The sequence below is a fragment of the Melanostigma gelatinosum genome (genome assembly GCF_949748355.1).
Source record: "Melanostigma gelatinosum genome assembly, chromosome: 15".
Lineage (NCBI taxonomy): Eukaryota > Metazoa > Chordata > Actinopteri > Perciformes > Zoarcidae > Melanostigma > Melanostigma gelatinosum.
In genome coordinates this window covers 20348776-20465528 of record NC_136648.1, presented here as the reverse complement: position 1 = coordinate 20465528, position 116753 = coordinate 20348776, and the positions used below count along the sequence as shown (strand labels likewise).

General features: G+C 45.2%; 1 protein-coding gene across 1 annotated transcript; it reads left to right on the top strand.

Moving 5' to 3' along the window:
* Positions 1–9430: 9430 nt before the first annotated feature.
* On the top strand, positions 9431–106651 carry LOC306789145 (sickle tail protein homolog; the record flags this gene model as incomplete). Its single annotated transcript, XM_079284952.1, has 26 exons — positions 9431–9464; positions 11082–11534; positions 31751–31965; positions 72828–73026; positions 74397–74595; positions 75556–75649; positions 83673–83958; positions 84543–84819; positions 85709–86020; positions 86176–86280; positions 86493–86524; positions 86619–86770; positions 87496–87671; positions 91615–91751; positions 92399–92546; positions 92634–92865; positions 93004–93108; positions 93472–93766; positions 94345–94446; positions 94670–94835; positions 94935–95019; positions 95470–95670; positions 95912–96004; positions 99384–101351; positions 102264–102395; positions 105182–106651. 26 exons carry the CDS (start codon positions 9431–9433, stop codon positions 105206–105208), a joined length of 6225 nt encoding a protein of 2074 aa, XP_079141078.1. The 3' UTR covers positions 105209–106651.
* Positions 106652–116753: the final 10102 nt, after the last annotated feature.

The window sequence follows — 116753 nt, the reverse complement described above, 5'->3', positions numbered from 1 at the left end:
TTTTGAGGGGAGGTTTATACAGAACCCTCCACTGGGCGTTCCCGTCCAGTTTTGCTGACCATACGGTGGAGGGCCTGTTGCTCAGCCCGACCTTGTGGATGCTTTTCACGCAGTTCATCTACAAAGTCTTTTTGTTGGCTTTCCGCAATGTTAGTTTTGTCTCGTCCATGACTTTTAGCAGGGGGCCGGTCAGTTTTCCCAGCCCTGGGCTCAAGTTTATCTCTGGGAAAGGGTCGGTGGGATCAGGTTCCTTAGTTTTTCCCCAGTACATCCCCAGGAGGCTCCACTCCTCGCCCGTCAGCTTCCGGGTCCAGAGCTCCAGGATCCTCTGGGCCAGCCGATTGGAATGGAGCCCCAGCAGAGAGCCCAGGGCCTGAGCATCGTTCAGCACCGGCCCCACTGCATCCACCACTTGTCTCAACGTCAGGGTGCCAGACCGGATGAGCGCCGCCGTCAGGCCTGGTGTTGTTTCGCTGCCTACATCCAGTCTGGCCCCGTAGATCAATGGCTCTCTCAACACCCAGTGCAGAGAGTTGGCTGGAAGGCACCTGTGCTTGGTAAAAAGAGCCCATGATTTAAAAACACTTTGGTAAAACAGAGGCAACCCTTTTAAATTTAAAAATGTAGAATCGGTTAAAAACAGAACATCATCCAATCCCAAGTAATTGGCACGTCTCAGGATGCTGCTGGCCACGCCTCTCCACACTAGATCTGTCGGACCTGCCAGGTATTTTTGTATAAACTGTAGTCTAAAAGTGGCAGTCCGACTGGCCAGATGGATGAGGCCCTGTCCCCCCTCCTCTCTGGTTAAAAACAGCACCCCCTGTGGCACCCAGTGCATACCCCCCCAAAAGAAATCCACCATTTTTTCTGGATATCAGCCAGTAGGCCGGAGGGGGGGTCTGCGCAATTCAGTTTGTGCCACAGTTGGGATGCAACCAGGTTGTTTAAAACCAGCACTCTACCTCTAAAAGACATGTGAGGGAGCAGCCATTTCCATTTTTCCATCTTTCCTTCGATCTTTTCTGTGATGGTCTCCCAGTTTTTGTTTACAGTGTTCTCATCCCCCAAGAACACTCCTAGATATTTTAACCCGCCTCTACTCCATATGAGGTCTTGGGGGAGAGCCGGGAGACCGCCACGCCACCCACCGACAGCGAGGGCGTCACTTTTCTTCCAGTCAACCCTCGCTGACGATGCTACACTAAAATCCCTCACAATGTCGGTTAAAAGATCCACGTCTCCCCGGTCTCCAATAAAAACAATGAGATCATCGGCATAAGCCGATAAAATCAAGTCTTCATTAAAACCAGGTAAAACCAGACCCCCCAACCTAGAGCGGACTTTACAGAGGAGGGGCTCCAGGGAGAGTGCATAGAGCATCCCCGACAGAGCACAGCCCTGCCGGACACCTCTACACACTCTGAAAGGAGCACACAGACCACCGTTCAGTTTCAGCACACTCTCAACGTCATTGTACAGCACCTTGGTCTTGGCTATGAAACCAGCACTGAACCCAAACCTCTCCATTACTGTCCAGAGAAAGCAGTGTTCAACGCGGTCAAAAGCCTTTTCCTGGTCTAGAGAAATCAGACCAGTATCTAAACCCAAAGAACTGGAGACATCCAAAACATCCCGAATTAGGTGAACATTGTCCACCATAGACCTGCCGGGCACACAGTAGGTCTGGTCCCGGTGGATGACCGCTCCATAGCCCTCCCCAGCCTGGAGGCCAAGACTTTGGACAGAATCTTGTAATCCACACAGAGCAGTGACACGGGGCGCCAGTTCCTAATCTCCTGCAGGTTCCCCTTTTTTGGCAGCAGTGTGAGGACTGCTCTCCTGCAGGACACTGGCATGGAGCCAGAGGCCAGACACTCTTTAAAAACATCTAACACATCCTGTGCTAAGATGTCCCAGTAGGCTCTAAAAAACTCTACTGTTAGGCCATCGATGCCAGGAGCCCGCCGCCCCTGCATGCTCTGCAGGGCAGTCTGCAGCTCCTGCATCTCTAGGGGGCCCTCGAGCTGTGAGTTGGTCCCCTTTGAGACCTGAGGTAGTCCCTCACAGAACCCCTCCACCAGTTTCTTATTTTCTGTGTACTCACTTGTGTACAAACTCTGATAAAAACTCACAGCTCGGTGTCGTATCTGGCTTGGCTCCATGAGTTCTTCCCCCGTGTCAGACAGCAGTGTGTGGATTACCTTCCTCTGTCCATTATTTTTCTCCAGGCTGAAGAAGTAGCTAGAGGGAGCATCCATCTCCCTGACGCTCTGAAACCGGGACCTGACCAGTGCGCCCTGTACTTTTGTATCTAACAGGTCGGCTAATGCCATCTTTTTAACTTTGAGGCTCTCAATATAACCTCGATTTCCTGTGGACTCACTCAAATGTTCTAGTTCCACTATATCGGCCTCCAGATCCTTCATAGATCTGGTGATGTCTCTGGTAACATTGAGGGTGTGCTGCTGACACAAGAGTCTGATTTGAGTCTTACCATGGTCCCACCACTGCCTAAGACTGCTAAAATCACCCTTCCTCTGTCTAAAAACACCCCAGAAAAAAATAAAAGCCTCTCTAAAACTCTTATCTGATGTTAAAACTGAATTAAAATGCCAATACGCGCTTTTTGGTAAAATATGCTTAATAAATATATTACATAACAGCAGGGAATGGTCAGTAAAACCAGCAGGCTGAATCACACATTGTTTAAAAACATTAAAATGATGTTTAAAACAATAAATACGGTCTAGTCTGGCTAAGGAGACCCTACTCTCTCTGAAGTGGGACCAGGTGTACTGACGGCAGTCTGGATGCATCCTCCTCCACACATCCACCAGGCCGTGAGAGTGGACCAGCTGCTTTAGGACGTGCTGAGAGGCTGGATGAGGTTCTGCATGGTTACGATCTACAGTCGCATCTTCTGTGCAGTTAAAATCCCCACCCAAGAATAAAAGATCCTCTGATGTACAACTATCTAAAACAACATTAATGTGTTGTAAAAACTGCTTCCTCTCCGCACCGGTTGTTGGGGCGTAGACGTTGATAAAAACTGCTTTAAAAAGGTCGAACTGAGCTTTTAGTACCAACAACCTCCCCTCAACGAGACGCTGGACCTCCAGGGAGGAGGGAGTAAAAGATCTGGAGAGGAGGAAACCAACTCCTCCACTCAGAGAAGTGTTGTGGCTTAAAATAACTTCTCCACCCCATTCTCTTCTCCACTCAATTTCATTATTAAAATCACTGTGTGTTTCTTGTAAAAACATGATATCTACTTTTTTTATTTTAGCTGTTTCATAGATGACTGCTCTCTTTTTTTTCTCTCTTGCCCCATTAACATTTAAAACCCCTACTCTAAAAATGTCCATGATGAGTAGTTTAAACCCAAATAAAACAAATAACTTAATTAAAAACCTATTTGCTCGCATCATCCACTAAACTTCTTTTTGCTTTCTGCACCAGTTTTTTTAATCTGAAGCCTTCCAGGTCCGTTATACCAGACTTCATTCTATTCATTAAGTGAAGTCTAGCCGAGGAACAAAATAATTTAAGATCTGGGAATTCTTCCGTTATTTTTACATGATGTCTGTTTTTTGTTTGTTGTAAAAACTTTTTCATTCTTTCAGCAGTGTAAATGTTTTTTTGCTGGCTGTTGCTGAGAACTATGTCACTGTTGTCAGAAAGACACTCACTGTCCTCTTCCTCCTCACTGTTTACTTTCTGTCCCTCTTCTTCATCTATCTTACTCGTTTTTGCTTCACTTATTAGATTTTTGTTCTTCTTCTTTCTCTTCGTTGCTAGTTTATTTCCCACTGCTTCTGCTTCCTCCTCCATCTCTTCCTCTTCCACCTGTTCACTCCAAAACTTCCCCTGTCCACCTCTGTTCTTTATGCTGCTCCCTGCTGCCTCCTTCACCTGTTCAGCCTCCTGCCCTTCACCTGTCTGTTCCTCCTCTTCCTCACCTGCCTGCTTCTCTTCACCTGTCTGTTCCTCCTCTTCCTCACCTGCCTGCTTCTCTTCACCTGTCTGTTCCTCCTCTTCCTCACCTGCCTGCTTCTTTTCACCTGTCTGTTCCTCCTCTGCCTCACCTTTCTGCTTCTGTTCACCTGTCTGCACCTCCTCTCCTGCTTGCTTCACCTGCTCGCTGTTTTTTCCTGTTGTGTTTCTTTGTTTAGTGCTCTGAGTGTCTTGACTCTCCTCAGGTTCAAGCTCAGCCACTTCTTCTCCTTCATTCACCCCCTCACTACTGTCTCTGTTTTCATGCACTTCCTCCACCTCTCCTTTCTCCTTCTCTGTTTGTTCAGAGCTCACCCCATCTTTCCTTTTTTCTTTATCATTTTTTTTTTCCAACCCCTCATCATCTTCCTGTCTTTTTTTTTCTGTTTCTGCCTGGTTTGAACCAGCATCTTTCTTCCCTTTTTCTGCTTCCTCATCCCCAGTTTTCCCCCACGCTTTTTTCTTCTCCGCACCTGTCCTCCCGGCACTACCCCCCTCACCCGCCCCCTCCCCTGGACAAGCCCTCGCCAGGTGCCCCTCTTGTCCACAGTTAAAACACCTCATGTTCTGTGTTGTTGCGTATATGACGTGTACTATTCCCTCCACTGATAGCTTAAAATTGAGATCCAGCTCCATGCTGGAGTTACTCATTATCATGTATAATTGTCTCCTGTAAGAGACAATGTGCTTGAAGTCCGCTCCTTTACACCCAGAGGACATGTCTCTTACAGGAGACACAACCTTCCCATACCGGGACAACTCCCTGATGATGAGTTCATCTGCTATGTACGGCGGCACGTTAGACAGCATGACTCTTTTAGCCGGCATAGAGAGGGGCGTCACCAAAATCAGCGTCTCCCTGATGACGACACCTTTCTCCACGACGGTATTCGCCTTCTCTTCCTCATCCACAAACATCACAACCCCATCATTCATTCTAGCGGCAGTTTTGATGCTGAACGAGCCCACCAGCCTCGCTACCGCTACACACACGTCCTCCACTGAACAAGGAAACCCTGGCGAGATCTTAAAACCATGTTTCCTTGTCAGTTTTCGGAGCGGTGCCATGACAGCAGCCCTCGCTGCTCACTCGTGACGCAACACCCCCCAACACTCAAAAAACCCACAAAACACCACAAAACCACCAAAAAACGACACCTAATCAATGAACTACCTACTAATGCCCACTAAACATGAATCATATGTGCAAAAAAAATCCGAAAAAGTCACTCACTCCACCGATTCACACACCGCACCTCTCACTCCGCCATTCACTCCGTCATCCACTCAGAGAGAGAGAGAGAGAGAGAGACAGTGAGAGAGACAGTGAGAGAGAGAGAGAGAGACAGTGAGAGAGAGAGACAGTGAGAGAGAGAGACAGTGAGAGAGAGACAGTGAGAGAGAGAGACAGTGAGAGAGAGAGACAGTGAGAGAGAGACAGTGAGAGAGAGAGACAGTGAGAGAGAGACAGTGAGAGAGAGAGACAGTGAGAGAGAGAGACAGTGAGAGATTTTTTTTTGATTTTTAGAAAACCTTTATTTTACTTTTTTTTTGGTCTTTCCTCAAGTAATATGAACAAACAAAACATCGTTGCCGTGGCAACGGATTAGAAGCAACTCTTCACAACAAAAACAAAACAAAAACTTAATCAAAATAGTGTCTTTTCCCCATATGTACAAGAATCGTTGAGTTCATTCAGCTCTGTACTTAATCCGAGATCTGAAAACTGATCTGTAGAGTCAGGAGTTCAGGATGCTCCTGCTCCGCCGGTGGAGTCCTCAGAGGGTCCAGCATGCTGCTGAGACCTGGGTCGTGCCGGCCTGGATGCCCGTCCTGGCTCCGTCCCCCAGCGGTCCGTGAAACAGCCGGTGTGGGGACGTGGGCCCCGGTCTCTTTACTTAGCTCCATCTTTGTCCATCTCTTTCCTTATTGTCTGAACTATCTTCTTTAGTCTGAAGCCCTCCTGCTTCGTGAGACCTCCTCTGTCCTTGCTCCTCATGTGCGATCTGGCCGAGCTGGAGAGCTTCTCCGTGTCAGAGAGGTAGTCCTCCACTCTGGCTCCTTTCACGTTCTTACTTTTCTTCAGATACTCCTGTATCTCCTCCACACTGTATCCTTCAGAGTCCTTACGGCTGCCAGCCTCGTGTTTAGCAGGCTCACTTTCATCAGCAGCGTCTTTCTCCAGACTGGATTCAGCGCCTTTCTCCAGACTGGATTCAGCATCCTTCTCCAGACTGGATTCAGAGTCCTTCTCTAGACTGGGCTCACTCTCAGCAGCACCTACACTTGCTGTCATCGCCACTTTTTTGGCCTGTGAGTTTCCACTATTTTCCCCCTTCTTTCTCTTCAGCCGAGGAACCTTGAGCTGCTCCTCGTCTTCCTCCATATCCACCTCACTACCTTCCTCCACCTGTCCTCCAGTACTCTTCCTCACTCCCTGCAGCCCACTTGTCTCCTCCACCCTCACCTCTTGGGCCACCCCCGTCTCCTCCACCCTCACCTCCTGGGCCACACCCGTCCCCTCCACCCTCACCTCTTGGGCCACACTTATCGCCTCCCCCCTCACCTCCTGGGCCACACTTGTCTCCTCCACCCCCGCCTCCTGGGCCACACTTGTCTCCTCCATCCTCGCCTCCTGAGCTCCACTTGTTCCCTCATGTCCATCCTGCTTGTCCCCTCTGCCCTCCTCCTCAGTGCCTTTCTGGTTCTGGTCTTCATGAGGACCGTTTTTCCCAGGACACTCTCTGCTCATATGCCCTTCTTTCCCACAGCTGTAACATTTAAAATCATCAGTCTTCGCAAAAATGACATAGTCAAAGTCCTCTACAGTGATTTTGAACACGAGGTTCACCTCCCTGCTCCTGTTGCTGGGGATCATGCGGACCTGTCTCCTGTGAGACACTACGTGTTGTAACAGCGGGGATTTAAACCCAGAGGACATTCTCCTAACCGGAGACACCACCTTCCCGTGTTTGGCCAGCTCTCTGATGATGTCCTCGTTCCTAATGAACGGAGGAACGTTCGATACGGTGACTTGTACCGCCGGTGAGCTGAGAGCGTAAGCGGGTAGGAAAAGCTCGCCCACCTCCACCCCGTTATCCACCACCACTTCCGCAGCTTCTAAGCTGTCTAAAAATACGACCACAGCGCTGTTCATCCGTGCTGCGGACTTCACGCTGCTGTGGCCGACAACCGCACCTACTGCCAGACAGATCTGCTCCACCGAACACCCGAACCGCGGCGGGATCCGCACCCCGTGCTTCCTGGTCAAATCAATGAGGCTCATGGCGGCGCCTAGCCGCCGACAGCTCGCGCTGATCGGCTACAAACACCCCCAAACAAAGACCCTAAAAGTGCACACACACCCCGTGAACCCTTCACACTACACTACACTATCATCCCCAACATTACCCAACGAAGAAAAATGCCGCAAAACACGTTAATTCTCGCTCTCAAAAACTCCGCTCCTGCAGCTCCGCACACCTCCGTCCACTCAGAGAGAGAGAGAGATGGAGAGAGACAGTGAGAGAGAGAGAGAGAGAGACAGTGAGAGAGAGAGACAGTGAGAGAGAGAGACAGTGAGAGAGAGACAGTGAGAGAGAGACAGTGAGAGAGAGAGACAGTGAGAGAGAGAGACAGTGAGAGAGAGACAGTGAGAGAGAGAGACAGTGAGAGAGAGAGACAGTGAGAGAGAGAGACAGTGAGAGAGAGAGACAGTGAGAGAGAGAGACAGTGAGAGAGAGAGACAGTGAGAGAGAGAGAGACAGTGAGAGAGAGAGACAGTGAGAGAGAGAGACAGTGAGATAGAGAGAGAGAAAGACAGTGAGAGAAAGACAGTGAGAGAGAGAGAGAGAAAGACAGTGAGAGAGACGGTGAGAGAGAGAGAGAAAGACAGTGAGAGAGACGGTGAGAGAGAGAGAGAGAAAGACAGTGAGAGAGAGGTTTAATATATCTTTATTTGTTTGTGTTAAGTTCCATTTACAGAGTTCTACTGTTACTCAAAACAAACCGAAACTGTTTCAGAACACGATACGTCATCATATAAAACTGTTCAACAAATACGGTCCATCAAACATAAACGTGTCTTTAATTGTCTGTAGGCTGAGATCTGACTCTCACTTAGCGCCCACTTTGTCCAGTTCTTTGTTCACTTTGTGAACTATTTTCTTGAGTCTGTATCCTTCCTGCTTCGTGAGACCTCCTCTGTCCTTGCTCCTCATGTGAGATCTGGCAGAGCTGGAGAGCTTCTCCTTGTCCGAGAGGTAGTCCTCCACTCTGACTTTTCTCACGTTCTTACTCCTCCTCAGAAACTCCTTTATCTCCTCCACGCTGTAGCCTCCAGAGCCCCGAGAGCTGCCAGCACCGTGTGTAGAGGGCTCACTGTTTGCAGCAGAGTTCTCCTCCTGACTGGACTCAGAGTCCTCCCAACCGGACTCAGGGTCCTCTTCCGGCCTGGACTCACACTCGGCTGCTCCTCCACTTTCTGTAGTTGCCACTTTCTTGGCCTGTGAGCTTCCTCTGTCTCCTCTCTGTTTCCTCTTCAGCTGAGGGGCCTTGAGCTGCTCCTCGTCTGCTTCCATGGCCACCTCCCCACCTGCCTCCACCTGTCCTCCAGTACTCTCCCTCACCTGCTGTACCCCACCCGTCACCTCCACTCTCACCTCCTGAGCCCCAACCGTCTCCTCCACCCTCCCCGCCTGTACCCCACCCGTCACCTCCACTCCCACCTCCTGAGCCCCACCCGTCTCCTCCACCCTCCCCTCCTGAGCCCCACCCGTCACCTCCACTCTCACCTCCTGAGCCCCACCCGTCTCCTCCCCCCTCACCTCCTGAGCCCCACCCGTCACCTCCACCCTCCCCTCCTGAGCCCCACCCGTCACCTCCCCCCTCACCTCCTGAGCCCCACCCGTCACCTCCACTCGCACCTCCTGAGCCCCACCTGCCTCCTCCACTCTCACTACCTGAGCCCCACCCGTCTCCTCCACCCTCGCCTCCTGTGCTCCACTTGTTCCCTCTTGTCCGTCCTGCTTGTCCTCTGTCCTCAGTACCTCTCTGGTTCTGGTCTTTGTTTGAGCCGTGTTCCCCAGGACAAACTCTGCTCAGATGTCCTTCTTTCCCACAGCTGTAACATTTAAAATCGTTCGTCTTTGCAAAGATGACGTAGTCAAAGTCGTCCACTGTGATCTTGAAGCTGAGGTTGACCACTCTGCTCCTGTCGCTGGGGATCATGAAGACATGTCTCCTGTGAGACACCACGTGCTGCAACAGCGGAGACTGAAATCCAGAGGACACCCTCCTAACCGTAGACACCACCTTCCCATGTTTGGACAGCTCTTTGACGATGGCCTCGCTCTTTATGAATGGCGGCACGTTGGACACAGTGACTTGCACCTCCGGTGATGCGAGAGCATACGTGGGCAGGAAGTGCTCACCGATGGAGATCCCGTTTATCAACACCACTTCCGCAAGTTCGATACTGTCCAGAAAAATGACCACAGCGCTGTTCATCCGCGCTGCGGACTTCACGTGGCTGTGCCCGACAATCTCACCCACTGCCAAGCTGAGCTACTCCACGGAATACCCGAACAGCGGCGGGATCTTCACGCCGTGTTCCCTGGTTAGCTCCGTCAGGCGCATGCTAGCGTTTAGCACGCCGACAGCACCTGCTGCCCGGCTGCACTCCGCTCAAAAAGACCCAAAAAAACAGATAAAAGTACGCAAAAAAACCCCGTGAACCCTCCACACTACACTACACTATCATCCCCAACATTACCCAACGAAGAAAAATGTCGAAAAACACGTTAATTATCGCTCTCAAAACTCCGCTCCTGCAGCTCCGCACACCTCCTTCCACTCAGAGAGAGAGAGAGAGAGAGAGAGAAAGACAGTGAGAGAGAGAGACAGTGAGAGAGAGAGACAGTGAGAGAGAGAGACAGTAAGAGAGAGACAGTAAGAGAGAGACAGTGAGAGAGAGAGACAGTGAGAGAGAGAGACAGTGAGAGAGAGAGACAGTGAGAGAGAGAGACAGTAAGAGAGAGACAGTGAGAGAGAGACAGTGAGAGAGAGAGACAGTGAGAGAGAGAGACAGTGAGAGAGAGACAGTGAGAGAGAGAGACAGTGAGAGAGAGAGACAGTGAGAGAGAGACAGTGAGAGAGAGAGACAGTGAGAGAGAGAGACAGTGAGAGAGAGACAGTGAGAGAGAGAGACAGTGAGAGAGAGAGACAGTGAGAGAGAGAGACAGTGAGAGAGAGAGACAGAGAGAGAGATACAGTGAGAGAGAGATAGACAGTGAGAGAGAGAGACAGTGAGAGAAAGACAGTGAGAGAGAGAGAGAGAAAGACAGTGAGAGAAAGACAGTGAGAGAGAGAGAGAGAAAGACGGTGAGAGAGACGGTGAGAGAGAGAGTGAGAGAGTGAGAGAAAGACAGTGAGAGAGAGAGACAGTGAGAGAGAGAGACAGTGAGAGAGAGAGACAGTGAGAGAGAGAGAGAGAGAGAAAGACAGTGAGAGAGAGAGAGAAAGAGAAAGACAGTGAGAGAAAGACAGCGAGAGAGAGAGAAAAAAAGAGAGAGAGAATAGGGAGGCAGCGAGCTTTCCCAGAGGACTTTAGGAGCACCGAGGGAGCTCGCTGCTGACAGACGGTAGGAGAAAGACAGAGAATCATACAGAGTGAATTGGCTTTCCGCTCTGACAGACAATTCTCTGAAGATCACTGCTGCAAACATAGGGACAGTCCAGGGGTACTGAGATACCACAGTCTGCAAAGGGATGAAGGAGAAGGACAGAAGAGACGAAAACTGACGGACTGGAGAACAGCATTGTGCAATTCCAGGCAGAAATAACAGAGGATCACATTACGAAGGTAGAAAAAGAGAATAACACAAGGCTGAAGAGACAACTTGACAAAACTAAGGCACCATGAACAACACGGCAGAGGAACATCCATACACCTGAAGTGGGCAAGGAGACGGAAGAAGACACAGCAAGGACAATCCCTCTCAATGTTCCAAAAACCAAGAGACAAAGACATTCGGATGACAAAACCTGACAGACGGACACTACTTCAACACTGCTCTTTACATGAGAGGAAGAAAAGAGAAACAGAAGAGAAGCAGGCAAAACACTAGAGGGACAGAAAGGAGAGCAGCAGGAGGAGAAAGACCAAGGAGAAGAAGCACACGGCAGTAGAGGAAGAAGAAGTGAGGGACAAGCCAACGAGGGACCCAGACTAACCCTGGAGTATCTCACCAGCGCATTGCTCAGCCCAGCAGGGAAGATGTCCAAGTCCTCCCCCCGTCTGGGTCGACCCGGATCAGCGGGGTCTAAGAGCCCCAGCTTGAGAAAGGAGCCGCAGGGTAATCGCTCATGCATGCTGCGGATTGGAGAGAGGCTGATGAGGGCAGGCAGCGAGGGGAACCTGGTCCAGAGACCCATACCAGCCCAGAGCCGGAGCGAGGCTTCCTCAACTGGATTAGGGCAAGGACCTCCAGCCCTGGAGGACAAGCCTGCTGAGCATACAGGAAGTAACTCCAGCAAAGGTGAGGTCGCTCTCTCCAGTTCTTTACACAAACATATTAAACCTCACACAATGCTGTGTGCTAGATTACCCAAGGTAGCGCAGGAAATCACACAGTAAGGAAGGCACTTTTGTGGCTTTTATACAACTTTACTTCTATCGTCTATATTTGTAATATCTCTGACTTGGAATTCACAGAGAGAGGCTGACATGAACGGTTAACCCACTGGGTTGCTCTTAGCTGCTGCACTGGGGCGTCTGTGGCTCAGATGTAGAGCGGGTCGTCTACTCATCAGAAGATCAGCCGGTTCCTGTAGATTCTGATGAGGAGGTGGCAACCGTGTGTGTGTGTGTGTGTGTGTGTGTGTGTGTGTGTGTGTGTGTGTGTGTAGGTGTGTGTGTGTGTGTGTGTGTGTGTGTGTGTGTGTGTGTGTGTGTGTGTGTGTGTGTGTGTGTGTGTGTGTGTGTGTGTGTGTGTGTGTGTGTGAACGGGTGAATGTTGATGTGTAGCGTAAAGCCCTTTGGAGTGGTTGGAAGACGAGAAAGTCTTTTTCATTTTTCATTCACTCATCAAACGATATGATGTAAGGACCAGAGGAAGTGTAAAATGCACATGACATTTACATAGTCATGCTGTCTGCCTCACATTATTTGTATTCAGGCATATATTTAACATACAAATACTTTTAAGTTAGGGCGACATATATGATCTCTAATGTGTTTCGCCATTTTAACATGCATATTCCAAGCTGCAGTGAGAAAAGCAGAGAGGGATTTCTTGTGTGTCCTCAATGCTCACACTGCTGCTGCCAGGCTGGATTAGTTGCTGTCATGCCGGCAGAGTTTATGCATGAACTGTGATCCATCTCCGTGTCAGTGTGTCAGTCCAGCAGTAGGGTCTGCCCTGCCATTCACTGCTGCTCTCACTTTCTCTGGTCAATCTAGAACCTTTGATATGAGTGTTTACATGAAGCCCCGTGCTGTATATAATACAATATGACATACATGTATTCGCATGTAGAGTCTGACTGACTGGGGAATAATCTCTACCCATCACAGATTAGTCAGTAGCAGTGTATACGTCAATGGGCAAGTCAAAGAAATGTCAGCTCAGAATATATTTTAGTCACAGTGTCTCCATTACGGAGTCTGTATTATACGGAGTACTCGGTTTATAGGGTTAGAAAGTTTATTTTTGCCCTGAAATACTTCCTGCTCGGTAAGGAGTACAACTCCAAAACCTGATCCAAAAGACTCTAAAACTGATCGGCATGCTGCCCCATCTTCTCTCTTGAGGTGAGGTGAGGTGAGGTGAGGAAGCAAGGTGCCCAAAACCACATCGTTCACAAAGAGTAGAGCTTCAGGCAGACAGTACAGATCACCAAACTGTAAGTTGAACGGGAACAATTTGTGTCAGTTCCACCATAAATCAAACTAAACATTCAAAGATATTGCATATGCATATGCATATGCATATGCATATATATATATATATATATAGATAGATAGATAGATAGATAGATAGATAGATAGATAGATAGATAGATAGATAGATAGATATATATATATTAAAAACAGCAGGCTGGTGGGTTGGTGTGACGGCCCCCTGGCCTGTTTACTTGTATGTGTCTCTTTAATGCAACAGGTACCTGGAGGTGTTGATCGCCCTAAGTGGGGGCACCTGGGCCCGGTGCTCTTGACGCTCTTGGCTCTCGTGCATTCTTGTTTTGTTCCCGTTCATACAACATCTGTTTCTCACACTACACTTTTAATCATGCAGACATACACCTACGCCACTGATTTTACTGATTATCCAATGCCAACTTCATTTAAATAACTGACTTCAGCCTGTATCTCCATTGTTTTTAGGTTATTTTGTCATGGCTTCAGAGCCAGGTCGTGACCCAAACTGAACCACAAAGCAGCTCCAAAGATTCCAATAGACAAACGCTGTTAATGACATTTCAAGTACTTTTACTTTACTTTTTATGTCAAATAAGCTCAACAAATAGTCAGTGTTAACTGGAAACTCTTTTACTCGCGTTGCCTGTACAAATACCACAGTTATGATGTTGCTTAGTAAAGGTAGAATGATGTCAAATTAAAGTGACTGTCCTTTCAGGACATTCAAAGGGCAATGAGTTCATCTTTTACTGTCCCATATTGCCATACAACAATGAATCTGCAGGTTGTTGAGGAGCTACATTTCCAATGACATTAAAACTGGGATCAAACACTCCTACATTCCAGTTCTACAGTCTTCACCACCAACCGCCTCCATTGTAGCTGCCCGAGGATGGAGATCATCGCCGTGAGTGTGCAAGCCATCGGCATGACAGCCCCATTTCAGTGATGACGGCTAAAAAAGGTCTCTTGCCAAATCAAAAACGATCTGTGCTCCAGTCAGCTTGTACTCCTGTGTTCTGGAGAAAAAGAGAGCTCATTGTTTTCATCCAGCGCATGCCACTGTTGGGCAGCGATGGGGAGGGCGAGAGGGCCTGAAAGTAATGACAATTTGTCAGTGTTGTAGCAGTGGTGATAGAAGTCAATGTAAAGGTTGCTTTATGTCTCAAATTGTTTCCTTTCAACGTTTGTCCCCCAGGAGATCAATGTGTAACTTCCTTTTGCAGACATTTACACTCATACATTTAAATTCTCTGAAGACAAAATCCACAGCAAGTTTGTGCGCCTTGTCATCGAACCACCTCGAAAGCAAAAGTAATCCTTCCTGTTGTGAATAACCACACTCCAAAGCCGTCTCAGAGAGGATTTGTTAACACGGAGTAGTTGTGGATAGAAAGAAGCAACTTCTCCAAGTCGTCCCTTTTCTTTGGCAAACATACGACTTCAATTCCCATACCAGGGAAGAGACTGCAGACTCGCGTTGTGTACAGCAAACAGTGAAAGTGAAAGTATTTGGTTTCCTGGCTCTGCAGCCCTCTACTAACAGCTCACGGACGCTTCCACTGACTGTTCCAGTACTTCCCTGACATATTTATCAAATGGACATCTTGTTTTGGAGACAAAAAAATGATAATAAACAACAGGGGTCAGTGTCACGCTCTCTGACAAACACATTGCATTTCCTGTCACTATTTCAGAATAAAAGTAAACTTCCGATAAAATGTTTTTAATGTGAAGCTGAAGCTACAGCAAATGTTTGATTTTCTATTAGCAGTTACTTAACACCGCATTTTTTTCCAGAAATGTTGCTACAGACACCTAGTTCATAATACTGACTCATAATACTAATAATATTGCAATACTTTCATCAGTGGGCTCAATCACAATTATGTTCCCTCATTCGGCGACAGTGACTTAATAGACATTTATTTCAATGAAATTCTTTTATTTCAATGAAATTCTTATTGGAGAGAAAGAGTTTATTACTTCATCCTTGTAGGCGTTGAGTCTCGATGTTGTGACTGTGTCCCCACAACATGAGTAACACACGTTCACACACACAGTTATGTGTGTACAGTATTCAGTTAGATTTCCCCCGGTCAGTGCTTTCAGTTTTTCTGTCCTGTCGCACATTCCTGAGCTGGGAGTTGGAGTCCGTCAGTATTGTCCTGTCTTGTCCCCGTGGATTACAGCCCTCTGCTGATTAGTTACATTCCCTCTCGTATCATCACATTCCACCCTTTGACTATGAAGTGATGCTAATCTCTCCGTGCTCGCTACTTCAAAAGCCGGAGGGAAGAGGAAGGCTGGAAGGGAGGGAGGGATGGCCAATACATTGTACCATGTGCTTTTACAAACTCGTCATGCAGAAACCAACGGGCTTAGGAGGAAAAATAAAAACTGACCTTTCAGTGAGTCCAACACAACCTTGATTGTAATAGTGTTGCAAAAAGGCAAAATTCAGTAAACCCTGTCACAGAATGTGGTGAAACGATCTAAATCATGTCAAATTGAACATTAACATTGTTCTCTCTCTTCTGTGTCGATATGTGATGTTGTTCTGTTTGGGAACTCAGACAAACAAGTGAAAAGAGGCGGAGTGCAGATTTAAGTCTGTTGTTCCCATTTTCTTTTTTGCCGAATGACGACTTATAATGAAGTCGTGTCTACTTGTGAGCCCTTGCTGGTTGTAAGCAATTTCATCAAAAAGTGATTTCTCGTATTGTCACTCCTATTATCCTCAGATCGTTTTATACGCCTAATTATTAGAGTCCCGAAACAGAAGAATTATCCAGGATTTCATAGGAAAAAAAAGAGAGAGAAAAATCAATCAAAAACGTATCTTCCATCAGATTAATTTTTTTGTTTGAATGACGTTATTGCAGGCGAAGCTCTTCTTGATTCTTGTTGTATGAAACAAACGGTGGCCTCTCTGCGTCGTCTCGCACACATCTGAACCAACACCTGGAGCAGAACGCTGATCGGTCCGTGTTCTGGTTAACCGGACACAAACACATTACTTGAAGCCTGACAAAATGTATTGTTTTGTGATATATGACTCCACGATTCTCACATAATCTTGTGAAAAAAGTAACTTTACTCAGTTTTTATGCTAATGGTGGTGCGATCTCTATACGAAGTCCAATTCGATTTTTTAAAAATTGCACTGTATCGCCAGTATTGCTAGGTAGTGAATCGTAACCCCTGTATCATGAGACGTATCGTAACGCCAGATGTTTGCCAACAAACACCCCCAGTTGTTTCAGCAAACTGGACCACTTTACCATCCTCAAACTACAGACCTGTTGAACTTGTAACGCCCCCAAATGAATGCGATACAGTTAATGTGAGTACTTTGAAAATATTAACAACAGATGACTGTTTACCGATGTTCATTTGCTGAATTATTACTGAACAAAATTCACAGCTGATTTGTCAGACTCTGAAGAAACAAGAGGACTGAATACTTTCCTCAGAGGTTTGATCCAGTCAGTGATTCGGAGAAGAACTGCAGGCTACACTACGTGTGTGTGTGTACGTGTGTGATGTTCAACAAGCAGAAACGATATTTCCCATGGCTGTCTTGTATCTGTCCAGCTGTCGCTGCCAGGCTCTGTGTCCTTGTCAAGACTCACACACACATACACACACTCTCACAGCAGCAGCAAAGTCGCAGTCATCGGGCAATAAGAGGCTGTAACAGCATTTTGTTTTACATGAAAACATCAGCAGTAGCACATAGACCCCAGCCTTTCTCTTTTCCTCTTTTTTTGTTGCTTCTTTTCATGTTTTATTTTTAAGGTCTTTTTCATAATCAATCAATGTATAATTCTGATCATTCAGGCTCGTCTTCATGTGAAGCTACATGTCTCTTCAAATAAGACTCACGACACCAATCCAGCCAATAATGTCCGCAGTGTGGTTATTTCTTCGTTTCTGACAGTGTAAATCATGTATCTGACTGGTTTGCAAATACAGAGAAAGATGATTTTAGCAAGTGTGTGGTAATATCAGGTTGTAGATTTAACGCTACAGTCAGATGAGAAAAGGAGGTAGGTACTCTCTGGTTCCTGAACAGCGACTGTTAGGATAAACTGGGGTCATAAAACGTCCAGTTGCTGCAAAGAAGCAAATATACAATAAGTGGAAGAGACACTGTCCTGTGCATACTGGAGGGCTCAGGACTAGGTCCCTTTGGTGGCCTTGGGAGTGTGGAAGGTATTTAATCAGTATAGTACACACAGTATAGTATAGCACATACAGTATAGTACAGTACAAACAGCATAGTATAGTACAGACAGTATAGTATAGCACATACAGTATAGTACAGTACAAACAGCATAGTACAGTACAAACAGTTTAGTGTAGTACAGACAGTATAGTACAGCACATACAGTATAGTACAGTACAAACAGCGTAGTACAGTACAAACAGTTTAGTGTAGTACAGACAGTATAGTATAGCACATACAGTATAGTACAGTACAAACAGTATAGTGTAGTACAGACAGTATAGTACAGCACATACAGTATAGTACAGTACAAACAGCATAGTATAGTACAGACAGTATAGTATAGCACATACAGTATAGTACAGTACAAACAGTATAGTACAGTACAAACAGTATAGTGTAGTACAGACAGTATAGTACAGCACATACAGTATAGTACAGTACAAACAGTATAGTGTAGTACAGACAGTATAGTACAGCACATACAGTATAGTACAGTACAAACAGTTTAGTGTAGTACAGACAGTATAGTACAGCACATACAGTATAGTACAGCACAAACAGTATAGTGTAGTACAGACAGTATAGTACAGCACATACAGTATAGTACAGTACAAACAGTATAGTGTAGTACAGACAGTATAGTACAGCACATACAGTATAGTACAGTACAAACAGTATAGTGTAGTACAGACAGTATAGTATAGCACATACAGTATAGTACAGTACAAACATCATATTACAGTACAAACAGTATAGTGTAGTACAGACAGTATAGTACAGAACATACAGTATAGTACAGTACAAACAGTATAGTGTAGTACAGACAGTATAGTACAGCACATACAGTATAGTACAGTACAAACAGTTTAGTGTAGTACAGACAGTATAGTACAGTACAAACAGCATAGTGTAGTACAGACAGTATAGTATAGCACATACAGTATAGTACAGTACAAACATCATATTACAGTACAAACAGTATAGTGTAGTACAGACAGTATAGTACAGAACATACAGTATAGTACAGTACAAACAGTATAGTGTAGTACAGACAGTATAGTACAGCACATACAGTATAGTACAGTACAAACAGTTTAGTGTAGTACAGACAGTATAGTACAGTACAAACAGCATAGTGTAGTACAGACAGTATAGTACAGCACATACAGTATAGTACAGTACAAACAGTATAGTGTAGTACAGACAGTATAGTATAGCACATACAGTATAGTACAGTACAAACAGCATAGTATAGTACAGACAGTATAGTATAGCACAGACAGTATAGTACAGTACAAACAGCATAGTGTAGTACAGACAGTATAGTACAGCACATACAGTATAGTACAGTACAAACAGTATAGTGTAGTACAGACAGTATAGTACAGCACATACAGTATAGTACAGTACAAACAGTATAGTGTAGTACAGACAGTATAGTACAGCACATACAGTATAGTACAGTACAAACAGTTTAGTGTAGTACAGACAGTATAGTACAGCACATACAGTATAGTACAGCACAAACAGTATAGTGTAGTACAGACAGTATAGTACAGCACATACAGTATAGTACAGTACAAACAGTATAGTGTAGTACAGACAGTATAGTACAGCACATACAGTATAGTACAGTACAAACAGTATAGTGTAGTACAGACAGTATAGTATAGCACATACAGTATAGTACAGTACAAACATCATATTACAGTACAAACAGTATAGTGTAGTACAGACAGTATAGTACAGAACATACAGTATAGTACAGTACAAACAGTATAGTGTAGTACAGACAGTATAGTACAGCACATACAGTATAGTACAGTACAAACAGTTTAGTGTAGTACAGACAGTATAGTACAGTACAAACAGCATAGTGTAGTACAGACAGTATAGTATAGCACATACAGTATAGTACAGTACAAACAGCATAGTATAGTACAGACAGTATAGTATAGCACATACAGTATAGTACAGTACAAACAGTATAGTGTAGTACAGACAGTATAGTACAGCACATACAGTATAGTACAGTACAAACATCATAGTATAGTACAGACAGTATAGTACAGCACATACAGTATAGTACAGTACAAACAGCATAGTATAGTACAGACAGTATAGTGTAGTACAGACAGTATAGTACAGCACATACAGTATAGTACAGTACAAACAGCATAGTACAGTACAAACAGTATAGTGTAGTACAGACAGTATAGTACAGCACATACAGTATAGTACAGTACAAACAGTATAGTGTAGTACAGACAGTATAGTACAGCACATACAGTATAGTACAGTACAAACAGTATAGTGTAGTACACACAGTATAGTACAGCACATACAGTATAGTACAGTACAAACAGCATAGTACAGTACAAACAGTATAGTGTAGTACAGACAGTATAGTACAGCACATACAGTATAGTACAGTACAAACAGTATAGTGTAGTACAGACAGTATAGTACAGCACATACAGTATAGTACAGTACAAACAGTATAGTGTAGTACACACAGTATAGTACAGCACATACAGTATAGTACAGTACAAACAGCATAGTACAGTACAAACAGTATAGTGTAGTACAGACAGTATAGTACAGCACATACAGTATAGTACAGTACAAACAGTATAGTGTAGTACAGACAGTATAGTACAGCACATACAGTATAGTACAGTACAAACAGTATAGTGTAGTACACACAGTATAGTACAGCACATACAGTATAGTACAGTACAAACAGCATAGTACAGTACAAACAGTATAGTGTAGTACAGACAGTATAGTATAGCACATACAGTATAGTACAGCACATACAGTATAGTACAGTACAAACAGCATAGTATAGTACAGACAGTATAGTATAGCACATACAGTATAGTACAGTACAAACAGCATAGTATAGTACAGACAGTATAGTATAGCACATACAGTATAGTACAGTACAAACAGTATAGTGTAGTACAGACAGTATAGTACAGCACATACAGTATAGTACAGTACAAACAGCATAGTATAGTACAGACAGTATAGTACAGCACATACAGTATAGTACAGTACAAACAGTATAGTGTAGTACACACAGTATAGTACAGCACATACAGTATAGTACAGTACAAACAGCATAGTACAGTACAAACAGTATAGTGTAGTACAGACAGTATAGTATAGCACATACAGTATAGTACAGTACAAACAGCATAGTACAGTACAAACAGTATAGTGTAGTACAGACAGTATAGTATAGCACATACAGTATAGTACAGTACAAACAGCATAGTACAGTACAAACAGTATAGTGTAGTACAGACAGTATAGTATAGCACATACAGTATAGTACAGCACATACAGTATAGTACAGTACAAACAGCATAGTATAGTACAGACAGTATAGTATAGCACATACAGTATAGTACAGTACAAACAGCATAGTATAGTACAGACAGTATAGTATAGCACATACAGTATAGTACAGTACAAACAGCATAGTATAGTACAGACAGTATAGTATAGCACATACACTATAGTACAGTACAAACAGTATAGTGTAGTACAGACAGTAGAAAGTAGCTCTGCATTACACCCCTAGTACCTAAACAGCCACTGCAGGGGAAAAAAAGTACAACAAATTTCTGCCGTTGAGCTCCAACTAATGAGACACATTTTCAACATGCCACAAAGTATGAATGCTCTCAGTTAAATTGAAATACAGTTTGAACATTTAGGATGTCATCACATGGAGGAGAGCATCATTAAGTGCAAAGCAACATCGCTTTAACCTTTTGCAATAGTGACATTGGCCTACTTTCTTCCTTCAAGTTCATTTTCGTCCCATAGCGCTCTGTTTCTTTAATAATGGCCCAGGCCGTTATGAGCACGGAGGACACATTTTCATAAAAACAAGCCAACATGCCAGATATGATCCAAACTCTTCTTGGACAGATGTAAAAGCAGAGCCAACGTTTTTTTCCAGGACAGTGGGCTTTTTCTGCTGGTAGCAAATCTCATCCATTCACTGCGATCTTCTGAAAACAAAAGCATCAGCCCTGCATATGATTAGCAGATGTGGAGATCTGACCGCCGCTTGTGTCCGTTGTGGCCATGTGTTTTTGCTCTGTTGCTTTTAAACCCAATGAAAACTATGCATATAATTATATACACAAATGCAGAAGCAAAGACAATTGTTCATTTAATCTTGTCTTCATTGTTCTATAATTGTCTTTGGAATAAGGGCACAACAAGGATTAATCATCAATCTGTCAAGAGAAGCTCACAAAGACACACATATGAGACACATGTGTTCCTTACGTATCGATATAGAGCTAATCAGTGTTTCTATGACCAGAGTAGAAAACAAACATCTGTGCTGCTGTACTTACTGCCCAGAAGGAAGAATAAAAGAAAACATATAGGATGGGATGTGTTTCTGAATGAAGAGGTAACGAAGTGTCATAAATATGCCAATGCCTACAGACATGTTCAGCTCAAGCTTTTATCAAATTGGTCATAGCCGTGGTTGCTGTGAATCTGTGTTTGAGTACTTGCTTGGACCACGTTTCTGCCCTAACCCTGTATGATGCACAGCTATAAACACATAACCCTTAAGTGCTGAAGTTTCACACAGAGCAAATATAACGTCCCACGACTGTTCAAAAAGACAACTAAGGAATGTTTAGGGCGATGGCTCAGTGGTAGGGTTGAAGGACGACTCTACCACAGCCATTCGATCCCAGGCTCCACTAGTCCAGTGGTTCTCAACTGGTCTGGCTGCGGGGCCCACCATCACCCCTTAATGACGAGCCGCGACCCACATTTTCAACTTCTCAAATGTATTTAATGAAAAGATGGTGCGGTTTGAACCTGAGCTGAAAATGTCCTCTGCAGTCGTAGCAGTAGGGAGCTCTCTTGTGCAGATGTCAGTCCCCGTCTCACACATCTTTCACGTTAACGAATAAAACTGCTTTGTTTATGTCTGGAGATTCGTCCATTTGTAATGCAAAATTACCTCGTGCCTTAATTCGAGCTGTGGTCTGTTGTTTGATGTCATCCGACATGTCTCCAATTCGTCTACTTATAGTGTCATTTGACAGAAGTGTAGTTTTCAGTTCATCCGCTGCTGATTGATCCACCACCTCTCTCACCACGAAAGTACTCAACAGGTTTATCTTTGAGAGAAGGCTGTTTTGTTTCCAAATGCCGCTTCAGTTTTGACGGCGTCGTGCTTTCTTGTGCCAGAACCTCGCTGCACCAAACACACTGAGGTTTTTGCCCTCTTTTGTCCTCAATGTAAGAGAATCCATATCTCATGTAGTTGGTGGCATACTTGCATTTCACTCAATTATCTTGTGAAAACAAACTATGGGTGTTCTTCTGTACTGTGAAATGGCGGGTGTCTATTAGCATTACAAGGCATTAACGCCAAATCCTGTTAAGGAGTGGGAATAACTCCGCGATATAAAAGATCCCCTTCAGAATACAGAATTATTATTATTTTTTTTTTTTTCCAGGCAAAGGCCGACTGACAACGGGTCCGCGACCCACTAGTTGAGAGTCACTGCACTAGTCCATGTCCATGTGTGCTTGGAAAGACTAACCTGAGAGAGCATTTGGGTATCAATTGAGCAAATATGACAACAGCTGGCTCACTGGCCAATTGGATGTGGCCTTGCAAACTAACTGGCTAACTAGCTGACTAACTGTCCACGTTGTGAGCCAAATATCATCGCTGGCCTTTCAAGCACAGTGAAGAGCTGAGAGAGAGTTACCTCCAGGCCTCCACTGAACTAGATCAATCAGATCTGCTTTGTCAACGAGAGAGAGAGAGAGAGATTCGTATCCTCTCCTTTTTCTGTTCCTTCACCATCTCTGTGTTTCTTTGATTATTCTCTTATTGTCTCCTCATCTGAATTTAAGTCATTGGTGAGAGTGTTTTACAACAGTATCATGAGCATGTACATTTGTATTTCCATGGAAACATTTAACTGTGGCATGCTTACATGCAACAATAATAGTTGTGAAATAGAAATGTGCCACCAAGCACTATACAGGACATGGTGTCATTGGGATCATGAGTGAATAGTACAGCATTTGGACTAGACAGGCGTGGCAATGACGAGTTCAGGGACCAGGTGGACACACACGCACACTAAACAGTAAATGAGAAAAGAGATACAGAATTGGAATGTCTCTTTGAAATCAATTTACATTTCTGTTATTTGGAGCAGTTTAAGTGTTGGTGTCAAAAAAGAGTCACAATCTCAATATTTGACCTTTGCAGCAAAGTACAACATGTGACAACATGAGCTGTCTACACCGAGTGTATCAAATGGTGCAAAAAGGACCGGAGGGATTGGTTTTCAGGTGCAAGTAGTGTGAGTTGTAGTTGCAGAAATACACTCTCTTTAGTATGGGTATGCAATTTTCGAGCAGAGGCCTAAAAATAGGGCTAGGGTTAAGATATGATGGTGCCTGGCCAATTAGGGCTTTGTAGATGAGGTGAGGGACTTTAACAATTAAATTGAATCGCATTGAAACAACTTTCGTGTAGTTAATATGAACAGCCATTTTATTACTACTAAATACTCAACTTGAAAGAGCAAAGAGCAAAGAGCAGGTTTACTGTGGGGCAGTGAGTGAGGAACTGGTGAGCAGGTGGATGAGGAGAGGGAGTGGCAAGTCTGGAGAGGTCCTATAGAAAATGCATCGGCCGGGGGGGAGGTGGGAATGAGGCAGAGGTGTGGAAAGTGCTGAAAATAATCATCTGTGAAGAATGACGGATGTTCTGTCAGCTACTCTTTGCTGAAGGGGTTGCGTTGCTCCACCTTCTGCTTTGAAATACCCCAAAAAGTGTCCGATTCAGATTCATGTCAGGGGACACTCCGGCCGGGTCACTTACTTATTTTTTCCTCTTTAAAACTCTTGTGATGTGTGAAGAGTGATGTTTGTAGTGTGGCATGCTGGATCATCTCTCTCCTGTCAAGCTCCTTGAGACTGGGAGGCATCTTTACGTCCAGTATCTGGACACACACACAGAGGGGTGTACTTGGTTTTGTTGTATGCTGCAAGTGTACAATAAGATATAGTATAAATACCAACATAGAGCATCAGCAAATTGGAGTTACACAAATAAACAGAAGACCGTGAGACAGTGAAGCATTCATGTTCCCCTCAGGATGATTTGACGACACTTTTAATTTTCATCTGACTTTTAATCTGGCGTTATCAGCAGGTCAACATTTGAATTTGTCAAATACTTTGGTTTATGACCAAATACCAGCATGATTAATGATTCCCATCAACCTTCAGCTGTATTTCCTGTTGAGGTTTTGAGTACTTCATGTCTCTGTCTGTCTGTCTGTGGATGGATTTTGTCACTGCATTAGCAGGTGTGTAGTTGAAGGCCAAGTTCAAAGATGGGTGTGGTCCCAGCAATGGTGCCAGAGGTAGGGGTCCGGTTTGGCGTCGCACAGTTCAAACTGCAGACTGGAGTCTGCCTGAAGTATTGTTGAACCGAAACAATTACACTCATTGGCAGATGATGCTATTTAGTATCTAACTCCCTTATTACACCCTCCATCTCACCCCGGGGGTTCGACCACTGCAAATCCATTGTCTGCATGTGGGAATTGCTGCATCCTGCCAGTGTGTTGTTATGAAGATGTAGCCCCCATTACTACCTTCCTAACTTAGAGGGGAAACATGGTCTGGAAAAAATGAGACCAGCCCTTCATGCTTCCTCAGGAACACACACACACACACACACACACACACACATACACACACACACACACACACACACAGAGAGACTCCCTATTTGAACTTTTCAAGCAGTGCTGGGAGCAGTGTGAGCTCTAGCATTGCAGCCCGTGTTGCATCAGAGTGTGAGCAGACAGAACTGGATTCGCTGAATGTGCTGGAGTAGGAACAAATACTGTATGTAACCTTTAAGTATTGTATCAAACTTGTGTAATTGTAAAACTGTTTTACTCGTATGAGTCACGTGATGTGAAAAACTGGAAATTGAGGGAACAATAATTTGAGTCTGTCAAACTAAGAACTTCTTAGAGATGATGACCTTTTTATGGAGATTTATGTTGTAAAAACACAACACTATATGATAATATATCGTATTCTCCACAGTATGCCTATGACCCAGCTATGAAAACCAGTATATCATGACAAGCAGGCAGCGCTTTTCTAAATGTAAAGGCTTACAGTCCTTCCATGAGGGATGGGCGTTTCCCAGTGTTGGAATCAAAAAGGATCCGGCACGCTGTATGCTTTGCTTCGTTCCTTTTACAGTCAAATGTTTACTTATGATGGTGTTGACTGACATGACAGTCAGGCTTGATGAAGTAAGGAAGCTATAAAAACAACACTGCTAATCATCTAAGACATGTACTGGAAAAACAACCATATTTATTTGGGACTCTGTTGTGTAAGTGTTGTTATTTCCTGTTGATAAAAGATTAAACAGATGAAATTAATTGAGAGAAAGAGAAACGTGTTGGGAAACAGCTGCTGTATCAGAGCGTCTTCACTGAGAACAGCTGCCTGCTGTGACCAATATACTAACATCCAGAGCAGCTTAAGCCTCATTAAGGACAGAACCTGGTGAGAGAAAGAGTCCTGTTGGGAGAAAGGGTTTTGGCCTCAGTTACTGTGTCAGGTTGGACTAAATGCACTGCACGGATTACGTTTATCCTCTTGCCAGTTTATGTTGTGGGCCATGTGCCACTGATGAGAGGAGGCTGTGGGCCTGTTTAACACCGAGGACAATCCCAGCAACTTAAACATTGTTCACTTGAGCAGGAAATATTGTTAGTGGGTGATGCTGAGCAAATATTAATGCGGGACCCAAAATTATGCTTGCAGGCTTGAATAAAATGACAGTGTGAAAAGTTTATCCTGCATAAATCCCTGTGACTATCCAACATTTACAGCTTTATCAACCAGAATCAAATGTTGGCCTGGTTGAATTTTGCAGATATTTTAAAAGGGAATTCATACGATGGGGAACCTCAGAGGCAGTTTCAGGAAACCAATTCATGGTTGCGTCATCCTTTTGTGTGACTACGTCATTGTCTTTTCTCATTATTTCTTCTTACACACACACACACACACACACACACACACACACACACACACACACACACACACACACACACACACACTGTTCCACCAGTGCTTGTTATGGCACAGGAGAGAGGATATCCTCCAAGATATTTAGCCTTACACTCCCCTCTGATACTGGAAAAGGAACCACTGTGCAACATGCATCGTGTTTTCTGTGCATTTTACAGAACACAATAATATATAACATCCCAAAAAGTTAAACATGAAATTCAACCTATTCCCCGTAATCCTTTGTGGTACTATGGATAATGTAGTTGTAGGTCTTACTGGATCTATGACGTGACCACAGCGACAGACTATTGTGATGATGCTCCTGAAGGCGTGCGTGGCATTCATAGAAAGGGCAGATGATAAATACTAGATGATAAATACTCGTACAATCCTACTCTGACATCCAGGGTGTGTACATGGCTGTGGATACTGATCTAATAACAGGTGGAATAGGTCCATGTTGGGTATGACTACTGGACAGAGCCATCACCTGCCATCATGAAAAGTAAAAAACAAATAATGATAAAATAAAACAAATATTCATATTTCTCTGTGCTGATCTGTGCTATTAATGTAATTTCTGTATGATTCCAATCATTTCAAGCATTTGTATGAACAAAATCGCTGAATTTGCGCATGTCCTGTTCAAACAGAGAGACCCGCGAGGTGAGGCAGCGACGAGCTGGGCCTCATCTCAGATTGTACAATCCCTCACAAACTGGGTTGAGTGCGTGCCTTTTGCTTTCTCATTCTTTGTCACCACTCTAATATTTGTAGACACTTTTATTATATGTCCTTTCTTCCCATAGAATATGTCATGTATTTCATGTATGTGTAGAAGCTATGTAGTCTTGCTGATCTGACATTAAACCGCAGTGAAAAAGCACAGAGGGGAGGCAAACAGTACCGCTCAATGAAGGGGGTGCGCGAGAGTCCACGGGTCGGGTTTCTGCTTGTTCTGCCGTTGCTCTTCTTCTTCTTCTTCTTCTTCTTCTTCTTCTTCTTCTTCTTCTATTTTGCTTTGACCGGACTGCACGCTCCCGGTGGAATCAAACATGTACCTAGAGACACAGAGGTGAGATCTGATTGGATAAAAGCTCTACTTAAAACAAGCTGCACTGGAAGCAGAGCAACTGAGGAAGACAGTAGCTGTGCAATGAGAAAATAAGATAATGGGGAAAATATTTTTATAAATTATAATACATGTAGTGTATTTCAGAAAAATGGTTCGATTATAAAATAGCTCTAACTTTGTGATCCTGTTTAGGCCAGCAGAGAAGGCCTTGCAGGCCCTGACGGCCCGCCACTGGTCAACTGTCATCCTGTAACATGTTCTGTTGAGTTCCTAGTGGGATAACCACATTCTTTACCATATTTAAATTACACTTTAAATACATGAATATATAAAGATGCCGGGCAGCTAAACTTTTTATTGGTGTTTTGTCACTACCACACACAGTAAAAAAAAAAAACTTCCAGATATATTTAAAAGCCATTGTCCATCCATGAGTGACCATCTTCATTACAGACAGCAAAGCCCCCCAGGACAACTCCAAATGTCCGAAAGATATATATGTATGTGTGTGAGAGGGGAGCCCATATACTGTGTATCTATCTTTGCTCTACTGGAAATTTGTTATAAAATTAAAAAAAGACACTTTTGAAAAAGCTCCAGAACTCTGAATCCGACAACTGGATAGCATGAGACAGACTTTCTGTTGGAAACGTACAAACCAATTCCCAGCAGCATGTAACTGAATCTGTAATCGGAAAAAAATGGATTATGTTGCTTGTGTTGGGGATTTACCCTCGGGCAAAAAGCCCACCTTATAATCTGACTCCAAAAGACGACACCTTCAGACGACCCCGCGCAGATCGTTTGATTGGAATTACATTCGATGAACAGAAGACGATCTATAAGTATTAACAATTGAATAAGTCAAGCATCAAAGCATAAAAACATAGATCTATGGTTTCACAAAACACAAGAATTGATGAAGTATCCCTAGCAACAGACACAAAGTCAGGGCTCGGTCCACGCATCTCTCCTCTCAGTGTGTTGTGAGCCCCGTTCTATCATTTCCCTGTTTCTTTATTCATTCTCATGAGGAGGTGACCTTGTCCTGCACAGGGACGAGTTATCTTCACACACACACACGCCAGGGTTGGGGCCACTGTGTGTGGGAGTCCAGTCGTTCTCAGGGACAGCGAAGGTGCTGTTCCTGCAGGTTGCTACATAATATCTCACGGACTAACCCGCTTCACATCTATTTACGAGTTTAAGCTAAACCACCTGTGTGTCAGAGCGTCTTCTTTGTACGGGAGATTCAAAACCTTTGCTCTATGACACACGCAACACTATTGCAAATGAGCACACACATAATACTTATACGTTTAATGCCTGTAAATACCGTTAGCATATTTCTACACTTCATATGCAGCTATTCTTTTCAAAGAGCATGTGATCATTTCAAAAAACGTTTGAATTCACATTCACCCCAGTTTACCCAGGCATGAACGGCAGCAGGGAGATCAGATAGTACAAATCATTCCTTCTCTCATACTGAATCATTAAATAAGAAGTACAAAACAATTAAAAAGCACAGGGATGTCAATCTATATTTTCTCTGGTATATTTCTCACTGAAGTGTTATTGTGTAACCTCTTGCAAACATTTCTTTCCATTGAACTGACTGACGAGTTTTAGTGGTATTTTAGTCCATAGCTGCACCCAGCTTCCTTTAACTGTTGCTGAAAGGAGATGAGGAAGCTCATTAACCAACAATATTAATAGTGCAAAATAGAACGGCCACAGAGCAAGAGGACAATTCTTCTCCTTTGCTTACCGCCAAATAAGAGCAGCTGGCATCCAGTCTGAGTTTGAATTGATAACATTGATGTGTCACCTCTGCTGTGAATTCATTTCTTACTAATGTGTGTGTGCTGGAGCCTGCAGGTCTGACCATGTAAAATGCCATCTAGCTCTGTAAACAGCACCAGTGACACAGCAGTGACCTGTAGTCAGGGCTGGATCGGTGGCATTTAGATTGAGCTCATTAGTTTGTCCATCTTAGGCTCTTCAGTGCCATCGGCCATTTCTGTTGGTTTGTGAGACAGTGGCATGAAGGTTGTCTGTGTGTGGGGTTAAAATGGACTAGTGCTGATACCTCAAAAAACCACCAGATTATTATTAACAACAGTTCCTCTATTGAGCTGTATAACCTATTTAATACAAAAATACCCTGTGGAACAGAAACACGTGTTAGTGTCAGTAATAGTCTGTAGTAACAGTGAAGTAAGTGACTTCTAGCAGCTGTTAACTTTGTCAGGTGAATGCATGTGCTGGCAAATTCAATTTGAAACTTGTCGGATAATTCTGTCAATCTATGTCCTGTATCATTTCTCACCCTGGGTGTGATCAAATATCGACGTCTCATGAGAACAGCATTATTCAGGCTTCAGATGCTTAGCCTACATCAACTCTGCCACTTCCCTGCTCACACAATAGTTCAGTGACAATCCGTCTCCAGCTGCGTGTGTGTTATCTGAAGTTGAATGAATGTTGTTATGAATGAATTATTTTTAGCTTCCTTGAATCTGTTACTCTCATAATCTGCAGGGCTGCATATTGTTCCTCCATTATTACAGCACTCATCCACACACTGATACACATTAACAACATGGACACCACACAGCAACTGATCCATACAAACAACAGGCTAAAACCAGAATATTATTTGGAGTAAAACAATTGGATCCAAAGTGGCGGATTGCGAGGGACGCTGAAGTCCCGAACAGAATTGATGACCAAGGGACTGCCCTGGAGGCCAGCATCCAGTGGAAATGTGTTTGACTTTGTGCCAAGCATATGGTCCCAGCTCTCACTTTGGTTCTACAAGGACCCCAGTACCCCATTTTCCCGCAGTACCCCCCCCCCCCCCCCACAGTACTCGTCATGGTCGTAAGTCTTCTCCATGTCCACAAAACACATGTAGACTTGGCAAACTCCCTTGATCCAATAGCAGCCCTGCAACAGTAAAGAGCTGGTGCACAGTTCCACGGCCAGGACAGAATCCACACTACCCCCTGGATCAACAATCGGTCGGAGACTCCTTTCCCGCACCTTAGACGAAACGGCCAAAACAGCCCAACGATGTACAGAGCTTTCAGTGCCTCAGGGCGAATCTCGCCATAGGCACCTCGCTGTCGAGGAGCCTTTTTACTACTTCAGTAACCTCTACTGGGGTTTGGGTGGTATAGGTCTTCCCCCAAGTGTCTTCAAACTCTGCCTCCTCCGTGGAGGATGAGTTGGTTGGGTTGAACATGGCCCACACAGATGACATGTCCCCAACCTTCTCTGAGGCCAGCTGAGGTGTCTTGGGCATTTGATCCAGAAGCCTCTTGGACGCATCCCTTTGAAAGTTTTCCAGGCACGTCCAACTGGTAAGAGGTTGTGGTGTAGACCCAGATACCGCTTAACGGATTGCATTTCTCGTCTGGCCTGGTAACACCTTTAGGTCCCCCAGGAACAGCCTGAAAACATTGCTGGGGTGAAGGACACCTCGAATACCCTGCTAAGCATGCTGCCCTAGCGACCTGGAAAGATGTGGCTCAGGGGATAGAGCGCGTTGTCTACTAATCCCAAGATTTCCCAGCTCCTTCAGTCCGTATGCTGAAGTGTCCTTGGGCAGATACTGAACCCCAAATTGCTCCGAAGGCTGTGCGATCGCTGTACGAGTGCGTGTGAATGAGCATTTAGATTAGATCCTGATGGGCAGGTTGGCACCTTGTATGTCAGCCTCTGCCATCAATGCATGAAGGTGTGTGTGAATGGTTGAATGTTGACATGTAGTGTAAAGCACTTTGAGTGGTCAGAAGACTAGAACGGCGCTATATAAATGCATTTCCAATTACCATAATAGATGAAGTCCCAAATTTCACTTTAAAGGAAAACTATTTTATTGAGAAAGTTTTACAGAGGTTTCCACAATTGTCATCTTCCCATTCACACATCTTCCCAGTCACACGTCACATGATTAGATCTCTCCAGAGTTAACATACAGTTTGACTTTCAGTGAAACTGAGTGAGCTTAAAAGACACGACAAAATGTATACATATCTTCAATATTTCAACATATCGAGTTTTTGTCATATGAGAGTGATAAAGGATGACACACTGTAACAGTGCCATCTGTGCACATTTTGATATGTAGTCATACATTTCATCCTGTCATGTTTTTTTCTGTCCTGTCTTTTCTTGTCCTGTCCTACACTTTCTTTTCTTTCATCAATTCCTTTTTCTCTGTACTCTTTTGCATCCTATCACCCTTTCTCTCTCCATCCCACTCCAGATCCAGGAAACTCCCCGTCCAGAGTCTCTTCTTCTTGTTCCTCTACTGATGTGGACAGCAGCAGTGAGCATCCGCTGCAGAAGAACCCGCACACAAACAGCAGCCTTCTCTGTCACCCAGACTTCGCCTGTGGTTCGGCTCCACGCTCTCCCAGCACCTTACCTCGGAGCTACGTCACTGCTACTCGTGCCGGCAGCAGGGACGGCCAGCCGGATAGCCCGATGATGCAGCACTCTGTGGAGAGGAAGAAGGAGGTGTTCCTGGACCACCTGAGGCAGAAGTACCCTCACCATGCTGCCATTATCTTGGGACACCAGGACCGCATGAGGGAACAGGTGAGATTAAAGCTGTGCCAGTATGCATTGGCTTCCCAGTGTTGAACAAAAGGAATGTGGAGCAGGGTGTTGCTGTCCTCTGTTGACTTTCTCTTCACAAATGAAGATTTAACATCAGAAACTTCCCCGGGTAAATAAAGTTGGAGAAAAATGAATACCGTCTCCCATTCGTTCAAATAAAAGATGTTCACTGGGTGGTTTTTAATGCACGTTTTTAAAATATATTTCATATGGATTTGTGATCAATTGTCAATCATTTCGTGAGCTCCAGAAAAATGTGTGTTTTTTTTTTTTACAGCAGTTTCATCTGTATGTAGCCCCCTGGGGTTATGGTCAAAACAATATTCCAATCCTTGTGAATGGATCGCTACATTGAGCACATGGATTAATAAAGTGATTCCATCGATGTATACATTGTAAGGTAAAAAGATATTTAGAGGAGCTCTCTGCTAACTTGTTGTAGGAGCGGTCGGTCGATTAACGCGCATTCTCTCGTAATGTCACTTCGAAACTTTATTTTATTCGAGAACAGCATCAGAAGCATACATGGAAATAATCTTAAACAGAAAAGCCCGCTTTGTCTCCTAATGCGGTTTCTTAATGCTTAATGCGGTTGAAAAATAGTTAGCCCTTCCGCTCTCTAGTCGAACGAACACACCTGCATGTCCTCAGGTGAGGTCTACATAAAGAGTTAACGCCCCCTGACGTCATCATTGTGTCACAATCATGTTGGCAGTAACGTCCCAACAGGTTCAACAGTAAATCATAACCAGCATGGTTTGATGTACAATCAGTAGCATGACCATAATTTCCCCAAAAGTATAGAATATACAGGTAAAACACAAATCAGAGTATTGGCTTCTACACTCCGGCCCCTAATTGACCGGTAAAGGGCAATTCATACATTTATACATAGGAAGCCTATTCTTAAGAGTCCTTTGTGACAATATTCAAGACTATCACGTGTCCATGGAATTCCAAAAATAAGCCAAAAAATGTAATCCCTTTAGTTTCCGCGAGTCCATTTCGCAAAACAAGTTCATAAGATTTCGGCAAAAGGTTCAACGAAGAAAAAAGCTCTTGAGAAAAGGATAAGAAAAAAGAGAGAAAAGGTTCAACTAAAGTCTCTTCAGGTGTCAAATACAAAAAAGGGCAAAGGGACTTGTCTCATCAGGTCATGTTCTGTAGAAGGCACAGCTTTGTGATGGGCCTTTCCAAGGTGCCATTTTGTGTCCTGATCTTGACTCGACGTACATGTCCTTTTTTGTCAGGGAAGATTTCCGTGATTCTGCCCATGGGCCAGGAGTTGCGTGGTGAGCTCTCATCCTTAACATCCTGTCCATCCTAGCAGCGAGGACTGCACTGGCAAGCTCCAGTCTTGGGATTGTCACCACCTTTAAAGGTGCAACTCTTGCCTTCCCGATCACAAACACCATGTGAGGTAGTCCGTTGTTACTGGTCAGCTTCAAATAGCTGACTGTCCCGTAACCTCTTTCACTTGCATCGCAGAAGTGGTGCATCTGTGCTCTAGTAACTTCAAAATCTGGTGGCTTAAAGCATCTCTTGATTCTTAGACTGGAAATCAGGTTAATATCTTTAAGCCACTCCTTCCATCTCTCTGTGTAAGCAGTTGGTATCGATTCATCCCTTTTTTTTAATGTAGGCTACTGAGGATTATCCAAATATTTGTCCGACATGCTGCAGGAGTTTCAAGTGACTTCGAGTCGCCTACTTCCTGGAGAGAGTTCCTTCAAGAAGGACACTGGCTGAGGGGTCCAAATTTTCTGATGCAACCGGAAACAGACTGGCCAGTGATCCGGGTACCACCCACACTGTCCCACGGTGACCCGGAGGTCAGGAAGGTGGCTGGAGCTTTCACTACAAGTGCACGGCAGATTCAAAGTCCACTGACTCGTCTTATTGAGCACTTCTCATCATGGGACCAATTGATTCGATCATCAGCCTGGCTCTTAAAATTCAAAGAACGTCTGAGACAATTGAACCTAAAAAAGAAAAAAAACGAGTGACTCAGACCCACCTAGGTCACGGCTGTCTGTGGAGGATTTAGGCAAGGCCGAACAAGCACTTGTGTCCTACGTTCAACAACAATCCTTCCAGGATGAGGTGAGCTCTTTTGTAGAGAGGTCACCTCATCCTGGAAGGATTGTTGTTGAACGTAGGACACAAGTGCTTGTTCGGCCTTGCCTAAATCCTCCACAGACAGCCGTGACCTAGGTGGGTCTGAGTCACTCGTTTTTTTTCTTTTTTTTGACATTAAAAATTATTTATTGATTCGTTTTTTCGTATTTACATGTTTGTTATTTACATTAAAGTGATGTGCAAGACACTGGCAGTAGTGGAGCACTAATAGTGAAAATATAGTGCAATATTAAATGGTGAAATCAGAACTTTTTACCAAAGTCCGTTAATTATGAACCTTGCTGTAACATACAGATTACATAACTAGCTTAACAAGTTAGAGTGACACCATTTACATAAAATACTTGGCACAGAGGCAGATTAAGGTGATAAACATCATTTTGGCCATTTTGTGTCCTGATCTTGACTCGACGTACATGTCCTTTTTTGTCAGGGAAGATTTCCGTGATTCTGCCCATGGGCCAGGAGTTGCGTGGTGAGCTCTCATCCTTAACATCCTGTCCATCCTAGCAGCGAGGACTGCACTGGCAAGCTCCAGTCTTGGGATTGTCACCACCTTTAAAGGTGCAACTCTTGCCTTCCCGATCACAAACACCATGTGAGGTAGTCCGTTGTTACTGGTCAGCTTCAAATAGCTGACTGTCCCGTAACCTCTTTCACTTGCATCGCAGAAGTGGTGCATCTGTGCTCTAGTAACTTCAAAATCTGGTGGCTTAAAGCATCTCTTGATTCTTAGACTGGAAATCAGGTTAATATCTTTAAGCCACTCCTTCCATCTCTCTGTGTAAGCAGTTGGTATCGATTCATCCCATCCACAATTCAGCTTGCATAGGTCCTGCAGTATTCCTTTCCCTGTCAGCATGACTGGTGCTATGAACCCAAGAGGATCGTATACTGAGTTCAACACAGACAAAATGCTTCTGCGGGTGACCGCTTGTTGTTTCGGGGTGATCGAGAAGAAGAACGTGTCTGACTCAATGTCCCATCGCATGCCAAGAGCCCTTTCTATGGGCAGTTTGTCTTTGTCGAGGTCTAGATCTTTGACCTCTTTTGCCCTCTCTTCAGCTGCTACAGAGGCAAGGACTGCTCGACTGTTACTGGTCCATTTGGTGAGTCTAAATCCACCTGTGGTGCATACTGATCTGAGCTCTTTCACCAGACAAATTGCCTGGCTCTCGCTTCGGACAGATTTGAGGCAGTCGTCTACATAGAAGTTGTGACGAATGGTGTTGAGAACTTCAGCACTACACTTTCCTTCATTATCATCGGCTGTCCGCTTTAGTGCGAAATTGGCGCAGCTCGGGGATGAGACCGCTCCAAAGAGATGCACCGTCATCCGGTACTCTGCTAGCGGTTGGTTGGTGTCGCCGTCTGGCCACCACAGGATCTGAGGAAGTCCACATCATGTTTAGGTATTCTTACTTGATGGAACATTCCTTCGATGTCCCCCATCACTGCTACTGGCTCCTGTCGGAATCTGAGGAGTACACCCAGCAAGGTGTTCGTAAGGTCAGGACCAATGTTCCCTCTAAGCTGCGCGCTTGAGCAATCGCGCACTGCTCGCACATTCTCAGCGCACAAGAAAATCTATGCAGCGCATAAAATAAAATTCAACATAAACGTATTAATTAATATCTAATATTAGTCCTAATCTTATCTAATCAATTAAACCAATAATAATAATAATAATAATTTTGTTTTCTGTACTATTTTGCAACGTAACTCAGTGAGTGACAGGTGTCCAGCCAATGATACGATTCGGTTCACTTACGCTACGCAGCCAATCATAGCATTGACACTATTGCCCTGCCCATTCGCGCCGTGCAGGTTAGCTAGCTATCAACAGTGCGGCGGAGTTACGAGACGCAAATGCTAACCCTTATCATGGCGAAACGAACGGGCAGCGACATAAAGTCAAAGCAAGAAGCAGACGAAGCCATCAACCTGGACAAAGTGTACAACCATTGGAGAAGTGAGAAGGACAGACGTGAAAAATAAGGTAAAATTTAAGTCAGATTTGTGCATATTCTAGTGACATTTATTAAGATTTTTTACTTATGGATATTAACAGTGGTGTATAGTAACGAAGTAGAAATACTTCGTTACTGTACTTAAGTAGTTTTTTTGGGTATCTGTACTTTACTTTACTACTTATATTTATGTTTACTTTTACTTTTACTTCACTACATTTTGCAAAGAAAACTGATACTTTTACTCCGATACATTTCCCCTGAAACCTTCGTTACTCGCTACAAAATCAAATCTATCTTTAGAAACAAAATGAATCATGAGAGCAGCGTCGGGGACTGTGGTGGAACACAGACTGCAAGCAAGCAGGTTTGTTGAATCAGTGGTCCTAGCAGCAAGTTAAATCATTGGTCAGTCACGTTAATGCACAATTGCAAACAAGTGCTCTCAAAGCCGCGGTGTTTGATTCCCAGTGATGCCCAGGATGCTACATGCTATAGCTAGCGGGCGACTACCTGAGTATAATTCCACTCTACGATGACTGATTTCATGATGGAAGCAGAAATGGAAGCACCTGCTACTCCCGCAACAAACGACGGTGGTGACGAAGACCAACACCAGTGGATCGCTAGCGAGTTAGTGAGCTGAGGAAGTGTTGACAGTTGTGCAGCACTAGTTGCCTAACGTTAGCTGTAGCTATATACACGGATTGACAGGAGCCGCGAGAGCGCAGCATTCGGGGAATTCTTCGCAGCTGTGTGCAAGCTGTCTGTGACGCTGAACACACCTCTACCTGCCTCAGCGGCCTGTGAAAGGATATTTAGCATCGCAGGACTAGTCTTCAGCCCATGATGAGCGAGACGGAATTCTCGCAATTTTGAAAACCAACTTCTTTTGAAGATGAACAGGACATGTTTCAGTTTCAAGTAATGACTGTGTTGTTACTTTAGTATTGATCATGTTTTGATATTTGAGTCATGTTGTGGATGATCAGATGGAGTTATGATGGTAGCAGTCGCCCAATTGCAGATTCAGCTTGAGCAAAACCTTTGTATTCAAATCAGGCCCATAGGAGTTTACAAGGCAGGTGTCCTTTCTCAAACCACTGACCTGATGCATCAAGTGGATATGTTTTGCTGAACATAATATTATGCATTTGTCCTCTATATCCTCTAGTCTAATGAGCAGACTTATAAACGCACTGTTACAACTCCTTCATAGTGTCATATTGCTTTACGGAGAATTATGATGATAAGTTCATAGTAGATGCAAAAGTATACTTATGTACAATATATTATGTTTAACATTGTTGCTCCTGGATGGATCACAGCCAACCCAATTATGTTCAACACAGCTCCATGTCCTTGGTCATGGTGCCACAGCACTTAAAAGAATAAACTTCATAATTCTCACAATTCTAACCCTTTGCTTTTTTATTAACAGCATTTACTTGTACTTTTACTTTCAATGAACAGGTTATGATGTTCATTTAATGTTCAGGTTATGATGTACATTTAATATCAGAAAATTACTTTTGATACTGTTAGATCCTGGGTACTTCTGGCCCGATACGGGGCTAATTACTGACTCAGCTCTCTATTAAAAGATTCTCGAGCTGGTGTTCTGGCGAGGGAACTCGCCTGGCTCCGCTAACTGCCGTTACTCCCGACGTCTACCCTGCTTCCTCCGGTCAGAGCGCGCTCGGCCGAGAGACCAGTCCTGGCCCCGGGCGCTCCTACCAGTCGCGTCGGTTATGGCAGCTTCCCTCTTATGGATCCGCGCTCTTGGTAAATGCCAGGTTAGGTTTTAACGGCTAGGATTAATTCTTGCTAAAACCGTAAGGGATTGTTCAGTGGATTCGGTCTCTAGGATAACCTTTCAGAACTCAGTTGTTAGACATACAATAGCTTTAACTTTTTACTGTCACGAGGAACTCTTTACTACTTCGGCAAATTAATGCACTTGAGGATTTCACTTTAAATGCAGATTAGATATTTATTGCAGGTTATATTTAGTTAGTTTGCAGGGGTTACAGCTACAGCTCACATAAAATGTCACTACACATGATTAGTCAATTTAATTATCTTCTTCGATTATACTCATTAGTTTTAGTTGCCGAGACGGCTCGGTTAGAGCTGGATGTCCAATGGTGCGATGAAAAGAGTTCTTTTGGAGTTGTTAGGAGCGAAGGTCCGGCCGGACCCTCGATCCTCCCGCTCCGCAACGGAGCCCGTTCAGCTGTTCTCAAAACTCAGTACAAAGTCTTTCTCAGGCAGCTGCGGCTTTCTCAGTTGTCCAGATGTTAAGAGGCGAGCGGTGGGGAGAGCTAGAACCTTCGTCTTTTAATCTCAATGTCCACGAACAGAGGTCTCTTTTCCGTGAACAGAGACGAAGTCCTCAATACATCAGCTGCAGGCTTTAGTATCTTCTTCCGATGCGCTTGGTACGGCATCCGCGATGAAATCCCAGCTTGCTCTTTGCAAGCATGTCCTTATATTCCTCATATGGGCTGTGATCAGCCCCCACCTGTTTGGTCCATTACTCATCCCCCCTCCCTCTGGAAAGGGCGTTAAGCCGAACATTGCCTGTATGACTCAACTATTACATCAGTTTCTAGATCTTTCTCTTGACTACACCCAACATCTGGTCTTGATTACAGCAATGTCATTCTTGCCCAATACATCTATCTCAGCTCCACAGAACACACAGAAACATTCATTACATTTGTTTAAATCACTTCTATGCAGTTAAACATTTGTTACACCATTGATTAGAACATTTCGTTATATTATTCATACATTTTTATCTGTTTGATTACACTTCAACGTTGAATATATGCTTTGCGCTCTTATAGCCTGACTTCTCTCCCTTGAATGTGTCGACATGTTACCGAGGCAGCTCTGAGAGGTCAACTCTTCTTGACACCCCCTTCTTGAGGTCTCAAGCTGCCGCATTGTGCCCCAAGTAATCCTCTAGGAACTCATCGTCGTCCTCGGCGGTGATGATGAGAACGTCGTCTTCCGGCTCGGATTCGTGTTGCCAGCTGTCGAGCACCACCAGGCCTTCCAGACCTGGTGGCTGGAAATCCAGGAGGGCGTTGTCATCTTCCTCGTCATCTATGGCATCCTTCATCTGCTCGTCCAGGCTCAGCACCAGGGCCAACACATTCTGGTTCAGAATGCTGTCAGGGGAGAGGGAGGCCGGAGTAGGGACGGGGCTGGTTGATGCTTTGTCCTCATCCTCGCCTGGAACTATCAATCCTTCAGGGATCACCTCCACCAGCTCTCCGCAGTCCTCGTCGTATCCCCACATCCCCATTAGATTTGGTACTACTCCTGCGAGCATCGTCTGGCTACCCACGTCTCGGTGTTCCACACCCGGGATGCTTGCCGTGTCGTTGTCTTCTTCTGGAGTTGGTTCTGGATACTGCAGGGCGGGCAGGCGTGGTCCAATGACGACGAAGCGGCCATCGGTGAGGTGGGTGCTGGACACCCGGATGCCATCAGGATACGCCCATATTTTTGTGTATACTGGGCAGTATACACCATCAGCATAGAGCAGGACCTCTGGTGGGGTTCCTCCAGCGGAAGTCCACACTGGTTTTGCTTTAGCCTCTAATTCCATACAGTCGACTACATTCATCGCAGGCATATAAGGGGTACTTCCTTTGCAGAAGAGGCCGCTGGCTGCTCCTACCGGGAATTGCCCCAGGTAGCATTGGGTGCACCATAGGGCTTGGTTTACCTCCCATAGGTGCAACATTAGCTCCGGAGGAATCCCACAGCGGACACAGCAGACCTCCTCCTGAATGTTGTTGAACACAAAGACTTCATTAATCATTACATTTTCAGCGCATTTTTACAAGCTAAGCTTTAGCAAGCAGGGGGTGGTCTTATTTTCATTCTTTTTTAAGGCCCCCTCTCATTATTGGAGCGCTTTGCAGAGCGCCGTTGAGCCAGAGAATGCAGCCATGGAGATGCCAACACCATTGGAGGAGGTGTCAGGCCTGGGCTTGTAGGCCTAACCCTTCTTGGAAACAAAGGCTCATACAGCATGAGCCAGGCTGCTATCCCGATTGATGATTCAGAACCCAACCAGTAGATGGCGACAGTTATGCCCCAACCTATGCCCCAAAGAGCAATGGCGCCGATCTTGTGGAGCCAACGCCCTCTTCCTCTTTCTTTCATAGCCATGGTCATGACCACGAGATACGTCAGGGCCGCAACCGCCAGAAAGGCCTCGACGATTGCCGAGACCATCTTCAGGGGGTTGTAGAAAACTGCAGCGACGTCGATTACCAGCCAGATGATCACCATTCCACCCTTTACTAGACCGCAGCGAGTAGAGTCGATGTGGATTCTCCCCAGGAGGTATGTAGCGAACCATGTCAGGGTAAGCCACAGTGATCCTCGATAGATGTTTTCAATCGCTGTTTTCAGACACCCTACAGCCAGGGCCAGTATTCTTAGCGGCTGATTCATGGACCATTCGCCCATGCAACAGTAGAAGAACCATATGATCTCAAGGACCCAAAAGTCCAGGTCGGTTAAGCGAAGAAATGGCCTGCATCTGCGTGCTGTGTCGGAGGAGTTCTGTAATGCTTCAGTTATACTCATTCCGAAGGTGGTCATGCCTGGAGTCACAATAGTTGTGGTGTTGGTCATACTCACTCCGAAGGTGGTCATGCCTGGGTGAGAAGTGGTGTTCATGCCGGGAGGTGCAAGGGTTGTGGTGTTGGTCATGTTGGTCATCTTGGCTTTCTTAGGTTTATTCGTTCTTATTTCAGTATGAGGCTCTTGGTTGAGGTTCCGGGTCTGCAATGGCTATGGCGCTCCTGTTGTTCACCCTTTATAGGTGGGTGGACTCCTCCTTCCTTCGTGGGAGGAGTCCCTTCTTCACTTCTCCTTTTTCCTTCAACTTCCCCTTAAAGCACGAGGCAACAGTGGCTGCTACCCCGCCCTTAATGGCGGCACAGATTATCAGGCCCACGATGACAATTCCAATTATCATCAACAAATAAGGCCAAAGCCAGGAGAACAAACTCCCCATCCATCCCTTGATGACCGAGAATCCTTCTCCAATCTTCCCTGCCACTTCTTCCACTACGATGGTTGCGGTCCCGGCTATGGAGGCGCCCGTTAGTTCGATCCAACTGCACTCGTGTTCTCGTCGGCCGCTCCCGCAACTCAGCCAGTGTTCTTCTGGCTCGTAGCATGTTCCGTTCCCGTAGAGGCGGTTAGCTCCTACCCATTCAAATCCTTTGTCTTCTTTACCCTCGCAGAGGCTTTTCCTGAAGGCGTGGCCCTCAGCTAAAAAGACTGTAGGGTCGGTTACTGGGGGAATGATTTGGCCGTTCACGTTCACTCTGTCTTTCATGCGATGGCCCAGGATTAAGTTGGTACAGCTGCTGGTCAGGGGCCCTGACCGTCTCCATTTCTTGTCTTTATCCTTCACCCAGGTTACTTCTTGCACGTGGGTTTCATATTCTGCTCCATAGTGGGTCTGGCAATGGTCTTCCCATCCTGGCACAGTCTCACAATGTCCCCCGGCCAGGCTGATGTTGCAGGTCGTGTTTCCTCGGTTGCATTCCATCTTCCAGGGCCGCGGGCCTATATATGGTTCTGGTCGGCTCCAAACCCCAGGCCAGATGTCTCTTTCTTTCGAGTACACTGTGGCCAGGTACTGATATTTCACCCAGTAGTTGTTGGTTTGAGTTAGACATGGCACCACCCATTCTAACACTTCATCCTTCTGTAGGCCCCACCAGGTTGAGCTGTCGTCCCGGGTGTGGGCCTCTTTCCATGCCTGCAGGGTTCCTTTGATCGTCTTGTTCGTCTTCAGGCCTGTGCAGTCATATAGCCACGTTCCCCAAGCCCGATACCACTCTTGCCAGAGTGTGCATCTCGGGGAGGCGCCGTCGGCTAGATACTCTGTTCCGTTCAGAGCGATGAACATTTTGTTGGTCACACAAGTGTCAATCTTTTGGAAATCCCCTCTTGGGGCTGTCATTAACTCCTCGGGTTTCGGCAGCTTTTGTACATACATGTCAGTCGTCCTTGGTCCCAAAAGGCCGTAGCTGGCTCTGGAGTATCCCTCCGTGAAGGCTCCTTTGAAATGCTTCAGCTCGGTTATCCATATCCACGGCAGGGTGTTGTTGAGCCAGGCCTCGTGCCGGGCATTAGGTTCGGGTAGATAGATGAACTTATGAGCCTGATACTGTGGTTTGTTTACCGGAGTTATTACGAAGTAATTCTGACCTTCGCAATAAAAGAACACATTCCAGAAGCACTTATCCAGGAGAGGGAGCTTATTCTTTTTACAATGCTGCGTCCATTTCCTGCTCCGATTTCTCCGAAGACTGTCACTTGACTTGAATAGTGGCAGCTGCGGCTGCCCTTCTTTTTCCTCTGGAACCGTCTCTGAAGCCGTAGGTTGTACTACCTCTTTTTCTCCTTCCCTCTGCTGCGTGACATTCACGGCTCGGCTGGTGAGGTTGTTCCGCTGGCAGTCGGTGGAGTTACCTAGTGTGGTGTTACCTAGTGGCCTCACCTTAACTTTAATCCGCCGTGGTTTACGTCGCGGTTGTGTGGCCTCACAGGTGAGATTGTAGTGTCCCCAGAACATTCCTTCTGCCGGTAAAATCATCAAACACGTATCATTGCGGTGGCTCGCTGCATAGGTTACCTCGGGTTTCCAGTATCCCTCGTTCCCTTGCTCTGACCATGAGACACATGCCCATGAACAGTACCAGCCTGGGACACCGTTTTCGGGGTAGATCCAATTACACTGTGCCCGTTTTTCTTCTTGTGCTTTCTTCATCATTACCGTAATCTTCATCTCCGCTCCTAGCGTAGATACTTCATCTATCCTCCATGTCGAATTCTCTATTACCTTCTGGAATTCGCCTGCCCAGTCTGTTTCTTCACCCGTGTTGTTGATTTTCGAATCGTTGATTTTCTGTTCCCAGATAGTCATCCACGCAGTGATAGTAGCTGTCAGGTTTGGAGCCGTCCCACCCCCTTCTTGGACTTGACGGGTTGCATTAGAGCCAACCGCAAGGTCCAACCAGGGCGAGGCGCGCTTATGTTCAGCGAGTTGAGAGAGAACGATCGTTCCAGAGTCGACCGTCCAGCATGTCTGGTCGAACGTCTTTGTGGTAGTGTAGGACACCCGCACATGAGTGAGGGCCCATGGGATACTACCATAGTAGTACAGTATAGCCAGGACAGAGCACAGTCCTGCAAGTACTGCTACTACTTTAGCCATTAAGCAAAGCCATAGTCGTTTTCCATTCCGAGGTCGTTCACTTGATTGGTCCAGTCGCTTGCCGGGGCGTCTTAATGAGACGGGGGTAAAGGTTGAGGATCGCCTAAATTCATGAACTCTCCCGTGAAGTAGCGGGAGATCCATGGTCTCGGGTTCTGCAGTGCTCGGGTCGGTAGCACTTCTGGAAGAGGTGCTAGGCATCCGGAGCTGAGGCGCGGGGGAGAGTCAGGATCGCACTGACTAATCCTGCCCTTCAGTAGCTGGTGATATAGCACCGATGGGTATCTGCCAATGGCTAAGTCCAGCCCCCGCCACACCCATTGGTAATAGGTGACGATTAACGAGGGGGAGCAGGGGGGGGGTCCAAAGCAACCCTCGTTCCCAGCATTTTTGTGGAGCCGCAGCCATGCGTACACCTGCCTGTCCACCGGGTCGATTAGTTTCCGGACTTTGGCAAGAGATGCGTATAATGGCTGGCCGTCGTCCGTCTGGAGCTCTGTTACTTTAGCCCATGCAACAGCAGGTTCGTGAAGGGTAAACCCCCCACGCCGCAATCGGGAAGGAGGCAATGCCCTCAAGTTCAGGCATGGGTCCGGGTTCGGTGGGCCAAGGCCTGGCAGGCGGTAATGCACCGTACGCAACTGCATGTCTTGGTTCTCAATTACACAGCGCGCGCTGTTTTTCACGTGGAGCGCTATGAGACGCTGCATGACCGGGCTGGTGGTCCAAAGCAAATTTTCACCCAGCCAAAGATCGACATATTCGTTCTGCAAACAATCAGCATAGTTAGGACCCCACCGCAACTTGAGCTGTAGACCCCTGAATGGGATGAAAACGGTATTCAGGATCCAGGGGGACTGGTCAGGACAAGGGAGGACTGGCTGCAGCCACCACGGATGGGTCCAATTGATCATGGCTCTGTCATATTGGAGTTGCCATCCTGTGCGAAAAGCAGTCAGTAATTCCGCCTTCCCGGGTATTGACAGGTCCAACGAGCGCCTATATTCGCCATTGCTGCAGAAATAGGCGCCGGATCCACAGAGGCCTTTGCGGTATGCAAAATCGCGTTGGGGTCCGTCCAAATAGACCCTTTCGTTAGGCAATTGCAGATATGGCCTTTTTTGTGTGAGGAGAGATAGAGAGACTATTGGTAGGTCCCTACAATCTTTGTTTGGTGGGTTTGGCAGCGACATGTTGACAATCAAGTTCCGTTTTTTCCAGCAGCTATACTTTTCTAAGTGCTGCTACTGCGAGGCTTTCTACCCCGCTGCAGTGTCTGAAATGACTTCCGTGCCCAAGCGGTCAAACCTTTTGCGTCTGCGCGTGGGTTCGGAGGAGGCACCGCCGCATCCGCTCTGGTCAGCTCCACCCCGACGGAGTACACACCGTCGAATGGAACCATCACGGTTTTCAGCGTCACCATGACGCGCATCGTGCTGGCCTCCCATGTAGGCGTTGGCGCTCTGGTCGCCCAAGAGCCCGGTAGTTGCATAACACCGTCTCTCCGCCACCCCTCTGGGGTGACCGTGAAAATCTTACTCTTTTCCTTGGTCCTGGCACCGGTGTGGTGGAAGGCATCCAGATCCGTGGTGTTATACTGGAGATTCGTGCCGCGAGCACCAGCCTCTGTTGGCACTGGGGCAAGCTCACGTATTGGCACATCAGGATCACAAAACACATCTTCGATTAACACGCGCCAGGTTGTTAATTCCCAGGGCCCCATCCACCCTTCGCGTGTTACCATTTCCAAGCGGCAATCGGGTAAGGATGCAGCAGTGGCTGCGTAGCCTGGGTCATCAGGGCTGCGATAGACCCTGAAGGCCGCTGGGATCTGTACGGAAGACAGGGGCGGGTTGGCAACCTCGGCCTGGCCTGGGCTGTATGGCCAGTTCCTTTCCACCGACTCCCACCAGGATCTCATGGGGACAGCACTACTGTTTCCACTTGCTTCGTGTGGATCGCCGTCGAGTGGGCTCATAGCTGGTGCCGAGGGTCCTCCAGTCTCCTTGTGTGATAGATCGACAGGAGCGGTAGCACCCTCACCTTCCCACAAGGCGGGTGCCAGGGTTTGTATTGGCTGAAGAAACTTTCTCACCTGCCATCCGTCGGCTGCTCCAGCTTGCACCAGCAGTCCGTTCAGCTGGAGTACGGAGCAAGACGCACAGAGGAGCAGCCTGTGTCCATCCCATTGGCAGACACAGTCCTTAAGGTTCGGCTTTGTCCCCCGCAGATCCCACTGGATGACGAAGTGCAACCTTGGTAAAAGCGCTATACGACAAAAACCGCACACATATGCATCCAAAACCTTTACTGGTTTGTGGGTCATACGGTCAAATTCCTTTCTTCGTCCAGAGACCCGGTGTGGTTTCTTGTTTCCGGGTCCCTGCCATGTGAGGTTAAGGGTGGTCGGCAGCAGGCAGACCACACAATCATTCTTGATTTCTTTCCATGTTAAGACTTCATTCTCTTCTGAGAGAAAGCCCTTTTTTGCATACTCCAACTTCTTCATGGCTCTTCCTGCCCAGAGCCCCGTAGTACTCCTTCTCATGTTAACCACCCCTTTGACATTGGCCACTCTGACAAAGGGTGGTAAAGCTTGTATGTTGGTGGCCATTCTTGAGTTCCTGGTTTTCTCCTAGTACGGAACTGGCTTCAGCTGCCCTACTCCTTGGATTCCTTTCTTCTTGAGTTGAACAGTATTACTGTCCAATATCTTGACAACTATGTCTGATTTATCGTACTTGGCTTTGACTGCAGAGTTAGAAGCACCGACCTGAGCCTTGATCCAGACGCGCTGTCCTACTCGAAGTGGCACTTTTTGCTCAAGCTTGGGCTCTTTATCTTCGGAGCCCCGCCCCACTTCCTGTGATGTGAAGGGGCGGCGCATCAGCTCCTCCGCAGGGGAGGGCCTGTCACTTCGGTAGCGGTCGTTCAGGGTTTTGGCGATTTCCAGGGTCCTAGTGCTCCATTCTCTCGAGTTGGCATTTTTCCCAATCCAACTTTTCACCAAGCCAATGGTCCTTTCCACCACCCCGTTAGCCTGGGGGGTGTATGGGGGAGAGTAGATCCTCATTACCCCATGCTGTTGGCACCACTGGTCCACTTTAGCGTTGCGAAAATGCGTTCCGTTGTCGGTCCTGAGCTCTTTAGGCAACCCTAAGTAGCCACAGACTTGGTCCAGCATGCTAACAACACTGTTGCCATTAGCTTTTCTTACGGCTTTTGTGGTTACATACCCTGACATGGAGTCCACAAGCACCAACAGGTACTTTTCTCCACATTTACCCGGTACCCCTAAGGGTCCTGCCACATCCATGCAGATAGAACCCCAGGGTACGGTACTTTTAATGGTGAGTCCTCCCACTCTTTGTCCTCTCCTTCCTGCGTTGTATCGACCACACAACTCACAGTCTTGAAGGATTCTGCGGACTTCTTTTTCAGGAATCCAGAGTCGCTGCTTTTCCAGTTCCCTTCGTGTTGGAACGGTGCCTGCATGTCCAAGTGCTCCATGCACTGCTTGCACCACCTCCTTCACGTTCTCTTCTGGGACTACCCGTCCTTTGGGCAAATCTTCCCACTTCTCGATCCCAACAAAGACAATTTGTCTCATCTGGACGAAACGATCCACTTCTTCGTTTCCTTGCCAATGAGTTCCTGCTCGCGTGTGGGCCCTCTGGTGCACCACTTCGAGCTCCATTGTTAGCCTCAATTCGGCTATTTTTCTCCATAGGTTTTCGTGAGCTACTTTCTTGTTTTTAGCACTCTCAAAACCATTTTCTTCCCATATGGACAGGTCTTCGTTAAGGGCCTGAGCACAGTAATAACTATCAGTTATGACTCTAGCTCTTTTCACCTTTCTTCGCTCCAACTCGAGCAAACCTTCCAGTATCGCTGTCACTTCCCCGGTCTGGGCACTGCCGGGGATTTGGCCTCGTTGTCTGAAGCGCTCCTTCTCATGGTGCTTGAGAATGAAGCCCCAGTAGGCCTTGTCGTCTTGTCCTTTTCGCGAGCCGTCGGTGTATAGAGTCCACTCTATCGGTTCGGCTGGCTTCTCGTCCTGTGTCGTCTTTTTCTTACTCACGGGTTGTGCAGGGCCGATTTCGAGGTCTGGGTCCAGCAGGATGTCTTCCCAACGTCCCCACCTCGCGTTCGTCGCCTTCGTGCTCTCTACCGTGGCTTTTCTTAGGAATCGATGGACCTGGCTTTGCGTGAGGACCCTGATGCCCTGCCCCTGAGCAAGGTCTTTCAGGGTGCTCCAATACCTTGCCAGAACTGCCAACTCCTTCTCTTCTGCTGGATATTTATTTTCCACGGAGGACAGGGTGTAGCTCCACAAAGTGACTATTCCCCCGCCCTCGTTGCACACTTTTACCACTGCGTCATCGTCGTTGCAACTGACCTCTGCCACCAGCTTTGTTGTAAGGCTTCGTGGCTCCAGCCGCAAAGCTTCTTTAATGGCTGTCCGCAGGTTTTCCAAACTGTTTTGATCCGTTGCGGTCCATTCCCACTTCTTGTGGGCATCTTCTGGCTTTTCTTTTCGTAGTTTTACATACAGTGGTCTTGCATACTTCTGGTAGCTAGGGACATGGTCCCTAACGTAGTTGCAGAGCCCCAGCACCTGCTGTAGTTCGTTCAGCGAGGTTGGCGGGTCGATCTGCTCCACTTTTTCCCGGAATCCGTCTGAGAGTCCCAGGTCGTTGGAGACCTGGAACCCCAGGTAGTTCACTTGGAATCGTCCAAATTGGCATTTTTTCAGATTCAATTTCAAGCCTGCTGCGGTTAGTCGTTCTACGACTTTTCTCAATTTTTGCAGATGTTCTTCTTCGGTGTCATCTGCAATGAATACATCATCGATGTAGATTGTTGTCTCTAGGCCGTCGAGTATGTCCATCACGGCTGACTGGAAAACATTCGGAGAGTTTTTGTAGCCTTGCGGTAGCCGTTCCCAGACGTACGCTTTACCTTTGTGGGTGAACGCTGTCTTGCCCTGGGAGGCTTTGGCTAGCCTCAACGAGAAAAATCCGTTTGCCAGATCTATACAGGATTTGTACCTTTTTAGTCTTAGTGTCTTCAGCGTCCCTTGTGGGTTGATCAGGCTGGCGCGGTTGGCGACAGTCCTGCGGTTGAGGGCCTTGAAGTTGATAACAGGTCTCCAGCCACCTCCCGATGACTCAGGCTTCTTGACTGCCTGTATTGGGCTGTTTGTGATGGGATTTGGCTCCTCGCGCACCACTCCTAGTTCGCTGAGTTCCGTGACTATCAGGTCCATTTCTGCAACTGCCCCTGGATTCAGGGGGTATTGGCGAACTGGCGGGTGTACACCCCCTTCTATGGTGTGGGTGTATTTTGCACCCATGTCTCCACAGTCATTTTTGAACCTAGCCACTCCGGCTTTGGAAAGTATGTCTTCTAGCGTTTCTTTTCCCTCCGGAGAAAGGTCGCTGTCATCGATTTGTTGCTTGGTCACTTCTGGAATGTTCACTGGTTTGTACCACTCCGGTGATAACGATCCCATCTGGATTAGTTTTGCCCCGAGGACTCTGAGTCGCTGTTGTATTGGGGTTCGATTTCCTGGGCTGCTATGCAGCTCTTTTAAGTCTGTTATTGTCATTAAATTGTAGGGTCCTAGAGCCCATACAACTCCTTTCCAGACGCCAAACGGAATCTTTTTGATGGTCCCGTCGGCCAGTTGAACAGTCAGGTGTCCTTTTGTTTCAAGGCATTTGCGGGTCATCGACACTTCTGCACCAGTATCTACCTGATAGGGGATTCCATCCACGTCGGTGTATATGTCATCCCCCACCCAGTAGGCATGATCCACTGTGACCCGCGCCCGCTTAGCCATTACTTTCTCTGCCCTTCGCTCCCAGCTTCCAAGCGGGAGGCACGAAGGGCCTGTTTCTGTTCTGTTGTCAGCTTGTTGTAATCCTCGGAAGAGAGAAAACCGCTCTTGTTGGCTGGTGGGGGCCGTGGCCCCTCCTGTTGTTGATCCGGCTGGGCCCTGTGGTAAACGCCCTGCCTCTGGAAGCCTTCTTGCCTTGGAGCTCCCTGCTCCCTCTGGTTGCCTTGTGGACCCCGCTGAGGTCCTTGCTCTCGCGGGTAGCCTTGGTAGCCTTGAGAACCCCTCCGGAATCCTGGCTCACGCTCGTAGTTTTGTGGACTCCTCTGGAATCCTCCCGACTGCCTTCTCTGTGTCTGTGAAGGACCGGGTCCCTCGGTGGGCCTTGCGTTGTCATACGAGGGCCTGGGAGCCGGCGGCTTCGGCTGGTTTCCTTTTTCTCTTTTGTCTTCCAAGTGTTTTTTCTTCAAATCCCACTTTCTTACTGTTTCTTGGATTTGCTCTGTGGTACTTTTGTTGATGTTTAGGGTCACAAAATCGATGTCATTCATTAGGCCCTTTGTCAGCTTCCTAAGGACTTGCACACTTCTGTCCGGTGGAATCGCCTGTCGCAAGGCGTACCATGCCTGGGTGAGAGTTTGCCCTTTGTCTAAGCTCTTTCTTGCCTTGTCGATGTGTGACTCCTCGTCTTCGCAGTCTTCCAACACTAATCTTCGGTAGTGCTGTTCCGCGGTTTCTTCGGGACCCATCGGTTGGTCCGTCACATGAGCCAGCCACAATCTTTTCGCCTCATCGTTTGTGGAACTGGCTTTTACCATAAGCCATTTCTGCGTCAGGTATTCTTGCACCGATTCTTTGGGGTCTCGGTTTGTCACCATCGCCTTGATCTTTTTGAACTCACCAAAGCTCTGGGTGGAAGCCTGCATCTTTGTTATGCAGTCATTTTCTTCAGCGGTGGTGGGGCAGCTGCTTCGTGCGAGGCCCTGCCCTTGAGGTGGCTGTTCGTCCTCGGTGTCCGAGATGTCTTGCCTCCGCTCTTTGTCTTCCTCTGCTGCCAGCTTGTAGGCTGCTTTCTTCAGGCGTCGCAACATGACGTCGTACACGATTGTCACAAAGCCTGTGCGAAAGTTACCCGTCAGCTCCGTGGCTGTTGCGAGGGAGCCGTAGGTCGGGGTCATTAGAAAATTCGCCCATTCTCTTTTTGTCGCGTAGACCATTGTTCCTTTCATTCCTTCGAGGTCGCGCAGCCATATTTCTGGAACATCATAACTTGTTTGACCGACCTCTGGAGCATAGGCTTTTCTTCCGTCTTTGGTGGTCATGGGCCCGTAACGATCGTCTCGGGGGAATTTCAGCGAAGCCGTGCACACTGAAACAAGGGGCAGCGCGTTCTTCTTGCCTTTTCTGCTTCCTATCCTCAGGTCGGTCATTCCTCCCGGAGCCTCGTATTCGATGGAGGTCAGGCTTGGCGCTGTTTCTTCTTCATCTGAACTCACATCTGCCGCTTCTTCCTGCGCCTCTCTTTCTGGCTCTGCTGACGGCGAGGCCGGCTGAACTGGTTCTGGCATTCTTTGGGGAGTCCTGGGACTTTCCCTGCTCCCGCCGGGACTTTCGAACCTTATCATGGCCGCTTCTTCGCCTCCTGTGTAGCGCATTGTCCGCACGCCGACGGACTCTGCTGGGCTGGGGATCCCCCGTGGAGGTTTGATTGGCACGGGGGTTTCCTCTTCTGTCTGCACCGCTACTGTCCGGGGAGAGGGGATTGGAGTTCTTCTTTCCTTTGGTGGTTTTTCCTGGCTTGAGCTGACCTGTGGACGTCGCTCCTCTCGTGTAGAGGGACCGGGTGTTGATTCCTGGTTGCTCCTCTGTTCGGTCCTGGCTTCTTTCTTCAATCTTGCTGATTGCGGGAGCCGTGGCAGAACTGCTTTCGCAACTGGGGCGTTCTCGTCCTCGTATTCCGGCGGTCCTGCCCTCCAGTTGTTTGGCCCCTCCGTTTTGAAGAGGGGTCTCAGTATTCTCTCTTTTCTCTCGTGGTATTGGGCCACCGAGGTGACTAACACCAACTCGCGGATGTTGTTCCACCCGTGGGGAGCGTTCATCAGGAGGTGCAGAATCCTCATTGCCGCTTCTTCTGCTACCTCCCATGGTAGGTTGCCGGACCTGGCGCCGTCGTTACATATAACGACTCTTTTGAAGGACAATTCGCTTGCTCGGGTGACACCTTTTTCTAATGCCTCCTCTATGCTGTCCCGATAGGTGTCCTGATCTTCGCCATCTTCATATCTTTCGATCGGTACGTGTAGCACCGCAAAATGGCTTGATGCTCCGCCGCTCGTAACCACCACCTCCTCCTGTCTTTGTCTGCATCCGTGGAGGCGCACCTCAAGTTCTTCTTTGTAGAGGCTGCCTGCCTCTCTTACCAGATTCTTTCTGAACCGGGAGATATGAGGCTTTAGATGTGAGTTGGTTAAGACAACCAGTCCATGGCTGTCTATGTCCCAAGGCTCTCCGAAGTGGTTATATGCGGTTAACCCTGTCTGGTTCGCATATTTTTTGGTCCCCTCGGGCATCTTTTTCAACTTTTGAAGATGCTCTTCTGGGTTCGGGGAGTGAACATGTCTGGTCTTACCCCTAGCTTTCTGGGGCCGCCTCGGCTCTGGGCCGTTGTAGTCCTTCAGGATCGTGCGTACTGCAGTGGCAGCGGGAGTCCCGGATCCCATGGAGGGCGGGAGCAGTTGGTACTCGTCGCTCTCGTTCAGCTTTGAGTCTTCCCCCACTTCGTCCTCCTCTGAGATCTCCTCGTCTTTGCCACTGTCCTGTTCGTCTCCCACTTCGGCTTCCGAGGACGCCTCCGTAGAGGAGTCCGTGTACACCTCGGTCCCTTGGGTGCTGTGCTGATCGTCGCCGGTCTCCTCAGTATAACTTAGGTTGGTGGCTATGTATGCCGCTATTGCGTCTTGCTCTTTTTTATTTTCTTTATAGCGGGCGGTGGCTATCACTTTCTGCTTTATAGTCACTGCCCCCGCTCCGATTTCTGCGGCGAGCATCTTCACGACTGAGTCGTATTCTTTTGACGGGCTAATAATGGTGACTATTTTTCCTTTAATAACCCTCATTACTACTAGCCACCATTGTAGCCACTCTCCCACTTTCTTCTTGCCTGAGGGGGGTCCTGCACACCCTACCACTGCCGCCACCATTCCGGACTTATGGGTGAGGGGAGCAAGATAACCCCCCTCCCTTTCGCAATTCTTTTTTACTTCTTCTCCCACCTTCGCTCTATCTGCCTTGTCATGCAGCACGAGTAGGTGTTTTTGAATAGATTTGTCCCAGGTGTCCCATCCTCTGCCATTCAGGATGATCTGATGTTGGACGTTGCTTCTGCCTCTTGGAGCCGGTGTCGGTGTCTGTACTCCCGATGTCGCTCCGTGTGGTCCAGCGTCGTCCGTCTGCTGGTCCGGGCTGTCATCTGTTGCCTGGTCCAGGGGCGATGTCACTGGCTCGTTCTGCTGAGGCGTCGCCGTCTGCGGGCTGCCTCCGTCGCCGTTGGGTCCTCTCTGCTGTCCGGTGGCGATTCCTCCATCAGGGCCGTTGGCTCGTCCCTCTGGGTCGCCTCCGCCGCCATCGGATCCTCCGGGCGATTCGTCCATCTTGGACTTTGTCTTTGTCTTTGTTGTCTCGAGTCGCCTTCCTCCCAAAGCCTCTCGTCGCGCGTTGAGGAAGGGATGGGATCAGGCTCTGGTCCCTCTACAGGTCGGGCGAGTCTGGTCGATGCTCCCCGTCGCCTGCGGATTTTCCTGTGTTGGCCTGTAAATACCACACACAGCTTCGATTCGTGGATGTCTTCGCAATCGGACTTCTTCGAGGCTTGGGCAGCTTTGCTTTCTACCCCAACGCCTCACCTCAGGTCTTTTCGTTCACGAACGACAGCCTCTCTTAGCTGCCGGGGTTCTTCTTTTGGACTCAACGTACTCCTTTTCCGTCGAGCCCCACGTTGGGCGCCACGTGTTAGATCCTGGGTACTTCTGGCCCGATACGGGGCTAATTACTGACTCAGCTCTCTATTAAAAGATTCTCGAGCTGGTGTTCTGGCGAGGGAACTCGCCTGGCTCCGCTAACTGCCGTTACTCCCGACGTCTACCCTGCTTCCTCCGGTCAGAGCGCGCTCGGCCGAGAGACCAGTCCTGGCCCCGGGCGCTCCTACCAGTCGCGTCGGTTATGGCAGCTTCCCTCTTATGGATCCGCGCTCTTGGTAAATGCCAGGTTAGGTTTTAACGGCTAGGATTAATTCTTGCTAAAACCGTAAGGGATTGTTCAGTGGATTCGGTCTCTAGGATAACCTTTCAGAACTCAGTTGTTAGACATACAATAGCTTTAACTTTTTACTGTCACGAGGAACTCTTTACTACTTCGGCAAATTAATGCACTTGAGGATTTCACTTTAAATGCAGATTAGATATTTATTGCAGGTTATATTTAGTTAGTTTGCAGGGGTTACAGCTACAGCTCACATAAAATGTCACTACACATGATTAGTCAATTTAATTATCTTCTTCGATTATACTCATTAGTTTTAGTTGCCGAGACGGCTCGGTTAGAGCTGGATGTCCAATGGTGCGATGAAAAGAGTTCTTTTGGAGTTGTTAGGAGCGAAGGTCCGGCCGGACCCTCGATCCTCCCGCTCCGCAACGGAGCCCGTTCAGCTGTTCTCAAAACTCAGTACAAAGTCTTTCTCAGGCAGCTGCGGCTTTCTCAGTTGTCCAGATGTTAAGAGGCGAGCGGTGGGGAGAGCTAGAACCTTCGTCTTTTAATCTCAATGTCCACGAACAGAGGTCTCTTTTCCGTGAACAGAGACGAAGTCCTCAATACATCAGCTGCAGGCTTTAGTATCTTCTTCCGATGCGCTTGGTACGGCATCCGCGATGAAATCCCAGCTTGCTCTTTGCAAGCATGTCCTTATATTCCTCATATGGGCTGTGATCAGCCCCCACCTGTTTGGTCCATTACTCATCCCCCCTCCCTCTGGAAAGGGCGTTAAGCCGAACATTGCCTGTATGACTCAACTATTACATCAGTTTCTAGATCTTTCTCTTGACTACACCCAACATCTGGTCTTGATTACAGCAATGTCATTCTTGCCCAATACATCTATCTCAGCTCCACAGAACACACAGAAACATTCATTACATTTGTTTAAATCACTTCTATGCAGTTAAACATTTGTTACACCATTGATTAGAACATTTCGTTATATTATTCATACATTTTTATCTGTTTGATTACACTTCAACGTTGAATATATGCTTTGCGCTCTTATAGCCTGACTTCTCTCCCTTGAATGTGTCGACATGTTACCGAGGCAGCTCTGAGAGGTCAACTCTTCTTGACAATACTTAAGTACTTTTGTACTTAAGTACAATAAATATCAGATACTTTAAGACTTTTACTCAAGTAGTATTCTAAGAGGTGACTTTTTACTTTTACTTGAGTAGTTTTCCAGTAAGGTATCTTTACTTTTACTCAAGTATAGCTTTTGAGTACTTTATACACCACTGGATATTAATCATTAAATTATGTTACTACTAGATAATTTATGGGGAGTAGAAATGATAATAAAAAACTGAGTAATTACATATTTTACAGACAGAGTTACAGGAATTTACACTGTATCACACAAGCTACAGCACACATCATTGTGCAAAATGTGAATGTTTTAATGTGAACAAAATGTTATGTCTGAAAGGTGTATATGTATCATTTCTTCCAGAACAGGACCCTCACACAGGCCACAACAGGACCTCACACAGGCCAAAGCAAGACTCTTCCCATGGCCAAGCAGGACTCTCACATAAAACATACTACACATCTCATGAACAACAAGATTTTTGTCTTTTTCCTTTAAAGTTTGTCAAATCACTTATATTAAAAGTAAACTAGTGAAAATTGCTGCTGTAATTTGATTCTTTTAATAAGCCATGTAACTTGCTATGATCCAAGGTTTTGAACAGGTGTGATACTGGTGTGTGGCCACAGCGTGCACATCTGATGTTGCTCACAGTGGTCCTCAGTGTGCTCAGGGAGCTTGTGTGTATGCCCAGACACATGAAAAATTAGAGGGAACATTGGTCAGGACCCTGTAGCAGCTCATGATTCAGCGAAGTTCCTTGGAATGAGGAAGTACAGTCGAACACCACCCGGATTGTCTTTTTCCTTTTGTGGTAGACACCATGGTGAGGGATGTACCACAGTCTTCCATCTTTCCGAGGGAGCTGTTCCTCTGGCACTCTTTCTGCATGTCCCTTCCTCAAGACATCACTCATGAAGCCATTATAGTCTTTCCGAAAGGCTTCATCTTTCTGGAATCTGCGGGCAAGATTTAATACTCTTTGTTCCGCCATTTTCCTGTTGTTTGGCAGGCTGATGTTATCCTGGCGGAACGGAAGTCGTATTTCGTAGTGGCCTTCTTTCCTTTTGACTGAGTTGTTCATCACTTGTAGGAATTTCTTATCTTCAAATGAGTGTTCTTGTTTTTCATTGTAGGCCAATTCTGAGAAGTCCTGGTTATATTGGTGTATCAGGAGCTCTTCCAGCTTGGCCACTGATATTCTATTGGACGTTATCTGTGGTCGACCATGCTCATCCATAGGTGCAGTACTGCAGAGTGGTCCATTTATAGTCCAACCTAGGCTTGTTAGGACTGCGTAGGGCCCCTCCCCTTGGCTATTGATCACTCTCAGTGGCTCCATAGCCTTTGGGACATTTGCACCGATCAATAGGCCTACCTCAGCCTTGATGGTTCTTAGTTGGACCCCCTTTAGATAAGCGCATCCTTTTATGTCCATTTCTGTAGGAATGTTCTCTTGACTGACAGGAATGGCCTCTTGTGTGAAGACTTCCGGAAGCTCTATGAAGCTGTTGCCATCCAGGCTGCATACTTCCAGTCCTCTTATTGCTTGGGTTTTCACAGGCTTTTCATGACCCATTGTTCGGAGTAAGATCTCTGTTTTCTTTCCTCGGACGGACAACTGTTCCATCAGGTTTTCCGTGACAAAGGTAGCAGTGCTTCCAGGGTCTAGAAATGCATAGCTTTCTATCAAACAGCTGCCTTTATGTGCCTTTATCTTTACAGGTACCACTGCTAACTTGTAGTCTGTGGTTCTGTCCACTGTTTGGGCTGCTGATGAAACTCTAGCAATGTAATTGCTCCTGGTGTCTGAGTCATGCTTAGCTGCTGGCTTGGTACTTCCTGGAGTAAAGTTCTCTATATGCAAGACCGTGGGATGTTTCTTCTCACAGGAACGACACATGAGACGTTTCTTGCATTCTTTACTCATATGACCTTTGACCAAGCAGGCAAAACACAGTCCATTTTTCTTTAGCAGCTCAATTTTCTCCTTGTGGGGAATCTTTGCTATTATTTCACATGTTTCCATCACATGATTTCCTTTACAAAAAGCACAGGGCTTGACGAAAGCGTCCATGGCTGTACGACTGCCCTCTGGTCTGTCTGCCCCTTCCCGTGCATTAGGGTTCTTGTTGGTTTCTGTCTTGGGCACAACAGTCGTAGCAAAGCTTTTCTTGCTGCTAGCTCTCATATATGGTAAGTCTCTTTTGGATATTCTCTCATTTGTGCTTCCGGCAGGGTCCTGGATATCCCCGAAGACGGGATCTTGAATGATTCTGACCTGTTTTTCCATAAACCGAACAAGGTCATGGAATGTAGGTCTCTGCTGTGTTCTTTCAGTGATGTCACATACAGCAGACCGCCATTTCTCTCGAAGTTTAAATGGGAGTTTGAAAACAAGCCTTTTCATGTTAGATGGCGAGTCCAGCTCTGACCTGTATGGGAGGTCCTGAACTGCATTACCACAGCCTCTTAGATAGAGGGCGTAGCTATGAAGTGCCTTTCCATCATCTGTTCGTATTTGGTTCCAGTTCAAAGCCTTTTCAACGTATGCAGATATGACTTTGAAATCATCACCAAAGTGATATTTAAGCAGGCGCTTTGCTTCCTCGTAACCAGTCGTGGCGTTCATGTGAAAGCAGCTTTGAACTAGTTCCTTTGGCTGTCCAGCAGTATACTGTTCCAGGAAGTACAGTCGATCCTCGTCACTGTTGGTTTTGTCCTCGATGTTGTGCTTAAAAGCCTTCATAAATGGCCTGAAAGCGAGAGGATCGCCGTCAAACACCGGAACCTCCCTTCTTGGGAGTTTAGATTCCTTCTGCTGCATCACTAGCAGGTCCGTCAAGTCTGTCTGTCTTTGTATAATGTTTGTGAGATCGACGCTCTGAGCCATTTCACTTCTGGGAGTGGATTCGCCTCGTCTGCGTGGTCCATCAGAAACCACAGCTCTGCTTGTGTGAGGGTTTGTTGCTCTTGGTTGTTGTTCAGACGGTCTTGTGATTCCAGTTAGTGGTCGGTACCGAACGTGCATCAATCTCTGTAATGGTGTTTTAGGTATGGTTCCCATCCGTGCATACTCCAGCTGTGCTAGGCTTTCTTCCGTTTTGTCAGATGCATCTATCCGTTCTTCCCTTTCTTTTCCGGGTTCTGATGCTTCATCATTTTCAAATTCCTCCAGAGCCTTGAGCCTCGCATCAGCTGCAGCAATGTTTGCTTCCAAGTCAAGAGACTCCATTCTTAAACTTAGTTGATGCTTCTCCGTTTCCATTTTTAAACCCAGCTGATGCATCTCCGTTTCCAGCTCATGTTTCTTTTTAAGAGCTTCAGCTCTGGCCTGCAGAACAGCTTTGTCTGCAGCTACCTTCATGCGTGCTGAAACCATAGATGAAGATTTGGACCTTTTGGAACCTTTAGAACTCCTTGAGCCAATCTGTGAGACACTGTCCCCAGCCTGCACAAGAGTCTGTGGGTCCGGCTGAGGTGTTAACCATTGATCCACTTTAGCCATAGAAGCTTCGTAATCGGCCATTTTTGGCTCATACCAGTCCAAAGTTTCATTCATTCTCACATCCTCAGGCAGCAATAACTGAACAGATTCATGAGATACTTTAAATTCATCCAGCAGTCTTAGAAATTCATTTGCAGCTTCGTTAACATCGTCAACATCAGCACCGTCTTTCATCATTGTTTTTATCTCGTTCATTTTCCGGGTACAGTGTGAGAGTTTCCCTCTACGTGTTGCGCTGAGTGATTTAAACGCTTTCCTTTGTTGTGCGGCGTCCATCTCAGTAACACCGGCTTCAGTGACTGCCCGTTCACTTCCTTCTGCCATCAGTTCGTTCTTAGCCTTTAATATTCGTTTGTAGGGAATTTTTCCACGTAATTCCAACACCTTTTGTTGGAATATTCGTTAGTTTTTCGGTTACTTCTTTATTTATTTATTTTCATGCGCACGGCCGTGCTTTGTTTCCGTTTCCGTGCAGCGCTATTTATCAGCGTCCTGCCATTTATAGTTTCAGTGGTTTCGTAATTTAAAGGCAGTTTATGGATTTATTTGTCTGCTCATCAAACATTTCCTTCGTTTCCTTTGTCACTTTAATGTTTGATCGTAACCAGGTTCGGAAAACAGCGCATCCACTCGTTTACTCACGGTACCGGTGAAATGGCATCCTGGCCGCAGTCCAGATCAATCCAAGCGACCGTGACTCCGGGCCTCCCTCTCTCATGCCCACGTTAACTGGCGTTCTGATGGGTTATTTTTCAACTCATTGTAGGAGCGGTCGGTCGATTAACGCGCATTCTCTCGTAATGTCACTTCGAAACTTTATTTTATTCGAGAACAGCATCAGAAGCATACATGGAAATAATCTTAAACAGAAAAGCCCGCTTTGTCTCCTAATGCGGTTTCTTAATGCTTAATGCGGTTGAAAAATAGTTAGCCCTTCCGCTCTCTAGTCGAACGAACACACCTGCATGTCCTCAGGTGAGGTCTACATAAAGAGTTAACGCCCCCTGACGTCATCATTGTGTCACAATCATGTTGGCAGTAACGTCCCAACAGGTTCAACAGTAAATCATAACCAGCATGGTTTGATGTACAATCAGTAGCATGACCATAATTTCCCCAAAAGTATAGAATATACAGGTAAAACACAAATCAGAGTATTGGCTTCTACACTTGTGATGTGGACCTCTAACCTTCAGGATTAAAGGCGGGAGGGTGAGACAGTTAAGCTGATGTATTTGACTTTTATTCATGAATGTAGCAGTTTTGTACCAACAGGTTGCTTATTTTTGTTGCCTGAAATTACTATATCGAGCTTATGAGCTCCCCTCAAATTCGTAATTAGTAAAAGCTCACAGTTATGCCTCGGGATCCAGTCAGCTTATTTCCTGTTTGGCTGCATTACAGAGACATGAAAATCGTAGGGGTGGGAATCACCAGAGGTCCCGCGATATGATATTATCACGATACTTGGGATACGATATTATCACGATACTACGATATTATCACGATACTTAGGTCACAATACGATATTATCACGATACTGCGATATTATCACGATACTTAGGCCACAATACGATATTATCACGATACTGCGATATTATCACGATACGTAGGTCACAATACGATATTATCACGATACTGCGATATTCTGAGTATTGCGATAACATATTTTGAAATGTATTACTTTTTTCAACTTCAAATTATGTCCCCAAAGGAAAACTGTGTCACATGTTTTATCTGATAAGATAAAGTTTTCAGTCTGTTCATCTCACTTCAATCATTTTTATTGCAGCACAATAGGATTGTCAAGCTGACAGACTGACCAACAATGTCATAAATGTTGCATGAACCTGACAAACTGAACTGTTTGTATTACTACAGAGTCCAACTTAAGTAAATGCAAACGTGTGGACTCAGTATATGAACTATAACTTATATAAGTAGGATATTAGAGTTATATAACTCAGTATAACTTGCGATGCGTGGACGTCAAGGGCAGAGAGACAGTTATGCGCTGCACTCTCCCCATGAGCCGGCTGCTGTTGACAGATTTAACCCTGTTGTGAGGCCAGATGTCTCTATCTTTGTTTTGACCAACTTCCTACCAATCACGCTGACCCGGGACCTTTGCTGACCTCACCAGAAAACAACTCGGCACCATCTAGTGGACTGAAAAAGTAATTGATTTGATTTTTCTAGTATTTAAAAAAAAATGTTTTTATAGTTTATATAATAAAAGATCGATACTTGGCGTCCATGTATCGATACAATATCGCCACGCAAAATATCGCGATACTATGCTGTATCGATTTTTTCCCCCACCCCTAGAAAATAGCCACTGACACATGTAGAGGGAGTTCTTGGGAAAAGGGGAGTCAGTGCTGTCTGTTCTGGAGGACGGTGCCAGGGACCAGATGTATAAACCATGCATACACACACAAATCATGCATGCGCCATTTCAATCAGGGGAGACTTCATATAGAGTGAACAATAAATGTATGACATGGGTCACAATGAAGTGTTTTAGGCAACTAGACCCCATGGTGACGTGTTATATTCAGTGGGTATAGATGTCATGGTTAGATGTCATGGTGGTGGTGGTGGTGAAGAACTTCCTTCACATAATCTGGTATTTGTGAAGGAGGGAAGGTGCAGTGAGAATGTGAGCGCCTCCCGCAGACTTCAGACCAGCGTACGGGCGGTTTCAGCAGCGAGTGAGACGATAAGGTGGACATGACGTATAAGACGAGGACGGCCATCTTGTAGTAAAAGCTTGTTGGTTTTGTTTTTTTTGCCAATTTCAGTGATTCCAATTTTGCGTTTGCAATACGACCTTCTGTATGATGTCAATGGAATGTGCATTTATAAACTTAGTATTAAGATGATATATATTGTAGGCCTTTACATTTTAGCTTTCATTTCCCTGTCTTTTGATTTGATCCTGAGGTACATGTATGAATACAATATACGTATATACAGGGGTGCACATACCTTTTCACGTTAGGTACTCGGAGGACCACCAGGAGACTTACGTTTATCTTAATAAACGTAATCCCTGTCGGTGTCTCCCTCACTACATGTCCTCTGCTTCAGCTCACTGAATGAGATATGGAGAAGATGCCCCTCCCATTCCCTTGTTGAGTCTCTGCTGATCCAGCACCAGCTCTTTGAGTCAAATGCCTCTGTGGTCATTTGGCGAATGTGTATTAGGGCTGAGAGTCCAGTATGTGACTGACGCGACTCCACCAAGCCACACAAAAGGGACACTGCCAAGCACTGCTGTCTATAATCTGTATTGGCTTTGACTGTGCAGGTATTGTTGGTGATTTTAACATCCATGTTGACAACCCCCAGGACAGAGGCACTAAAGAACTTTGCACTGAGTCAGCATGTGATGGAGCCCACACACTGAGGGGCAAACTCTGGACTAAGTTATCCCCAAGTGTCTGAACATATTGAAGACTGTCGTGTCTGATCGTTCCTGTGTTTTCTATGAGAGCTCTATCTCCGTGCACACAAATGAAAAATGTATTCAATTGACTGACATATTTGCACGTCCATCCATGATGTGTTTCTTTTGCTTTGTCTTTTGATGTAAAGCAATTTGAATTGCCTTGTTGCTGAAATGATATAAACTCGCCTTACTTACTTGATAGTACAGAACGCTGCTGAAGGTTAGACAGTAGCTGGTTCTAAACCAGTTTTTATGCTACTTCTTTGCTCGTGATCTGTCTCGTGTTGTCGCTGTGCACACAGACCTTCTTTAGGCGGAAAAACTTCCGGTCGTGGCGGTTTCACACCATCTCAAATGTGGAGATGCACATAACAACACACATAACAACAACACTGGATGAAAGAGTTGGCTTTCTGCATCTTATCTTGCAGACCCCTATTGCCTCCAGCAGTGCAAGTTGCTGAGTGTGTGTCTTTGTGTAGAAATGACAGACAGACATTGGGTCTGTGACATTCATAGATTGTTTCTTTTTATGTGTGTGTGTGTGTGTGTGTGTGTGTGTGTGTGTGTGTGTGTGTGTGTGTGTGTGTGTGTTGAGGTGCTGCTGTCCACTGCAGTGAGGGAAGCTGTCCTGACTCGCTTCTGCCAGACTCCTGTCCTGTGCCATAAAGCTGTCTAGTGGGACTGTTCTAGTCAGACTGGTAGAGCCAGCATTATGTACTGAGGTGGAGTTCTATATATATATAGAGAGAGAGAGAGAGAGAGAGAGAGAGAGAGAGAGAGAGAGAGAGAGAGAGAGAGAGAGAGAGAGAGAGAGAGAGAGAGCGAGAGAGAGAGGTGGGGTTTAGCGCACCTGACTATGACACAGAGAAACAGTCCGTAGATAGCAACCAAAAAGTCCGATAGAAGAGAAGAAATACACATTGAAATTGCCGTGAAGCGCTGGGACTTGCTTTACCCCCCCCCCCCCCCCTCATCCCTGAAACTTATTAATAAGTGAGAACTTTGAAGCGACATCCACACTGCCAGCCTCTGCCTCCAGGTAAGCTCGTTGAACCTCTTTGAATTATTATTATTATAACTGCAGCAGAACACTTCTCTCTGTGTCCGCGGAGCCGGACGAACGAGCTGCTGGGTAAACACCACGTTATGTTCGCTGTTCGCTTGTCTGTCGAGCGGCGACGCACGCGGACAGGCGTGGAGCGCCAAACCCCGTTTAACTTCTGGCAACAAGTCAAACATGATCCACAACATCCACAATCCAACTATAAACTAAGCGTTACTGTTTACTCGTTATACACCAAACATGAGTGATTTTACGCCGACTTGTGGAATTGCTTTCTATACGAGTCCCAGCAGTCTTTTTTTGGAGTGGTGATGAACTGTAAGCCAATTGTATAGAACTATTTTTTTGGATAATTGTATGGCGGAATAAAACCTAAAGCTACACTTTGTCCTTTAGGACGCCACATGTGACAATAGAGGTTCCATCATGCAGCTCCGGGGAGGTCTGCGCACCTGTGTGCACAAGTGCGTGCCAATAGATTGGCCGGATCGAGAGAAATTTCATTATAGTTGAGATTATTGTTTTTTTAATTGATGAAGATGAGAAAGGACACACTCCATACTCCTGTTTTTATCTGTATCAGATATGTGGTGCTTAGTGTCATAGGTGTGGCTGATAGTATGATTTGAAATGATTATAGAAACAACTTCTCATATCGTTATCGAAATATTGACACAGTGTGCTCGAATATTTACTGAAATATTGACGCTCACATGATAGCCTCGTCATTGCTCCTCATCGAATTGATTCCAATAGTTAGTCAAGTCAAAAGCTGCCATTTCATTAAGATAGAACTTTTTGTTCAAAATGAAAGAAGACATAAGTCAAATGTCCCGCTTTACAGTGAGCGGGACAGTGAGTCAGACTCTACGAATGCAGTCCTCCCGGGTCGCAGAGAAACCAGCCAGCAGGCTGGTTGTCTCGCTCTTTGGATTGCTTATTATTTGTGCACCACCACACAGTTGTTGCCGTCGCTGAATCAAATCAGAGTTAGTGGTAAGCTACAGGTGTCCTACCTTTCTATAGGCATCCTGAGGGAAACAGCCTGACAAACCTGAAAGGAGGAGCTTTGCTTTTCGTACTGAGGCTCCAATGCTGGAAACTTAGATCACCAAAGATAACAGAATAGCTAAATCATGAGATTATAGTTGGTTTTGCCTTGAGGTTTGATGGGATGGAACATAAGTTATTATCCAGGATGGTCGTCTTAACATGTACTTATACTGCTGAGCCGTAGTGACGAGACACATTCTTCTGCCGCTGGTCTGTGACTCTGGCACGTGACGGCATTAACACCCATCATCAGTCCTTCTGTTCAGATCCCGTGCGGGGACAAAGTAATCTGGCTCGTCAACTACCCTCAGCTCTGTAATTAGTGGGCCTCACCTACGTCGTGTCTCTAGGATGGGAACAAACGGTGTGTTTCACAAAACGCAGGCATTTTGTCAGGTTGCACAACCGTAAGTGTGTGCGTGAGTTCCACGTCTTTGGCTTGGAGTGCCTCAGGCGGTCCACGTTGTTTCCCTTCATGCAGGCAGCTTGCAGTAGTTAGTTGCTTGTAGTGGGACGGAGCCAGACCGGTTCACTTTTAAACACAGAGTATAGCTGCTTGAGTGATGACCTGTCGGCTGTGGGACTTTTCATTACATCCACCTCCACTGTGGAAGCTCCCTCCCTCACCACAGCACGTGTCAGCATTAATCTCGTGAAGTCATTTTCAGGATGTTTGTGCACATTGTAAAAAAAAGAAAAAGATGAGTAACCCTAAAAGCCCTTCATTAGCTGTGTCACACACACACTCGTCCTCTGCAGCTTGTATTAGTGTGTATCCTCTAAAGGTGGGGTTGTATGAGGTACTTATCCATGAGGGCTTTACCTTCAGGCGATGGAGGTGGCCACGCCCCCGAGTTTGAAGAAACGAACGGGAGTAAAATGATATTGCTGTGAAGGAGGCCTGCAGCAAAATGTATTTTAGACACCTAAAATAAACTTTGAAGTGTACGCTATGCGCCAAACTATTTACGAAAATGTTCCCGACTGAACTGAGAGGGAAATGTATCTACACTGTTTTTGTAAAATGAGTGTAGTTGCTTTGAGGAGAGCATCGATAACGGCTTCAGTTCCCTGTGGGCAAGGTAAAGCCGTGAACTTATTGTAAATAGAGCGTATGCACTGAACTGAGGCTCGCCTGCTGGTACTCCTGTCTGTTTCTATTCCTTTAAGTGCTGCTTAAAAAGTCATTCTGCAGACTACAAACCTGTTCCGAGTGTGCTGTTTATTTGCATCATAGTCCATCTGCGGGCATTTCCCGGTAGTACTAAATGGAACGGTACGAGATGCACAGATAGGAGTTTTCTTGACAGATTCCGATTTTCTTCTTGATCACAATACTGGACGGCAGGGCTCCACACTTTTTACTGTCTGTGACTGTGACACGGGCGCTGTTGTTAGACCCCTCAGCACATACCACCGTGTCAGCGTGAGTTGATCGTGCTGTTTAATCTGTTTTAACACTAACCTTGCCTATCGTGTTGTGTGTACTGTATACCCATGCTGGCACAGAGGGCAGCAGCTGGCCGACCCCTCTTCTAGAGTTGTGTTTTTAAAATGTTACCAACAAAAAAAACATGTAATATGAACTTTGAACATGTAAATGGGTGCACTGCTATGAAATGTGCTTCGCGGACGTCTTCATTGACGTCAGCTCTTCTGGAGACTGTTGTTTATTGTCACCTTGACACTTGACGTTGCTCTTTATTTTTATTTACTGTGGTGATTTAGTTGCCGATATATATCCCGAGGTTGCTTGTGAAATATTTTGTTTGGAATCATCATTGTAAGATGTAATGTTTTTAAATATTGGTAGAATTACAAATGTAGGCTACTTGTATGGCCTTTAGGCCTACAGCGGTCCCTTAAATATATACTGAAGTTTGTTCAGAGGAGCCTTCTCATCGAATTACAGGGAAACATATTCTAGCTTTGATACATGATACATGCTCTGGTTGTACAGGTGAGCTCTGAGTCTTGATGCTTCTCTGGAGCTCTGGTTGTACAGGTGAGCTCTGAGTCTTGATGCTTTTCTAATTTATCCAGGCAGATAGCTCAACATGTTCTGACACATCTGTGTGTTGACTAAAATACGGCTGGTCCTTGTGTTCACTTTGTGAAATTTGATCTGATTTCTCAAAATCCCCAAATGTCTTTTAGTTTTGTCTTTGTGGAGTTGGCACTGTAAATTGTTGTGACAGTGAAGACGCTGCCTCCACTACTGTGATTTAAAAAGCAAGGTTCCAGAAAATGGACTTTAAAATATGAAAAAAGCATAGTTTAGAAGAATTGACCCGTTCCCTTGCAAAGTAAAGAAGACAAAGTTTATAGATGTCCCGAACCAATCCTAATGTAATCGACTGATAGCTAATGAAATAAAGGAAACGAAAATCTATAGATGTCTATAGATGTGCATAGATGACTTTGTACATGCTCGGAGCTTGTGTGCCCGTCTGCCGAGGCAGCGCCCATGGAGTACAGGAGAGGGCTTAGCATGCAGCCCGAGGGTCTCCGGTGTGGAGAGTCAGGGTGGTGCCTCACACAGCCTGAGGTCTGCCCGTCAGTACCCAATCACAGAGGGTGGTGTTGAGACCCAGGAGCTTCATGAAGAGCTTAAAGGGCACAACGGTTCTGAACTACACACACATACAATCATGTGGAAAAATTAGGATATCCTATGTAATGTCAGGTTATTTTTTCCAGCAATATACTATCAGTAGGCCTTCAGAATTCTTTCAGCTGTGTGATGCTTGAGGGGTTTCTTGGCTGCACGGTTTCAAATCACAGCATTGCAAGAGGATTAAGAACCAGGCTCTCCTCTAAAGTGCTCTCTCTGGAGTTTGTGTTAATCCTCATTTTTTATGCCTTTTCCCACCAAAGCCAGCAACACGTGTCAATTCCCGCTCATCACATGCATATGGTCTTTTCAAAAATAACAACTTCGTTAGCTTCATCGCTTTGTTTAAAATAACTACAGATTGCCGTCACTGAAGTACTCAAGTTACGTAATGAATAAATGTTTGACATGGGGAACGAACAGTGGTCTCCTGCTTTAAAGATTTGTGATTCTGTGCATAACACACAAAATTATTTTATGGGACATAAAAATAAACGCGATCGAGACATTTATACGTGCTACATACGAGATAGCATGTTTATTACACAATATAAGGTTAAAAAATACGACTTGATAAAGGTTTAGGAAATATCTCATGGTATTTTTATTGATGTCGTTAATATATATTAAATACAGCTTGGCATTAGTCATTTTTATTAGGTAGGTTAATCATGTATTATGTAAGCTGCTTAGCACTTGTGTTAGGACGTTAAACAGGTCATAATATTTATTTTAGATTTTTGTGAAAACATCTGCAAACAACTGGATTCATTCAAGTTTTTTGCCAAACCTAATTTTACAAGACAACATTTGAAGACATCATGAAAGCATTTTAATTTACCAACCGAGCAGAGCGTGACCTCACCGTGTCAGCCAACACAACCTCCAGTAGCTGTGCTGTCAGCTGGCAGACAAGCCGGTCACTGTGAGCAGCACGATGGCAATGAATGACTATGTAGCTGTCTGACTGATTAAGTTAGTTGTTCCAAACGTTTTTTAGGTTGTTCCTCCACGGCTTATTTTGACTTGCAGTTGGTACGGATAATGAACGTGTCTTCTGTGTCTTATTCACTCACCGACGCCTTGTGTCTGTGCGGCTGTGTGTCGACGTAAAGCTATCATGCGGAACACGTTTGTTTGATCGGCAGGCGGCAGCCGACCCTTAAGTGCATCTCTACGATATACCGGTCAGCGCGGTATATTCAAAATTCATACCGGTGTGCTTGCTATACCTTCTATACCTTCTATACCTTCCTCCCTAACTGAAAGGCTGGAGTTGTTCTTCTTCAATCCGTCTTCAAATCATGATTTTGCTAGTTTTCGACTGCACTTAAAGTGACAGCAACAGACTCTTTTTTTTCTTAGCTGAAGATTCCACAGCTGGCTTATAATTTGGTCTCTACTCTTCAGTCTCTCTTCATCAGGCTACACAAAGCATGACTGGTTAAATACACACAGTTTGAATATTTACATTAGGACAGACAGACACAACAGCCAGCTAATATCCAGTATGGTGTCTGTCAAGAACAGCTTCGTCATCATATCTCATGCATCTGTACAGATGCATGAGATATGATGCTCAGCAGCAGAACACTTGTAGTGTGTGATGACAGATGAAGGTTCAGAGTCCTGTGGATGTGTGGCCTGTTAGCCAAAGGCACTATCCAGCCCAGTGTGGCTTCCCTCGTCATTTCGGTGTAGTGACTCAGTGTTTATGTGCGTGCATACGTCTGTATGTGTGATTGCGTTCGGGCATTTGTGCACACGTCGGGTTGCAAACATAATTTCAGTGGCCGTGCATCGATGAGTGTCTGCTTTCAGGACCACGTCACACGGCTGGGCTGCCAAGAGGAAGTCCACATCAGACCAATCGCCTCTGATCAGCTCACTGATCCATACACACAAACACGTTTTCGTACTTCGGAACCCGCTTTGACATTCCACGCTAACCTTAACCATTCCAACCACACGCCTAACCCACTTGTTATCCGCAAAGATATTTCTGTGTTTTCATCTCTATCAGTGATGAAAACATTGTACTTGCAGCTCAGTATTACCAGGATTCAAGAGACCTGGCAAGGAAGGATCAGACAAGAGAGGCACGAATCAGATGATGGCTGGAATGCTCAGTTCATTGGGCTGCTATATAAACTGGCAGAATATATATCCTGCAAGGTGTGCAGTAGGGTGGAGGAGATCAGGTGACGGGTTGGTGTATGGCAATAGAGCGGATAGAACATGTGGAACTAGAATCAGGTTGACACTAGTGGTGTCACGGATCACGGATCGATCCGTGATCCGTTCGGATCAGCCCTCACGGTTCGGATCACTCGTGAACCGCGGATCAAATGAGGTTTTTTTTATTTTATTTTTACAGTGTAATCATCATAGTGTGCAAAGTTCTACTGCTGCTGTTCAAGTAACAAGTCCCCGAATATCAATGCAGAGTGTCAGTGAACAGATATAAAGCAGTAGTGTGTTCACGTGAACGGAGCAGCTTAGAAGCATTTAACGGTGAAGTCATGTCGAGCGGAGGAACGTCAGAAGCCGCGGCGTCATTTAAGTCGCAAGTTTGGGAACATTTTGTCTTCCCTGTAACGTATGATGACGGATGAGGGTGGTGGACAAAGCGTTACGGTATGTCGGCGTTATTTAAAGAGAAAGACACACGACAACGGCAAAACATCGGGCATGTCCACACATGAAGAGACACCATCCCGTCTGTCAGCGACGGGGACACTCCGGTGTAGAAAACAAAGGATTTCTAAATCTGGTTAAAATGCTTGAGCCACGCTACGAAGTCCACTCACGCACCACTTCAGTGTGACGCTGTTCCAGACCTCTATGAGAAGGACAAGACTGTAGAGGCTGCTTTCACCACGGCGGAGTGATTCTTAGTCCGGTGCTGTAGACACGCCCCCTCTGTGAGAGTCACACAGACACACACTTGGGGCAGGTGCTGTAGACACGCCCCCTCTGAGAGAGTCACACACACACACACCTGGGGCAGGTGCTGTAGACACGCCCCCTCTGTGAGAGTCACACAGACACACACTTGGGGCAGGTGCTGTAGACACGCCCCCTCTGAGAGAGTCACACACACACACACCTGGGGCAGGTGCTGTAGACACGCCCCCTCTGAGAGAGTCACACACACACACACTTGGGGCAGGTGCTGTAGACACGCCCCCTCTGAGAGAGTCACACACACACACACCTGGTTCAGGTGCTGACAGTATCAGAGTGAAGCTAGACAGGCCCAATAATATTCCAGTCACCACAGAAAGGTCGACCCTCTCCCCAGACAATGGAGATATTCTCATCTTTTTGAAAATAATGTCACAGTAATGGTAAACATTATTGTGTATTTGAATGGCATAACCTGACAGGAAGTAAACAGACCCAAGTTGTTGCTGAGCAGTTCAGTTCAGTGTAAACAGTGGAAGCTCACTGGCTGTTTCTTTCTTTCAGTATTGATCAAAGGACGAGGATATCAACATACCTCATGTTGCACTTAAACTTAACAGAATTCTTGAATGTATTATTTTTATTTATTTGATTTTGTTTCAAATTGGACATCTTCAATATTTTTGTTTTCATGTAAGACTATAGCCCAAAGTTCTTTGCTTTCAGTGTTCTTGAGGTTCTTCAATTAATAAATGGAAAGCAAAGTTATATTTGTCTCCTCCCCTTTTCTTTGTTGATCCGAAAAATGATCCGAACCGTGACTCCTGAACCGTGATCCGAACCGAACCGTGAGGTTTGTGATCCGTGACACCCCTAGTTGACACTGTAACAGGTCGTCTAACCCTATGCACCAAGCATTGATATTTAAACATTAACCTCTGCAAATCTGGTGATTCTGGCTAAAATAATTTCATCCATGTCCAGTCAGTTGCCGATCAACCACAGCTACATGGTGTTTTTTGTGCTAAGTTGGTGAAACTTCTAGTTATTACTTAGTAAGTGTAAACGTAGTTGGCTAAGTCTTTGTAGATATTATTTGAGGTAAAAAACGGCACAATTTACAAACACATTCTGCCTTCATATGCAGAATATGTCGACAACGGGACAAGGTTTTTGGTATCGGAAGCGTTCTTTAAAATGAGCTTGTGAACTGCAACTGTATCTGCCGGCTACACTGGAACCCCAGAAATAAAGCCCCTGGTCCCCAGATGCTTATCGGCTCCTTACGGCGAACCGATGGGTTCCAAGGTTGGAACTCAAGAAAAGCTGGCAAAACTGGGCCTTTGGTGTGTTCGCTTGTCTCTTCACCTCAAGTAGCCTCCTTTCTTTATCGTTCTATCTTTGACACATTTGCTCTACAAAGAAGCTTGAGGAACAAACTCTTCAACAAATGTATCTGCAAACAGAACATGGAGCACTGAGCTCAAAGCCAAAACACAGAACTGCTGCATGTCATCAGATTATAGTCCAGGCATTTTACATAAAAATGTGGGGCAACTTCACACGGATTGCAACAAAAACAAACTGGATTTTGTGTCCTCAATATGTTCTGAAAAAGAGAAATATAATGTTAGTATCGTATGAAGTGAAAGTTTGGAGAATCGCATAAATATCATCCAACCAAAACGCCTTTTCAGCAACATTTAGAAGCTTACAGATACTTACATACTTACAGACTAAGGTCTCTCAAGGCTACCAAACGGAAGAAGTAAAACGAAGCAGCGTGTCTTCTCATTAGAATCTAAAAGCCTTGAGAGACCTTAGTCTGTTTTAGCGAGTCGGACATGTACCTACCGGTTCATGATGTGGTGTGTTCAAGGACCCAAATGCAGACTCAGGACAGCAGTCTTATTGCAAACCAAGATGATTTATTTCTCTCACTCAAAAACACGCACACAAAAACACGCAGGATCGCTATTGATCGCTATCGCCTTCGTCCTCCTGTGCACTAAAACCATTGAAGTCCTCTTCTTCAGTGTCGGAATTAAACAGCCTCAGAATTGCTTCGTTCGTGCTTGCAGTCCGTGTTTCGTCTGCACCCTCAGTGTCACTTTGCCTGTCCTCCTCATTGCTCTGTCGTCTTCATCTCGTAGTAGTCCAGCCTTTCAGAACCCGTTGGTGATGGTGGATTCTTTCACACTGCTCCGCGCTGTTAGGATCCACTGGCAGACTTGAGAAAAAGCTGATCTTCTCATGCAGCGTGTCTACGTTGCTCATAGCTCTGAATAGCATTTACGGCTAACTGGCTTGGCCAGTTGCTGCTAGCACAACAGCTGTTCAAAGCTATGAGCAACAACAGTTATTGCCTCATTGCTTTTCGTTTGGTAGCCGTGAGAGACCTTAGTATGTAATGCAAGTATGTCTGCATGAAAAGATGTACAAAGATATATTATATATTCGCGAATGCTAATCGCGGTTAGCATTTCCCCATTGGCGGTAATGTTAAAATGAGCTTAGAAGCTAGCGAGTCGGACATGTACTGTTAAAAGCATCTTGCCGTTCAACCTTTTTTGTCAACAGTCCTAGTGAGAGGTAGGTCAAAGGTACTTCATCCATATTGTAGCGACCCTGTCAGTAACAGCTGGTAGCAGAGGGGTTGCTGGTAGCAACTGTTCTGTGTCGGGAGCTAGTAAATGTTGTGTTGGACCGGAACCGGAAGTTGCGGTTGTTGTTGTGGCGGAGAAAAGCTACGGAAAAATCCGTATATAAATCGCACCGGACTATAAGACGACGCCTCAAAGCGTGGGGTAAAATGTAGCGGCTTATAGTCCGAAAAGTACAGTACATATTAGATTTGACAATGTCAAAAAAACAAATACCCAAATATACTCAGATCTGGTCTTAGTCAACCCAATCCTGGTCCTATTCAACCCAGATAGGTCTCATTCTACCAGATCTGGTCTTACTCGACCCAAATCTCATTCTATTCATGACAATTACAGAGTACTCCAAATCTAATTTATTATGAATACATGTAGCATATATATACGGCCCAACTGTGATTAAAACCCTTTAGGGGAGCGATACATGTGAAATAGCTTTCGTTGCAATCTACATGAGATCAAGTTACATCATGACTGGAGTATTTATGTTGAAATGTGACCTCTGTCTTGGAGTTGATGTAAAACTGTTGTGTTCTTGAGCTGGTAGCAATTGTGGACAGGGAAGTTCTGTGAATGGGTGAATGTTAAAGCACTTTGAGCGTGTTTTTTAAACTATCTACTGATATTAGAGTATGCCACCAGGTGACACGTGTGACACAGGTGACACATACAGACAATGTTGGCAAGCACTGTAGATGTTACAGACTTGTGAGTGCTGGTTGTGAATAAAAAAAGAAATCCATGAAGCTTTCCTGTGTTGCCTGACAGCAGTGGAAGAAGCTCCTGTGGAAATGTTTGTCTTCTTGTAACAACATCATATTGCCCTCAAAAAGAAAGCTGTCTCATCATCATTCAGGCCTGTTCTGAATGTCCGTGCCACCATTCTCGCTGCAGGACTAGAGTCCCATAGAATCTTAGTGTTATTCAGTCTGCTCTCTTCTTCTGTTTCCTTCCATCCAGGTGAGGAGTCCCCGCTCCACTGAAAGCCCCCTCTGTGCAGCTGTGCTGGGCTTGGTGGAGCAGCAGGACCCTCTGGCTTCAGAGACCATGTCTGATGGAGACGTGCTGCCCCCAACAGTACCCTTTACAAGGGGCTGTAAAGCCAGATCAAGTCTACCTGTTGGCCGGTCAAGTAGCCAGACCAGAGAGAGGCCACCTGGTAGGTAGACACACATACACAAGCACAAGGCTAACACCTGTATTCTTACTACGAATACATCTTGAGTTTAGGCCAGAAGGAAATAAGCTGCTAGTACCACGGTGATATCTTACTATACAACCTTTGGGACTTTAAAAGATTTGACATATCATTAACTTTTGCCAACAGATATGACATGGATATCCTGTAGCCTGCTATGTGTTGAAAATATGGTCATACAGTAAAGAACAGTATAGAAACGCAGTAGAGTACAGGAGAGAAACACAGTAGAGTACAGTAAAGAAACACAGTAAAGAAGCACAGTAGAGTACAGTAAGAAATGCAGTAGAATACTGTAAGAAACACAGATTACAGTACAGTAAAGAAGCAAATAATCACAGTAGAGTACAGTAAAGGAACGGAGTAGAGTACAGTAAAGAAACGCAGTAGAGTACCGTAAAGAAGCAAAGAATCACAATAGAGTACAGTAAAGGAACGCAGTAGAGTACAGTAAATAAATGCAGTAGAGTACAGTAAAGAAACGCAGTAAAGAAACACAGTAGAGTACAGTAAAGAAACAAAGAATCACAGTAGAGTACAGTAAAGAAACGCAGTAAAGAAACACAGTAGAGTACAGTAAAGATTATGATCTGCTTTATTTTCGGCTAGGAACATCTTTATGATGGCTTTGGTTTAATTAATACACACACAACTTTCATATTCACACTCTGGAGTTGGGACAAAGACGGCAATGTGTTCTCAAAGATGTCCTTTCAAAGTTGTGTTTTAAAAAGCATCCACATATTAAATGGTTATTTAACGTGTTGTATAGGCGGTGATTGCCCACTGGGATAAAACCAACTACTTCTGCCGTCAGAATCTTTCAAAGCTCTGCACACCTGAGTGGGTGTGCATGGCTTTTAAAGAAGAGATAAAAAGTTGACAAACCATCAATAAACAACACATTTTTAAAGCTTATAATGTTCAACTCTGTGGTAACGTTCTCTACTGTCTTCTTTTGAACTCAATCAAAGCCCCCAGGTGCATTATGGTGCATCACGTTGTTACATAGCGGATGAGGACATGATGCCACAGATGGCACTCAGTAGAATAAACACCCTAAGATCTCTTCAATTACCATCAAGTGTAAGGTCCACATCAACTGTACAAGATTTCCAACAACCACCAAATACAAGAGTATCACTCTATGAATCACCGGCAGAGTGATGTGTATACATATACAACACTGTATATTGTGTAATACTGGTTTATAAACAGTGTTATGTCACTAGGTGCTTTCAGATTGATGGATGTGTGAGTACTATCACGCTGTACAGTGCTGCAAGAGACCTGTGTGTGTGTGTGTGTGTGTGTGTGTGTGTGTGTGTCAGGTGTGTTGTACCTGCAGTATGGGGAGGAGACAAAGCAGGTGAGGATGCCGGCTGACATCAGCTGTCAGGAGGCTCTGGAGGCTCTGTTTGTCACCGCCTACCCTCATCAGCTCACCATGAAGATGCTGCAGTCTCCCAACATGGCCATCTACATCAAAGACACCAACCGCAACGTCTACTACGACCTGGAGGATATCAGGTGAGGCCCTTTGACGCAGTAACTGACAGTTAAACTGACACACTGTAGTCCCTCAACATGGTATCCTCCTAGATTACTGTGAAACAGAACAGGGTGAACCTAAAATGACGTATGGTACAGTCCAGTCAGATGTCTCAGAGGACTACTCTGTATGACTGAATGGGCTCTGATGCTTTCTTACTAATATATGCTATTTAGTTTAGCAGATGGAAAACAAAACGCTGTTCAATGGTTCAACCAGACTGGCAACTGAAAGAGACAAAGATCCTCTGAGCGACAGTTGAATAAGAAGCCATCCTTGGTCAAATAAGGAACAGCTTCCTGTTTCAGTGTTAATAGTTTCACAATAAAAGCAGTCTAGAACGAGCTGTAATTAACTTCAGCAAAGCTCTTCTTCAGACTTCCCAATAGAAATAGACGGTTAATCTGGCGTTGCCACTGTTGGAATATCAACTGAACAAATCACAGGTTTAACCTGTGATTTGTTCAGCTGATATTCCAACAATCAATATGAATATTCCTTCAATCAGAGAGACTCTAACTCCAAACTTTTCAACAGCAGTGTACACACAACCTGTCCCTAAATACCTAGGGGATCGGTTGTGTGATAGTCTGTCCCCTGTCCGGGTCTCCATGGTGGAGAGGAGGTGGTGTGGCTCAGATTATATCTGTTCGGCGACACCTCAAAGTGGCTCGACATCTTTTTGGATCCATGCTCTTCATATATGTTTACAATCTGTCTCGATTTACTAAACCGTGTTGGTCAGCTCTGTACTAACATCTACTGCACGTCTGTCCTCTTCTGTTGCTCCTCTTGAGGTTTCTTCCTGGATCTAAATCCTAAATACTAAATACAGTGTGCCAGACATTTCAATCGCTTTGTGGGACGTCACACACACACACATGCACACACACGCACTCACATTAAACTGTCCACTTTTGTGTTCTTTTTGCTTCCAGAAACATCACATCCCACTCCTGTCTGAAGGTTTACCATAGAGACCCAGCACACGTGTTCAACCGCCATGCCAGGCCGACCAACACAGAGGGCCGGGTGAGTCAGCCACTCTCTCCAGTCTGTGTCCCGCGGCGTCCGTACTGCCAACACATGTTCTCAACTTTGTGTCAGACATAAGAAATGCTGGGTGATTTATAACACGGACATTATGTATTTATTCAGGAGCGCTGAACAACCAGCCATGTATCCGACTACCTGCTTTAGTTATACATCACATTAAAGTGTTATTAATGCGTCAACTTCAACATAGATACATAAAGCTCGTTGAAGAATATTTAGCCTGCGTCAATGATAATTTGACAGTGATCAATATATAAGAAGTAGTTTATATAAATATATATAAAATCCAATTCTATGGCTTGAAAACAAGAAGTCTTGGGATGTCTCAGCATCAAAGTAGTTTCTCATTATTTCTTCATCGTTTCATTTTGATCGAAATAACTAACAAGTCAGAAAGAAATCGTAACCACAGTGTTCTTTTTGAAATGAGGGAGCTTTTAATGCCGCCGGTATGAACACAGTCTCAGAAGCCCACTGCTAGCAGGGTGAAACCATCTCTTTGGGACCTTCAACTGGAGAAGGGGATCGGTGCTGGAATAGATGACAGATGTGGCAAACTCATATTTAAATAGTTCACATCGCGCATGTGTTTCCTTCTTCTGCTGTTTCATAGAGAAACATAAAGCCAATTGTTCTCAGAGGTCCAGGTCTTTCGTCACAGAGGATTCAAGCTCAGTATGAGCTGCTGCTGCTGCTGCTGCCGACAGACTATCGTCTACAAACATACACTTGTATCGAGGTAAAGACATTATTTTCACCCCTCGGATTTGATTTGGTGAATACAAAGACATGTGCGGTCTTTGATTTAAAGTCTGAAGCAGACAGATGTCCCATGAATAGATGTGTAATCCTGCCTCCTGGTGAGTCTCTCGTGTTGGTCTGATGGCCAGCTGAACACCTCCTAGAAAAATTCAATAAATTCCCTACTTTAGGGAATGCTTTCCTGTGAAACATTATCATGACATACAAAAGGGTCAGTGCACGTTGAAGACACAATTGCAAATTTCATCCAGCACATTTTTTTTCACTTCTCTACTTTGTCAGATTGTCTCATCTTCCTGAGAAGATGAGAGATCTTCTTGTCCCTTCATCCGCTCTTTAAGGTGAGAGGTGTTCCACGAACACACAGCAGAGGAATATGTCTGACATCAAAGTCTCCACTTTATTTACCCGAAAAAAGGAAGTGACCACAACTAAACTGCAACAATATGCAGATGCTGCAAACATGATGTTGTGTGTGTGTGTGTGTGTAGGATATGACAGGACAAATAAGAAGACAATGCATGAATAAATATGACCCATCACAGAGTGTACTGTGGCTCTGCACTGCACATGGCCCTCCTCTTCACGTGTTTGTCTGCACTGATTACAGCCTGACCAGGGAAAGATTCTGGACTTGGCAGTAATGTTGGGTTGGTGAGACAATCACAGGGTTTGGCTGATCTAGTCCTCACTCTCCTGTCTCCTGTGGGAAGGGGAAGGTGTTATTTTCTCCGGCAGTTATTAGCTTCTCGTCGTGACATTGAATGACACCAGTAGTTCCTGGTTGCATGAAAGGTGACTCATACACTCCAAGTCTGTTTCTGCTCCTCGTGACTTTGTTTCCTCCGTGGCAACAAAACGCGTCACAGGAGCTATCAGAAAGTCTTGTAGGTTAAACTGAGCTACCTTATGCGAGGACATGACGATATGTTGGCATATCAGCATTAAAGCAACCCATAATGCAAGATGTTCTAAAGCAAACAATGCTCACTGTTCCACAGGGACACCAATATGATATTACTGCACTTTTTAAAACATCATATCCAGAAAAGCACAGCGGTCTATGACGCTATGAGACAACTCTGGAAAGTTGAAGTTGTCGTTGAAGGACTCCTGCATATCTCGTCATCTTCCTTTCACCGTTTGTAGAGCAGTTGGTTGGAGGTCATGTGATGGATGTGAGCTGCTGCCGCTGCTGCAGGAGGACTTTGACGATGTCCATGCTTCATGTTCCTCATTGCTGTCCTGATAACATGTCTCCACTTTCCCTCCATGACTTTGGGATGTTTATATGAATGCTCAATTATACACGACCGCTGTGTTGGCAGTTACTGGGATTATGGGAGCTTTCTGTCAGTGCGGGGGTCTGTTCTGATGCTGTTCTGCTCCCGCTAGTCCAACAGATAAGATGCTGATGGAGGAGGGGCTTCCCTCACTGTCCTCTGCCTTCTGTGTATCTCTGCTGGTCACAGAATGTCCTCCTTCATTCCCCCATGGGTTTTTTTACCACGTTTGGATCGTATACATGCAGATCAGGTGATTTCTGGACATGACTCAAAAGGTAATAAAAGATAATATTCTGAGGAATTCTATCCTTAAATATTACAAATTGACAGACATTCAAAACGGTATCACTGTACATCATAAGTGCCAGCAATTGTACTACAGGTACACAGGCTATCAAACAATGAGTCCAATAAAGGTATTCATACTCAACAGTAGTAGAAAGTTTTAGTACAGCAGAAACAATCTTCAAACTGTTTATATCATATTTGCACCAGTATAAAACACTCAGCCTAACTAATTTTTCATTATTTATTCATGTTTCAAAATACTGTTCAAAACAGCATGTGCTCCATAGAGATGTGGACTGGAGATTATAGGTCACATGTTCTATTACAATGTCATTAAAGATGGAATATATTCATCTTATCATCAGCCAAAGATACAAAGTCACTAAATATATGCAGAAAAACACAGAGACACGTTTACATCACGATAACTGTTCAGGGCTACGAACTCTCTCTCTGTGTGTGTGTGTGTGTGTGTGTGTGTGTGTGCGTGGGAGAGAAGATGCTGTGAGAGCTGATTCTCAGTGGGAAGCAGATTTTGTTTTTGTGGGGAATCTGTGTCAGCTCAATTATGTGCTGGAACAGCGATGTGAATGACAGCCTGCCTTCCTTGTGTGACTGGTCTGGACGTTACACTGCAGGCTTTATTTTATGGGATTCTTCAGACTCCTAACGGTTTATGTGGTATGACACGTCGGCTCTGTGTAGGTTTAGAGATCAACGCCCTTTTGAAATAACGAGATGGATTTGAATTGTGGCACCCCATCACAGTCATGCAGGCTGCTGTGCACCTCTCATCTGCACAGCTACCGGGTCTGTGACTGTGTTCATGCGGAGGTAAGTCACAAGCGGCACAAACTATATCACGCCGCTTTTTACAACGTGTGTTTTTATGTAGTTTGGAAGAGGAGCTTCACAAAGTCAACAGGTTTACAGGACAAACGGATCGGTGTCTGGTTAGGGTTTTGGTGGAACCTCTAGAATGAGTGTCTATGTGTGGTAAACTTGACTCATGTCAATTTTCATAGTTGATTTCACACTGTGCTGTGTTCATTTGTTTTACAGCTGGTTGAGTTAAGTCTGCACTTAAACTCACCAACCACATTGGGATCAGTAACGGCAATGGAATCTTTACTTCAAGAAGAAAACGATAAATGGGATTTGTTTTGGGGCGGAATACATATTTATTGTTGGTTGGTAAACAGAATTATTAGCTGTACAATGAGAAATAATGAAGTTGAGGAGGGCAGGCTGGCAACGGCAAAGGAGCACATTTAGACCAGATCTTGTCATAGTGACAATGCAGATTTTCAGTCGTGATGATGATACTTTCAGCGGTGACATTGCATACCTTTTGTAAACTATGTGTAAGACTGTGTGATATTCATATGCAAAACAGTAACACGAACTGGCACTAAAAGTAGTGCCAGTAACAATTCTCGGCAAACTCCACAGGCAGCACAGCCGTATGCTAAGGCTAACAAGCTAACAGGCTAACACGCAGGAGTGTACCATCGGACTCTGGCAGAGTCCAGTATTCAGGTGTATGGTACCAGGCGGTCTTAGCAGCGAGCACCAGCTGCACCCTTAAAGCTGAATTTTGTCAGCTTAAGTCCTCCTTATGCACACGTTTTATTTGCTGTAAGTCTGTGCATTTAGTCCATTTTTCATTTCACAGCATAAAGAGACGTGTGAACGGGTGAATGACGACATTAAAGCTCTTGAGTGTAGTCGGAAGACTAGAAAAGATCTGTACAAGTACAGTCTATTTACCATTCTTTGTCTCTACCGTTGCCAGAGACATAAATCACCATTTTTATTTTATTTTTACCTCGACTGAGTTTGCGCGTCTGATTACACTCTTGAACATTATTCCATTTACATGGCTGACAGTGAGTTTGGAAAGATGTAAAAGCTGAGTAGGTGGGAGCTTTTGTTAGTGTTGGAGAGTGTATGGCTGTGGCTATGTTTGGCATGTGTGTGTGTGTGTGTGTGACTTTCCATCTGTTAGTTGACCGATTGTTGAAGATGGATTTGACTGATGGAAACATCCTGATATGTGGTTATCTGCTATTCACTCATTAAATGTGTGCATGACCCCAGTTGTATCAACAAACTGCATACTTTATGACGTGATATTACACAGTCAGGCTCCATCATACTACATCAAACTTCACCGATGAGCTTGAACACATTTTCAAATGTAAATTGGATCCTAAAATCCTTCTCTTTTGTGTATTTTCCAGAGTAGAGCTGCAGAGCATACCGCATGTTAAGCTTGATTTAAATGGAACGGAGGGAATGCCATCTAAGATCGGGCTCTGTTATTCTGAGTTGCATGTGTGTCGTGATGTTGCTATGTGTAGCACGGAGAGAGGAAATGCTTGTTAACTTGATTAATGGTGGGAACCCGAGAGAAGGACAGACGCAGTGACACTGTTGGAGGCCAAACTTCAGAAAGACCTTCCAGAGATTGATTCAGTGGAGTGTAGGACAGTCCGTACTGTGAATGTAACGGCACAAAATAAATGGTTTTATTCATTAATTAAAGACAAAAAACTGAAACATTACATTGACACAAGTATTCGTAGGTAAAACCACAGCTGGATTCTTCTCTGCAGACCCTCTACAGCTCTGTCAGGTTGGATGGAGACTGTCTTTCAGTTCTCTCCAGATGTTTGACTGGGTTCAGATCCGGTCTCTGGCTGGGCCACTCGAGGCCGATCACCGTTGTCTCTTGACTGTGTGCTGTGGGTCATTGTCCTGTTGGAAGGTGAACCCAGTGTGAGCTTTTGAGGCTTGCTAAATACTCGCCCGCGATGCCAATTTGCAACAGTTGCAAACACTTGTTCAACGACAGGTCGGAATACATTTGTGCCAGCTCGTTCTTCATGAAATAATGATAGATTAAAGCTAAGCTTTGTTTGTGTGTCAAAGCTGACCGCTGACAGCATCGTCAAAGCCACCTGCACACGTACAAGCTACTGCTGCGGTGCTGATGGGAACCACGGCGCTGATGTTGGGGATGAAGGTGCTGATGGTGTGGACGGCAGAGCGCTGAGTGCCATCAGGATTCTTTGAGGGGACAGAACTTCTGCCAGTGTTTCTCCTCATCTGGCCAGTTCCCATGGCTGTATGACCATGTGTGCAGGGGTCTCCCACTGTCAATACTGACCCAACTTCAGACTTAAATACTTAATCACACCAAAAAAACACTGGATTTCACGAAATATATGTATATACATGTATCAATGTGTTTTTTGAAATTTTTTCGTTGTTTCGTTTTCAGATGTGAGGCTCCAAGAACAGAAGATGATTTACAGAAATGTATGATTTTTTAATGTTGAGCTATTGAAATGAAATTTAATTAATTGAAGTGAAATACAATAGTCTCAGCCCAGATACTCTCAACTTAACACCCAAAGTGCCTCACAAAGCAAGAGAAAAAATAAATGAATCAATAAAAGACAACAATACAATAGAAATTAACAATGAAATAATTAAACGTCACTAAAATAGATGGAGATAGTGTGAAAACCAATGATTACGGCTTAAAAAGTAAGTCAATAAATGACGAGGCACCTTGAGGTCCACAGGTGATGATTGATTATACGCTTACATACTTTTACTTTCGTAATATTTTGAATGCAGGACATTTTTTTTATCATGGTATTAGCACTTTCACTTCAGTAGAAGATCCTGGTACTTCTTCCACCATTGGCATTAATCAATGACTCCCATCTGCACCTTCATTGTCTTTCCCTCCCCACCAGCCTCCTCTTCCCTCCCCTCGTATTGCTCTTTGCAATAATCAGCTGTAGACCGCTTCATGTTTGGAACATGGTAAGAGCTAAATGGAATAATATCATTCATATTAACCCGTTCACGCAGAAAGATTGGTGCACGCACATGCTACCCGGTGCATGGAGCGAGGGAGCATACCCGAAGCTCGTTCGTGAACGTGACTTTTGAGACTTTTGGAGGCGTGGATGGAATAGACGGTGGCTGATGTCCCCACTCCATCGTGATCATGACTTGCATGATTGCGACCACGTGACGTTGGTTTGCCGTTTGCTGTGGTGATCTCTGTAGCCTGACTGCAAAGTCTCAAATATATTGGTGTTTTTACAGAAAGTATTAACCTTTTGCTAAAATCTTACATACAAAGTACTTTTAAGCTTTTTAACAGTCAAAAATACAGACTGACATTTTTGGCATCTTTCGACTTTTCGAGATTTCCAAATAAGAGTTGTTTGAGTTTCAGTAACAGTAACGGCAGAACAAGAGTACGATGAGGATACTCGTGCTCATTGCTTCTGGTGAAATGGTTGATCGAGCCCCGTGATGGCAGAACCTGATTTAGAACAGGCTTAGTGGGACCACACTAAGCCTGTTTTGAAAGAAATGCAACAAGTTTCGGCCTGTTTCCTGGTACAATGGGCATGTTGATAGAGAGCGGCTGTTGACAAACTTATCACAAATCACCTTCTGCTGTACATCAATGATACGCAAACTAACATTTGCCCTTATACAGCTAGGTAATGGCCCGGGAAGACATTACGTGAACGAAAACAAGCAGTTGTGAGGTTTCCACATCAGCAGCGTATGAACTGCATTGACAAATTTCGTATATGTGTAAATGTATATGACAATAAACTTAACTGAATTTAACTGGCTGTTCCTGGATCAGCCTGCCAGTCACAATCTGCCAGTTTGTTTGTCAGAGCTCTTTGAAGTCAACCTGATCTCACCCATGTTGATTCACTGTCCTCAGCAGGGCATTTCGACGCTTGGAGGGCTTCCCACAGTGCGTGCACAACTTTCACACACACAGACACAGACACACACATGCACACACACACACACACACCTGCATGCCTACACAGGGCTTCTCTGTAAAAGCAGTTTTTCCTGCACTGTGTTTGTTTTGGTCTCTGGGAGCATGTCTGTTGACGTGCCTGTCGTTTCCTCATCTCATGCACACTCAGCAGACGTCACATTGAAACAAGCTTTCCCTCAGTTGGCACAAATCGACATGTACCAATCCAAATACTGTTGCTTATTTTTCATTCTCCATCTACAGGTTGAGATTAAGTCTTCTGAGGCTGTTCTTTTGAGAGGGTGAACATGAAATGTGCATTCCTGGCTACTTTTTCTAATCTGTAATCTTTGTGTCAGATAAACAAACACTCCCTTCCCTGCTGCTGCTTAAGACGAGGTACAAACGGGAAGCTTTCCGACTGTAAAACCAAACCAAAGCGAAAGACTTTGTAAAGCTGAGGGAAGCTCATCGCAATGACTTGACACAATACACAAAGTCATTTGATCCATGGCTCATGTGGAAGATTGATTGGTGCAGCTTTGAAATGGGATTTAAAGTAGTTCCAATTCCTCCTGAGAAGAACGACAGCATCAGCTCCAGCCAATGCCCCAACACGTCATGTGTTCAGGTTGAAGTGACAGAGCCCTCTGGGAGCTTGTTGCTCTGTGATGGGAGCAAAGGAGGACGTCAGATGACGTCATCATAGAGCAACAAGAGTCCACGTAGAGAGGTCGGGATGGATGGGTCAACAAGACATCTGGCTTTCCCACAGCACACCTACAGACAGTCAATCATGCTTTTGTTTGATTGTCAATGATATTGACACTGTGGTTGGTCCTTGCAGATCTCCAAAGAGGTGCTGTACAGCAGTCACAGTCCGGTCCACATCGCGCCGTCCGGCCGCAGCACCCGGCACAGCCTGCAGGGCTCCATGTCCCCACCCATGGTCCGCTCCATGCCCTCGTCCCCCTCCAGGATGGCGTACGGTGGGGGGAGCACAGGGGGCAGGACGGGGATGGTGGATCCGGGCAGCGCCACATTACCACGGGAACGCCTGTCAGGGATGGGCCGATCCAGCTCCCTCTGCACCAGCAGCAGCTCTATACTGGAGAGGAGAGACGTGAGGCCTGGTGAGAAACCTGCAGGGAGAACCTGTTTGATTCATAAGCTGACAAGACGCAGTGCGTCTCCATGCTCATCTGACATGTAGACAGCCATGATAAACAACACTGAATGAACATGAACACATGTTAAAAAGGTGTTTCCATAAAACAAGATCAAATAGCATTGTACCTTCCTGATATATGTAACATTTTTCAGCTGTCTTAAAAAGAAAACTTCTCCTCCACATAACTGAGCAGTCAGTCCTTCCTCCAGCTGTTTGGGGCGGCAACTCCTCTAGTTGCATCGGCTAAGGATCACACATTTGAGAGGATCACACTCAGCAATGTGTCTGTGCTTTTGGTGTTCTTGGGCACAAAGGTGTGGGAGCTGGAGCTTTGCAGACCACTCTGCCATTTACCTTGAAAAACACAGCAGCAGTGAAAGAGTCAATAAATCAACAACATCTTATCCAGCGTAGTCTGGAATCTGACTGTAGATAACACATGAAATACATTACATGTTAACAGCATTTATTTACATTTAGAACTATGACATCATAGTCTGATCCAGTGAACGTTTGTGCTTGTGTGTGTGTGTGTGTGTGTGTCAGATGACGACGCCGGCAGCAGTAAGAGCATGGCCCTGGTGGTGCGTGGTGAAGGAGGACCACATTACCCAGACTCCTACTGCTCCTCCCTGCAGGACGGAGGAAGAGGTCGCCTGAGCATGGCCTTCTCCCAGTGTAGCGCTCCTCCGTCTCTCGCTGCAGACATGGTGGACGCTGGGGTCACAGGGATCCCAGGGGGGCTGCAGCAGTACCGGGCCTCCGTTAAACCCCTGATGGGCTACGGAGAGAGCCTAGAGCAGCAGACCCGCTTCCTCCACAGGTACACACACACTGGTTTAAAACCCGATGCAGACACATACACTTCTGTCTTTGGAGACACAAACATGGAAACATAACCCAGTCCTGCTGAAGTTGGAGTGTTTGAAGGTGACTGCTTCTGTCACTTCCACTTTGTGCGCAGCAGGAGGCGACAGCAGAGATCAGGAAGTGCGAGGTTGGCAGCTCATACACCAGCTTCAGCCTGCTACCGTAGCAACTGCAGCAGGCTGTAACTACCTGTCTCTGCTAGGTCTGCAGATCCACAAGGGTTTGCCTAATATTGCCTTTTCCTCTTTCAGAGCTGCAAAACATGGATGAAACCAATATCATGTCATCAATAGGAACACGTTTTCTGCATCGCACGGTTATCTAATCAAACAATACTCTTCACCCAGAGTCTCCAGTTGTTGCTCTAGCCGATGTTAGAGCAGTCGGTGTATCTGTTTACAGACAAACTCAGTCCGTGATAATTACAACTGTTCTCTCATTTCATGCTGCGCTCACACACACACACACACACACACACACACACACACACACACACACACACACACACACACACACACACACACACACACAGTGTTCCACACAACAGCAGGACGCAGTCAGAGCGGTGGGAGGTGTGCTGCTCTTTTTCTAACAGCTCACTGGTCCGCTGCTCCCTGACAGATTTACAGATCATTGCTGTCAGCTCTAACCTCAGTGACAAATACGTTGTGTTTGCTGTAACTGCTTCACAATAAAAGCCTGTTGAAGTGATTTAATGGGTGTCATCAGTAGGATAATCCAGCTCTGGTAGGAGTATAGGAGAGTGAACAGGGAGGAAGATCTGATCAGTAATTGGTTGGAATACAATACTATCTTTAACCAGCTGTTTTTCCACCATCCAGGCAGAGAAGCAGGAAGTATGGAGACAGCCAGCTTCCTCCAATGGGAACCAAAACGCCGCCCCCTTCCCCTCACAGAGTCAATGAAGTCCGGATGATTGAGGGACAGATCGTCGGGGGGGTGGGCCTGGTGTCTCCGGAGAGGATGTCCCCTATCCGCCGGTCCCTGCGGCGGGACAGTGACGGAGCCACAGTGGAGATCGTGAGCAGAAGCAGAGGAAGTGGCTCCTCTACCTCGTCTGTCTTTATGGACAGCCCGCTGGGACAAGCTGAGAGACCGTTTCAGGGTCATGTGACTGTCGGCAACGTCCAGAGGTGAGCTGAGATCCCACGCAGTGACCAGATCCATCTCATACATTAGCATTGCATTAAAGAGCAGAATATGAAACACGTCGTATATGATTTAGATGATACAAAGCTGCCTCATGCTTAAATGTGATGAATACAGTACATGTGTTTGTATTTTGCAGTGAGAGGATGAAAGCCATGGAGGAGCAGATAGCCAGTCTAGCTGGTCTGGTGCACAGTGCTCTGTCTATGGGCCCAGATGTTCCAGGAGTCAAGGACGCTGTCAGGTCTGTTCCATCTGCCTTCATCCCTTTAAGCCAACAGCAGCACATCCAATAAGTTCTTTAGATGCATCCACGAAGTAATTCTTAATAATGGTTATAGAATAGACCTGTACTGGAGAATTCTTCAGGTACTAAGATGAAATGAGTACACTGTACACTGTACTAGTGGCTAGAGCAAGGATGGTTGTGTTCACTCTGTCTGTGTGTCTTTTCAGTGACACTACTGAACACAAACTCAACAGAGCTGGTGAGATAGCCTCTTATTATAACAGATGGTGACTTTACCAGCCACCGACGACATACTCACGCTCTGAATATGATGACCTTTCTTTGAACTTCAGGAGTGTCATCTGAGCCTCAGGTCCCAGCTGCTGTGATTGACAGTTTCAGCCCGGCCCCGCCCTCTGACAGCGGGCTACAGCGGAGCTTGGTGTTAGTGAAGAGAGATGTGTGTGATCTGCGGCTGCAACTCAACCACCTCAAACACTTACAGGTACTGACCCGTACACTCACTGATTAGAAGCAATCATCACCATCATGATCACCATCATCATGATGGCTGAAACGGATGCAAAAGGACCAGACTGTAGAAAGGAAAGGACAGTTTTACATTGTGCTGTATGTACGTGGATTGCAGTGATGCGGATACAGGTTCGTGTTAGCCTTTAAAGTGACACACTAACAAATACAAAAGTGGCCTGGTGGTGTACCATAGACTGTAAATAAGATGAATGACGTGTCACAACTTCCTGCCGCACAAAAATTTAAATATTCCGCATGCGGGAAGTGCCCCAGAACTAATAATATTAGTTCTACGGTTGCTGAGTACGGCTTTTGGACCAGTTACACACTGATCGGATCATAAAGTCAGATTTCTTTCAACTTTATTTAGATTCAAGGACAACGTATTGCTATGATGTAACCCGGGATTGTACAAGGAAATGCAGAAAACACAACAGTAGTTCCTGGTATCAGGTATACACCGTGTTGATCACAGGTACATCTCAGCCTTGCAGTATACGTTAGGTCCTGGGCCATCACAGTCATCCTCTGTGGACAGTGATATCCACACCAGGTCTATTGGCAATGGCGTCAGGAGTTGTTGAAATATCTTGCACCAAAGTGTTGGAGGGACAGCCTGACCGACACACACTGCCTCGCCACTAGCCAAGCTTCTGTTGTTGAATCCTAACTCCTGAGTTGTTCCCTGTGTCCTAGCTGTCAAACCAGGAGAGCGTGACCTCAATGCTGCGGATGGCGGGTCAGGAGCTGGTGGTGCTGATGTACGATCGGCTGGCTCAGTCTGAGGAGGCAGTGTACAGACGGAGAGCAGGGATGGAGGAGGAGAGGATCCACTACCTGGCTACAGAGGAGAGAATCCTCACACAGCTCCGGTGAGTCTTTGAATTTCCTCCTGAGTAATTCGCTTTGAAGACAAGAGTATGTAACCCTTGAAAGAAGATGCAGTACAGTCCTTAGCAATGAAACACAGCCTTGCTGCTGCAGACGTGGTCTGGTGTCATAAGCTACTGGGCTGATGTTAGCAACCTTTAGATATATTCTGCTGCTTTATTGACATTACTTGGTCAGTTCACTGCAACACTACATCTTAGCATTGGCCATTCAAAAGTAATCAGCACATGTGGACACATTCACCACTGTCCCACACAAGTTACATACGATTGTTTAACAGATTAAAGAACCCTCCATTAGCAGGCACCTCGTTCCTCACCTGCCTTCTCCTCCGCCACCCTCCTCCTAAACTAACCCCCTGAGCCCAATACCTCGAACATTTACTGGGATTAAAAACCTGAAGCATTCCTTCATTGAGATGTGACTGTTGAATTTCCAACAGACACAAGGCTGAGTAGAGGAACACTGGATCAAGGCCATCCTACCACGACTACCGTCTATCCTCTTTTAGTTTCTGTGCTTGAGGTGGAGGATTGACTCGCTGACCTCGTGATGCTTTTGCTGTGTGTGTTTGTGTGTCAATGTTTTTGTATTTATCCAAAAGTGAAGGTGCCGTTTTTACTTTTTTATTTCACAAACCTCATGTTGCATAACATTATGCTACTTTATGTTCCAGCGTGGCTCCAAAACTAACTTTAAAAGTCTCAATCCTGCAGTGTAACATACAAGTAAAGGTCCTGCATTCAAAATATTACTCAAGTTAAAGTACAAAATTATTTGTATGAACATATACTTAAAGTACTATAAGTAAAAAGCTTAATAACACAGAATAATACACACATATATATTTATACTGGATTATAAATAATTATAAAAGAATGGAGCGTTAATATGGTCATCACTCTGATGTTGCAGCTGGTAAAGGTGCTCATTTGAATGACTTCACATGACTTTATATTGGCTACTGCTGGGCACTTTCATCTATGATAACACTGCATTTATTAGTTGAGTACATTGTATATTAATAATCTGAATGTGTAAAGTAACTACAGCTGTTAGATTGTAGAAAGTGGAAAGTAACATGAAATGGAAATACTCAAGTACTAAAAGCTACCTACTAATGTACAGTACTTAGTAAATGTACTCAGTTACATTCCACCATTGTTAGTTTTTTCCAAGGTGGCATAGTGCATTAAAAAGCATCACAATAGAGCTAATTTGTCATGTAGGTTTCAATGCCCTGGGAAGGACCCCTTCCCACAGAGACCCCCCCCCACACACACACACAACAGATCCCAATCTAACCGCTGCCTACCTCACAAAATGTACACTTTCTATTTGTGCCGATGATATCTGAAGTGGTGAATTAGCCTTTTCACCATTTACACACTCGCTCTGACATCATGTCCCCTCTGATGTCACTGCAGCTGAACATTATTGGTGACATACGAGACACAGCATGGCAGAGAGAGAATGTGATGAAACATTTTGTTAAAAATAGAGGCGGGGGATGGGGAAGTGATTTGATTGGGTAGGACACGGGTTTCCAGAGACATCACTACTCATTCTCGTGTTGGATACACACTGACTGCACAGCAGACAACTCAGTCCAAACAGAAGCCTGGCATTCATCAAGCACCATGAGTAGGAGTTCCTTCGCCGGCGTATCAGGGCCATTGTAGACAAAAACTGAAACTAATTTGCAAGGTAATGAAATCATACGTTTATGATGATAGACTCAGAAAAATACCTGATAACCCGAAACAGGATCTGACATTTCGTTGCCCCTAAACTCGTGTTATTATGGTTGGACGGCATTTCCTTTCATGTACTTTCTGTGTTATTTTCAATTAATACGGGTAAATATGATTACCGTTGATAACTGTATGATCTCGTTTTTTTTTGGCGCTACTGACGTAGTTCCAAAAATTCCCGAAAATGACACAATATTGATTCGACATAATATTTCACGTTTCCCAACACAGGTGGTAATCCAAATGGGCACATGCATGTACCTCTTTGGGTCATTTGGGGCAGATGGGGCAAAAAAAGCCCAAAATTGTGTTAAATATGATATAAATGTCTTTGATTAGAGTTGCATGCATGGCCTACTCTTACAGTACAAATCTTCTTTGTGAAAGCTGAAGACGATAAGCTCGAAAGGTGCACTCAGCAGAGTACAGATCTCCTCCAGGTGTGTCTGCAACAAACCTCTGCTGTAATGTTTGAATGAATGAACACAAGCAACAACCGGCGAACCTCCTTCTCGACACCAAGCGGATCAAACACGTTTCCCACTCGTACATCTCTCACACAACAGAAACACTCTCATGGTGATCTCTGCAGATGTCCACCGGCTCTGTGCAGGTGAGCGTCTGAGCGCCGACTCACGGGCAGACCTGCGTCTTGAAGAATTGATTTCGGCTTTAGTCTTAAACTAAACTGGAGTTTGTAGTGCGTTCACACTGCAGAGAATGTTGATTTTGTGTCTGCAAAAACACCTGGATGTAAACTACATGAGCAAAAATGAGCAAGTAGAGTATGAGACGTGAGCTTACTGCAAATACTCAATTGCCCCACAATGCATTCTGTCTAGGTTCCTTGAGACTGCCCATCAGTCATGCTAGATTTTGAGGCAGGATGAAAGCTTTTAACACATCTCTTTATTACGTTTCAATAGGTTTTAGGAAAGAAAGTGAACGTCATTATTAATGATAATAGTTGGACCCCATCTCCTGTGTCTGTTTGCCTTATAATAGCAGTGGAGTAATATGAAGGTTGGTACAAGAACACGTTTTCTGGGAATATAAGTGCAGGAGAATTGTATTCTATCTACTCATTAATGATACATTGGTAGAGTACAGCGTATAGTTACTTGAAGCACATTACTCTTACAGTGATTTAAAATCCACAACCCACAAGTATTCAGATGAACTAACAAAGTACCAACAAAAAAAATGCAAAAACAGTAAAAGTCCTGCGTTTTTTTACAGTAAAACAGAAGTATTGGCAACAGAAGTTGTACTTGAAGAAACTGAAACAAAATCAAAACACACAGCCATTACTGTTTATATTATTGGAGCATTATCACTGAAGCTTGAACATGTCGACAGCCTACCTAAAGGTACCTAAACAAGTAACCCAGGTAGGGAACCGTCACAACTCTATATATCTTTAGGTAGTTCTCATCTAAAGCTCTGAAACAATTGAGCGAAGTAAAAAGTACAATGTTGAAGGATAAAGTAGCATCAAACTGAAATACTCAATTAAAGCACAAGTACCACACACATCTTCTTTAATTCACTTACTTCTCTATCTTTTCTTCTTGAATTATATACACCTGCAGACACGTGTGGAGGTTTGAGTATCTGGATAGGTTCAGGAGGAAGTATGCATGCTAAACCCTGAACCAGATCAGTGTTGCGATACACCAACCAGACTGCAGCGCAGCGTCACGAACATCCCTGCTCAGTTCGCCAACATCTGGAGGTTACATGAATATTACCATTCAAATAAAGCTAATCAATGGCTCTGGAGGTTAGCTGTGAAGGTTTCATTTGCTCTCAATGAAAATATTAATTCAGTTTCATATTGAAAATATAACTGGAATATGTAACCGGTCTAAAAGGTGTCTGTGCACTGTTTCAACCTCAAGCAAACCTCAAAAAGATGTTTCAGAAATAACGAAATGCAGGTTGAAATGTTATGAACATGAAAAGTGTTCACTGTGAGGATACAAGACACATCTGACTCTTAAAATATAATATCATGTCATCACATAATATCAATATCTCCATTTGAGGACCACCAACAGAACTATTGAAGTCTCTGCTGCCATCTTGTGTCTACTGCAGGTTATCACATCGCTGATTTTTCTACCTGACGGTTAATGCAACATGTCTGCATGTCTTTTTCACCTCACAGTGGATTGGAGGGCTACGTGGACCGTTTGCAGCGTAGCTCCGCCTCCAGTCCCGACCAGCTGTCAATCACTCTGAGAGAGGTGGAGGAGGGAGCGGTCAACCTGCGGAGGGTCGGAGAAGCTCTGGCCATCCTTAAAGGTCGGTTTGAGTTGTTTCAAGATGACACTGGATCACACAGTGTGTCTCTGTTGGCTGATTAGGATCTAGAAGAGGATGCATGGATGCATATTTTTATGTTTTGCCAGCATTGTATGAACTGGACGGTATCTTTCTGCTCAATGAAGAACAATCAGAGGCTCTTAAATCTTTTCTCGAGAGGAAAATGTGTTTGCTGTACTTCCTACAGTATTTGGCAAACGTTTAACATACAAACTCATAAAATAGCAGCTCACCTCTGCATGCTGTAGATCAGACCTGGTGATGTCAGGCTAGCAGCAGCCTCTCACCAGCTTTAAATGAACTAATCGGTCTGTTTATCCCTGAATTATGTCCAAAAATGTAAATAAGATGATGATTAATGAATTTTAAAAAGAAAATAAAAACTTGAATCAGGGGAAATTAGATTCAGACATCTTGAAGGTATGGCTTGATGCCTGGTTGTTGTGGCTATTTTTAGATGAATTACAGATTTATTACAATCAGAAAAAGATTTACAGGAACCTGGAACATCATTTGTATCTATTTATTTCCTAAAGAGCTTATGCTGTTCAGGATTCCTTGTCAAACTGTTCTGTATGGTGACATGTAGAATGACACAGAGTCTCCTCTGTCTGTTTGTCTTCCAGGTGAGTATCCAGAGCTGCAGGTGAAGATGCGCTCAGTGCTGAGGCTGGAGGTGGAGGCGGTGCGCTTCCTGAAGGAGGAGCCTCATAAGATGGACTCCATGCTGAAGAGGGTCAAAGCGCTGACTGAAGTCCTCAGCTGTCTCCGCAGGTGCTCATTAACTTCATTCAGGGGTAAAACAACTGTGTTAGCAGGACAATAATCCCGATGCGTCTTTGTCCTCCCTGTTATCGACAGGTGTGTGTCGGAGTCAATCGTCCCTGCCAGATCTGCCCAGGCGGAGCCTCTAAAGGTCCTGGAAACAGATCAGGGGCCCCTGAAGACCCAGAGCCCCCAAAGCTCCCCCAAACCCCAGCCTCGATCCTCGGTCAGACCTCCTCTGCCCGCGCCCTCTCTCTCCAGGAGTCAGGCTGAGGTCAGCCCCCCACTGACAGCCACCCACGGACGAGACTCGCCCACCGTGGCCAAGGTACTGCACTGACCGATCAGTCCATTGGCTGAATGATGACGAAAATGACAGAATGTGAGCCTTTGTACATAAACGGGTGTTCTGGTTAGGAAGCCCGTCTGCAGTGCAGAATGTGAGACATGTTGTTGTGTTGTGAAGGTGAGTCCTCGCAGCAGAGAGGGCAGCCCTGCTCTGCCGAGGAGACGGGGCCCTCTGACGTCCCTAACACAGGAGGGCCACGCCGACCACACCACAGTCAAACAGGTCAGTGTCTCTCCAATGTGACACCTTCAACGGTTGCAACATGTTCCATTCCTGAAGGGGACTTTTAAATAAGGAGCTGTGTGCTCGCGCTCACTGTGAGGTGAAGAATGTGCAGGTCAAGATGTTTGAGCTGTCCATATTATTTCAGTATGTCAGTGTGAAGCAGGCCCAACGTTCATACATAATGATTGTTCGTCTGTTATATACATCAAACTGTTACAACCAAACTGAGTCCACCTCCAAACAACCTGCAAATCACCGAAGGAGTGATACTGATCTCCTACAGCTTCAGTCCCCTTCACAGCTTTAAACAAACCACAGCTATCATCAGCCTGTGTGACTGTGTGTGTGTGTCCTCCTCAGACTACAGAGAGACACACTCCAGAGGGCAGTCTGGCTGTAGAAACCAGCAGTATGAACCAGACCAGCAGCAGCCAGGCCAACCAGCCAGCCAGCTTTGTCTCCAGTCAGCTTCCATCCCCCAACGCCAACACAGACTTCGAGCAGATCCTCCAGGAATCCCAGGCCAGCCTGATGAAGACCATCACTCATCTGAACGTGTTAGACACCAGAGAGGGTTGCTCTGCTTCTGCCTCCAGACGACAGTCCACTGCATCAAAGTCAGAGCGGGACACGACTCTGGACCTGGCCCTGCGAGGTTGAGCTGTAGTATCTCATTCACTGAAAACACATTGGGCCTTATGTAACAACATGTTCTTATTTTTATCCAAAATGGTATCTGTGAGGTTTGCTTGTTCGTAGTCTGATTCAGGAAGAACGCAGGATTTTAACGAACCCGTACGAGTTTTAATGCCAAAATATCTCAACACTAAAAGAGATCAAACTTGTACAACAGGTCTGGACCACTCGTGAAATGATTTTGTACTTGACTGAAAATGTTGAATACATGAGGCCCAATGCTCCTAAATCAACAGAATGCTGTGAGTTGAGATCTAACAGTAGCTTACTGTATGTTTGCTCTTTTGCTCCGAACACTCTCAACATGTCATCGTTTCATTACAGCTGCAGTGCATTGCAGTTCATAAAGAAGCCACATGCAGTAGTGTCCTGTCCAAACCATTACGTTTAAAACTGTACCCAATGGCCCCGCCCACAGTATTATTACACATGGCAGATTCCCATAATACCATATAGCTACATGGGACGGGTGTTATACGAGTGTCTTTTAGATAGAACCTAAACACAAAGCTCTGTGTGTCTGTGTGTGTGCTACAGCCTCAGTGGAGCAACGGGCACGTCGGTCTGGTTCCCAGGAAGACACAACTCCCCGGCTGAGTGATGAGGTGGATTCCACCCAGTTACAGCCCTCAGATACAGGTATGGTACCAGTTTGAACAAAGAAAGTAAAACACAGCCATATGCAGTTAGAAAGTCCACAGCAAGTTCAGAGAGTCCTGATCCAATATCTTCTTGTGACCGTATGAACAAAATACCGAGGTGACCAAATATCTCGACTTGGTTTAGTCTTCATATGACCATTGATTGCACACGTAATGATTTCACTCCAAATCTAAGTTACTAAAGTTCAGCACTCCATCAGCTCCCCAATCAGCTGCTCCCTCAGCTGCTCCTCCCTCAACTTCTCCCAGCACAGAACGCATTAGCCGGCTACGGGTGGAGAAGCCCCGCCGCACCAGTGTGGATAAGGAGATGAAGCAGAGTCCAGACAGGGCCGGCAAGTCTCCTCCTCCTCCTCCTCCACGAAGGTCAGTTCAGCCCTGAGGCTCACCTGCAGACCGGGCTTTCTAAAGGGTAAAAACTAGATACCACCTCTTATGCATCATTGTTATTTATTGCCTTTCCAGGTCCCATGCTGTCAATTCATGTCTAACCACAGGAAGGTCAGGAGAGGTGGTGTTCACCACATGGAAAGAGCCGCTTGGATCCCAGGTCTGTGTGTGTGTGTGTGTGTGTGTGTGGGGTATTACTTTAAGGGTACTAGCATCGTGATATTTCAAACAATACCCAGCACTATCTAGCCTATGGCCCACTGATCAGAGTATTACAGTATTTATATATTTGCAGTATTACAAACTGGTAGTCTGTGGTGGAATTCTGGGAAACACTGCTGTATGACAGTTTATCTCCATTACACACACACAAAGAATAGAAGCACGGATACAATTCTGAAGACTTGGAGCTCATTTATCAACGAAAAGACTCCAACCTGCTAACTCTATTTAGAAAGTCTAAATCAACCACGACTGACATCTTAAGGATCATTTTAAACAATGCATTACCAAATATTAATAGAGAATCGAAAAAAAACTATAGAAATATGTACAATATATCAGTTTCAGTTACTCGATCCTGTGTTTCTGCTTCGTGAATCTGTTGAAGGACGAGGGTGAGAAGGAGAAAGAGCAGCCGCTGGTTCCTCAGCCCAAACCCCCGAGACAGCCACCAGAGGTCAAACCCAAACCCCAGATGTGTTCTCCTGCACATCTGGCTGGTTCCACCTCCACCCACTCCACAGCCTCAGCACACAGGGGCGGGGTGGAAGAAGAGGAGGAGGACAACAAATTCATGAAAGAGCTGCAGGTATGTGAACACAACTTAAGCAGATCAAGTACTCAACCAGGGGAAGTACACCAGAACTCTGAGAGCCAAACCTGTTCAAAACAATTGTATCTGTATACACCCATCAGATTTCATCAATTCTACACATCACAGCATTAATGAAAGGTGTTCAGCATCCATTGCATCCTTGTGCCTCTGACCCCACCCTTAAGTCTCCGTAACCTTTAACCCTCACCATGGACCCTCTGCCCCTTTCACCCAGGTGTTTCACAAATGCACTTTGAGGGATGAAGGGAGCAGAGGCGTGGTTGAACGATCCGCCTCTGAGCTGCAGAGCAGTGAGATGGAGTCTAAGGTAAAAAGAAAAGGAAAAACTGTCTAACAGCACTAATTATTAACAACAGACCTTTGAACTCAAACCAACTTTGCTCCCCATAAGTTGTAAGTGCACATTAAAGAAGTCGGCTGGCTTTTAATAGGACTTACTGTAAATTCTGTAAAGTCACATCACTGTGTTCTGGCAAAAGCACATCTGTGTACAGGACAGTGTTCTGCCAGACAAAGATCGTTTTAATCCACAATAAGTTAAACATCTGAGTTTGTGTTCTCATGCTAACGATCTATAACCAAACTAAGCCTGTTGTTTCTTAAGATAGATACATTTACAACTCATTGTTTGGTTTTTTTCATCTCTCACATTCAAGGTTCAAGGTTAACCATCAAAGTATGACTTTTACAGAATGAGTTGAGGTTGAAATTGTCCACTAGAGCCGATAATAAATCATCCAACAGTGTGCTTACACTGACACTTAGATTCTCACCGGACTGAAATAGGTTTGCTCACCTGATTTGTGGTTGCAGTGAGTTTGTTCAAGCTTCTAACTCTAACATTTATGGATTAACATCATTGAGGCCGTTGTAACTAATTGCATTCTTGTTCCTCTGTCTCTCTCTCTGTCTGTCATTTATATCACTTATAATAACACTGCACTCACCAACGCTGAGCTCTGGGGACACAGTGATGTAGAAGAAAAAACAAGTCTGACGGGTTAACAAACATTCAGACTGGTGGGAAACAAACTGAGCCTCATTGCAAAGGAAAACTGTGCACACGTGGCCAAATTAACTCACAGAGAGGCCCCTATTACAACCACCCACACACACACATTGTCCCAACCTCTAACAGGACAGTACCCTGCCTGCCCCATGTCTAAGGTATGTTTGTGATGAGTTGGATATGCACCTTCTACACATCATACCAACAGATACAACAGTTCATAAAACAAATGCAGGAGACAGACTTTTCACAGTTGGTCAAGTCAGTTGTATTGATATTGCCCGTTATCACAATCTCGCCTTCTGTCCTTTGACCCTCGATTCAGAAAAAGGAAATGAAATAAAGCTCAGGAAGAGCAACAGAGGAGGGATCCTCTCTGGAGTCTGAGCTCCTCCACCATGTAACCTGTGAGGAAGGCAGGCTTCACAAACACCAAGCAAAACTAATACAAATGAGTAATACATAATACGAATAAGAAATATCCTGGAACTAAATATACTACGGGTCACATTTACAGCTGGTGTTCACACTTAAGTTATAATAAGAGCGTCTACAATCGATTCACCTTGACACACCAACACATGAACAAGCACACCTCTCTGATTAACTCCCTATTCTGCTGACATAACATGGAGAAGTGGTGAAGGTGAACTGGTGCTGCCTTTCTGTAACCTCCACGCCTCTCATAGTTGTCAGATTATCTCTTCCATCTCTGTCCTAAACATCTTTCTGCCTGCCAGTGTCTCTTGTATTGTCGCTGCGGGATCTTTGGTCACATGGACCATTTACGCTCTACAACTGCCTTTTATGAATGAATTAATAAACGTCTGCTCCCCACCCTGCTTTGTCTTCTCAAGTCTTTCATTTTCTTTTAACTGGGATCGATCACAGTATGCCTGAGCACACACACACACACACACACACACACACACACACACACAATACAGCACATACATAAGCCTCCCCTACAGAGGTAACAGGTAGAAGGATACAAGAATGCGTACATGCACACACACACACACACTGCTTTCATTGTCTGACGGTCGGGATCAAAACATAATGATTTAAATTTGAAGCTCAGCAGCTTGGAAACAACTGCTGGTCAGCATATTTATGAGCAGTCATCAAATTTCATGCAGAAATAGAAAAATCTGTGAATTATAACGACTGAGTTCAGCAGCATTAAAACAGAGTGACCGTGAAAACGGGGAGCGGAGGTGGACCAGACCTCCTCCCTCCACACCTCACTGAAAGAATAGTTTTGCTGTGTATGTGTGAAGTCAGAAACAAATTAAATGCATAAGTTACCGACAGATAAAAGGCCTTTATATACATTTAACATGTGCATTTCACGCGTCAGAGACTCGAGCTGCTCCGGCACAGACAGACCCGACGTGTACCGATAGAAAGACGAGGACATGCCAGGTAGCTGGCATTGTACGCAACTACCTGGCATTGTACACAGTATGTGTATACACACGAGAAATAATCGATCGAACACTTGTTTATTGTTGATGGTCAGATTTTACAGTATGCTTTTTACGCCGACTCCATGTCATTTCTGACACGTATAAAGTCCATAGCATAATGTCAGCCAGCGCGCTTTCTTTAGGCAACTCGCCATCACCATCCAGTTCAACCTCCACAGATGTAGCGTTGTCTGCAGCCTGATGGCTTTTGATTTGATGGCTATGCTGACCTGGCTTTTTTTAATGGTTCAGCCACTAAAATAAAGGCTTTTTGATATTTCCTTCCTTGTTGTCACTTGTTCTAAAACTTCGGAGGGCCTGGGTTACATTTTTTGATCTACGGTTGATAACACAGCAGCCAGTCGTCTCTCTCTCCTGCTGACCTCTTGACCCCCTTAGTGGCAGCTCTACTTGCAGTGACTACTGTGAAGCTGGTTGAATTTAGAACAACAATGATTCTACAGTCATTAAACTATTAAATGCTAGCTTGAAATGTATACACTGAGGTAGTATAATAAGCTTACACAATAAATCCCATAACACGAAGAAAAAACAACTGGGTCATCTCGCAAAAAAGTTGAAGGAGGCTCAACCTTTGCTGCAACGTCATCCAGGCAAAACGCTGCAGTGACCAATCACATGCACAGGATTACCTCTGTAGATCACTTCTGCACGTGTTTGTACTGTTGACCTCACAGTCGTGGCTACTAGAAACGAGCAGTTGCCTCTGTGATACCTGTCCAGAGTTGTAAAATGCTGACTTTGAGTATTGTGAACTGGCATCTGTTAAGCCCTCAGACTGACGTGTAACTCCCACTGGACTTGTCGGATTGTATTTCATTGTCTCGTTGGAACCTGCAACAACACGACCCCCTGCTTTTGTTTTGGTGCGCGGCTGTTTCATCTGAACAAAACATATCAGGGAAAAGCCAGCGATGTGTGGGTATTTGTCTTTTGTGCAGATACAGCATTTGAAGGGTGTGCATGTGCCTCTTTGAGATTGTCCAATAATTCAAGTTATCCTTCATATAAAACTGTGACGCAAGTCTTTATTTTGATTTGTACATTTATTACAGTTTGTACATTTAAGAGTATCTCGTAGGTATTGGACATGTCTTTTTAGTAATACTGGGATATAAGACTACATTTAGGATTCAATATTCTTAATTTCCAAATGAGGTGTTTAATCTTGCCTTTTCTAATTATAGGTGACTACAGAACTGTCAAATAAGAATTATCTGCCAGGTGGAAATAAGCAATGGAAAGGAGAAGTGAGGACATCTCCAACATCACAGGTGCCTTCTGAGTTAGCAACATCAGACCACCAGTCAGCTCCTCAGACGGGACTTACAGATGGCTGCCCTCATAAACTCATAACAGCAGCCGGACTGGAAGAACACATTGAAGTGAGGAGAGGCAATGTAAATTCTGATAAGAAGGACGGAGAGGATGACGTGGTTAAACAGGTGCCTTCCTTAAACTGTGCAACAGTAGAGAAGGTGGAGGTACCCCCACCTGCAGCTTTACAAGACGCTCAGACTGTACAGAAGAATGAGGAGATTCCAACAACAAGCCAAAGGAAAGCAGAGAAGATGGAGGTACATACAGCTCCAACCGTCCAAAAAGAAAATGATCTTTCTGTGAAAAGTCCTGATCAGATTAACAAGGAGATCGTTCGACAGGTGTGCTCCCCAACCTCAGCAGAAAAGAAAGTGAAGTTCACAACAATTGTTACTCTACAAAAAGAAGCTACCGGCATCGCAAGTCCTGACCGGACAAATGAAAAAGTTGTTAACGAGAAGTCAAATTTGATGGTAATATTAACTTTACAAAGAGAATACACCCCAGAGGACAGAGGGATAGAGTCCCTGAGCTCAGATCAGTGTGTAGCTTCTTGTCCCGTAAAACCTTCACCCGTCTTGACTTACAGCCACAGTAGCACGCAGCAGAACCAGGAGGCGACGGCCCAGGTATCCAGGGACCAATCACAATGCACAGAAGAAGGAGGTAGCCTGAGCCCCGATCTTGACGATGAAGAACCTCCTCCTCCACCACCTCCAATTGGTAGAATCTCCAAGACCATGAGTCCAAGAGTCAGGACACAGTCCAGAGAGGAAGACCTCGCTGAAACGAGTGACTCGGACACACAGACTGTAGCTGGGGTCGACAGCACTGGTGAACCCACTTATCGGGCACATGACAACCAAGGTTTCCAGGACAGTGATGACTCTGACATGAAACCTATTATTGTTTTCTTGAATGAGCCTATGGACATTCAGTCGGCCTACAAGCGCCTGTCGACCATCTTAGAAAGCGAGGAAGATTTTGACAGGATTCTCTCTCGAGAAAATATCGTGGAGGAAGAGGAGACGAAGCAGTACGAAGAGAAACAGACCATGAGAAGAATTAGCATTGCTGAAATAAATACAGACTTTGACCTTAAAGGCGTCACAGGGAATGGTCAGAGTTCTCTACATATGCACAATCAAAGACCTTCAGCAGATAATGTCTCAATTCCCGAAAACCAAGACCAGGGTAAACCAGACTCGCTTAGACAGCCAGAGACCAAAAGGAAATTCAAATTCCCCAAAAACAAACTGGCTGCAATTAGCCAGGCCATTCGTACAGGGATGGCCAAAACAGGAAAGAAGACTCTCAAGGTGGTTGTCTATGAGGAAGAGGAGGAGAATGCATCGTACAGCAGGCCAGTGAAGGAGACCAAGAAGCCAACAAAAGAATCCAAGAGGTTTGGCACCAACAGCACCAAACAATTCAACTTGGCTGAAGGCAAAACCTGTGACAGAGACATCAAGGTCTCCCCTTCCATCGATACCAGACACTCAAAGTCACAGAGCCGGGTAGATGAGCTCTGCAGGGGTACGTTAGACTCTATTGACAGTCTAGAAGAGTCAATTAAACAGTTGGAGATCAGTGTGGACAGTATGTCTGGCCCTTCTTCTCCCTCCATCATTGCGTCCTCACCTCCTCAGTCCCCTGACTCCTCCTTTGACTCCAGTGACAGAGCGCAGCTTCAAGGCAAAGTCAAACGAGAGAGAGTGAGAAGCCCGTCCAAGAGGCCAGCGTCTCAGATCCTAAAGGGCCCAAATCCACCTCAGAGTAAGAAGGTCAAGCCACAACCTCTTCACGACTCAGGGAAAACCTCCACCAAGAAACAGGTCTGATGTTCCTCTGGCTGCAGAGCTCGCTTGCTTCAGTGATGCTGGGCTGGTGATGGGCTCTGACTCTCTGACTCTACGCATTATGTGTTCTTTAACCGTTCTGTTATAGCCAGGGGTCATTTTGTTTCTTCAAGCAAAGTACGTGGTAATTGGTACCAGAACGGACAAACTGACGTGTACTAGTTTGTTGGTGTAGCCTGAAAGTTAATGTATTTCCGACAAAGAACGGTTTCCATTTTATTAGTTATCATCTACTCATTCAAAACAGACCAGTTACGGTTCAATAACAAAGGCAGGAAACCAGATTTCACTGTCTCAGCACCACTAAATAGGACAATGGCTGTGAATAACTACAGTAAATGTGTGCTCAGACACACATTTTTACAGATGGACTGTCTGTGTTTGCCACAATGGAACCACCTGTACTTACCAGGAGCTTCAGTTCTGTTTCTCATTATCGTGTACGTCCTTCACTTCCATGAATTGCTGCCTCGTGATAAAGCGGAATCTTTTGCTTTTCAGCTGATGCACATCATTTATTGCTCCGTTTGCCAAACACAAATTTCCCGTCTGCTTTGCATCCAATCACGTCTTTGACCGTGCTGCTTAATATCATCTAATATTGTCTATATCTCGAAGATGCCGTACTGTTTTCCCATTTCAACCAGCATTGATGCTTGATATACCCCTTTACGTACAGTAAAGACTACTCAAATGTACATTTGCCCTCCTGCTACTGTGGTTGAATAACTTGCAATACAATTACGCCCTAATTGACCTTAATTTGCTGCTTTAATCTGATGCTTTTGACAGTTTCTTTTAGTGTTGTAGCTGCTATCGTACAGATGCAGTGTCTCCTACATGCCAGTCTGGCCGAACTAACCTTTTCTCCATGTATCTTCTTGCTAGACCTCCAGCAGCAGCTCCAGCTCTTCTGCCCAGCGATCCCACACCAAACCCCGGCAATCTTCTTCCTCTAGCTCACCAGAGAAGATGCCCAAGGGCCAGCAGCAGCAGTCCCCCCAGAAGCAGCCCAGCCAGGTAAATGACCTCTGACAGACCTGAGCACAGCAGCTCTGAGTCAGCACAGACTGAAGGGGAATTACCGTAATACTCCACCAAATGGCATCTTGATTTATGCTATTCATATAGCAGGTTAAACAACCTTTCACCTTTATGTTTCCACTTTAAAATAACTCTATCCTCTGAAACTCCAGCTGGATTCTGCTTACCATGAAGTTATACAGATATTGAAATCTGCGTTGACTCTTGCTGTACATTAAAAGGTAGTCATATTGACTTAACTTTATCCCTGAGACATGCAAGTAGCAAGCAGGAGCTTTAGTTGGGGTTAGGACATGTGGAGTGAATTTGCGTCTTATTTACCTAAACTAGAGAATCAGTTTTCTGAAATTACACCCAAACTAGACCTTTGAATTGAACAACCTATAAATACATTGCTTAGATGAGGGTGAGCTGGGTACCATCAGTTAGAGAGCAGTTAGTCAATAGCTTGGAAAAAGAGAGAATTGTATTTTAGTGATTGTGTTTGCAGTGAGTTTGACATGTGTTGGGCTTGTTTCTGTGGTGGTGCATATCTGCCTTATTTCCTCAAGTTATATCTGTCTGTTTATGGCTGTGTTCACGTTCCTCTTCAACTCTTAACACGTCTTTCAACATGCGCTCCCTGGTTTTGTTATAATACCCATTAATGTCCCCGTATCCCCAACTAGCTGTTAATGTTTTGAAACTCAACCCAGTTGAGTTTCTCAATCAGAGAGTGGATCTTGACCCGCATGTAAACCTGCTTGTTCACCTGCATGTTAACCGGCGACAGCCGTTCTTCATCTGGCAGTGAGTAGTGGAAATATTATTTGGGTGTCAAAAACTCTCAAAAAACCTCTCTTTCCTCAAACAAGGACGCACAGAAGCCATGATGTACAAATATTAGGGATCCGGTTGAAACATCCATCATTGATTAACCCTCACATGTATGTCATGGAAGAGTGCGTCTTCATGCATGTGTGTTGTGCTCGATGGCACCACTGTTTCGTGAAATTCTCTTGATCACAATGTCAAATCTTTTTAACGACATGTTTTGTGATTACAAAACAATTCAAACTTTTTCTGTATGGAGACAAAAGTATTGTAACCCTTTTAATATTCTCTGTCACTGACAGGTTATTCTTACATTAACTTGACTTTGTCTACACTGATCCTGATTCATGTGGGAGAAATAGAGCTGCACTTTGTCAGTCATGTGTGTTACTACGATGTCTTTGGCCAGTAGAGTAAGAGCATGAACTCAAAAAGTGAACATTTATTGAGAATGACGTTTAGTCAGACAAAGAGAGGCGTCCCGTGTGTTATATGTGACGGAACACTAAAGTGCAATAAAGCCAAAATCAGAAAATGTGTCCAAACACTGCCAATGACCATGAACAGAGACGCTGTCGGAGTTGAAAGACGGGGGCAGCCCATCAGGAAGCTCTATATGCAGATAAGTGAGAACGGGCTTCACCTGGGATCTAACAGCCTCAGGGGTTCTCGACAGGATAAAAGGAGGAAATTCTTTTACTTTTATACCTTGATCAATGAAGATTCAGGTGTTAAATGACCCGACTAACAAAATATGATGCCAATATCAGTCCATCACACTTCAACACTTCAAGCCCCTTTTAAATGAGCCACTCTAGGGCCCAAGGGGAGGGTCTTTATTCTTCTGGCCACTTCCATTGATCCACTTTATTCCAGTCCATGTGGAAAAGCCTTCAGTCAGTAGTTCCAAAATCTATTGATTTAATCAAAGGTCACCAGTGAATCCCTGCCTCTCTTGCATGACTACAGACAGAGCTGCCACACTGGCCATCAGTAGAGGGAGCAGCACCAGAGTCTGTGCTCTGGTTCAGGGGTGGATTAGGGCCACGAAACAAGGGTTTGACTTCACAGCGAGGAGGCAGACCTTTTAGCTGGCGACAAACGTTGACCCGTATTAAGAAGAACTCGTTGCAATCGTCATTTCCAGTGAGCACACAGCCATGTGTTGATGTGAGACTACACTACCTTTGCCACTGAGTACATAGTGTACGACATGGAAGTGTACTCACGGAGGTATCTGAATCGAGACACAGCGTGACTGTCAGGGCAGAGACTGAGAGCGCCAACGGTCAGCCATCTATTTTGTGAGGACGTTTTCACTAAAACACACTGTAGCAGTTCTAGCCTAGCGAGCTATTGGCTGGCCAAAGCCATAGCAGTAACCGGTATGAGTGTTCTTCTCCTCTCATGTGGGCTGTGTGTTGTTGGCTTTGACCTGCCGTGTTCCGTGGTGTCTGTTTACAGGCTGACAGCAGAAGCAGTCGAGCAGCCGGGGATAGTAGCCATTCTGTCGTTGCTTTGCGCGCCTCTAAGATCCCAGCCATGTGCCATAGCTCTGGGAAACACCCATCTGCCTCTTTGTCCACTCCTCACTGCTCAGACACCACCGATAGCTTCCAAAACCTCTCCTCCTCCTCCACCTCCTCCTCCTCTGCTTCTTCGCCTTCAGCTTCTTCCAACTTCTCCTCGGGGAAGCACTCTCTTCTGTCTCCCCCTTCAAAGTGTTCTTCCAGCCCGCCTTCTCCTTCCTTGGCCCAGCGTTCCAGGCAACAGGCTCTATTGTGTCCTCTCTCCTCTTCCTCCTTGGTGAAGAACTCTTCCTCCGTTTCTCCGTCAGACTCCCCGCCTCGCTCCCCCTCTCCTTCCTTGCCTTCATTTTCTTTCTCCTCTCCTCCACACAAGTCTTTTATCCCGTCTCTGAATCTGAGCCGTCTCCTCCCCTCGTCTAGCCACGTCATGTCGTCATCCCACGCTAACGCCAGCCCGGCCCAACACGGGCCTCGCAGCAGCAGCAAACGCCAGCACCGCCTCGTCCTCACCTCCATCTCCACCCCCCAACACAGCTACTACTCCTCATCCTCCTACTTGTCATCCTCGCCCTCCTCCTCCTCTCTGTCCCCCACCTCCTCTTCCTCCTCCCCTCCTTCCCCGTCCTCCTCCCTCCTCCCCACCATGGTGAGTCATGGGGCGAGGAGCGTCCGAACGTCGGCGTCCAACCCCAGCTCTCCGGGCCGTGGCAAGAAACGCAGCGGAAGCCAGCTGGCCGAGTCCTGCGCATGACGACAGCCTCACGGGACGCAGCGTGACATTTTCCTCTACGATTCAGTATTCAACATGTGTGAGTGCAGAAGTAAATGGGCGGGGCATACCCAGCTGATGACAAAAGACAAACTGCACTGTGTTCCTACAGCAATATTGTGTGACGTTGACCGTACGATATCTTTGGACAAAGATGGCATGCAAAACCTTGGAAAGATAAAAGTCCGACCTGATATCTTTTTAGTCCAAACCAACCGAGTACATTCACCCCGAGAGCCCTACCAATACATGGCATGGTTGATATTATTGGCTGGTTTTAGCTTATCCCAGATAGTTCTCTATCGCTGAATAAACTGCAGCACAGGCACACCAAAGACACATCCAGGTCATTTTCGGGGTGAATTCCTGTTGCTGGTTCCCAACCTTTACATCTTCTATTCTGTAACTGGAGGATTACAGCCTTGCGTAACGTACAGCGTGCCAAAGTCTGACCAAACTACGCTGTAGCGTAGTTTATTGGCGCCAAACCACTTGATAGACCCTTTCTTGCATTTCTTTTTCTTTTTTGCAACATTTCAAAAAGTTTGCCGGACAATTGAATGGAAACATGGCTATAGATGGATGAAAGCATTTGTATTTGTATAAAAAAATGAGTATCAGCTGATATGTCTCATATCGACACCGTTCAGCACTAAACATCCAGTATTGGTCGGGCTCTAGTCACCCCTGTTATTAGTTATTGGTATTAGGACATTGGCTGGTGAGCTACAGCTGAGATGGTTCGTCCATCAGGAGAGAAATCTAGTCAAATAAAAAACAATATTTCAATATTATATCCCTGATTGGTTTGCTTCTACTTGAACATTTTGTCCACAAGCTCTCCAGCCTTCCCCCGACCCGTCCCCAATGCGGGTTTGAACCTTATAGTTGATCAGTTACTTCGCGGTGTCACCTGGTCGACCCAGCAGTGCAACAGAGAGCACCTTCAGCTGTGTTCATATTTGGAGTGGATGTTTTCAGAATGTCTGGACTTGGACTGCTTGCAGACAATCAGTGTGATTCAATTTCTTCACTGTAGCTCCTCTACAGTGTAATGTCACAGATCAGTGTAAAATAATACAAATCTGAATATAAGAAGTTGCAGACTCAGGCTGTCTGAGTCTATCTTTATCATGTTTTATGTACCAGTGATCTGAATATTGAATAAATAAATAAAAAATCTCCTTTAAAATGCAGTAGAACAACTGATGTTGGATTATTGGTGTGTGAGATAGAGTATGTGAGCTTTCATTCAACACTGTTGTATCGATTTTTATTGAGAAATCGAGGTTGTGAATATTAATATGCAGAATTTACCCAAAGACAGTCCTGTACATTCTGTAAAGGTCAAATATATCCGTGTAGAGTTTTTATGCAGATGAAGTACAATATAGAAGATAAATATGTATATATACAGGCATATTAGACATATGTATCGTCTTTGAACTGTTTATTGTGCTGATGCAGAACCTTTTACATTTGTAGTGAGTCCTCGGAGGTGATGTCAAACAGAAAGAACTTTGTGGTTTTTTTGTCAAGTTTATTTCCACTGCAGAGTTAGTTCATTATCAGAGACAGTCTGCGAGGCTAAAACCATCAAATGAGAAGATTATTACTCATAATAATCAGAGGTACGTTCAGAGCATCTTTAGCAAGGCTTACAATCTACTCCAATCACTTCTAGTTTAGGTCCATCCAAAGTGAAAGAATACCCGTTCCAACACCACCAAACTGTGAGGAGCCGTCAGTGAACTTCAATCAGTACCATGTGAACATGTCATCATTAATCATATACTCAGAGATGGGCAAAGATACATCAAAATGTATTTTGATACAAAATACAAAATACCCCTCAAATAAATGTATCAAAATAAAATACAAAATACTGGTGCCAGAAAATGTAACAAAATACAATACATGTATTTTGTATTTAAAATATAGGAAATACTTTTTTCTGGATTTTCCGTTTTCTCACAATTTGGTATAGCAGAGCATTCAGGTTTGGGCTATATAATATAATATAATTATATATAATGTACACAAAGCTCTGGTGAACCCCACAAAAAGGAAGAACAGTCACAGACATGTTGTCCACCTGGCCAACTGTAGAATGTATGAAATAATAAAACTAAGAATACTTTCATAATATGCCTTTTAAATAAAATAAATTGGATATTTAATGTTTTTTTAACAAATGGACATCTACTGTCATAGCCTGGCTAACTGTGAACTATATTATCTGCCAGTAATTGATATGGCATTATGACATTCACATTGAGAAGATACAGCATAACTTGTAATACAGTGAGATTAGATGGTCAGAAGTCTCTTGATAAGGTTATCATGAACATACAAGGTCCCAATCTCCCTCTTCCTATGGCTAGCTACTCGACTGATAACTTGCTAAACACTGGCTATGCACTAGCCTAGACAGCATGCTAGCGTCATTAGCATGTTGGCATCGATCGATAGCTTGATATTATAACCATCACCATGTATATAGACAGCATGCTAGCGTATATAGACAGCGTATATAGACAGCATGTTAGCATAAATTGCTAGCTTGATATTATACCCATCACCATGTATATAGACAGCATGCTAGCATCATTGACACTTGGACAAATCATTGGACAAAACTCGGTGTCCGGAATATAGTATTACAGAAGGTAAAAACAAATATATTTACTTAACCAGGCTGTTTATCTTCATATGAAATTATGTGTTCACATCAAGTGTGGTGTGACATGATATATGTCATTGAAGCTGGTGGCTAATAGCTAACTAGCTCATACAAATGTAGGTTAAGATGCAAGCTAGCAAGCAGTTAACTTCGTCAATTAAGGGGCATTTTCTCTGGTAGAACGTCAAATGTATTGCTTCGCTAAGTGTGTTTCAATGTTATTCAGATGGCCAAAGTTAAATGGTTTTGCTTTTCGGAAGTGAATTATTGTCGGCAATATAGCTAATATAGCTAACGTTCAATGTTGGCTAACGTTAAAAATCAGTCAATATGCCTGGTGAACACTGGTGTCCAAACCGGCCGAACATATTTAATTACAGGCCAAAATTATAAATAGCCTTTTTGTATTTCAGTACATTTCTTTGAGAATATGTATGCCACATTATTTTGCAATCACATATGTGACTATCCACCATGACAGGACAGAAAAGTGTTGCTGCATTACCAGATTTTTCATCTTCTTTTGCAGCACTGCTGTTTTATTTATTTTTATTTATTGAAACCTTCCTCTGATGCAGGGAATTCCTTTATTTCCCTAGTCTGAATAGACTAATTTGTGTTTATTGTTTAATTAAGACTGAATTGTACACTAAAAAAAATTCTCTTATGTGAGTAGATGGTAGAAAATGCCTTGCTCATGAAACCTGAAGGTGAGGATGTCCTCGAAGAGTACAAGTCCGAAAATTCACTGAAGCACCGCACCCGTAGACAGCTTGTCAACATATTGGCTAGCCATATGACGGAAATGCATGGGTAAGTGTTTCTTCAATAAATTGTAGAATTTTAAACCATTTCAGACTGAAAGGGTTTATATTAAGAAGGAATGTAATTCATTTTCAGAATGCATGGCAGGGAAGTAACAAAGGTGGTTCCCAATAGTTATTAGGGGGCATTTCAATTTCATGTTTTCTTTTATAGTCTTTGGTCGAAAGGAGGATTCCTTCCCGTAACCAGAAGGAGAAGTTTGCCCTGGGAATCATTACACTCTTTCCTTCGCTGAAGGATCCCTTTTCTCCAAAGGGCTATGTAAGTTTTTAAAAAGGATTACTTCCACAATACACACCGGTTTTACAGACTAGAGTTTTGCAGAAAAACTCTGTTTTCTTCAAAACATCAAAAGACATACAAACAGACAAAAGATTCAATATATTGATTTGATTGGCATTGTTATGAAGTCATACATTCACAATCCCATAATTGCCTTTTTATATAAGATCAATGAGTGACCTTTGTAATTTGATATTTTTTAAATAACTTAACAGGAGCACTTCTATGATGGGAAAAAGGAACAGGATATTTAGCATGGCGCCTCAAGACCATGTCCAGGAATAAATACCAACGGCCAGTCAAGGCAGCCACAGAGCCTCAAACACAGGGACCAAACCGCCGAACATCAGCAGCCACAGAGCCTCAAGCACAGGGACCAAACCGCCGAACATCAGCAGCCACAGAGCCTCAAACACAGGGACCAAACCGCCGAACATCAGCAGCCACAGAGCCTCAAACACAGGGACCAAACCGCCGAACATCAGCAGCCACAGAGCCTCAAGCACAGGGACCAAACCGCCGAACATCAGCAGCCACAGAGCCTCAAACACAGGGACCAAACCGCCGAACATCAGCAGCCACAGAGCCTCAAACACAGGGACCAAACCGCCGAACATCAGCAGCCACAGAGCCTCAAGCACAGGGACCAAACCGCCGAACATCAGCAGCCACAGAGCCTCAAGCACAGGGACCAAACCGCCGAACATCAGCAGCCACAGAGCCTCAAACACAGGGACCAAACCGCCGAACATCAGCAGCCACAGAGCCTCAAACACAGGGACCAAACCGCTGAACATCAGCAGCCACAGAGCCTCAAACACAGGGACCAAACCGCTGAACATCAGCAGCCACAGAGCCTCAAGCACAGGGACCAAACCGCCGAACATCAGCAGCCACAGAGCCTCAAGCACAGGGACCAAACCGCTGAACATCAGCAGCCACAGAGCCTCAAACACAGGGACCAAACCGCTGAACATCAGCAGCCACAGAGCCTCAGCAGCTTGATGGCGATGCCTGTAGGGAGGCTATATAATTTCCTGTTCACTCTCCTGATGAAACGAATGTTTCAGAAGATGAAGATGACCTTGCAACATCACCAGGACTTAGTGCATGACCTGCAGAGAACCACAGATGTCTTAAAAACATTTCCATGATTTTTAAATGTCAAAGGACGAGTGAGTTGTGCTTATCTTTTATTTAAACTCCAGTCCTTCATTTGGTTGGATGTAAATAGTTAACCGTGCACACACCATTTGCTTGATTTTCTTCTCTTTTTTTGCATCTATGTATGATCAACAGCTGAATCAAGACTTCCTGCGGCTGTTTGGTGCTGAAACAGCTTCCAAGATGCTTGAGAAGTGAGATACAGCATTCAAGCCCAAGGTTATCAAAGAGGCCAAACACCTGACTCAGTCAACTGAGCTGTGCCGACTTCTGACAGCTGCTGAAAACCTTTCAGAGAACGATCACACCAGTAAGCTCCATGATATCCTTGCTTTATTTAATAAATGGCTGATGCTATTCACTTTGTGTCTTCCAAGTACATACGAATGACTTGTTTTGTCTCATTTACTCCTGGTAGACTGGGACAGTGACATGGCTTCTCTGCTTCTCCATCTCTTGCCACCCACAGCTGGACGGAAGAGGATCAAAATAAGTCCCAGTGATGCAGTGTGCAAAATGTTACACTTTCACAAGGTATGTATCATCTGTTTAAATCCCACAAGCCAGTTTTTCAGTTATATTAACTCAATTAAAAAGAGATTTTAAGTTTGCAAAAAAGGACTCATCTGAATGTCTCAATATTGCAAACTTTACAACAATTCCTCAACAGCGAGGACTTTTTGGACACACACAAGAGCAACTCAACTCTTCTTTTGTCTAACAGACCCACGTATGCAGTGAGCAGTTGAAAACTTGCTAACTCATCCCCCTCCTACGCTACTTTAAAGTGATAATTCAGATTCTTACGCACACTTCACTGGGAGTGTGTTCCTTTTAAAAATGTACTGGGACTTCATTTGGGAGGAACACACTCCCAGTGAAGCTCACATTTTTGCAACACGTGGGCAGGTGACTGGTCAAACTGGAGGATCTCTGAAACTCTCATGGAACAAGTACCACTGCATGGCTCAGATCCTGAGCTTCCACTCTAAGGTATTCATGTTGTTCTGTTTTCAGTCATGCTGCAGCATCGTTGAACACCTGCAGGGAAGAGAGGCTGAACAACCATACATCCTTGCTGTTGGCCGAACCAAAAACAGAATTGATGCCTTCTACATCGTTGTGGACAAACAGCTCATCCCCTGCCAGCTCGTTGGGTGCTTTTGATGAACTGTTTAAATCCCACTACGTGTTCAACCTGTCTTATGATGAAACCCTGGTCCAGCTCTTCACTTTCGTGCCGACAACAGTCTACAACATCGATGTTACAACAACAGATGAGTCTCCAAGAGTCCGTGAGTTCCGGGCAAAAGTCTTACACGTGGTTTAAAAATGCTGAAGTGTTTCATTTGTCAAGCTGTACATGCGGCCTGCCAGGACTTGATAACCCATTTAAGAATGGATCACAGTTTCTATCCTAAAAATCAAAATCAGCTCCAGATTTTCATTGGTTCATTTTCAGTGAATTTGTATTTATTATTACTTTTGTCAGTTTCAAGTTATTTCAGTGACCATTGTGGGTTTTTCTTTCTTTAACGGAATGGTACCAACAATTTTGTGCACGTGTGTGTGTATGTAGTTAAGTTGTGCCCATGGTGCTTGGAAGAGATTTTCTGAATAAAAAGAAGTGTATCAATGATTTGTTGTGGTTCACTGTTGTCTTCAGGGTGAAAACATTTGACCTTATGTAAGTACAGATACACAATTTAGTGTTAAAAATACACTTTCACATGTCATTAAGCAACACTGCCAGTGTTAGAAATCAACACTCCTAGTGAAAGGAAACAACACAATTTAGTGTAAAAAATACACTGTCATGTGTCATAAAACAACACTGTGAGTGTTGAATATTTAACACCATTAAAGAGTTCAAATATCAACACTATCCAAAGTGTTAATTTAACTCGGAACCGGTGAGGATTATATAAACACCAGCAAAGTGTTAAAATTAACACTATGCGAGTTCAATTCACACTTCTGATTTTGTCCCTGCAGGGACAAAAACAAATTACAATAAAGACAATCAATATGAGAAAAACGGTACACAGAATGTGAAAAAAAATCTAAAAGATGGATCGAGGGTGTCAAGCAGCTTCCGCAAAACAGCGAGAGCCTGAGCCACACAACCTTCTCTTCACTAAGAACCGTGGAGAGACGGACCAGAGGACGCTGGATCTCCTGGAGGATGGAGAGACGGACCAGAGGACGCTGGATGTCCTGGAGGATGGAGAGACGGACCAGAGGGGGCTGGATGTCCTGGAGGATGGAGAGACGGACCAGAGGGGGCTGGATGTCCTGGAGGATGGAGAGACGGACCAGAGGGGGCTGGATGTCCTGGAGGATGGAGAGACGGACCAGAGGGGGCTGGATGTCCTGGAGGATGGAGAGACGGACCAGAGGGGGCTGGATGTCCTGGAGGATGGAGAGACGGACCAGAGGACGCTGGATGTCCTGGAGGATGGAGAGATGGACCAGAGGACGCTGGATGTCCTGGAGGATGGAGAGATGGACCAGAGGGGGCTGGATGTCCTGGAGGATGGAGAGACGGAGCAGAGGGGGCTGGATCTCCTGGAGGATGGAGAGACGGACCAGAGGACGCTGGATGTCCTGGAGGATGGAGAGACGGACCAGAGGGGGCTGGATGTCCTGGAGGATGGAGAGACGGACCAGAGGGGGCTGGATGTCCTGGAGGATGGAGAGACGGACCAGAGGGGGCTGGATGTCCTGGAGGATGGAGAGACGGACCAGAGGGGGCTGGATGTCCTGGAGGATGGAGAGACGGACCAGAGGGGGCTGGATGTCCTGGAGGATGGAGAGACGGACCAGAGGACGCTGGATGTCCTGGAGGATGGAGAGATGGACCAGAGGACGCTGGATGTCCTGGAGGATGGAGAGATGGACCAGAGGGGGCTGGATGTCCTGGAGGATGGAGAGATGGACCAGAGGACGCTGGATGTCCTGGAGGATGGAGAGACGGACCAGAGGGGGCTGGATCTCCTGGAGGATGGAGAGACGGACCAGAGGGGGCTGGATGTCCTGGAGGATGGAGATCCAAACATGTGGAATGACAGGAGAGCTAGGAGTGTGTACACACAACATCTGATGCCTGCACTCTCCGTCCTGACAGAGGGATCCCTCCCTCATCCTCCATTTGTTTTTCTTCGTCTGTGGTGTTAACGTCCAAAATAAATTCTAACTCTAACCCCGGCCAATACAGAAACAGTGTCTCATGAGTCTTGTTCACATCATGACTGGACCATCTGTCCAGTCAGTGTTTTCTCTCTGAGTGTTATCTCAGACATCACCAGTTGTTTGCGTACTGCAAAATGCAACCAGACCCAGTACATCCTGGTATTTGTGGCAAACTGTATTTGATATACTATGTATTAGGACATACTAGATATTTTTCTGGTATCAATATTTTGGAGGTATGGTTATTGGAACACACATGCATAAACCTTCACGAAACCACTGAACTGGTCAGTGTTTAGGAAAAAAATGCAACACAAATGAGCTTTTATGTTGGTGGTTTGGGAGTTGACCAACAAATCCACTAAAAGAGGAGATGATGGTTTCCACAACCAAGTATGTATTAGAATGAGCAGAGACGGGTTGTGGAATGTTTACAACTCATATCTGTACTGAATGGTAACAGAGCACTGAAAGATCAAATAAAAATACTTCTAGTATAAATCAAATAAAAAACACAGAACAGTGGCAGCTGGTGGAACATTTTCTTCGCATGTACTGCTTCCCTTTCCTGCTAGTCTGCTGTCTGATTGTGAGGTCAGGCTGATCTGGGATCAGCTCTTTGGCCTGAAGTGTCTCCGCCAAAGGTGTCCTCTCAAACGGGTCTTGGAGGAGTAGTGCTCGCGCGCTCGCCTGATTGACTAAATTGTACTTCACTCATTTATATTATTCAGCATTTATTCATTCATGGTGCCAAATTCGTCTGGCACCAAGCTGCGCGTTCTGAGACGTGCACACAGGCAGAGAGGACACGCAGACAGGCGGACGAGGAGGAAAAGCTTATCTTTTGCGCATATATCACATTTATTTATTATTATTATTATTATTATTTCTGTGTGTGGCTCAAGGTGGGGCCAGGCCCCATGGCCCTCTATTGGCCAGCCGTCACTGTAAGATAAAATAATTAATATTTCTCTCTTTCTGTCTTGACCACGCACTCACGCACACGCGCACACGCGCGTCACTAAATGCCATGGCAACAGACGCGACCGAGGTTACATAAGGCCTCAGAACTTGTTGTCGTTCACTCTGCATTTGGACCTGAGTGGAACAACTCTTGAGCTGAACCTCTTGGACATCCATACCGTGGAGAGCTGACTCTTTGAGTTTTGAACTTCTTGAGAAAAGCTACTTGATACCAAACTTGTTGGAGAACTGAACTACTGGACAGAAGCGCCTGGAAAAGACCTCCAGCTGTCTGACGATGGGCCCACGGATGCCGGTGGACTGGTCGTGGTACATGAGCATCGCGGACCTTGCAGGTAAGATAACTGAGATTTATTTTAGCATTTTTCCGTTTGATACATCCCCTTAAATCTTTAAAAGTGTTCTCAATTCAGAAATCAGTGAAGCTTTTTGAGTTTAAAGGTGAACAGTTGCCACTATATTATCAGGCCTGTTGGAAACAGACACTTAGTCGATCGTCGTGTAAAATGATTATTTAAAAACACTGTTATTTTGGTTATTTTAACATTAAAATGTCTATTTCTGAAAATAGAACGTTTTCATACAATGCTAAATGAATGCTTAAGTTGGGCACCATGGTAACGTACGTCAAGCCGTAACTATGTAATCGTAATCAAACGCTCGTTGCTGTGGTATTTTATTTTGGAGGGACAAGAGAGCGATCTGTTAAGTAACTGTACGGGACTGCATCTGCGCGTGCTGCGTCCAGCACGACTGCATCTGCACTATGTTTGATATTATTGTTAACATATTAAAAGGCACAGCCTCTTGTGTGTTGGTGACACTTGCAGTGCAGTCATAGTTAGTTTATATATGTCGTTTTTTCTAATTTAATCTTTGATTATTGCTCAATGTAATCCAGAAGTATTTCATGTTATGAGAAATCCTTACAGTTTTAATTTTCCCCTCTCAGCGCATGTGAACCCCTTCGCCTTCATACCAGCACTTCCTCCACCAGACCCTCCTGCACCAGAACCGATCATCGGGATCTTCATGCTCTTCCCCATCGACGAGGGAGTGGAAGGTGAGTTCCAGGATGGTGATGATCAGCTCTTCCCTGCAGGTCAGTGGCCTTGGCACATTGCTGACGAGGAGGAGGGAGGCGTCAGGTATGTAGAAGAGGAAGAGGAAGAAGAAGACGAAGAAGAAGAGGAAGAGGATCGCACGGAGCAGGTAAGTCTGAAGAGGCAGAGGAACGGTGAAGACGACCAAGACGACGCAGCAGCCTCCACTTCAGGCATCGGTCCCTCCAGAAAGAAGAGCCGGATAGATGACGACACACAGTCCCCCTCACACAGAAGATACTGGCAGCCGGCTGAAGACAGTGACTCGGATTGAGACCGACAGCCTGTTTGCTGCAGGATTGTGAAACCTTTGTGTCTGGTCGGACTGATAAAGCACCAGACAGCCTTCCCTTGCGTCTGGCGGGGTTGGCGATAGGTAGCATCCTGCAGCAGGGCTTTTAAATATCTCTTTTATGGATTTTTCTTTTGACTAATTGTTGATGCTTGGAGAAGATGCGACGGCTGCTTCGTGGTCCCTCTCCCGCTGGCCATTGTCTCTCCCTCCCTTTTGGTGTGGAGCATCCTGAAGAGGCTCCGCCCCCGGTCTTCCAGGGGTCAGAAGAGTCCACCAAGAGGAGCAGGGAAGAGGACCGCACGGAGCAGGTAAGTGTGAAGAGGCAGAGGAACGGTGAGGACGACCAAGAGGACGCAGCACCCTCCACTTAAGGCCTCATCTTCCCCTCACACAGAAGATACTGGCAGTCGGCTGAAGACAGCGACTCGGGTTGAGACCGACAGCCTGTTTGCTGCAGGATTGTGAAACCTTTGTGTCTGGTAGGACTGATAAAGCACCAGACAGCCTTCCCTTGTGTCTGGCGGGGTTGGCGATAGGTAGCATCCTGCAGCAGGGCTTTTAAATATCTCTTTCATGGATTTTCCTTTTGAGTAACAGTCGATGCTAGATGCAGAAACTTGAGGTAAGTTAACAGTGAATGCCTGTTATTCTGTTGTGTATTTTTATTTCTAAAGTCTAGATGTCTTTACCAGACA